The 144,179-nt window shown below is 42.2% G+C and overlaps 2 protein-coding genes across 5 annotated transcripts; both read right to left on the minus strand.

The window, feature by feature from the left end:
• Window positions 1-7,450: 7,450 nt before the first annotated feature.
• On the minus strand, window positions 7,451-19,518 carry chia.1 (chitinase, acidic.1). Its single transcript, XM_061832306.1, has 11 exons — window positions 19,467-19,518; window positions 19,095-19,124; window positions 18,231-18,435; window positions 16,401-16,457; window positions 16,145-16,310; window positions 15,665-15,789; window positions 15,295-15,418; window positions 14,287-14,469; window positions 13,633-13,749; window positions 7,812-7,938; window positions 7,451-7,659 (listed from the first exon to the last, which is right to left on the minus strand). The coding sequence occupies exons 1-11, from the start codon at window positions 19,483-19,485 to the stop codon at window positions 7,451-7,453; spliced, it is 1,362 nt and encodes a 453-aa protein (XP_061688290.1). The 5' UTR covers window positions 19,486-19,518.
• An 8,818-nt stretch (window positions 19,519-28,336) lies between these two features.
• On the minus strand, window positions 28,337-121,313 carry cntn2 (contactin 2). Of its 4 annotated transcripts, XM_061831360.1 has the most exons (24): window positions 120,858-121,311; window positions 105,298-105,434; window positions 99,635-99,776; window positions 95,462-95,637; window positions 80,887-80,982; window positions 80,502-80,714; window positions 79,714-79,816; window positions 79,436-79,617; window positions 79,189-79,325; window positions 67,664-67,793; window positions 67,407-67,557; window positions 64,203-64,330; window positions 63,732-63,907; window positions 63,121-63,180; window positions 62,804-62,924; window positions 51,723-51,881; window positions 51,385-51,534; window positions 44,948-45,018; window positions 44,606-44,840; window positions 36,411-36,526; window positions 35,981-36,167; window positions 33,696-33,808; window positions 31,472-31,640; window positions 28,337-31,029 (listed from the first exon to the last, which is right to left on the minus strand). In XM_061831360.1, exons 2-24 carry the CDS (start codon window positions 105,368-105,370, stop codon window positions 30,932-30,934), a joined length of 3,186 nt encoding a protein of 1,061 aa, XP_061687344.1. In that variant the 5' UTR covers window positions 105,371-105,434; window positions 120,858-121,311; the 3' UTR covers window positions 28,337-30,931. The 4 variants fall into 4 exon arrangements, with proteins under 4 accessions (XP_061687344.1, XP_061687346.1, XP_061687345.1 ...); XM_061831362.1 differs by lacking the exon at window positions 31,472-31,640 and having other exon boundaries at window positions 120,858-121,313; XM_061831361.1 differs by lacking the exon at window positions 63,121-63,180 and having other exon boundaries at window positions 120,858-121,310.
• Window positions 121,314-144,179: the final 22,866 nt, after the last annotated feature.

Below are 144,179 nucleotides of genomic sequence, written 5' to 3' on the forward strand. Positions count from 1 at the left end.
ATCCAATTATAGCCTCTTAACACATTACATATTAGGGAACCATTTTAATCAATTTGCCAACAAAACATAGGGACCACATACAATACTATTTTAAACCCCCCTTTTAATGAATGTTTGACTTTAGGCTATGAAAAGAGTAGTATAGGAGTTCTTTAACTGTATCAATGATTTGAACCACTAAATTTTCAGTACAAACAAACCCTGGAATCTTGCACAGCGACTGAAACCCTCTGAATCTTAATTATAAACAAGTTGCACTGTTTGAGGGGTTTAAAGTGTCCCCTCTGGATTATCACAATTGGTCAATCTGGTGTCAAGACAACTTCAAATGTTCATCTCCTCCAATATTATTTGCCAGATGGACACGCACACCATCCAAAAATGTTTGTGGATGAAATCACTCTGGTCTTATAAGTTTCTTCCGAAACATACACCTGAGGAGGTAGTGGTCTCGATCTAAGGTCCCTCAGGAGCCGTCATTGGTCCTCCTCACACAGCTCCTCCTAGTTACTCATGTAAAAAAGAAACATACATTTTACAGGGAACAGTTTAAGTCATGCACAGTAAACGTATCACTGACCACGAAAATACAACAAGACAGTAATCCCTCTCTACTTCGCACTTCACCTATTGCGGCTTCAGAGCATCACAGTTTTTTTTTCACCCCCCCTCCAAAAAAAAAAAACCAGATCGGCTTACATTATGTACTATATTACTTCAAGAATAAATGATATTTTAAAAAACGCCATCCAAAATGAGATGCAAAAGTTAGCAATCAATGCTGTTTCTTTTGAAGGGGGTAGTAAGGTTCCAGTTTCTTTATTACTTTCAGGATGGTGTTTTGATGAGGAAGTATAGGTTGCCAGAAATTCCCAAGGAGGATGAATGGAAATTACATCATCAAATTCTGGTTCCAAACGTTTTTTGACAGCATGTACTTTCATTAACACATGAAATTCCGTTGGCAGGTCATCTGGGGTCAAACAAAACTTGTGAGTGAATATTAGCACATTTTTTTTTGGCCCAGCATAAGGAAAGATGATGCTGAATTTTGTAAGACCTGTCATGCATGCCAAGTTGTTGGTAAACCAAATCAGAAAATTCCTCCTGCTCCTTTAAAACCTATACCAGGTTTCAAGGAACCTATCAGTCGCATTATCATTGATTGTGCTGGTCCACTGCCAAAAAACAGATCCGATAATCAGTATCTTATCACTATCATGTGTCCTTCTACCAGATTTCCGGAGGCTATTCCTATCCGTCGGATTGTTCATCCTGTGATCATTAAGACTTTGATCAAATGTAATCTTAGTTGGGTTGCCAAAAGGTGTCAAGTCTGATCAGGGCTCAAATTTTGTCCAAGGTTCAACAAGCAATGTATCAGTTGGGTATAGAATAGGTTAAGTCCAGTGCTTGTCATCCAGATTCACAGGGAGCTTTTGAGAGATTTCATCAAACTTTGAAGAATATGATCAAGACCTATAGTTTTGAGACAGAGAAAGATTGCGATGAGGGTGTGAATTTGTTTTGTTTTTTTGGTGTCAGGGAATCAGTTCACGAAAGTTTAGGGTTCAGTCCTTTTGAGCTTGTTTTTGGTCACAAAGCATCTGAAAGAGCAATGGCTCAGTCACAATCTTGACATAAACCTTTTTACACTATGTTTCTACGTTTTGGAACAGGCTTTCAAAAGCTTTTGAGTTGGCCTGACAAAATCTAAAAACTTCTCAAGCCAAAATGAAACAAAATTATGGCAAAAAGTCAAAAGAAAGAATTTTTATTCCTTGTGAAAAACTGTTAGTTTCACTTTCAATTACTGGCCATCCACTGAGACCTAAATATCAGAGTCCATATCCAATAAACAAAAAAGTTAGCGACACAGACTACATTGTCCTGATTTCTGGCCGTCGTAAGAACAAAAGGTTATGTCATGTGAACATGATTAAGAAATATCATGATAGGGTTGAAACCAAACATATCAGTTGTATTGCTACAACACTCTCGTCATCAGTTACAGATTGTATGAATGATGATGATCCAAGCATCACTGACAACGCTGATGATGTTGTTAGTGCTGTCAAGTTTGATTATTTGAGTGATAATGCTTCACCAAAGTTGCGCAATTCTGTTGTGTTAGCTCAGGTTGATGAGAAATTAACACATTTGTCAGCTGACCAGAAAGATGAAATGTCACATTTGCTTTTTGAGTTTTCTCACCTGTTTCCAGATGTTTCTAGCCGCAGATGCCTGGTTAGTCATGATATAGATGTGGGTTATGCTGTCACTGTGAAACAACACCCATATCGAATGAATTCTGCGAAGTGTGAGATTCTGCGGAAGGAGGTGCAGTACATGCTGGACAATGACATTATTCAGCTATTCAGATATTCCACGTTCCACAGTGTCAGAGGGAATCTCAATGAGATTCCTGGGCATGGTAGGCTATTACAGGAAATTTGGGGGGAAAAAGTTAGATTTAAGAGGGATGGCAGTTGTCAAGCTGCATTTGAAAGGGTCAAAGCCATACTCGTGAATTCTCAAGTGTTACAGGCACCAAAGTTTGAGAAAGAATTTAAATTGATGCAAGTGATATAGGTGCAGGTCGTGTCCTGATGCAAGAGGATCACTTAGGTCTTGATCATCCGGTGTGCTACTTTTCCAAAAAGTTTGAAAAACACCAAATAAATTATTCCACCATTGAAAATGAGACTCTGAGTCTTTTACTGGCTTTGCAACATTTTGAAGTGTACGGAGGTACTACAACATTTCCAATTGAAGTCTTTACTGATCACAATCCCTTAACTTTTCTTCACCAAATGAAGAACAAAAATCAGAGGCTTATGAGATGGAGTTTGAGTTTCCAAGGATTCAATCTTGTGATCAGGCACATTAAAGGTCAAGACAATGTTTGTGCTGATGCACTTTCCAGAGTGTAAAGTTGTGTTTGATGTTCGATATTTCTGTTGTATTTTTCACTCGCACAGCTCGGGGAGCGAGCTCACGAATCCCCTGAGCCCTGGAGCTGTGCCGCTCACTGCTGTGTATGGAAGTATTCCTCCGTCTACCTGATCAACCTAAGGGCTGACCCGCTCACAGCTGTGTACGGAAGTATTCCTCCATACCCCCCATCAACCGAGTGGCCGAGCCGTCACGGCTGTGCCGCTCACGGCTGTGTATGGAAGTATTCCTCCGTCTTCCTGATGAACCGAGCGGCGGAGCCGCACGTGGCTGTGCCGCTCACAGCTATATATGGAAGTATTCCTCTGTCTTCCTGATCAACCCATACTGCTATTTCTTCATCAGATGAAGATAAATCTGGTAAATCAGCGTTGCGCATAAATGGTGTCCCATGTAATTGAGCCTTTCTTGCGGCGAATAACAAGTCACATACTCGCACATAGGACATGTGACTCGTGAAAATGGCAGCGCCCCTGAAAATTCATAATTGTCACCAAAAATCTTCTCAAGACACAAGAGGATTTAACATCACATTGTCAAACTAGAGTTCATATTACATGACCTATTGGATACATGTTAATGCAAACCAGTGGATTTCCCCTTTAAGGGGGAGAGAGTTATGTGTGTGTACTTTTTTTCTTTATTTTCCTTTCTTACTTTTATGTTATTATGATGCAGAATTCTGGAATGTTCCAAGGAGTGCCTATTGAAGGACGAGAAGGACCGTCACCAGAGCTTCTTTCCATCGCTCCTTGGACAAGTATACAAGTACACACCACACTGCATTCTGCCTTTCATCCTTGGACATTTCTGGAACATTTGTTGACTTGGAATATTGGTTGTTCAACACTAGTATTCGTGTTTTGGCTCAGCTACTCGGTCTTTGAACTTCTATTTTGTGTTAGTTGTTTTATCGTTTTTGTGTTGTATTGTGTGTGTAATTAAATTGTCTCAAATGCAATACAACTGCTTTGTCATATTTTGCTGGTTTGAGCGAGGGGATTTCAGTCTAAATTCATACAACAAAAGTGGGCATACATTGATACAATTGGCATCCCACGAGGCGTACGAGATGAGTAGAAGTTGGCTAACCACATTGCTGCAAGATGGGAATCCATCTTAATATGGATAACCCCAAATAAAAACGACAGCCACATACACATTCATTTCACTGTACGGAAACTAGGTAACTATACTGAAGCAGGCTTTCTTGCCATAAGAGAACAACTAGCTGCAACCTCACTCATGGCATTCCAGAACCACATAGCGGTTGACATGCTCCCCCACGGAGCGGTTGAAGATGGATAGATGGATGGACGGACGGAAGTAATGGAAATCGCGTGGGGCCAATATGACTGCCAGTTGTTCAGATAAAGTTATGCAGTAGCGCCTCTCACTTTTATTGAAGGTGTGGCTAAAGTAGGCCACCATGTGTTCACCTTCCGGCCCCAGCTGTGACAGCACGACTCCCATGCTGACATCGCTTGCATCTGTGTCCAGCAAAAAGGGCAGGGCTAGGTCCGGGTTTGCTCGGAAAGGGCCATTCATGAGGGCTCTCTTGGGGTTGGTTAAAGCATCTTGGCAGTCCGACAACCACACAAAAGGCTGATTGTTCTGGAGGAGGCAGAACAAGCAAGCGCCAACACAAGAAAACCCCTTCACAAACTTCTGATAATAAGAGGCTTGTCCCAAGACGCTCTTCAGTTCTGTCTGGTCCTTTGGGACTGGCCAGTCTCAATTTACTCTAATGTTCTCCTCTAATGTGCTGATATCCATATGGTCCAGCCACTGCCCAAGGAATTCCACTTGTTGCCACACAAAGTGGCACTTCTCCGGGTGCAGCTTCAGTCCAGCTGCTGCAATGATTATGTCATGAGCATGGGACAAGGGATTGGACCAAAATGCAGGACTCTGAGGTAGTGCCATGATATCGAGGGTGGTTTTATTCCAGACAGAGATTATAATCAGGTAAGCAGTCCAAAAATCTTAAAAGCACAAAAACATATGGCAAAAGGCAAGGTCCAAAAACATGAAAATGAGGTCGGATAACTACTCGGAAAATACAAGACTTAACTAGACTTGGCTGTGGTGGCACAGGAACTTTGGACGTGACAACAAGGCAAATATACATCAAGAAACTTGTATACTCACGTAGACTAAACAACGAACTGGCAATTAGCAATACTACACACAAGGCTTTAATACATGGCATAATTAGAATGAGGCGCAGGTGAAGAGCTGCTGCCGGAGGTGGTGTTCTACCAGGTGAGTGAGACCCAACTCATTCTCATTGAGGGCTAAAATGTCCTTATCGTCCCATACAACCTGTCACATTCACTTCTGCAGCTCTTCAGCCAAGTCGATGCAGTTCTTTTCCCAGACAGAGTAAATTGCCTCTGTCCAATTATCCATCGACGGACTTGGAGCATGCACTGCTGCTGTGGGAGGACTGGATGATGCTGCACCCACTTCTGTGGTGGGTATCGCAGGGCAAGCGAAATCTGCCCGTCCAGCTCATAGCTGTTCTGGGGCTTGTTACTTTAACTCACCTCACGGTCTGGCCATGTTGGAGCAAGTGGACTCTGCCCATTCTAACAAATGACTATCGAGGGGTCGATGACGCTGCCCCCCCCTTTCAGACTGCTCCCCTCCAGTTGTGCAGATGCCGTGGCGGCAGACAATATGGCAGTAATCTGTTGCTAGGGCGTAGGCATCTTAACACACCGACCACTTAGAAGGATGAGCTCTCCATCTCCCATGTCCACTGCACGTTTTGTGGCTCTCAAGAAATCCTAACCCAGCATGCAGATTGGTAGATGAAGTATTGTCCCTTGATGATTTTCCTACTCAGCCCCATGTTCACAAAGAATAGTCTTATATTGTGGACACAAATATGGCAGTAAAATTGAGTGTCCTAAAACACCTTTAAATGTAATCATTGTAACATTGAGATTCAACCCTTTGATAGACCGTTTCAGTTCATGCGTTTGATCCAGGTTTGACTTTTTTTTTTTACATTTAAAACCCATCTCAGACATGAGTCTGCCAGTAAAAGAGTCCAGGGTTAAATGTTCACTCCATATGACAGACTGCTGACTGGGTTTGGAAAAATTAGCTCTCTTCGTTTGTACAAATCTAATCCACCGTCTTCTGAGGCTTTGGTCTTTGGGAAAATAATGTAAACTGTGACCTGAATAATTCAAATTGCTACAAAACCGAACCACACATGTTTTCACAATTTTTACAGATTGTTTGTAGCATACAATCACTGAGGAATTCTCGAAATGAATGGGGTTTTCTTTGCCATCAACAGGCAATGGTACAACTAAAACCTAGTCCCACAACACCAGGTCTCCTAGCTGTGACATCAGATGTAAGCCACACGAAAGGAGGCGTTTTTCAGGTAAACTAGGAAACTAGGTCAGCGGCATGGTGGATCAGCTGGAAAGCATTGGCCTCACAGTTCTGAGGTCCCGGGGTTCAATCATTCTGTGTGGAGTTTGTATGTTCTCCCCGTGCCTGCATAGATTTTCTCCGGGCGCTCCGGTTTCCTCCCACATCCTAAAAACACGCAACATTAGACAGTCTAAATTGCCCCTAGCTGTGACTGTGAGTGCGGCTGTTTGTCTCTATGTGCCCTGCAATTGGCTGGCAACCAGTTCAGAGGGTACCCTGCCTCCTGCCTGTTGACAGGATAAGCGGCTCAGAAAATGGATGGATGGATGGATGCAGGTAGAAAGGTTTTCCAAAATTTTGAGTTCAACTTTGGGGGTGGCTATTATACATGAGTTAGCATTATTCATGAGAAATGACGTCCATATAGGTCAGGGAGAGAAGCGAGTTCCCATTTTAGTATTATTCAAATAATTCAAAAATTGTAATTTCTATGAATAAAAGTAGTATTCACTATTTAATTTTAGAAATGGGATTTGACAGATTTACTTAAAATAACTAAGTTGCAGTAATGTACAACTGTGCCAATATGAATTGTTTTTTATTTCTATTACACAAATACACATTTGCTAAATTTGTACCGGAATTAGTAGACACAAATCTCATAGGGAGCACAAATTTCTGGCTCCTTCCAACAACGGTTGTCGTATGTTTTGTTTAGCACAGTTTCTATATCTGGATGAAACTGTGTATACCACTGTGTGCCACTGGCATTGTATCTATGGATTTATATCATCACTAACAAATCGTACTCATCGGTACTAACTTAAAAAAAAAACATTTTAAAAAATATTTGATATATTTGGGTGAATGGCAACAACTTGCTCCAGAAATTAATATGACTGTTGTGTTTGTGCTGTGTTTAACACCCTATTCTGAAGTAAATAAAATGTGAAATTAAATGTCATTAAACATGTGTTTGTTTTAAAAATGCTTTATTTTTCATTTAGTTTTAATGGGTCATTTTTTTTTGTTTTTTTTGTCATGAAGGTGTGCACTTATCATTGCAAACTTGCATCCAAATAGTTTATTTCATTGCTTTTTAAGGCCAGTTACAGCACTTGCAGGAGTCCCAGTAGATGAGACCGGACTGGCAACGGTGCATGTAGGTGATTCCCTTGAAGCATTGGAAATAGGTGTGACTGTCAGCTGGGTTCTCATACAGGCCATCAGGGCGGCCACGACAGAAACCCGCAATGGGGTCCCTGGTGGTAGTTGGAGCCGGGGTGGTGGTAGGTTTAGGTGCAAAGCCTGCAGAGTCAGATATGAAAATTGTTTTGTAAATAACTGAACTCCACTGAAAATAACGATGTGAGTAGACAACTTCACTGTTGTCACATTTCTTGGAACATGAAACTGATATGGAAGCCATTACAGAAAGTCAGACCAGGGACAGTATTCACCCATTGACATCCTCAAATGGTTGATGAGAGGATAGGAGCCGGCTGAACAGAAGGATCCAACAAAGTCATCCATGTCAAGAGTCCACACATGAGCGCCTCCTAGGTTCAAGCCTGTCATCCACTCAACCTAAATAGGATTATGATCAAAATTACTGTTAGAGAGCTAAAAACACAAAATTGTATATATCATGAATTCTGGGTCTAGTTGGTTTTCTGAAAATGTACTGCACCTACTGGTAACTTGTTTGACATATAGCAACAAAATATATACTGAAAATGTGCATTAATCTGGTTAGTCATATTGGACAGCGTTCGAACAGCTCCTTCCCTCTCGCAATAAAGTCATTAAATTCTTGATCAAAGAACCTACTATTTTTCTGCCATGTGGCATGTTAGGACACTCACTCATATCCTGCTGGTCCAATCAGTATTAGTAACACAGTGAAGAAAATGGGGATTTGAACACCCTGCTATATAAATTCACTTAGAAATCATGGAGAGGTCTGAAATTTTCATTGTAGGTGTATGTTCACTGTGAGAGCGATAATCGAAAAAGAAAAATCCAGAAATCACTATGTATGATTGTTTTAACAATTTATTTGTGTGCTACAGCTCCAAATAAGTATTTGAACACCTGAAAAAAACAATGTTAATATTTGGTACAGTCGCCTTTGTTTTCCAATTACAGAGGTCAAACGTTTCCTGTAATTGCTCACCAGGTTTCCACACACTGCAGGAGGGATTTTGGCCCACTCCTCCACACAGATCTTCTCTTGATCAGACAAGGTGTTTGAGCTGTCACTGAGAAATACAGAGTTTAAGCTCCCTCCAAAGATTTTCTATTGGATATACAGTACGTCTGGAGACTGGTTAGGCCACTCCAGAACCTTGATATGCTTCTTACGGAGCCACTCCTTGGTTTCCCTGGCTCTGTGCTTCGGGTCATTGTCATGTTGAAAGACAGAGCCACGACCCATCAATGCTCTGACCGAGGGAAATAAGTTGTTCCCCATAATCTCACAATATATGACCGCGGTCATCCTCTCTTTAATACAGTGCAGTTGTCCTGTGGCATGTGCAGAAAAGCACCCCTAAAGCATGATGATACCACCTATATGCTTCACAGTAGGGATGGTGTTCTTGGGATGGAACTCGTCATTTGTCTTCCTCTAAAAACGGTCAATAGAATTATGACCAAAAAGTTCAATTTTGGTCTCATTTGACCACAAAACATTCTCCCATGACTCCTCTGTATCATCCAAATGGTCACTGGCAAACTGAAGACGGGCCTTGACATGTGTTGGTTTAAGCAGGAGAACCTTCCATGCCATGCATGATTTCAAACCATGACGTCTAAGTGTATTACTAACAGTCACCTTGGAAACGGTGGTCCCAGCTCTTTTCAGGTCAGTGATCAAGTCCTGTTGTGAAGTCCTGGGCTGATTCCTCACCTTTCTAAGGATCATTGAGACCCCACGAGGTGATATCTTGCATCCACTCCGATTGACATTGACTGTCATGTTTAGCTTCTTCCATTTTCTAATGATTGTTCCAACAGTGGACCTTTTTTCACCAAGCTGCTTGGCAATTTCTCCGTAGGCCTTTTCAGCTGTGTAGAGTTGTACAATTTTGTCTCTGGTGTCTTTAGACAGCTTTTTAGTCTTGGCCATGTTACAAGTTTGAATCTTACTGATTGTATGTTGTGGACATGTGTCTTTATGCAGCCAATGACCTCACACAGATGCATCTGATTCAGGATAATAACATGGAGTGGAGGTGGACTTTGAAAGGCGGACTATCAGATCTTTGAGGGTCAGATTTTCTAGCTGATAAATAGGAGCTCAAATACTTATTTGAAGCTGTATCACACAAATAAATCATTAAAAAAAATCATACATTGTGATTTCTGGATTTTCCATCCATCCATCCATCCATCCATCCATCCATCCATCCATCCATCCATCCATCCATCCATCATCTACCGCTTTTCCGGGTCGGGTCGCGGGCGAAGTAGCTTCAGCAGGGATGCCCAGACTTCACTCTCCCCAGCCACTTCTTCCAGCTCTTCCAGAGGGATCCCAAGGCATTCCCAAGCCAGCCAAGAGACACAGTCTCTCCAGCGTGTCCTGGGTCGTTCTCGGGGTCTCTTTCCAGTGGGACATGCCTGGAACACTTCACCAGGGATGCGTCCAGGAGGCATCCAAATTAGCTGCCCCGGCCACCTCATCTGGCTCCTCTCAATGCGGAGTAGTAGTAGTAGTAGTGGCTCGGCACTGAGGCCCTCCTGGATGACCGAGCTTCTCACCCTATCTCCAAGGGAGAGCCTGGACACCCCGCGGAGGAAACTCATTTCGGCCCCTTGTTTCCGGATCTTGTTCTTTCGATCACGACCCAGAGTTCATGCCCAAAGGTGAGGGTAGGAACGTAGATTGACTGGTAAATTGAGAGCGTCACCTTTCGACTTAGCTCACTCTTTACCACAATGGACCGATACAAAGTCCGCATCACTGTATACGCTGCACCAATCCGTCTGTTGATCTCCCGCTTCAATTTTCCCTCACTCGTGAACAAGACCCCAAGATACTTGAACTCCTCTTGAGGAACGATCTCATCCCCGACCTGGAGACAGCACGGCACCCTTTTCCGACTGAGGACCATAGTCTCGGATTTGGAGGTGCTGATTCTCGTGCCAGCCGCTTCACACTCGGCTGCGAATCACTCCAGTGAGAGCTGGAGACAACGGCTTGATGAAGCCAACAGGATCATTCAGTCATCTGCAAAGAGCAGAAATACGATGCTGAGTCCACCAAACCGGACACCCTCTACGCCTTGCCTGCGCCTAGAATTTCTCTCCATAAAAGTTGGCAAAGTCCAATGCTCACCAGAAACAAGTCCGACTTCTTGCTGGCAATGCGGACCAAACTCTGACAGTGGTCGTACAGGGACCAAACAGCTCGTATCAGGGGATTCAGTGCCCCATACTCCCAAAGAACCCCCCACAGGACTCCACGAGGCGCACGGTCGAATGCCTTCTCCAAATCCACAAAACACATGTAGACTGGTTGGGCAAACTCCCATGCACCTTCAAGGACCCTGCCATGGGTGTCGAGCTGGTCCACTGTTCCACGGCCAGGACAAAAACCACATTGCTCCTCCTCAATCAGAGACTCGACTTCTCGACGGACCCTCCTCTCCAGTACCCCTGAGTACACCTTACCAGGGAGGGTGATCCCTCTATTGTTGGAACACACCCTCCAGTCACACTTCTTGAAAAGGAGGATCACCACCCCAGTCTGCCAATCCAGAGGCACTGTTCCCGATGTCCACGCTATTTTGCAGAGGCATGTCAACCAGGACAGCCCCAAAACATCCAGAGCCTTTAGGAACTCCGGGTGAATCTCATCCACCCCTGGGGCCCTGCCACCTAGGAGCTTTTTAACCACCTCAGTGACCTCAACCCCAGAGATAGAGGAGCCCGCCTCAGAGCACCCAGACTCAGCTTCCTTGTGGGAAGGCATGTTGGTGGAATTGAGGAGGCGTTCGAAGTATTCTCCCCACCGACTCTCAACATCCCGAGTTGAGGTCAGCATTGCCCCGTCCCCACTATACACACAGTTGACAGTGCACTGCTTCCCCCTCCTGAGACGCCAGACCAGAATTTCCTCAAAGCCGTCCTGAAGTCGTACTCATCAAACTCCTCCCACGCCCGGGTTTTTAGCTCAGCGACTACCGAAGCGGCACTCCGCTTGGCCAGCCGATACCCATCAGCTGCCTCGGGAGTCCCACAGGCCAGAAATGCCCGATAGGACTCCTTCTTCAGCTTGATAGCATCCCTCACTGTTGGTGTCTACCAACGTGTTCAGTGGGACTCTTTCTAGGCATGAAACCACATGCTCGCAGATACTGACTTGTGTTCTGAGTCTACCCTCCACTACTCTTTCCCATAACTTCATTGTGTGGCTCATCAACTTTATTTGTCTACAGTTGCCACAGCTCTGCAAGTCGCCTTTGTTCTTAAAATGTGAACTAGCATACTTTTCCTCCATTTTTCAGGCATCTTCTCGCCCGCTAGTATTCCGTTGAATAAGGTGGTCAGAAACTCCACAGCCACCTCTCCAAATTGCTTCCATACCTCCATTGATATGTCATCAGTACCAACCGCCTTTCCATTATTCATCCTTTGTCGTGCCTTTCAAACTTCCCCCTTGCTAATCATTGCCACTTCTTGGTCCTTCACACTTGCCTCTTCTACTCTTCCTTCTCTCCTATTTTCTTCATTCATCAACTTCTCAAAGTATCCGTCTATTTAGCACACTACAGGCACAAACAACACATTTTCTTCTTATCCTTAATCACCCTTATCTGCTGCACATCCTTCCCATCTCTATTACTCTGTCTGGCCAACCTGTAGAGATCCATTTCTCCTTCTTTTGTGTCCAACCTAATGTACATGTGTACATACGCCTCTTGTTTAGCCTTCACCACCTCTAACATTGCCCTATGTCACATCTCAATGTGTCCTTTAACCTCTCCCAGTGTCCCACTTCTTCCCTAATCTCTTTCCTTGTATGACTTCCTGTATTTTGGGTTCCACCATCAGGTCTCCTTCTCCCCTTTACTACCAGAAGATACACCAAGTACTCTTCTGCCTGTCTCTCTGATCACTTGGCTGTAGTAGTCCAGTCTTCCGGGAGCACCTCCTATCCATCAAGAGCCTGTCTCACCTCTTTCCGAAAGGCTGCACAACATTCTTCCTTTCTCACCTTCCACCACATGGTTGTCTGCTCTACCTTTGTTTTCTTAATTTTCCTACCCACCACCAGAGTCATCCTACACACCACCATCCTGTGTTGTCGAGCTACACTCTCCCCTACCACTACTTTACAGTCAGTAACCTCCTTCAGATTACATTGTCTGCACAGAATATAATCCACCGGCGTGCTTCTACCCCCGCTCTTGTAGGTCACTATATGTTCCTGCCTCTTCTGGAAAAAAATTGCTCACTCCTGCCATTTCCATGCTTTTTGCAAAGTCCACCACCATTTGTCCCTCAAAGTTCCTTTCCTGGATGCCGTACTTACCCATCACTTCTTCATCGCCCCTGTTTTCTTCACTAACATGTCCATTACAATCTGCACAACTCTCTCTCTGTAATGGATGCTCAGAACTACTTCATCTAGTTCCTTCCAGAATTTCTCTTTCAACTCTCGGTCACATCCTACCTGTTGGGCATAGCCATTATACATCATACCCTCAATTTCAAATTTCAGCCTCATCACTCTATCTGATACTTTTTCACTTCCAAGAAGTTCTTAGCCAGCTCTTTCTTTAAAATGACCCCTACTCCATTTCTCTTCCCATCTACTCCATGGTAAAATAATTTAAACCCTGCTCCTAAACTTCTACCCTTACTACCTTTCCACCTGGTCTCTTGTAATATATATATATATATATATATATATATATATATCGACTGCCAGAGAAAAATTCCTTGTGTGTTTTTACACACTTTGCCATTGAAGCTGATTCTGATCTAGAACACAACTGTGTGTACACGAATCTGGCCTACTAATTCAATATTCAAACAAAGATAGCGTACTAAAAACTAACATGATTGGGACACAAATCACATCCTTGTGTTTTGGCACATAACCAGGCACAGGGAGCTCCTATCATCATCGCGCCTCTTCTTAAGCGATACGAAGAATTATGCCATTTGCATTATGGGATGTGAGGCAAATGTGCAAACCATTTTTCTCATGACTCGCAGCATTAAGGGCAACACTGAAAATGGATGGATGCACATAATGGTGCTTAGTACCTTGGATGAAAAGCTGCGCTGGTCATCATAGCCAACCCAAGAACTTCCAAAGGTGGCATATGGAACTCTCTGTTCATCAATCCATTCAACAAAAGCACTGGAGATGAAGTCACAAACCTTACAAAGAAGAAATGTAAACAATTCAAGATCAGTCATGTCCAATTAATTGTTCTCCAATCTTACCTTCACTTATCTAAACTTTGGACCAGCACCTTCTAGAAGTTCAGTAGATATTTTATTATTAACAACAGTAAATGACAGGCTATCAAACCTAGATTTTGCTTTTTATAAAATGTATATTTTGTCTTCTAAAATATAATACGGCACGATGCCTCAGCTGGTAAACCTACACAGTTCTGAGGTCCCAAGTTTGTGGAGTTTGCATGTTCTCCCTGTCCCTGCGTGGGTTTTCTCCAGGCACTCTGGTTGCCTCCCACATCCCAAAAAACATGAACATTAATTGGACACTCTAAATTGCCCCTCGGTGTGATCGTGAGTGCGGCTGTTTGTCTCAATGTGCCGTGCGATTGGCTGGCAACCAGTTCAGGGTGTACCCCGCCTCCTGCCCGTTGACAGCTGGGACAGGCTCCAGCGCTCCCTGAGACCCTCATGAGGATAAGTGGCAAATGAAAATGGATAGATAGAATATAATACCTCATAAAAAGACCAAAAACCAGCAGTGCGGGTATATGGCCCGGCGTCAGCTGCTCCGTTTGATGGTGCTCCCAGGCCAGTTGCACCAGTGTGAAGGCGATAGGTTCGTCCGTATGTAGGGAAACCCAGGAGCAACTTCTCTGCTGGCGCTCCCATATCCAGCCAATAGGACACAGAGGAGTTCTACAATTTTCAAATGGACAAGCATTTTGGGTTATGTCAACATAAAAACCTAAATAATATATTGAAAAGTTTGGATTGTGCCACAATTCAAACTATTCAATCAACAGTTTGCATAGAAAGTTATTCTTGTAATTATGCTATAATTACAATATAATATAACTTAAATTGTTTTTACACATTTATATGTATGTTTCCTTTGTTATGAATATTCTTTTTAAAGGTTAAAATGAGGATAAGGACTTTTAAAGATCTTGTCAAGTCACTTCAATGTTTCACAGCATTTTTTTTTTACATACACATTAATATCATTATCATAATGTGGAGATGATTTCATGTTTGTATTTCATGAGAAAGAACGACATGGAGTGAATTCACCTTGATAAAGAGGAAGTAATTTGAGCAAATCTTTAATGTTAGTACCATTTCAATAAATGTGAAGTGTAAAAATGAAAGTCAATGAGAAAGCACTGTGCTCATCCTGAAGCATTTTTGTGTGTGCTTCATGATAAACTTACTAAAGTTTTCCAATGATTATTGCATCGTGTTACTTTTATTGCTAAACGTATTTTAGGATTATCGCTTTATTCTTGTAATACTCTTGAGTTTTGTTTTACTCTTCGATTGTGACTTTATTTGCTTAACAATGAGAACATTCTCAGAATAATTGTTTTTTTCTGTTCTTTTCAATGTGAATGTAATACTCCTCAGCTGGTCAATTTTGAACAATATGTTGATGTTGTCACCATTTAGCGGGAAGACTTAGGAACAAGAGCGGTAAACTACATGAGCTGGGGTGGTGGAGACAAGTTTTGGTGTGTTTCTTACAATATTATGATGAACATGTGATCCTAAGTCCATAGAACTTGGGTAGAGAGGGCTGTTGTGTCCGGTAGCTGCCTCCCAGTGTCCATGGAAGTCATAGGTCATGAGGTTGATGAAGTCAAAATATCTGTTGGTTTTAAAAGTTTTTTTCTTTCAGTACACATCAGACCTTTTCCATATATTCTTTGAAAATTACAGGTCCCAGTTTCTTTACTTTCCTTATTTCCAGTAATGTTTAATCATAGCCTATCAGTGTCCCATTTCTGATATTCCTTGATTAAGTATAATTTGAAATGTCTCCCTGGATCTAAATAGTACTTATGTTGGCTAGCAGCTTTATACAGTCCAGTGAGTTGAGTGAGTTCTGACTTACGGTGCGATCAGGTTGACCTCATAAGCTCTTTCGACGGTGGTACGGATTGAGGCGACATTGGCTGACAGCAGTAGCTGTGTCTTTTTGGAGTCCCTGGCATCATTCTCAAAAGCTGCAACCAGCTCCTTGAGACAGAGGCAGCAGAACAATTCAAATTGTGTGGGTCTCTCTGTCTTTTATAATTTATATTTTTTACGACCACTACTGCTTTTGGGCCCTGCAAAACATTTGCGAACAGTGCACAGAAACAAAATCTGACCTATCCCTACCAAATATGTGAAAGTGTCAGATAAACAATTCTTAAGTGTGTACCAGACCTAAAACATTGATTAGACCACAGGTTTTGGTGCAGGTTTCAAAACACATTTTGTAAGGGATTAGAAATGTATGTGCAGACAACAATATATTTAGCATACGTTGTGCTTGAATAAAGGCATAACATATTTCTTACGCTTTTAGAAAGTTGAGAGTCATGCTAACCTTGACCAGCAAAGTGAACCTCTCCTTGTCCTGCTGTGGGCTCCCGTTGTGTGCCGGATATTCCCAAGCTAAATTCAGCCCATCAAAGTTATGTGTTCGCAGGAAGTTGATCGCCGAACTTATGAAGGCAGTGCGAGTCTCTGGCCTGGCAACCATTGTGATGAAGCTGGTGGCACCAAGGAAAAGAATATATGATAATTACAGGAATAGGTGTTGTGTTTCAAAGGAAATCGAGGATTTTTGGAAAGCTACTTACGGGCTGATTCCATTGACTGTGCCTCCAACTGATAGCAGAGTCTTTAGTGTTGGATTACTAAGAGACGATAAATGACTATTAACTTTTTAAGTGTTGCAATGAGTGGTCTAATTAAGGTTATGCTACTGAAATGAAGATAAAAACACTTGGTAACAACAATAATTTGTGTTACAATTATTATCATAACTGTTATTATTAGTAGGCTTTTATACTATTTACAGTGCCTTGTGAAAGTATTCGGCCCCCTTAAACTTTTCAACCTTTTGTCACATTTCAGGCTTCAAACATAAAGATATAATTTTTTTTTTTTTGTCAAGAATCAACAACTAGTGGGACACAATCATACTTTTTTCAACAAATAAAAAACTGAAAAGTGGGGTGTGCAATATTATTCGACCCCTTTACTTTCAGTGCAGCAAACTCCCTCCAGAAGTTCTGTGAGGATCTCTGAATGATCCAATGTTGACTGATGATGATAAATAGAATCCACCCGTGTGTAATCATGTCTCCGTATAAATTGATCTGCTCTGTGATAGTCTGGGTTCTGTTAAAAGTGCAGAGACCATCATGAAGACCATGGAACACACCAGGCAGTTTCGAGATACTGTTGCGGAGAAATTTAAAGCCGGAATTGAATCCAAAAAGATTTCTCAAGCTTTAAACATCTCAAGGAGCACTGTGCAAGCAATCATATTGAAATGGAAGGAGTATCCGACCACTGCAAATCTACCAAGACCCGGCCTTCCCCTCTAAACTTTCACCTCAAACAAGAAGAAGACTGATCAGAGATGCAGCCAAGATGCCCATGATCACTCTGAATGAACTGCAGAGATCTACAGCTGAGGTGGGAGAGTCTGTCCATAGAACAACAATAAACCGTACACTGCAGAAATCTAGCTCTTATGGAAGAGTGGCAAGAAGAAAGCAATTTCTCAAAGATATCCATAAACTGTCTCGTTTAAAGTTTGCCGTAAGCCACCTGGGAGACACGCCAAACGTGGAAGAAAGTGCTCTGGTAAGATGAAACCAAAATCAAACTTTTTGGCCATAATGCAAAACGATATGTTTGGTGTAAAAGCAACACAGCTCATCACCCTGAATACACCATCCCCCACTGTCAAACATGGTGGTGGCACCCTCATGGTTGGGCCTGCTTTTCTTCAGCAGGGACAGGAAGATGGTTAAAATTGATGGGAAGATGAATGGAGCCAAATACAAGGCTATTCTGGAAGAAAACCTGTTGGCGTCTGCAAGAGACCTGAGACTGAGACGAATCACTGGGGCCAATTGAAAATCTGTGGGCAGAGCTGAATATAGCTGTTCACAACACTCTCCGTCCAACCTCACTGAGCTCGAGCTGTCTTGCAAGGAAGAATGGGCAAGAATTTCAGTCTCTCAATGTGCAAAACTGACAGAGACATACGCCAAGCGACTTGGAGCTGTAACTGCAGCAAAAGGTGGCGCTACAAAGTATTAATGCAAGGGGGCCGAATAATATTGCACGCCCCACTTTTCAGGTTTTTATTTGTTAAAAAAGTTTAAAATATCCAATAAATTTTGTTCCACTTCACGATTGTGTCCCAATTGTTGTTGATTCTTGACCAAATTTTTTTTTATTTTATATCTTTATGATGAAATGTGGCAAAAGGTTGAAAAGGTCAAGGCGGCCGAGTACTTTCACAAGGCACTGTACATTAACATCCTGTGCACATCAGCTCACTAATTATACCATACTTTACCAGATGTCTTCATGGTTTGTGATGATGCAGGCGTTATTGAAATCATATGTATACAGGCTTAGCTAAAAGCTACCACAATACAGTATCTCACATGTTTTTGAGATTGTTGAGTCTTGCGTACTGCTGCTCATCATTCCACTCAATAGTGTTGATTTGGTTGAAGCTGTTGATGGAGGCAAGCGTGTAGATAACATGTGTGCACAGGAAGGGGTCGATGTTGTCTGGGGTGAACTTGGCATGGCCAGGCCTATACTGGGCCCAATTGGTCATGTGACACACCAATTTACTGGTAGAAGCTGAGGGCAGATAGAAGACAGAACAGAGATGTTGTCTTTGCATTTGTTCCTTGACAACATCATCCATAAATTCATTTTATTTTTAAACATAAAAAAAACGATACTAAAATCAAAATGCAAATGAGTGGCTGAGACTGTCATATAGCCACTTGTCATTCATCCATCCATCCATCCATCCATTTTCTGAGGTGCTTATCCTCACAAGTGTCATGCAAACGTCCCGCAAACACGGGGAGGATGTGCAAACTCTACACAGGCAGGCCTGGATTTAAACACTGGTCCTCAGAACTGTGAGGCCAACGCTCTACAGCTGCTCCACCATTCCACCTGACTGCCTACTAAACCATCCATCCATTTTTTTAGCCGCTTATCCTTATAAGGGTCACAAGAGGAGTGCTGGAGCCTATCCCAGCTGTCAACAGGCAAGACCCTGAACTGGTTGTCAGTTCAGCCTGCGTCCTGCCCGTTGACAGCTGGGATAGGCTCCAGCACTCCCCTGACCCTTATGAGGATAGGCGGCTAAGAAAATTGATAAGTTTCTATATTTTTTGACAGTTTTCATAAAACAAGTGACACATACATTGTTAAGATGGATGTAAGTGTTCAATGAGGACTCATTATCGACAAGGGAAAATATTAGCCAATCATGCAATACTTACCTGTATGGAGAGCGAGGAGAATGCCCAGGGCTACATAAAAAAAGGAAGCAAGAAGGATTCATATGTGAAGAGTATGCTCAGCTGATGAGAGCAGAGTTTATACAGTATTTAAAAAAAGATGCTCCCAAAAAACAAATGTTACAAATCTTTCACTATTTATTACATAAAAATAGTGATTATTAAAAAAAAATTAAAAGGACTAGGGAAATGTTTGAAAATGCCTCATTTTAATAAACTCAAATCTCCACCTTATATTTGTATTTAAAACATGTTGTGTTAAAATATACTCAATTATTAGTTTATGGGGCGATCTTTTGCGATACTATTTAAATATACAACGTTAGCAGAAATATAAAAATGTTTTTTCCTTACCTGTAAGGAGTTTCGCCATTGTGTTGCTTGTTAAACCAATGTCGTGGACATATGAAACTAATTGAGAGAAAGATTTGTCAATGAAAATTAAGAAAAGAATACCTATCTTGAAGAACAAACTGCTGCGGAGATTGTGTTATTGTTTCAGGTGAAGATTTAACACATACAGTACATTTTTTTGGTCACAGAGTGCTAGAGCATATCCAAAACAATACTTTTCATTGACAGACGAATAATTGAGATAGCAACTTAATATTTAGCATGATTCATATTCCACATATGATGACGATCTTGTTACCTTCTCCAAGAGGATCCGATGAACCAGTGAAGAGTTTGGCCAGTTGGGTCAAATTTATATTTTGCTTTTTAATGACTTAATAGATGGAGACAAAGTGCAAATGATAAAGATTAGTGGGCGTCTTTTTGATCGAACATCAGCCCACAGTGAGTTAAGGTCACACAAAGCCATTATCAGTTATCATAATTGTTCAGAGGAAGTGGGTAGAGCAGTTCACAAGAGACATTGTCCTTGTACGTAAGGTTTACGTCATTTTCATCAATAATTGATGACAGACATTTTGTATAAATGTAATTCATGCAATTGTGACTATTGTTTTTGTTTACGGACAAGAGATTGATTTTTCTTTTTACCTTCAGCTACACAAGAAGGCAATCTATTAAAATTACTATTCCGAATGATACAGTGCAGTTGTACAGGACATAAAATGAGAATGACTGAAATGTACTGCAGGATCAGCCACACAATGAAGTTATGGGAAAGAGTCGTGGAGGCCTGACTCAGGTCATAAGTAAGTATTGTATATGCGGCCAACAGTATGGTTTCATGCCTAGAAAAGAGTACCACAGATGCATTATTTGCCTTGAGGATGCTCGTGATCCAGCAGAGACTCTTCTTTCACATAGAACACAAGACACCTTCCGTCAACTGTTCCACTCTCCTTGGACCTGTTTCTTCACTTCCTTACCACACTCTCTATTGCTCTGTATTGTTGACCCCAAGTATTTGAAGTCGTCCACCCTCGCTATCTCTTCTCCCTGTAGCCTCACTCTTCCCCCACCACCCCTCTCATTCATGCACATATACTCTGTTTTATTTTGGCTAATCTTCATTCCTCTCCTTTCCAGTGCATACCTCCATCTTTCCAATTGTTCCTCCACCTGCTACAATATCATCTGCGAACATCATGGTCCAAGGGGAATCCAGTCTATCCTCATCTGTCAGCCTATCCATTACTACCGCAACAAGCCGAAAGAAAAGAAGAAGAAGAAGAAGACTGAAATGTAATGAATAATAAATAAATAATTTGATCATTCTTGCTAAACCCATAACCTATTGAATTTCATTTAAAAAAATCAATAATTTGTGACATTTCATGTACTGACAATAACTAATGACATAAGTACACAGGGTGGCAAGTTGGATCAGCTGGAGAGCGTGTTCAATCCCGGACCCGCCTGTGTGGAGTTTGTATGTTCTCCCCCTGCCTACATGGCTTTTTTTTTACTATGGTTTTCTCAAACATCCCAAAAACATGCAACATTGATTATGTTTCTCCGAAGTGTGATTGTGAGTGCGGCTGTTTGTCTCGATGTGCCCTGCGATTGGCTGGCAACCAATTCAGGTTGTACCCTGCACCCCTGCCCGTTGACAGCTGGGATAGGATCCACCACTCCTCCCGTGACCCTTGTGAGGATAAGCGGCTAAGAAAATGGTTGGATAGATAAGTAGCCAGTCAGGCGGAACAGTGGAGCAGCTGGAAAGCGTTGGCCTCACAGTTCTGAGGACCAGAGTTCAAATCCCGGCTTGCCTGTGTCCAGTTTGCACGTCCTCCCCATGCTTGCGTGGCACTCCCTCAACCCTCGTGGGGATAAGCGGCTCAGAAAATGGATGGATTTGAAGTTGTTTTCTGATTATGCTAATTACACAAATGAATCATTGTGTCTTCAGTTTCTTTTTTTGTGTTTTCCAGTAAGTTGGTCAACCTCTCTATACCACTAATGCAACTGAAGAGAGCCTCATTGTTATTCTTTTTTTGTAATACAGTAGAGGGATCTGTGATCAGACGTGCCACGATTTGGAAACCATTTTCACTTTACATATAGCAGACAGAAAAGTATTATTAAATATTATTAACGAGGTAAGTATAAATTTGTAAATGATGATTTTATTCATGAGGTAAGTATAAAATTGTGATAGATGACATCAGAACAATTGTATGCCTTTTGCAGTGGTTTTGAAATATTGCAATGTTGATTGTGAGGCCCCATGGTCTCCAGGGGTGGTGGCAGTGGTGGGGAACGTTGGATGGCGGGTGATTTGGGGATTTGGGCTGCTGGATGACTTGGCTCCTGGGGGGTGTGGGTGTGGAGAGATGGACATGCTGATTGGACACCCCGTTGCAGGTGGAGGGGTCCTGGCCCACCATTCCATGATGTGCCAGCACAGTGACTCCGTACACTAGTTGACTAACATGGAACACTGCTGTGGTTCTTGGGGGGCTCCCTAAAACCCTTTTCTGTTGGACTGCATTTTAAACATCACCATAATTTAAATAGTAAGACAAAAAACCAAGGGAATATTTCAAACTCTCCTATTGTAGCACAAAAGCAATATAGCTACAACATTCTACATGGGCATGCAGCTAAATAGGATGGGTTAAAACAAAAGTTTTGACCATTATTATAAAGTTACAAAGACCAGAGTGTGATGGATTAAATAAGTAGTAAAAGCTGTTTATGTCTCCTGTTATGCACTTCTGTTTTAACCTTTATGCAAGAAGTGTATTTCAGTACCTTAATTAGCTCTGTGACGGGGTCCTATCAACAAAGCTGTGGCAGAATTAAAGGTGGTATGAGACTGACGCAGATTGTAATACTGTCTTAAGGATGGATGTTCTTTAGCCATTTCTTGACATGAGACGGTTGTAGTTTCCAAACCAGAACATCACAATTACTTTGTCAGTTGTTGAAAGTATATTGTGATCAAGTTTTCACACCTGTTGGTAAAGTTTTGAAGTTTTTCATTTTTGAGTTGCAGTTTCCTTGAATAAAGTTGTTCTTTATGGGGGAATGTCTGGTCAGCACATCTGCCCCACAGTTCAGAGGACTTTGGTTCAAATCTGAATTTCCCTGTGTGGAGTTTGCATGTTGAGGAGTCGCTGATGATGTAGTGGTACGCAAGCCTGGGTTTGGTGTGGCCAGGGTGGGATCAATTCCCACTCAGTGATGGTGTTAATACCTGCCCTGCGACTGACTGGCACCCAGTTCATGGTGTAGTCTGCCTTTTGCCCGAAGCTAGCTTGATATGCTCCAGCTCTCTGTGACTCTAAGATGCTTGGATGATGGATGAATGCACTTTGCATGTTCTCCATGCTTGTTTTTTTAGGGTACATTTAGGGTAGCTGTCCAGCACTCCAGCGACACTTGTGAGGATAAGTGGCTAGAAAAATGGATGGATGGATTTACTGTACACCAACAAGGGCGGGTTTTGAATGTCAGAGTCCCTGCAGAATACACAAAGCACACGAAGAATGTACAAACTCCACAAAGAAAGCACTGAGCTGACAAAAGAATTTGTGTTGGAATTCTCCATGTGTGCCACCTTACGTTCTAATGCATAATTTCACAATGACTTTAGTATTGTAGTATTGATGTTAACCAGTAAATAGCTTTGACAATCAACCCAAAGAAAATAAAAGAATAATTGGCCTATATTCATTTATCATGTTACCCTTGGCTTTTTCAGAATACTTGAACAGAAATTTGAAGGGGGATAGTTAAGTGGTTCAAGATATTAAATTAACACCATTTGATCGTATTTAATGTGGGCATTTTTTTAAAAAATCTGTTCCTTGACCTCACATTCAGTCATTTAGTTTACAGATCTGTACACAACACTTATCTGGAAATTGAGAGGGCCAAATATTCAAAGTGCAGATAAGATAACTGCAGAAATATCATTTAGAACAGGAGCTGTAGTAACTTTACTGTCCACTGTTTGTCTTGTTCAGGGTTAGTTACTGGACGATAGTCAATCACAGGGCACATGCAAGTCAATGAACAAGCAATTTCACAAACTCACCATACACTTTTAGGTAATATTTCATTGGGAGAACACAGAGAAATGCCTGTTAAAAGATGTGCATAAATACCCTCAATTTGTCAGTACTGTGGTAATCTGAACTTGTAGATAATTGTTCAAGTGTTATTTCTTCCTTTTTTTTTGAGGAAAATCTAAGCAAATTGTTACCAATTATCCCATAAAATTGTTCCCTAATACAAAAAATAAGAACAATAACACTACACTAACTTTACATTTGAAACTAAATGTGAGGATAATGCAGAACAATTGAGTACAGTAACAATTATCACTTCTGTGGAGTATAATAATAAAGAGCAACTAATAATAATCCATCCATCCATTTTCTTAGCCACTTAATCTCACAAGGGTTTCGCGAGTCCTGGAGCCTATCAACTAATGTTAATGATAAATGCAATTATTTCCAAGTATAAAGGTAATTTTTATCTCATTTGATTAATAGTAACAATAGGTCAATAATAATAATAATACAGTACAATGTATATATATATAGCATAAGATATACACAGTGTGTCTCCTCCAAAACAGCCATGACTGAAGTCCTGTTTTTGAAATATGATTTAAAACATTAGAAACAAATAGTAAAGACAATCAAGAGAGAAATACACAAATTCCATTGTTAAATGTAATCAAAACAAAAAAAAAATTACGCAATGCAAAATTTTATTGATGAAGAAAATTTTCCATATCACTTATCATCACTAAGGTGGTGTGTGGGCTGACACCTAGCTCAGCTCACCCTGGGCGAGCGGCGGCATACACGCTGATTAGAAGGACACTTATTGTCAACCATTCACACCTACATTCAATTTCAGTCTTCAATTAACCAATGAAGTACATAAATCCATCCGTTTTCCATCACACTTCTCTTCAGTAGAGTCATGGGGTGTGCTGGCACTTATCCCAGCTGACTCTGGACGGACTGGTCACCACCCAGTCGCAGGGCACAAAAAAACAAACTATCATTTTGACTCATATTCACAGATAATTTTGAGTCTTGAAATAACCCATGTTTTTGGAATGTCGGAGGAAGCCCAACCATCCATCCATCCATTTTGTGAGCCACTTGATTGAGTGCTGGAGCCAATCGCAGCTGTCATCAGGGAGGAGGGTACACCCTGAATTGATTCCCAGCCAATCACAGGCCACATGGAGAGAGACAACAGTCGCACTCGCAATCACACCTAAGAGAGGTGAGAGGGAATTGGTTGCGGCCATAGTTCACCCATAGGTCGCAGGCGAGAGGTCTTATTGGCCATACAGATCAGGCACGCTTTGACATACTCCCTCACGTCCTTTCCCATGTTCGGCCACCAAAACCGTTGTTCAACAACTTAGCGGGTCTTCACCATGCCGGGGTGACAGACGGTCCCCTTGTAGCAGCTCGAATGCGGCGGCGATTAGGAAGAGAGGGTACCTGTTCTTGATGGTGATGTCGTTAAGTCCCCGGTAATCAATACAGGGCCGTAATGAGGTGTCCTTCTTTTTGACGAAGAAGAATCCTGCTCCAGCTGGTGACGATGATGGTCGGATGAGTCCCGCCGCCAGCGACTCCTCCACGTACTCTTTCATGGCTTGGTGTTCCTGTCCTGTTAATGAAAAGAGACTCCCTCGAGGGGGTGAGGTGCTGGGCAACAACTCGATACCAGAATCATACGGGCGGTGCACAATCATATGGGGATTTGGGCTTTGCCTCTGAAAATACTTCCTTAAGGTCCCAAGAACAAGACGGCATTGCTGATAGTTCCGGCATAGACTTCAATTCCTGTAAGTCGACTGGCGCGATCTGTAAATTCCTCTCTTTTAAAGCCCCGAGGCACACCTTACTGCATTCATCGCCCTATGCCCTCATTTGACCGGTAGTCCAGTCAATGTGTGGGTTGTGTTTTAAGCCAGGGGTTGTCTAGGAAGACATCGCTGCTCCGCGAGTTAAATACATTGAAACTTATCTTCTCGGTGTGAGCGTCCGGAAATGTCATCCTCAGAGATTGCGTGAGTTACTCGGCATTGGAGTTTACCATTAGCCGCGAATGCGTTGGATCTGCGGAGAAAGCCCCTGGAAAAAGGCGTTGAGAAGCGCATCCTCATTCCATCCCCTCTCAGTTGTTCTGATGCAAAACTCGACAGCATAATCTGCCACACGACACTGCTCCTGCCGTAGCGTAATCAACATCGCCGCTGCTTCGCGTTGCGGCGTGGCATACTGGAAAACTTGTATCATGGCACATATAAAGGAGGTCCAGGAGTAGCACGTTTCGGAGTTATGACTCCGCTCTGCTGTAGCCCACGCCTCTGCTCTTCCCGCATGGTGGGATATGACGAAGGCAATTCGTGCACGGTCCGTCGGAAAGGCTGAAGCCTGTAGCTCGAAGTGGAGGTCGCACTGGGCGAGGAAGGGTTTGACGTTACATGTGTCGCGTTTAGGCCGAGAGAGAGGTGTGCCCCCTAACCGCTGAAACTCCGCGACTGGCGGGATAGTCAGAGCGACCTGGACTGAGGTAGAAACTGTGGCAGGCACAGTCGACGTGGCGTTAGCGGCGCTAGCCTGAGATGCTAGGCATGGCTCTAATCGTGCACAGATCTCGAGAAGTCTCTGGTTGGTAACCTGAAGAGCAGTCTCCTGCTCGGCCAGGCGTCTGCCCTACAGCTGTTGAGCGGCGGATGGCTTCTGAGTCGGCTGGGTCCATGTCATGGCCAGATTGTTCCGTCATAACCAGAACGCTAGGGCGGACCCAAATGCACCACGGTCGACAGGGAGGCAATTAAAGGAAGATCTTTATTCGTTCCAAGCTCGCAAGCCGGAGAGTCAGTCAGAGAGAGCAGCAGTGTCAAGAGAGTCAAGCTTACGGGGTTGGTCAGGGGACAGGCGAAGGTCGGTACACAGGGGTTCAGGATCTGGAACGAGGAAGTGCGGGAACGAGGCATGGATGGCAACGATCTGGCAAAGGCAGACTGTCCGCTGGGTCCTATATATACCGGGGTTAATTATCCTTGATGGGCACAGGTGTGCAGGGGACCTGCACCGCCAGGGCTGGGACCAGCAGGACCATGACAGAGCATGGATATCTGTTTGTGTGCCTTGGCTGTAGCTGATTGACCATTGTGCACTCTGCCTTCCACTCACTAGGCTACAGCTCACCTATGACCTTGCACATCTGTAGCAAAAGCATGGACGGATGATGTAATAACAATAACCAAAAGGAAAACATTCCAGAACTTCGTAGGTCAACTTTATCAACACGTTTGGTTGTATTACACATTTTTACAGTCTTCTTGTGAGGCTTATAGGTATGCAATTCCCTTATTGTAAAATTTCATCCGGACCAAAAATGTACAATATATGAATAAAAGTAGAGCAAAAGTTAAAAGTACCGTATTTTCCACACTATAAGGTGCACCTAAAAGGCTTCATTTTTCCCAAAAGCTAACAAGTGTGCCTTATAATCTGATGCGCCTCATATATGGATCAATATAGATAAATCATGGCTACCGTAGTCAGTGAGTGTCGCCAAAGTAACGTCGATATGAACTGGTAAAGAAGAATTCCAGTCCCACACCATTTGACCATAAGAGACATGCTTATAACTATTACTACTACTACTACTACAATTCAGACAGAAGAAGAATTTGAGGGTTTCGTGGATGAGGATTAAACTGTTAAAAGTGAATTTTATGTTTCTTTTGTATGTTTTCAACTGAACAAGGTTGATCATACGGTGAATATATAACATTTGAACAATGTTAAGTTATTGTTGTTATATTGTTATTGCTTTGCAGTATTTCAAAAGTTACTATGTTGTGATTACACTAATGTTTGATTTACTGTAACAAGATGGGAATAAATAAAAATTCCTCTCCACTATGTGATAAAAAAAAGTTGCTTTACCTGTTTATACCTTGCTGTTGTTAAAAGATAAACTGTGTCGCCAAAGTACAACATCACACACTCTTCACATGTCTGTATGTCCATGACTCACCATAATAAACAATCCACCTTCAGTCTTCTCTTCTCATTCATGATCAATGCGTATTTCATAGGATGCTAAGTGGTAACATTAGCTCACAAGCTGGCCTGCGCTTCTTCCCTTGTTTTTTTGGTAGAGCAATATAGCCTCCCAAGAGCATGTGAACTGATCTCTGGAAACTGCTCTGGGGGGACGGAAGAAATGGCTTCAACTTTACAGTCCAGTTTTTTTGGGGGAAAACGGCACAAAAAATAGTCCGATAGGAAAATGTACATCTTCGTGTGGATGGAACCTGAGTTTGACTGACTTATCTGATGTTTTGTTGACATTTACTTTAGCGGAGCTCCACTACTGTAGCTTCTATTTTATGGGCCTCATAATGCAGTGTGTCCTATAAATGAAAACTGTTCAAATAGGCCTCTTAGTTCAACAAAATAAATATTAAACGGGACCTACATTACAATGAAGCCCGTGGCTTTATTTTTGTATTTTGTGGGAAGCAAAGTGTGATTTTTTTTTTTCATCTTCTTCTGGGGCAATTGTGAACTTTAGAAGTTTTTGGCAGTCAATAAAATAAAGGCAAAGAAGAAAGATGAAAATAAGGACTGAATATCATATCAATTAAAAGTATACTAGTTTAAACAAGTTTCAAATAATCATTTTGCTTGAGTTCAATCTCTTCTGATGTAATGTAATAAATCTGACAAAGTTTAACAGAAGAGCTGATAGATTCTGACAGAATTACAATGAGAGGGATATATGACGTTGTTAACTTTGGTGGCCAACCCTTTTATTGGTGTCAGAAACTGTAAACCATCCTATCAGCATAAAAGCAGCTTTAATAAAGTAAAACACATTACAGTGGCATTTTAAGAGTTATCATAATTATTATCAAGCAGGTACATTTACAAGAAAGCAATGTGTTCTTTTGTACAACTCCCTTGAAAATATATAAATATAATAAATAAATACATTAATAATGCATTAATTTATTTTATAAATAAATAAAATATTAACAAATGCATAAAAATAATAGAAACTTTTCAACTGAAAAGTGACGTACAGTATTACATTTCAGACAGCATGTATGATTCCAAGTCACTGATATTGTATTGGAATAGTGTTGTGAAAAGGTATTTGTCGCCTCCTGATTTCAGTTGTTTTTTTTGGGCATATCTATCGTACACAAAGGTTTAAAATGATCAAAACAATTTTAATATCAGTCAGAGACAACGCAAGGAAATACCAAATGCAGTTTTCAAATGAGAATTTAATTTATTAAGGCACAAAAAAAAAATCTTTCTCACCCTCTGTGAAAAGGTAATTGCCCCCTCCACCCGCCTTGTTACATCACAAAGTTACTGTGACTAACTACAAATTTGGGAACGGTGAGTCTGGAAAAGGTTACAAATCCATTTCCAAGGCTTTGTGGCTCCAGTGAACCACTGTCAGAGCCATTATCCACAAATGGAGAAAACTGGGAACGGTGTCAAGCTTTCCCATAATGGAATGGATGGCACCTAAAATAACTCCGAGTATAACGACGACTCATCCAGGAGGTCACAAAAAAACCTCGGACACCGTCTAAAGACCTGCAGGCCTCGGTGGGCGCAGTTAAGGTTAGTGTTCATGACTCTACTATAAGACACTGGCCAAAAATTGCACCCATGGGGGACTTCCAAGACAAAAAACCCTGCTGTCAACAAAGAGAACAAAAGCTCATCTCACATTTGCCCAAAAAATCTTGATGATTTTCAAAACTTTTGGAGAAACATTCAGTGGACTGACGTGTCAAAAATTTGACTTTTTTGGAATGTCTGCGGCCCATTACATCTGGTGTGAAAATGGCACAGCATTTGATAAAAAGAACATTATGCCAACAGGGAAGGATGCTGGTGGCAGTGCGATGGTCTGGTTTGTAGAATGATGGAACAATGAATTATACTGTTTACCAGAAAATCCCAAAGGAGAACGTCCAGCCATCAGTTTGTGCTCTCAAACTCAAATGCTCTTGGATCACACAGAAGGACAAAAAACCATCTGAAACAAACAACATATATATATAAAGGTTTTGGAGTGGCTAAGTCAAAGTCCAGATTAAAATCCAATTGAGATTCTGTGGTCTGACCTTAAATGTGCAGTTCATGCTAGAAAACCCTCGAATATCGCGGTGTTGAAATAATTCTGCAAGGAAGAGTGGGACACAAATCCTCCAGAACGATGTGAAAGACACATCACCAATTATCAGAAATGCTTGATTTCAATTATTGCTGCCAAGGAAGGAACAACCTATTAGGGTCATGGGGCAATTACATTTTCACAGAGGGTCAGAAAAGTTTGGACTTTTTTGTGTCTTAATAAATTGAATTGTCATTTCAAAACTCAATTCTGTATCTCCTTGAGTGGTATTAAAAATGGTTTGATAATTTGAAACCTTTCTGCGTGATTAAAAAAAACTGAAAGCAGGAGGGGATAAATACTTTGTCATGGCACTGTATATTTCCCTTGCTTCAGTGCAGGGAGCAATGGTTCTGTTTCCTCTTAGTTAATGTGAGTGAGAACTGTTTTCTGTCTCTATACATGCCGTGCGACTGACTGGTGATAAGTGCTATCGGAAATGGATTTGATGGCTGGCATAAGGTAAGATAACAGCCAAATCAAAGACAAGGGCACAGTGATTAGCAGGAGCTAGAATCTGGCCTTCACAATGGCTGTATTTTACTTGACTTGACTTTTCAGTTTCAAGACGAGCTGAAATGACTACCGAATAGCCAAAAATCATTACCGCAGAGTGACTAAGTACAACATCATCTGTCGTTTGTCTTGGCTATGTTTAACTTTATGTAGTACTGTACACCCAAACCGTACATTAATTCTTTTCAATGTCATTGTTGTCTGCTACTGATTTTAATGAAATAATAATATCTTGGTTACATCTAAAATGATAAAAAATACAGTACTTTTGAGCCCCTGTTAGTGGAATTGCCACATTCGGAGTAAAATAGTGTTAGTTCCTAAATGCTATACTGTAAGTATGTGGAACTTGCTAATTTAATGCTGAAAATCTTCAACCACATCAAGACATCGATCATAGTGGTCTATAAATGCATGAATATGTATGAAGGCAATAGTAAAATGTCTTGTCACTATCCTACTCTGTGTTTGAGACATGTAACATGTAAGATTAGAGTATTCTCTTACAAATATTGATGACTCCAGTGCATGACTACACAATCAAACTGTCCAGGATTCCTCTGCCTCTAAATACACATACAGGCATTTCTAACAAATAGGTGCTTTTTTTTTTTAACCCATTCCTACCCAAAACAAGTTGAAACACCCAACACATTCAAGTTAGTAAGATAAAAAGTTGACTGAAATCACAGTCCTGACACCATTTTGAGAATAAACAAGACCATGATCAGATTTAGCGAATGACTGTAGACAGTTGTCTTGTTCTGGACCATCATGCTGGTTCCTGAAAAAGACAAGGACAATATATCACACTATTACAATTTAATATGATGCCTATAAAGGGAGGTAATATAATTGACCTCACTTTGATATCAAGTCCATTGTTCTTACAAGACAGTCACTTGGGCAATGTTTTAGCACCTACTGTATTACAATTATAAAAGAAACTATTGCAGTCCTTCAAATTATGTAAAGTATATAGCGCCTAATTAAAATTTATCTAAAATCTTTAATGGAAAGATGCCTACACAGTGGACGTCAAGATAGAGTAGGCGTTTCACATTTAGAGTAAGAGATGGCTACAGAGATACAGAAAAATGAAATACTCTATTGGTATTTCAAATCCCAAATATTTTCAAGCCAAATAAAATTGTGCAGCATACAATTTCAATACACTTTTCACATTTGTTTTTGGACAGGAAAGGTGTTACATTGTAGTTATTCACCTAAATCCTGTGAGACAATAATCTCGTGCGCAGGTCCATCCCCACCTTCACCCCAAGATCGCACTTCCAATACAACATATCCATTGTCTTTGGGCAGCGGCAGCTTCACTGATGTCTTAGTTATGTCCAGGACCTTCAAAACTGGTTGACCCTCATGCTTGTACAGAACCTGTCATCATGAAAGTCACGATTTTGGTTACTTTACCACCAAATCTCTTGTAACCCATCCATCCATTTTTGATACCACTTAGGCTCACTAAATGTGAGATGGAGCCTATCCCAGCTAACTTTGGGGAAGAGGAAGGGTACACCCTTACAATCTTTGTTGTATTTTAGTGAAACAATACCTATTAAGTAGTACAGTTAAACGAGGCCCAACATTAGTCATACTGGAGCAAAACTTTGATTTAAAATGCATTTTAATTTGTTGAATTACTATCAAGAAATTAGCAAAAATCTTGGGACCTGATTTGGTAAGATCCCAAAAAGCAAGAGTAGTGGCCATTTTGCTACTGACGTTTACTTTACAGCAGATGTACGGCTGCATAACTCAAGGTAGTTGTACTTTCCAATAGGCGCATTATACCCATTTTATTATGTGAGAAGTGATTCCAAACTTTGGACTTTATGTCTTCAAAGTACACTTCCCTCCTCGCTCATACTTAGTCCTCCATGAATCAATGGTAAGTCTGTGTGGAAAAATAATCATAGCAAAATCCTGCAATGTACCAAATAATCTACAATAATACAATTTTAAAAAAAGATGTGATACACTGAACTCAAAAAACTGAACCGCGATATAGCGAGTAACAACTGCATTAAGAAATACATTAGTATGAGTGTATGATTTTAAGCTTCAGTAAAAATGTAAATAAAAGAATAAAGGCCATCCATCCATCCATTTTGAAATTACTACAGCATCTCTTAACACCTGCAAATCTTTGTCACTTTCGGTATCATATCCATGCAGAAGACCTCCTTTCACAGAAAAAAAAAACATCGCTTCAGCTCAAAATTTGGCCATTAAGATTCTTTTGGCTTGTCCCTTTCGGGGTCACCACAGTGTGTCATCTCAGATAAACACACATATATTTTTGGCACAATTATTACGCCGAATGCCCTTCCTGACGCAACCCTTCTCAGGGAGTGGAGGCCTCAGTGGGATACGAACCCACAACCCCTGGTTTACCAAACCAGTGCTCTAACCACTGAACTGTGGGGCCCCTAAAATTTGGCCATTAAGTACTGAGTAATGATTAACAATGAACATTAATTCTGTTTCAGTCGGCACAATGTTGCAACTGATTACACCACCATGGGCCTCACAGTTCTGGGGACCAGGGTTCAAATCCCGGCCCCGGCTGTGTGAAGTTTGCATGTTCTCCCTGTGCCTGTGTGGGTTTTCCCTGGGCACTCCGGTTTACTCTCACATCCCAAAACATGCATTCATTGGGGACTCTAAATTGCCCTTTGGTGTGATTGTGATTGCGACTGTTGTCTCTCTAGGTACCCTGCGATTGGCTGCCAACTAGTTAAGGGCGTACCCTGCTTCCTGCCCATTAACAGCTGCGATAAGACTCCAGCATTCCCGCGACTTTTGTGAAGATAAGCAGCTTAGAAAATGGAAGGATGGATTTTGTTTCACATGGTTTTATCACACACTAAAATCAGACATAAACCTAAATAAGGGTTAATAATAAAAATATTGATTAATAATTAGCTATGTCTTTTTCCACCAGACAGATTTATTGGTATGGTAACCAAGGTAAGACTGTAATAAGTGTCTCTGCATGAAGTACAAATACTGTATGCGCTTCAAAGCTCAAAGGTACATCATTGACTAAGCTGGTATCATGTTTCATGTGATTAAAGCTTATAAATTTCAGTCACCTTTTATATTCAAGTCCAACTCAGTTTCAGGATTTGTGTGTCCTTAAAAGCGTTATAGTGTATCAGTGTTATTTACAGTGTAAACTACACGTAGATCAATGAAAAAAGAGCCATGCTGTGATATTCAGATATTAAGCTTGGGTTCAGATATCATAAACAACTCTAGTAAGGGGAATAATTATCTACAGCCGCTAATTGACAAGAATATTCTTTTTCTTTTCCTTTCAGCTTGTCCCGGGGGGGAGTCGCCACATACTGTAGTTTTGATCATTTACTGTACTTTGATATGAATTTTCCCAATTAACTTTGTTAACCAAGAGCACAGAAAACTCACTTTGTAGCCCAAGATTGCTGACTCATTGTGCATAGCCTTCATGTGGTCCCATCGCACAATTAACAATGAGCCATCAGTCCTCCATGATACATTACCAGGAGGGCGATTCGGAGCTGAAAGAAGAAAAACGTTTACTAAAAAAAACAAAAAAACTGAAATGTGAATTTCATTGAAATCTTATAAATGTATTTACTTCACTAAACTTACTACATGAAAAATAATTTCCTTTTAATATTTAGTTTGTGAGAGTAAAACAAGAATAAACCATGCAGATATGATTCTCTGATGTTGGATACTAAGTGTGTCAGCAGTCAGTAGTACTCATGTGTGATTACTGTGAACTGTTAGAAACAGAGGTGAAATTGATGCACAAGTAAAATACGTTGAAAATAAAAGATCACAGCTTTTTTTATCATATAAATAAAATGACATCTTTTATTTTCAACCACATGGACCGATTTCAATCATTTGAGCATAGTGGCTTCGATTAGAAAGGATCATTGAACCTTGTTATGTTACTGGCAGGATCATGAAAAAGAGAGAGAGAGGGAAGAAAATGCATTATGGAGACCTCTTCCTAAGTGTTACATAAGGACATCATGAAAGAGAATTGGGTTCTGTGTGTGAAAGGTACTATTATCTATGGTTAGTGTTTCTCTGGTGTGAATGGCATCTGTTAAAAGCTTGGAGTTATTTGAGAGAAAAATGATGACGAAAGGTTAACTCAACATAGCAGTTTCCTTCAGACTGATGGTGTCATTTGAAAGATGCTATACAGTGAAGAAAATAAGTATATGAACATCCTGCTATGTTGCAAGTTCTCCCACTTAGAAATCATGGAGGGGTCTGAAATTTTCCTCGTAGGTGCATGTCCACTGTGAGAGATAATTTAAAAAGAAAAATCCAGAAATCACAATGTATGATTTTTTTAAACAATTTATTTGTGTGATACAGCTGCAAATAAGTATTTGAACAACTGTCTAACAGCTAGAATTCTGACCCTCAAAGACCTGTTAGTCCGCCTTTAAAAGTCCACCTCCACTTCATGTATTATCCTGAATTAGATGCACTTGTGTGAGGTCGTTAGCTGCGTAAAGACAACTGTCCAGCCCATACAATCACTAAGATGCAAACTTGTAACATGGCCAAGACCAAAAGCGTTGTCCAAAGACACCAAAGACAAAATTGTACAACTCCACACGGCCATCTTGGTAGAAAAAAGGTCCACTGTTGGAGCAATTATTAGAAAATGGAAGAAGCTAAAATGACGGTCAATCTCAATCAGAGTGGAGCCCCATGCAAGATATCACCTCATAGGGTCTCAATGATCCTTAGAAAGGTGAGGAATCAGCCCAGGCCAGGACTACATGACAGGAATTGGTCAATGACCTGGAAAGAGATGGGACATCCGTTTCCAAGGTGAGTGTTGGTAATACACTAAGACGTCATGGTTTGAAATCATGCATGGCACAGATGGTTCCCCTGCTTAAACCAGCACATGTCAAGGCCCGTCTTATGTTTGCCAATGACCATTTGGATGATACAGAGGAGTCATGGGAGAATGTTTTGTGGTCAGATGAGACCAAAATGGAACTTTATGGTCATAATTCCACTAACTGTGTTTGGAGGAAGATGAGTGATGAGTTCCATCCCAAGAACACCATCCCTATTGTGAATAGCGGTGGTAGCATCATGCTTTGGGGGTGTTTTTCTGCAGATGTGACAGGACGACTGCACTCTATTAAGGAGAGGATGACCGCGGCCATGTACTGTGAGATTTTGGGGAACAATCTCTTTCCCTCAGTCAGAGCATTGAAGATGGGTTGTGGCTGGGTCTTTCAACATGACAATGACCCGAAGCACATAGCAAGCACAAACCAAGGAGTGGCTCTATAACAAGCATATCCAAGTTTCAGGATGGATATTTTATGAAATTGAATTATTATTTTTTTATTGAACAAGTCAACAAGATGATAGAATCTCAATTTCAATATTCTGAAGTTCAGTTGTAATGCCAGTGTCTTTTGAACACGATGCTGTCTCGAGGATTTGTCTAATAGCTGAGGTCTGCAAGGGTGGTGCTCACCTTCTCCTAATTTATGATGTTCTCCTTTCAACTCCCAATTGGTCAAGACTAAATAACTTTGTGTATACCATTCTTGTTCAATTTCTTGGGAACATGATTAAATAATGTACTATACACCAAATGCATGTACTTTATTGTTTATAAAGTCAATCCCAACATCTGAATTCTTTTTCGATGTAGGAGACTTAAGAATTCATACGTGGTTTCCTCGTGGTGACAGTGGATCGTGGTGATGGTGGGCCAGTGCCTGCGCTGTTATATGCAAGAACTGCAACATGATATCGAGTGCTAGGATGAAGTCCAGAGACCCTGGCTGTTGTTTCTAGTCCTGCTGTTCGCACTCTGTCTGCTGCTGCTTCCCGTTCATGCTGTCGCCAGAATCGAATCTGCAAAGAGAGCGAGACCAAGAACAGCTAACACTCTGAAAAATTGAAGATAATTATGTGTGATAATCAGTGCATTTCGTGAATGATAATAATATTAGAAGGATATAATATAATTGTATGGTGTGTCAGAAAATAACATTAAACAAACTAACTTGACTGCTCATCACATAATCTAATTTATTTTTTTCAGCATTCTCAAAAAGAATAAGAGTTGTTTTGTTGTGCTATTATGCATCACATTACCTCATATCCTCTCAGAATGCCATTGGTATTAGGTTGCAGGACAGCCTCCCACGATACTTGCACCTCAAAAGCTGTCAGTGCAGTGACATTTATGCTTAATGGTCCAACTGTTGGCTCTGTGAAGGGATGATCAAATATGAAAATGTCTTAGTGTACAATTAGATAAATTACTGTTTCACCAACAGAGATACTGCATAAGGATTGAAGAAAACAGAGCAACACTGTTTGGTCAGATGCCTGGAGGTTATATAAAAGATATTAAGACGACTGACAACTCAAGAGCTTAGGATACCCCCTGGTGGTAAAAGGAAATGTATGGCGCTAATTGTCACTGTGGATCATCCTAATTGTTTGTTAAAGGCCAGGGTGCAAGGATTTTATGGGTTCAGTAAAAAAAGTTGCACATTATTGTATTATAATGCTTACAAGTCATTTTGAGCAAAGCGAAAAATTTGGTTTTATTGAATGCTCCTGAACGTTTCCAATTTTGAGACATCCTGGGTTGATGTGACTTGATACACCACAAGAACTACTAGAAATGAATAATGCTTGTCATTCGATGGCATTCTATGCTTGCTCATGACCCTAACCCTATATAGCTCATGTTTTGTAATACGACAAACAGGAGCCGATTGGAAGTCAGTTTCTGATATGGGCAGACGCCTATGGTGGCATTCTGTGGGTGACCCCCACACACACACCAATCAGCCAGAAGTGCGCAACTGGCAGTCGGCGCACAAGGCTACTCTACGACCAGATCTAGTGCTTTAGTCTGCCTCTCTCAAGCTCGTCTACATCATCGAGCTCACAGTGCCCCGGGAGGGTGCAGTCGAAGAGGCGTATGAGTGTAAGTGGATGAGGTATGCAGGTCTTGCGGCCGAAGTGCAACAGCAAGGCTGGAGAGCAGAGGTACGCCTGGTAGAAGTTGGCTGCAGAGGGTTTATAGCCTCCACAACATCCAGGCTACTTAAAGAGATGGGAGTCCAAGGGAAGGCCCATCGGCAGGCAGTCAAAGATCTCTCCAAGGTGGTGGAAAAGGCCAGCCAGTGGCTGTGGATAAAGAGGAAAGACCCAAATTGGGCCTTCAGGAGAATTGATGGGGTTAACCTGGGACGCTGGAATTCACTGCTGAACCTTTTTGAGAGTGTCGTGGACATATCAGCAAAACACTTGATGACGGAAGGAAGCCCACTTGATAACCTGTAGGGTCCCATCACTTATTTAAACATCCCACAGAGCCTCATCGGAGCCGAAATATGCATAAAGAGAGGGATATTAACATCTTGTCCTACATAATACATCTTTGGCAAATCAGCCATGCGAGGAATTTAGCGTGCTCAGTTGTCAACGTGTGACTATTGTGGTAGTGTATCGTGTGATTTCTTTCTTAATATTTTAATCCTTACTTACAATATCAAGCAAAAAAAGAAAGTGGCCGGAGGAATATGTACAACATGGATTTACATGTATCACAGAACGTGATGGGAGTCAGCATCCTATCTGCATGATTATTAATGCCAAGTTGAAGAACTCTCATCTGACACCAGCAAAACAAAAGGAACGCTGCTTGAAGCTGCATGGAGATGGGGAATACGAGAACACAACACTTGCTGAATTCAAGATGAAGAGAGCCAGATTCCAAAAATGAAAAATAAAAAATTCACCTGGTCACTGCTCTTATATCTCTACATGTTAACAAACCAATCATCACAGCATTGTACGAAGTTGCTTATCTGATCGCAAACCAGGGGAAGCCCCATACCAATGTTGAAGCACTCATAAAACCAGCTGTGCTAAAGATAATGTATCGAATCACAATCAGATTTAATGGCAGTGTGTAAAAACACAGAAGGAATTTTTCTCCAGCAGTCGGTCCTGCCCTGTTTCTGCCAAAGATAAATTAATCCAAATTTCTCTTTCAAATGACGCCATTAGCGACATAATAGAGGACATGAGTGGCTCAAGTCGACGCAGCTCTAACTTCAAGATGATCTGATTTCAACTCGATGAGACCACAATGTTTCCAATCTGAGCCATCTTGCTGTTTTTTTGTGCTATGTGAAACACGACCATATTACAGCGTTCATACTCAGTCTGACCAAAAAAATTTAAGGGCTTTTTAGGGGCATTCTTGTGGGCTGACACGAAAAATTTAGGGCTGACACGGAAAAAATTTAGGGCCGACACGAAAAATTTTGGGCCATCGTGGGAAATCAAGAGTAAAGAAAAAAGACTCACCCAATGTTGCCATCAACCGTTCTTGGTTCATCAAATGTTCCAGTACCTCAGGACCTGTGACAGTGATCACCTGTCGCCCCTTGTGGTAGTTCTCATTGATATGACCATTGTCAACGTCTTCACATAACAGTCTACAGAAAAACAGATTCTAACTACAATTGCAACTACAAATGTCTTCTATTGATGTCTGTCTCAGCACCCCTACTCTAGCTCCTTGAGCCTACCCAGTGCCTCCCCTATTTGTTGCTGCAGTGGTGCCAAAGTGGCTCTCTTGTCCTTTGCTCTGCCTCTGAGTCCATTGGCCTCGGTGATAAACCTCAGATTCCTCTTTTCTTCTGCCTCCTCACACAGCCTGTAAGCCTTCTCAATAAGCGTTGATATGTTAGTCTCTATTCTGGCTTTTTTGGCTTTGAGGCAGTAGAGATGAAAATTGGGCAGCGATTCCTTTCCCCACAGTGGTAGTTTTTAGCAATGTCACTGTCTGGGACATGACTGCAAACACTTTCGAATTATTTTCACAAGATTTGTAACTGTAATGGCTGCAGATCACTTTTAAAGTCCACACGATCTCTGCCTTTAACGAGTCCTTCTTCGTGTATTGAACTACGTTCATAAAGCCTGACTTCTGGCTGGACAACTGTAGGAGCGCAAATCTTCATTTCTGCTACCTCCACTTTAGGGATCGTAACCGGTTACAAATAAACGGTTAAACCGGCTTTCGTTTTTTTAAAACCGAAACCGTAATCGGACTTACGAAATCGGTTAAAATTTCCAATCATTTCTTCCGGTTCAGGTACTCCACATTGCGCTATTTTTTCAACATCATTTCCACTTTTTTCAAGTTTTCCTGTTAGAGTAAAGTTGGACTCAAAAGAACATTCAGTTAAATCAAAGAACCATCAAACATGGCATCAAGGAAACGCTCCAAACTATGGGAGTAAACTTGTTTTATTGGGAGACATCAAAACACTACTCGCATAACGGGGGGAACTCTGTGGACTCGTCACTCCAGAAGAGCAACAGCAAAAACAGTCCGTGCGGAACCCCGCACCCCAACTCGAGGTCCCGTGGGTGAATTATGTAAACACCACTATGGTACCGTTTTTTTGCTACAGCTGTTCGGTTAAAACCGGTTATGAAAGTAAGCGGTTTTTTGCAATCCCTAGTGCGCATGCACTGCTAGTACCACTGCCTGAAGTTTATGCTTCACTATCTTAATATTTTAGAAACAGATTCATACCAACGGAAGATGAGAGAGTCTTCGCCAAATCAGCGTGTCTCCTGTTTTTCCGGTGCGACTCCAGCGATTTGACGCCCATCTTTTCAAGCTGGTAACTCTGCTTGCACAGATGGCAGTAAAACATGTGCCGATCTTTTGGATCTCGACGAACCCAGCTCCCAAACTCCTTACTTTCGACCCAAGCATATTGAAAAATGCACTTCCCCGTGATACAAGTTGGATCGATGAAAGAACCACCCTACGTCGTAACGAAGACGAAGTGAAATGCCGACTCACGGAAACAAATAATGGAATATCGAAAAGATGGCAACTAGTTGGCAACACGGTGACTTCCGTTGACAATTTCCGGCTGATTTGGGCGCCAGACGGATCAGTATTTTTTTTTAAATAAAAGATTAATTTATTTTTTAGGGAGAATTTTGGCGGTAGAGGTTCTCCCTTTGAGTTTTTTTAATTTAAGGCCTTTTTAGTGGCTTGACCGGTTTTCGCGGATTTTAAAGATTTTTAGGAGCCCCTAAATGCACCTTCGAAAATGTAGGGTTTTTTTGGGACTTTTAGGGCCGCGTGCGAACCCTGCATATAAATTTTTTTTTTGTTTTTTTAAGCCTCTTACAACAACAACTAAAGCAGCTGATGTGAAAAAGATCATGGATAAGTTATTCAGAGACAACAATCTTTCAAGGGCTATGGTTTCTGCAGTTTGTATGGACAGAGCTCCAGTCATGTTGGGAAGAAAGTCTGATTTTAGTGCACTAGTTAAACCCAATGCATCACACATCATTGTCATGCTATGTATTCTGCACAGGCATGCATTAGCAACAGAAACATTGCCTCCAAAAATGGCAGAAATATTAAAAACAGTAGTGCAATGTTTGAAGCATGTGTGAAATAGTGGTCAGAGGCACATCTTCAGTGAGCTGTGTCAAGAAATGGGCTCTGAATTCAAGGTACTTCTGTATCATTGTAATCTTCAGTGGTTATACTGGGGGCAGATGCTGACTCTAGTTTTTGTCTTGTGTGTAGAGATAGCCTTGTTTTTGCAAGATCACCAATATTGTCATGCAGTTTGCTTCGAATTTAGTTCATATTCATTTTAGAGTACACAGCTGATAAATTCGCAGCTCTCAATCATCTCACTCAGCAGATGCAGGGTGGTGGAGTCAACATCATGGAAGCATTATAAAACCTAAAGGCTTTAAAAAAAAAAGATACCATTATGGTTACAACGAATTGAAAACAATAACTTCGCAAATTTACCCTTTCTGGAGGACTGTATAAAAAAATCGAAGATGTGTCTGGAATCTGGGACATTCTGCACCCATTGAATTGAAGCAAGTGTCACGTCCCATTGGAACGAGAGTAGGGCCCAAATGCAGGACTCGGAAGATGCAAGGTAGTTCAAGGAGAAACGTTTATTATATGCAGAGGTAGGGGATCGACCAGGCAGTCCGGTGCAGCAGCGGTAGTTGGGACGTCGGGCGAAGAGAGCAGGTGAGTGGCCAGGCAGGAGTCGGTACACGGGAGAACGATCAAAGCAGGCAGAAGTATCAAAGGAGTCAGGCTTACAAGGGTGGTCGGAGAACGGGTGAAGGTCGGTACACACAGGTTCGATCCGGGATACCGGAGCACACGAACGGGACATGAAGATCAACGAACTGGCCGGGGACCAATCGTCATCGGGGTGATATAAATACACAGAGTAATCAGCCCGCATGAGACGCAGGTGTGCGCCCCAATCAGCGCACCCGCGCAGGCACCCGCACAGCTCGTGCTGGAGCGGCAGGATCATGACAGCAAGCAATTGCCAACCACTTAGACGAGCTTGTAAAGTCTCTCGACAGATAATACGATACAAGAGAGTCATATCCACCATGGGTGAGACAGCCGTTCACGTTTGCTGTTTAGACAGCAGATGTCAATGATGAATACCTCGATGAGAACATTGAAATTCACGAGGTTCAACAGAAACTCTTCAGAATAACAATGCTCTTAACAATTTGGTGTTGACAAAAGGAAAAGTATTATGCAGTCATCATTGTTAAGAGAGCCGTGGAGTTTTTTCATACCATTTGTCACAGCATATCTTTGTGACCAATCCTTTTTGAGGATGCTGGACACAAAAAACTAAGAAAAGGAACAGACTTTGCTGTGAAAATGACACGAGAGTGCCACTTGCCAAGGTGAAGCCATGCATATCTGAATTGGTCTCTCAAAGGCAACAGCTGAAGTCACACTGATATGGAGCTATGTAGTTTGATGTGAATTCATGCACTGTTTTGTTCTTTGCACAAACTGATGTTGATACACAGTTCATTTTGTGCACCAGTAAAAATATAGATAACGATCTCTTGAATTAGAATTTTTTTTTCACGAAAGTAGGTTTCGGTGAATGCGCACATGAAACTGGTAAGGTCCGCTCCCTCCACTTATCCTCACGGGGGTCGCGGGGTGTGCTGGAGCCTATCCCAGCTTTCAACGGGCAGAAGGCAGAGAACACCCTGAACTGGTTGCTAGCCAATCGCAGGGCACATAAAGACAAACAGCCACACTCACAATCACACCTTCAGGCAATTTAGAGTGTCCAATGACTGTTGCATGTTTTTGGGATGTGGGAGGAAACCGGAGTACCCGGAGAAAACCCACCCAGGCATGAGGAGAACATGCAAACGCCACACAGGCGGGGCCGGGATTGAACCCGGGTCTTCAGAACTGTGAGGCCAACGCTTTACCAGGTGATCCACCGTGCCGCCATATATATAGTATTATACATTTCTAATACAAGTATAAATTATAAAACATTAATCACTCGGAGACTCTTCCGCTGGAGATGCTGGCGATGTTGCTGAATTTTTTAGCTTTAGCCACACGTTTGGCTTCCTTATTAAAAGTTATTAAAGTGGTTTTACAGATTCTATGTAATGCACTCGTTTTACAGATTCTATGTAATGCACCGTGGATTCAACCATGCCATTATGTCGCACCACAAAAACATGATTTCTGCCGTTTTTGATCAGATACAAACATTTTACTTTTTCATTGATCATCATTATCTTCTTCTTCCTCTTGGGTGCTTCAGAGGAAGATTTCAGCACAACGCTTTGGCGGCATTATAAACACAAGAGGTTATCGCACAGACAGTCAGCAGCATAGAAAATGGTGGAAACGAAGAACAAGGGAAAGAGCGGAACAGAAGTTGATGGGTGAGTCTTCAGCTCACGAGATAAATCCACACATGCTCTCATTGGTCAATGTCGCATCAGGGACCAATCACATGCCATGCCAACGCGTCTCCCACAATATCCCATGGGCATATCACCTGTGGGATTGGCCATAGCGGTCGGGTACAGTGTGAGCTGGGCGGTGGGGAAATCCAGGGAGCTTGGCAATTCGATCACCCGGCGACAGAAGCTGGTCCTAGGGACATGGAATGTCACCTCTTTGGAATGAAAACGACCCCGAGCTGCTGTGTGAGATTGAGAAGTTCCTTCACCTACAGCTTTGGCTCTGGTACCAGTCCTCTTGAGGGGGACTGGACTGGGGATGGGTATACTTAAAGCTCCCTGGCTTGGTGCCTGTATGTTGGGGACATCCTGGTGGAGGAGAGGGTAGCCTCCCTCCGCCTTCAGTTGGGGGGACAACTGATTGTTGTTTGTGCCTCTACACCAAACAGCAGTTCAGCGTACCCACTCTTTTTAGAGTCGTTAGAGGGAGTGCTGGAGAGTGCTCCTGCTAGGGACTCCATTGTTCTGCTGAGGGGCTTCAACGTACATGTGGGCAATGACAGTCAGACCTGGAAGGGCGTGATTGGGAAGAACGGCCCACCCGATCAAAACCTGAGCGGTGTTCGCATTCGGGACTTCTGTGCTCATCACGGGTTGTCCATAACCAACACCATGCTCAACTGAGGTGGTTAAAAAGATTCTCAGTTGCAAGGGCCCAGGGGTGGATGAGATTCGCCAAGAGTTCCTAAAGGCGCTGGATGTTGTGGGGCTGTCATGGTTGACATGCCTCTGCAGCATTGTGTGGGCATCGGGGACAGTGCCTTTAAATAGGCAGACTGGGCCACTGGCCCCCCCTTCTAAAAAGGGGGACCAGGGTGTGTTCCAGTTCCACTGAGGGATAAAATGGAGTGGGACGCGGATTGGTGCAGTGGCTAGAGTGATGCGGGCTTTGTATTGGTCCATTGTGGTAAAGAAGGAGCTAAGTTGAAAGGCGAAGCTCTCAATTTGCTGGTCAATCTACGTTCCTACCTTCATCTATTGTCACAAATTGTGCACCATTAGCTAAAGAACAAGATTCGGAATACAAGTGGCGAAATGAATTTCCTCAGCAGGGTGTCGGGCTCTCCTTTAGAGATAGTGTGAGAAGCTTGGCCATCTGGGAGGGGATAAGAGTCAAGTTACTGCTCCTCCGCATTGAGAGGAGTTAGATGAGGTGGTTGGGGCACCTGATTCCGATGCCTCACGGGCACCTCTCTGGTGAGGTGTTCCGGGGATGTCCGACTGGAAAGAGACCTCGGGGGCGAACCAGGACACAGTGGAGAGACCATGTCACTCCTGGAAGAGTGGTTGGAGAAAGGAAAGTCTGGGGGTCACTGCCAAAACTGTTGCCCCAACGACCCGACCCGGATAAGCGGTAGAAGATGGATAGATAGACATTGTATTGTTTGTAACATGTATGAGTGTTTAAACATATCCAACATATTAGATAAACTGACCTTCTTCAGCAGAGTGGACGATAGTAATCTGACTGAACGGACCTTCTCCCTTTCGGTTATAGGCTTTGATTTTCACCTCAAAGGGGCTGTATGGATTCAGGGTGTCATTGTAGTACACATATCGGGAAGACTCCACTAAAGGTATGTGCGCTTCTTTCCATGATGATGTGTCTTTCTTTCTGAATGCCAGGATGTAGCCAAAGCCATCACCGTTCTGGTATTCTCTGGCCATGGGCTGAAAGTTTAAGCAGAGGATGAAGGGTCAACAAACCTCCCTTTAAACAAAGTACCTGTTTCCCATTCATCATAACATGGCCATTTGTTTATTAGTCTTCAACATACCGTCCATGTTACAGTGAGCTCATTGCGATCCCCCCCTCCACCACCAAGTGCACTGGGAGCCACTGAGGGAGCTGAGGACCAGATCACATTTACAGTGCTTAAAGGATGCATGTGATATTTACGTAGATCTGCTCACTAACTGACATGTGTAATTCAGCAGCTTGTCGATTAAGTTGTGCTAACATGTGCGAAAACATGTATCAACTAAGCTGTCTTTTTGGGGGGCTCACATGCACTTCACAGTTTGCACTTATTTTTTTAGTCGAGGGCTCAACATGCACCCACCACTACTGCCGCCCTATCGTCATGTTAATAAAGTCCTGGCTTGGCATTGACCTTGCACTACATTCAACGGCAGGGCTTACATGAGACAGGGCCACTTCCTTAAAACAAGCAAATTAAAAAAAAAAAAAAAAAAATCAGGTGTGTCCTATAACATTTTTTCCTTGGGGTATTTTGAAGAAAGATTGTAACGCATACTATATTTAAAGACACCCAGGAACTAGTTCAATTGTGGGGGGAAATGCATCTTGTTTGAAGTACTTCATGGTCTACATGTACTAGACCAGCGGTCGGCAACCTTTGACACCGAAAGAGCCATTTGAACCCGGTTTCCACGGAAAAGAAAACACTGGGAGCCGCACATCTAAAATGAAAAAAAAAAAAAAACTTCTACTACTTTACTGCAGCATGTTTCTTATGAAATCCACGTGCTACAGAGAAAATTACATTTTATTCATTTAATGAACACATTTTGAACATTTTGAATTCTTGAAAAATAATAACGATGAATGTCTCTTTCAAATAAATTAAACAGCTGAATTTAAATTGTCCATGTAGCAAACGAAAGCAGAAAAATGCCATGAGGCGTCATCCCTATATCCATTTATCTTATCTAAAATGAAGATAACACTGTATATATTGCTTTTTCTTACCTTTACACTTTGTATAAACAACTATAGTGTGGTCTTTGACAGTCTTCGCAGAGAGAGGCATCTCTCTGATTTTCTGCACAATTTCGTCTTTGTTTTTAAAGTTCGCAAATAAGTGTTCTGAAATCTTAAGGAATGATTCTTTCATATATTCTCCATCTGTGAACAGTTTCCCATGCCTGCCTATTTCCTGAGCGGCCACAAAGCTTGCATATGTAGTTGAATTTGCAGACTTCACCCACTTCTTGAATTGATTTTTCGTCCGGTCAGCCTTCTGCATCAGTTCCGAAACAGCTTTTTTCCTCTCTTCTCCCTCTGGATATTTTTCAGCAAAGGCTCTGTGTGTATTGTTAAAATGTCTTGCGACATTTGACCGTTTATTGTTAGCCAGTTTTTCTCCACAAATTAGGCATACTGGTAGGCCACTCTCGCCCGAGGTAAATGCAAATGAATCTGCCCAGGCATCATTGAATGTTCTATTTTCTTGAGATATTTTTCTTTTCTTTCATTTCTCCATTGGCTTTGCCGGGCTTGAAAGTCGCTCAAAATAGACGGCGTTTCAGCGGGTATACCCGCTTCCGCAGTGTGACGTCTATTTTGAGCGACGAAAAAATAATATCAAATAATTTAATTAATATTTTAATATTTCAAGATCACAATAATCTTCAAATTTAGAACTAAAATAATATAAAAACTAACACAAATAAAACACACTTCAATTAAATACAAAAAAAAAATTTAGTAATTTATTTTCCCAAGCCAATCAGAGCCGCATTATAAGGATGAAAGAGCCGCATGAGGCTCCGGAGCCGCGGGTTGCCGACTGCTGTACTAGACATTCCTGTAAATTCTAGTTATTTCCGACATACTATACAGTACAATACATTAAAATGATTATACAAGGTGGCACAGCTGTAGAGCATTGGCCTCACAGTCCTGAGGACTGGGCTTCAATCCTGGACCCGCCTGTGTGGAGTTTGCATGTTTGCCCCGTGCCTGCCTGAGTTTTCTCCAGGCCCTCCAGTTTACTCCCACATCCCAAAAACATGCATCATTTGGACACTCTATATGGTCCTTAGGTGTGATTGTGAATGTGACCGTTCTCTGTCTCTATGTGTGCCCTGCATTTGGCTGGTAGCAACTTCAGGGTATACAACGCCTCCAGCACTCTAGCGACCCTCGTGAGGATACGCGGCTCAGAAAATGGATGGATGGATGGATTGATACTGTAAATCAAAACAAAAAAAACTTGAGCAAAAATACAGAAATATACTATATAACAATTTAAAATATCACTCAAGCAGGACTTAATGCAGACTTGGACAAACTCAGTAAAGTAATCTATCGAGAACTTTATTGTGAAATTACCATGTTATGTGTATTATTTCACAATAAAATATTGTATTTGACAATTTTTTGTAATAACAGAATAGATTGGTGGAGGTGTAAAAGCTAGGCTAAGTTTAAAACCAGCAGATCATCTCATCTGGATCAGTGGTACTTTTTCTAGGCATGAAACCATATTGATGCTCGCAGATACTTACTTCTGTCCTGAGTCTAGCCTCCACGACTCTTTCCCATTACTTCATTGTGTGGCTCAACAACTGCACATCGCCTTTGTTCTTGAAAATGGGAACTAGCACAATTTTCCCCCATTCTTCAGGCATCTTCTCACCCGCTAGTATTCTGTTGAATAAGTAGGTAAAAAAAACTCTACAGCCACCTCCCCAAATTGCTTCCACACCTCCACAGGTATGCCATCAGGACCAACTTTCTTTCCATTTTTCATCCTCTTTAGTGCCTTTCTAACCTCTCCATTACTAATCATTCCCACTTCTTGGTCCTTCACACTTGCCTCGTTTACTCTTCCTTCTCTCCTAATTTCTTCATTCATCAACTTCTCAAAGTACACTTTCCATCTATTTAGCACACAACTGGCACCAGTCAACACATTTCCATCCTTATCCTTAAATTACCCTTACCTGCTGAACATCCTTCCCATCTTTATCCCTCTGTCTGGCCAAACTGTTAGATGAGAAGGTGAATGGTTGTTTGTTTTTGCACCTTGCAATTGGCTAGCAATGAGTTATAGGTTTACGCCACTTCTCACCTGAAGATAGCTGGGATATGCTCCAGCATATTTGCAACCCTTGTGAGGATAAGTGCCAAAAAATGGATGGAAAAGATATTTGTCCCAAAACTCTGTGCCCTCTGTTTGTACTCCCTAACCTTTTGTCAGCAATTATGCTTAACATTATATATAAATGAGGACAAGTGCTACAGAAAATGGCTAGATCATTAAATCAGTCAACAACATTGGTTCCTTGAGATACAGTGAAGAAATAAGTATTTGAACAGTCAGCTATATTGCAAGTTCTCCCACTTAGAAATCATGGAGGGGTCTGAAATTTTCATTGTCGGTGCATGTCCACTGTGAGAGAGATAATCTTCTTTTTCTTTCAGCTTGTCCCGTTAGGGGTCGCCACAGCGTGCCATGTTTTTCCATCTCAGCCTATCTCGTACATCTTCTTCTTTTACACCCACTGACCTCATGTCCTCCCTCACAATATCCATCAACCTCGTCTTTGGCCTTCCCCTTGTTCTTTTGCCTGGCAGCTCCATCCTCAGCACCCTTCTACCAATATACTCACTCTCTCGTCTCTGAACATGTCCAAACCATCTAAGTCTGCTCTTTCTCACCTTCTCTCCCAACCATCCAACTTTGGCTGTCCTTCTAAAAGAAAAATCCAGAAATCACAATGTATGATTTTTTAATGATTTGTGTGATACAGCTGCAAATAAGTATTTAAACACCTCTCTATCAGCTAGAATTCTGACCCTCAAGGATCTGTTAGTCCGCCTTTAAAAGTCCACCTCCACTCCATGTATTATCCTGAATCAGATGCATCTGTGTGAAGTCATTAGCTGCATAAAGACACCTGTCCAAACCATACAATCACTAAGACTCAAACTTGTAACATGGCCAAGACCAAAAAGCTGTCTAAAGACACCAGAGACAAAATTGTACAACTCCACACAGCTGAAAAGGGCTATGGAGAAATTGACAAGCAGCTGGGTGAAAAAAAGTCCACTGTTGGAGCAATAATTAGAAAATGGAAGAAGCTAAATATGACAGTCAATCTCAATCGGAGTGGAGCCCCATGCAAGATATCACCTTGTGGAGTTTGGATGTCAAGTCTCAAAATTAGCCCAGGACTACACGACAGCACTTGCTCAATGACCTGAAAAGAGCTGGGACCACCATTTTCAAGGTGAGTGTTGGTAATACACTAAGACGTCATGGTTTGAAATCTTGCATGGCACGGAAGGTTCCCCTGATTAAACCAGCACGTCAACGCCCGTCTTAAGTTTGCCAATGACCATTTGGATGATACAGAGGAGTCATGGGAGAAAGCTTTGTGGTCAGATGAGACCAAAATGGAATTTTTTGGTCATAATTCTACTCACCGTGTTTGGAGGAAGACGAATGATGAGTTCCATCCCAAGAACACCATCCCTACTGTGAAGCATGGGGGTGGTAGCATCATACTTTGGGGGTGTTTTTCTGCACATGGGACAGGACGACTGCACTGTATTAAGGAGAGGATGACCACGGTCATGTATTATGAGATTTTGGGGAACAACTTCTTTCCTTTGGTCAGGGCATTGAAGATGGGTCGTGGCTGGGTCTTTCAACATGACAATGACCCGAAGCACAGAGCCAGGAAAACCAAGGATTGGCTCCGTAAGAAGCATATCAAGGTTCTGGCGTGGCCTAGCCAGTCTCCAGACCGAAACCCAATACAAATTCTTTGGAGGGAGCGGAAACTCAAGTGTTTCTCAGTGACAGCCCAGAAATCTGTCTGATCTAGAGAAGATCTCTGTGGAGGAGTGGGCCAAAATCCCCCCTGCTGTGTCTGCAAACCTGCTGAACAACTACAGGAAATGTTTGACCTTTGTAATTGCAAATAAAGGCTACTGTACCAAATATTAACATTGGTTTTCTCAGGTGTTTAAATACTTATTTGCAGCTGTATCACACAAATAAATTGTTAAAAAAACATACATTGTGATTTCTGGATTTGTCTTTTTAGATTATCTCTCTCACAGCGGACATGCACCTACAATGAACATTTCAGACCCCTCCATGATTTCTAAGTGGGAGAACTTGCAATATAGCAGGGTGTTCAAATACTTATTTTCTTTACTGTCTGAGTTTAATTTGTTCATTGACCCTCCTTGGAACAAAAAGAGGAATTCCACATCTTCACATGAATTTCACATGAAATTCCCCCCCCCCCCCATTAAAAAAAACACCCCCAACCACACGTCCCCGAAGAGAAAGTACACCGCTTGTGTGGTTAGGTGTCACACCAGTGCGTCATCCTTTTCCATGTAAGTCTATCTCCTGCGTCCTCTTCTCTCACTCAATCTTTCTCTTGGGTCTCACTTGAGCTCTCTTAGTCTGACAACTCCATCCTCATCATGCTTTTACCAATATACTCACTCTCTCACCTCTGGACATGTCCAAACCATCGAAGTCTTCTTTCTTGAACCTTGTTTCCAAAACATCCAAATTTGCCTGTCCCTCTCATGAGCTCATTTCTAACCCTATCAAACCTGCTCCCTCCGAGAGAGAACCTCAACATCTTCATTTCCTTCAGCGACTGCTCCACAGAAGCCTTCCGATGCACACATCGACACATTTACCACCCCTGATTTATGGATTACGCCCCCCTCCCAACTATTGTTTTTTTAGTAGCTATATATACACCTACTTGTCATTTGAAACCGACGTAGCTCTCATCCTTTGCACCTGTGCAATCCATTTTTCACGACGAACCAGGTCTTTTGGAAAAGTATGAAGAGCGAACCCATCCTCCCAAGTGTTCGAGCAATATCCATCATTACAACGAGCCAGCATTTTGGCGAACACAGGAAAAACGAGCTACCTTCCAGCAGGTAAGACTAGTATAAACAGACGAGACCGCTTGAGTGCGCGACTGCCCTGTACGTCACTTCCTGCTTCTTCTCGAAAACAAATCCCTCAAGAGGATTTTCATGGTAGGAGTCACAAAAAGCCAGACTCGTCCAAATCATATTTTGTAATAAAAAACAGATGGCGTTTTTTTTAAATAACATACTAAACATTGTGCATTTCATGACAGTGGATCTTTAAATTACTTCTTTGTGTAGTCTGCAGCTTTACTTGTGAATTGGATCTCCCACTACCACACATCACAATTTAAAAAAATGTGGGACCACACTTACACTTAAGACACATTTTATCAAAATACACTGCGACAAAATCTAATCCAGCCCACCCTTGTCGACACTGTACAAAGGCGGCACTCGAAGAGCATTGCATAGGTCAAAAAGCCCATCTTTCTTTGTTTTGGAGGCAAATCTCTGTTTACCCACCCTCCCCTGGCCCGATTAAGCAAAGGGGTACAAATGCCATTCGGTTCAAGACTACCTCCAGTGATAGAGACATGTTTTCCTTACGTAATTGTTCTGTGAGGATGGGATGTGACGGCATGCTGGGTTCTCCACTGCCCAGGATGTTGCTGGCGATGACCTGGAATTCATAATCCATCCAGGGAATCAGCCCAATCACACGTGCAGACTCTGCATTCCCCTCAATATTCACTGGCTCTGTGTTGAAAATTAGATGTGTTTATATGTAAATGGTCAACAAAATTTCCATCAAGTATTATTGTTGAGTTGCATATATTATAGCATGTTAATTCATATTCTTGATTTTTAGACTGTAAAAATTGTATGGCTTCACATTACAACCATACATTTTTTATGCTTGAACTATTTATTGAGAGTTTACACACCGGTCCTCATCTGCTTCCACTTCACTGATAGAGAAGATCGGCCCATGATCACATAATTCCCGATTGGACTGTGGTTGTCATAACCATGACTCCACTTTAGCTCCACTGATGTCTCTGCAACATTTCTTACCAGTAAACCACCAGGCGGTCCTGGGGGCCCTGGACACACCACATACGCAAATGTTAATAAATATAAAAAGGAGTTTTCCATCGCAATCTATATATATACAGTTTATTTGAAAATATACTGTATATATAAATATATATACTGTAAATTTATACTGTATTATATTGATTGGGTTGGATTCAAAATTCATTTTCTTTGGGAAATTATTACAAAAATAATAAATGTCAATTTATAGTTTATATATTTATATATTGAAGTAGTTTTTCTCGATGCCTAAATGCTGTCATGGGTGTGTCTGTTCCCGATGTGGCGCACACCTGCTCTGATGAGCAGATGCACTCACTTGTGTCTCATTTTGGTGATTACGGTGATGTATATATTGCCACGCGTGCACTCTGGTCCTTGCCAGATCGTTGTACTACTCCTGTCGTCGTGCCGTTGAGAGACGAGGATGTAGTACCTGGTGGACTGGGAGGGCCACGATGGTTCATGGTCGACCCCTCTCTCATGTGGGACTTCCATGCATTGCAGCCTGAGGCTCCTGGGCCACCCAAGGCCGACTGTTAGGGGGGATGGGCGAAGGGGGGGTGTACTGTCATGGGTGTGTCTGTTCCCAATGTGGCGCGCACCTGCTCATTTTGGTGATTACGGTCCATGTATATATTGCCACGTTTGTGGTCTGGTCCTTGCCAGATCGTTGTACTACTATGTCACATTCCCACAACCCTTTGCCTATGTCCTTGCTACTCTGTGTACTGAACCCTGCCTCTTTAACGACCCTGCCTTCACGCCTGCTGATTTTGGTTCTGCTGCTTCTTTGGACTGCCTGCCTGTGTTTCAACCTTGGACTGAATAAATACGCTTCCCAAACTGTACCTGGTCTCATGAGCCGTGCATTTTGGGTTCAGCCTCATGTTCTGGTCATGACAAATGCAAAAAAATGCTAAATTGTTTAAAACATTTTTTGTGACCCAAAATGCACACTACAGTACAAAATTACTGTAAATAAAAAAAACTTAAAGTTGAAACTCCAGTGTGCCCTTTTCAAGAGCATAGTGCATCAGTCTTCTAACACATTAATTTACATGAAATTGGTGTGCTTACTGTCGGCGTGTGGCTCACGCCGGCAGCAGAACTGCTGAAGGCCAGTAAAACAAGGTTCCATTGTATTTGATTGATTGATTTTAAATTTAATGAATGTCAGATTCATTTCCCGCAGTGGCCCACTGGGTGGCGCACTGAAAATGATGGCATGGAAATGATCCATTTTACCTTGCAAAGGGTGGCGTCCCTTGTCTTTTGTAAAAAGCTCATGAAACACATTGGGCTTTAACTGAGAAAATGAGCAAGGCAGTGCCACTGACAAGTGGTGTGGTGGGATTCTTTTTTCGTGTCTGAACACCTGGAAGAACCAGTAATTTGATATGTTAGTACAACCAAAGTTGTTATTAGTGGTCAAAGGTGTTAGACCAGGACAAATGTGAAAACCCAACCTATTATGAAGGCTAAAATATCTGATTAGCATTATCCCTGTACCATGACTGTTTGTGGTGGGGTGCAGTGCATTAAAAGTGGAGAAACCAGTGAGGATGAATCTGTCAGGACCCATCTAGACGGAGGAGGACCCTAATGCAGGACTCCGGAGACACAGAGGCATTTTGGGAAAAGTGTTTATTCATTCCAAGGTTGGGGATCAGGTAGACAGTCAAGTGCAGCAGCGGTAGTCAGGACGTCGGGCGTGGAGAGCAGGTCCGCGGGCAGGCAGGAGTCGGTACACGGGAAATCGATCAAAGAAGGCAAGATGTCAAAGGAGTCAGGGTCGGTCAGAGGTCAGACCACACGGGTTCACCATCAGAAGGAACGGGGCATGAGTTGTGATGATCTGGCCAAGACCATTCATCCCCTGGGTTCTATATATACACTGGGGTAATCACTGCCAATGAGGTGCAGGTGTGCGCCTCCTAATCAGAGCAGCTGTGCGGGGAGCCACACAGCCAGGGCTGGACCGGCAGGACCATGACAGAATCAAGATAATCACAGGGCAATAATGACCCATAACCACTGTTCCCTCTATTTTTTTTACCTGTCTGAGCAAACACACTAAGGCTGTGAGCGCTCCCTTTGACCACTGTGAGCAACATAAGACGTATGCACTGTGGTCAATCACTGTCATACATTGAAGTTTCATGCGTCATTAAAGGTCTAATCCAGAGGGAATGTATTTGATTTGTCTATCATGCAAATGAGGCTATAATTTCATGAAAACATATTTTTGAAATTATAAACAAAACAGAAATGAAATAAATTTGCATCAAAGTCAGTCTCAATATTTAGTTTGAAATGTTGCTTAGATTCGGCAAGTTCCGGTTCTCTCCGGAATCTAACGTCACGTCCAGGCAAGATTTAGCCAGAGAGTGAAAAAGCTTGCAAGGATGGCGAGGACGTATGTTGCATAGGGCTGTTCTGCGACAAACGCTGACATCTTTTACATGAATGGCTGAAAAATTAATGGATAGGCAAGATATGGACCAGGTTTATGAAGACAAAGTGGGCACATTGGAGTTACAAGTCAAAGTCGACAAAATTATGTTCCAAGCATTTCACGGAGGACTGCTTTGAAAACCCTGTACAGCATTCACTTGGCTTCGCTAGCAAGTAAGTACGTCCGTGTTCAATTAGGTCCATGTTCAATTGTTTAGTATTGACGACTATCTACCTCGTTTTAAATGTAAGTACAATATGATGTTTAGGAGGTGATAAAATTTGGACACTGTATAAAGTTAGTGTAATGTTGACGCTGAGGTCTTCCTCAAATTCGACGACAGCAGTGTGTGCTCTCAAGTGTTTGGTGCATTATAATACGGGCTAAATGCATGTAAATGACATGAAGAATGCACTATAAACAATGGACCTAACATACTCTGATCTGACAAAACATTCCAAATTTAAACTATGAATGAAATGTTTTTTGTTTTATCTTGCAGAAAGCCAAGGTTACTATTGTGTGCCTGTCCAACTATCCACTCGTGCCTTTCACCAGACAATGAGAATTGTAACCCTAAACCTGAAAGATGAACTTATGAAAAATGAAATGTTGAAATGTTACCAGTGGTAAGTTCCCGAATGTTTAGATTATTTGCTTGTTTTTCCTAAAAAAAAATGGTTTATGTATAATTCACTTGCTTACTGCCATGGTCATATCCACAATTGTCAGTTTAAACCCATTATCAGAAGTTGTGTATCTGATGTAGGGTCAAGTGAGTACAAAGAGCTGGCAGACATCAGTGAAAGTGCTTATTTGAGTAAAGATGTGATGAAGGTATCTCCACTGGGACAGACCTCCAGTATCGAGGTATACCACAGTGTTGAGAACCACTTTACTCCCAAGATATATCACTTGGATATGATGGGATGAGAAACCGGAAAATGACAATTACTAAATTTGTCTGTAAGACATCAGTTAACTTTCAATTTTGTGTTTGATAGATTACGCTTAGCAGCACTTCATTTCAATGAGAATGCTCAACGGGCTGAAGCAAAAGATAAATCTGGCAGTTTGATGTTCAACATAACCTTTCCAAAGGCAAAACAAAGGCATCACACTGTGAAGAAGATAATGCCCGCTTAGGTGCGTCTTCCCCATTTGGTGAGGGCCTAACCCACCCACCCCACAAAAAAACAAACAAAAAAAAAAGCAGAACGACACAAAGAAAAACCCAATCAAAGTAGAATATTGTAAGTATAATTACTCTGCAATAATATTCAACTCTCTGCACCAATTCCCACTCTCCACGCTGGATAGCAGTGGTGGATCCCGGACGAGCCCCCATTTGTTAACAGCCTCAGATCTAGGGGAATGTGAGTTGGGACAAGCGATACACAGGCGGTAGGCACTGTGGATCTGTGAACTCTGAACGGTGAGGAACAAACAAATTAGCTCGTGTGTCTGCTCGGCCACTACAGTTTTTTTAATCTCATCCTCCACTTTCTACTTTGGCTTCAGACCAGACCTTTTTACTAAAAAAAAAAAAAGAGAAAATCTGATCGAGTTTCACCACTTTTTCTTCCATTATTCACATACTCCAACATTCATTAAAGCAACAGCACTTCTCTTTCTTTTTTTTTTTTCAACTTTTACCATTATTATCAAGAGTAAATGTAAGGAGCATGTCTAACTCTTTGCTCTACATTGACCAGACTGGTGGTGCGCCATGTTTGTAATTATGAGTGTACCCCTTTAAGAACAGAGGTGGGCGGGGTCAGGTAAAATAGGAAGTAGAGTGTGTGGGCTGGTGTGGCCTAGCAGAAGCTCATTGTGAGAGGCAGTGTGTTGCTGTGTAAATAAAAAAAAGACGTCATGATGTCATGCTGTAGTTCACTGCGCTGGATCTGTTTTCATCTGCGCTGAGAGCGTGCAACAAGTGTGCAAATGCGCAGTTGCGTAGCTTATTGGGAAAAATGCCCGTAACCATCATCCCCACCCAGGTCAACCAGCTCCCCAAAAGATGTGCGCATGTATGTGGTGCATTAAAAATCCAAGGAGGGAAAAGCACGAATCACAGAGCAGAGAGCAGTGATCCTATTTAAAGTGAGAGCTGTGCCGGCAGAGCTGGTTGGGAGCCAGCTTGACCCTCCCCTTCCCTCAGAGACTTGTGTATGATGTATTAAAACTCAATGACCAGCAGAGAAGAAGGTGGGCAACAGGACCGGAAACCAGCACAGATGTGCCAGCCACATGGTCTGGCCAGTCCCTCAGGTGAGCCTGAATGAGATGTGAGTCTGCCAAAGGTGCAGGGGTATGTACCGTGTGAGTACTAAAAATGTGTAGACAGCTAAAACCAAGATGAGGAAGGGGAAACCGGCCCATCATGCACAGAGGCCCACCTTTTGATCCAACTTGGCGCTTAGCCGTGTGGACGGCTCTTTTACGTGCATTCTAGTATTGTCGATACTTTTGTGTCTTTCATTTGTCTTTTGAGACATTACGTCCGTTACTTATACAAGGAAAGACCGATTAAAGATCAGGGAGTCTACCTCTGCAAATCCGTGGGTTTTACCCACTGGGGGGGAGTGGCTGTGGTCAATGGCACACAGAGACATAGGCGTAACATAGGGGGAAGCACGCTGGCATCCAAGTGAAGATCCACAAGGGAAGATACAAATTGAAATTGCCGTCGATCCACCTTGTGAATCTATGCTCTCTACCAAACATGATTGACACATTTCATCTTCTGACATAGATCAGTAAAGACTTCGGACATTCCGCCAACCTGTCCTTTACAGAGACTTGGCTTTGGGAACTTGTCCCTGATGGTGCCTTCATGCTTCCTGGCTACCATCTTCACAGCAGGAGGTGTGATGGAAATATCATGAATACTTTTCTATAACAGCGAAAACTGTTGTGCTGACATTTCGGAGCTCAGCAGACACTGCATCCCGAATTTAGCATTACAATTTTTTAACTGGAGGCCAATTTTTTTGTGTGGCGCAGCTGGAATGTGGTGGCTTCACAGTTCTGAGGACCTGGGTTCAATCCGTACAATAAATACAATTGAAAGGACTTTAACGATTAGCTGAATGGATTGTCGGCACAGTGGGGCAGCTGTAAAATGTTGGCCTCAACAGTTCAGTTCTGAGGACCCAGGTTCAATGCCAGCCCTGCCTGTGTGGAGTTTGCATGTTCTCCCCATGACTGTGTAGAGGGTTCAGAAACTGTCTCTACTCAAAACTTTTTAATAAACAGACAAACCCCATTTTTTTTAAGATGCTCACTACTTTCTGACCGTGACTGACACTTTTTTTGTGATTTTAGTTATTTAGCTAAGTAGTCAGTAGATGGCACTCCTGCGCCGCTCCCTGTGGTTGAGGTGTGAGGAAGATAAGAGCCTCTGCACATGTGCAGTTAATAAAAACTGTAGTGGCAGAGCAAGACACACGGCCTAATTTGTCTGTTCATCACCATTCACAGGTGTCCAGAACTAATAGCTCTAAACATTTCTACAAAACGTTAAAACGATTGTTGATTGAACTGTTCGTTATATTCTTGACATTTTGTGCGGTCGCGATGTGATTTAGATGAGTATTTTTGTTGTTTCAGTGAGTTGAGTATTGGCAAACGCCACAAGTTTTCAATTGTGTTAGAGTAGAGAACACACATGTACGTTCGAGCACGTTGGGATGCATTTGCGAATGAGAGCAGTGTCGATGTTACTTTCATACATTGTGTTGGAGCTAATGACAAATGATACAAATTTATTCTGTTTCAATTGAGGAAATGTATTATTGTTTTTTCTTTTTAAGAAAGACACTTACTTTGTATTAAGTATTAACTTTGAACACACCCACCCACACATACAAGCACACACACACCCACACACACACACACAGTCATCTACATAAGGGTTATTATTTGCCACGTTATTGTATTTTTGTTTTCCTAAAGAATATTTGTGAATGATTGTAAGTTAAATGATTTCTGTATTTTAAGCCATCTGAATTAAATGTATATTGGACTGTTATGTTTTGGTGTTATGTTGTATACATGAATATTTTTGATGATGTGCAGTTAAAAAACTGTAGTGGCCGAGCAGACACACGGGCTAATTTGTTTGTTCCTCACCATTCAGAGTTCACAGATCCACAGTGCCTACCGCCTGTGTATCGCTTGTGCCAACTCATATTTCCCTAGATCTGAGGCCGGTAACAAATGCAGAAGTGCGGGAACGAAGCATGGGTGGCGACGATCTGGCAAAGACAGACCGTCCGCTGGGTCGTATATATACTAGGGTTAATTACTGCAGATGAGATGCAGGTGTGCGCCTCCCAATCGGTGCAGGTGTGCGGGGACCCACACAGCCAGGGCTGGACCGGCAGGACCATGACACAGAGACGTTATATGAAATCAGATGCCTTTGCCAAAGATGATACTAACATTGGGTGCATTCCAAACCTGCAGCTCAAAATTCAGCTTAGTGATGAGACACCAGTCCAAGCGCAAGAACGCCATCACAAAACCTCTGTACCAAGAAGTAAAAGACTACGTGCATAACCTGCTTTCCCATGATTGGACAAGAAAGTCCACTTCATCGAACTCATCCCCTGTGGTCTGTGTCCACAAAATAGATAAGAGTCTCTGTCTGTGTGTTGACTTTAGGGAGTTAAACCGCAGAACAGTTCCAGACCGTCATCCGCTCCCTCGCATTCAAGACCTGTTGGAAAACTTGGGGGGTACTCCTGGTTCTCGATACTTGACCAAGGCAGTGCTTACCACCAGGGCTTTGTCGATGAGGAGACCAGGCACTTGACCGTCTTAAGTACCCCGTGAGGACTATATGACTGGCTCCGCTGCCCCGTTGGTCTTACTTATGCCCCAGAGGCCTTTAAGCGATGTAAGGATGGCGTCCTTGATGGCCTGAGGGACAAATGGTGCTCTCCTCATCTGGATGATGTGCTCTGTTTTTCCAGATCTTTCCATGACGACGTGGAAGTCGAGGCGGGCGCTTCGTCGCCTGCAGGAACATGGCATTAAGCTTCATGCAAAGAAATGTGAGCTGTTCAGGCGGCAAGAGAGATATGTAGGGCGGGTAGTGACAAGTGAAGGGGTTCAGATAGACCCGAAAGATCTGGAAGTAGTGTTCCAGCTTAAAGAGAGAGAGACAAAGAATTGGGTGAAGTCAGAGGTTGGTTAAGCTTCCTTGGCTATTACAGATCCTTCATACAGGATTTCTTCAGAATCGCAAGACCCCTGTTTCGGCTCATAGAGGGTCCCAGTCAGCCTAACCAGATGCCAGGCAAAGGTAATAACAACCCAACCAAACGGAAGGTCACTAAGTTTGCCCAGTGGATTCCCAAACACAGTACTGTTGTCTCTCGCCTTGTAGACATGTTGATCACTCAATCCATTTTAGCCTAGCCAGATTTTAATTTGCTCTTTATGGTGAACACTGACGCATCCAATGAAGGTCTGGTCTATTAGCAGCAGGGAGGTAAACTCTGCGTCATTGTTTATGGTTCACACCTACAGAAAAGAATTACCATCTACATTCTGGCAAACTTGAGTTTGTGGCATTGAAGTGGGCAAATTGTGATAAATTTTGAGATTATCTCTACTATCCACCTACATTCACTGTGTATACAGACAACAACCCCCTTATTTATGTTTTAAGCACAGCCAAACTGAACGCAGTCAGACATCGCTGGGTGGGTGAGTTGGCAGGTATCCACTCCACAATAAAATATAGGCCAGGCAAGGCGAATGAATGTTGATGCCGACACACTTGCCACAATGCCCTGGACAGCTGCCGAACCATGCTTTGGAGTGCACTGAAATTTTCCCTCCAGAGTCAATTTTCCACTATGTGGGAGGGGAGCAAGGCGATGGGAAGAGGGATGTGCCATGGATGGCTGCACTCCACCTTCCCTCTGGTGATGATGACAATCCCCATATAATAGCCCCAATCACACAGCAGAAGACAACAGCGCTGCCCAGAAAAAGGTTGAAGCAATTGATGAGGTAATAATACTGAACAGAAGGTGTGGCACCTTAATGACAAGGACAGAAGACAAATGAGTCAAGAGACAAGGAGTCTTGTACATGAATGGAACAACCTCAAATTTGACAAAGGAATTCTGTACAGACAGACAAGGAAATGGAAACAGCTCGTTCTTCCCAGTAACCTGAAGGTAACCATGCTAAAACACCTGCATGACGACATGGGACATGTCGGAGCTGAGAAAGTCATCCATCTGGCAAGGCCAAAATTGTATTGCCCATTCATGCAGTGTGAAAGAGAATATTATGTCATCTGTCAGTTTTCCTGTGTTAATCAGAAGAAACCCACCATCCCTGAAAAAGCACCTAGGAGTTCAATCATAACCATTGCCAATTTGAGCTTATTTCTATTGACAGCCTTCACCTCGGGCCAAGTAAGGGAGGGTTTGAGTAATACTTGGTTCTGGTAAATCACTACTCATTTTGCACAGGCCTACCCGACTAAGAATAAATCAGGCAAAACTGTGGCTGAGATCATCTTCAGCGACCTCATTCCACGTTTCTCGTACCCCCATATCCTACACCATGACCAGGGCAGAGAATTTGAGAACAATCTATTCCAAAAACTACAGCAGCTGTCTGGGATTGCCCGTTCTCGAACTACCCCGTATCACTCACTGGGAAACCCCATAGAATGACTGAATAGAACACTGTTGCAAATCCTGTGCACTCTCCAAGAGGAAAGAAAAGCGGAGTGGAAAGACTATTTGCCACATCTAGTTCATGCATACAATGGTACAAGGCGTGAAGCCACCAGCTATTTGCCGTTCTTTCGCCTCTATGGAAGAGCCCTGCGTTTGCCCATCCATTTAGTCTTTGACCTGAGAACAGAGAAAGAAGAATCAAGTCGGTGGGAATATGCTCAGAAATGGGCTTCTCGGATACAAGAGGCTGACATGATTCCAATAGAGAACAACCAAAAAAACTCATCAAAAGAAAAAAAAAGTACTACAATCGTGGTGGCACAGGAATTGCACTCCAGCCAAGAGATCGCATGCTTGTCAAGAACCTGTCATAAAGAGGCAGCTTGGGCAAGTTCCGCGCTAACTGGGAGGTGAGAGTACACAGTCAAAAAACGGATCAGCGATGGCCCTGTGCACAAAGTTCAAGATGAAAATGGAGACAAAACTATCAGTGTGCTGCACCATAACCTCCTGTTATTTGTAAATGACTTGCCAATTGAACAAGAACAGCAGAACTGTCATGGACAAAAGAAAAAAAAATCAGAGACAGACAAACAAACAGCAGAGAAGCAGCTGAGCAGGATTCTGCAGATACTTCTGAAGAGGAAGGATACTTCTACAACTTTCGACGATTACCTGTGTATACGAGGAAACTTGGGCATCAGGAGCCTCAACCTGCATACACTAATCTTAGAGCTGGAGGATGAGAATTCCAACCTCGAAGACAAACACCAGAACCAGATTATGTGCATCAGCAGGAAGAAAGAGTTCCAGCTGTCGTGCCAGAACAAACACCAGCTAAGTTACCACCTCTTGAGAATGTTCAGGAACAATATGTGAGGGAAGAAAATGAGGATGATACCGGCCCCATGACACCAGAGGAGATGGCTGAACCTGTAGCAGGACCACAAGGTGGAGAGCCCATGAGAAAGTCCACCAGAACTGTGAAACCCAGAGAAAGATTCACATATGAACAATTTGGTCAACCATCTTACCAGCCCTGGGAACCTGGAGCAAATGCCATGTTCACATGTGTGCCTTATCTTATTACCCAACTGTATGGACTTGTAAATCATATAAGAGCTAATTTGCACTAGGACAGGATTTGGCAGACATCGATTGACTTGACAAACTTTGACTAACATCCGGCTGAACTTGCAGGGCACTATACAATTAAGACAGATGATTTCCCCAGACTATTACTTGACTGACTGCTTATTCTTAGCTTAGTTCTAGATGTCCAGAGACATCTCTTAAAGCAGGGGAGAGTGTAGAGGGTTCAGAAACAGCCTCCACCAAATGTTTATAATAAACAGACACCCCCCATTTTTTAAAGATGATAATAGATGAACATTTCAATAAAATGTTAAAATGACTGTTGATTGAACTGTTAGTTATATGCTTGACATTTTGTGCGGTCGCGATGAGATTTATTTTTTGTTGTTTCAGTGAGTTGAGTATTGGGGGACACCTCTAGTTTTCAATTGTGTTACAGCAGAGAACACACGTGGTGCACATATGTGTATGTTCGAGTACGTTGGCATGCATTGGTGAATGAGCGCATAGTGTCGATGTTACTTTTGGAAATGTATTATTGTTTTTGTTGAAGAAAGAAACTTACTTTGTATTGAGTATTGAATTTGAACACACCCACCCACACACACATGCACGCGTTTCTATACAATTTAATGTGTGACATGAGAACTGGAATACATCATACCTCGCACCACCAGTTTCGCTGCAACTGAGGCACTGTCCACCACAGTTTGAGCTGTACAGGTATAAATGCCCGCCTGACTCAGCTGAGCATTCACAATAGACAGGTCTCCAATGGTTTCCCTCTACAGAAGTAAAACAAAGCATATTTTACGACAGGAATTAAAAACAAATAGATGTTTAAAAAAATCAGGACATACTGCAGCAATATCCTGACAAATACATATTATCTGTCATAAAATAACCTAGGCAACAACGGTGGCACATCTGGAAAGCGTTGGCCTCACAGTTCTGAGGTCCCGGCTTCAATCTGGGACCCACCTGTGTGGTGTTTGAATGTTCTCCCAGCCTCCGTGGGTTTTGTCCGGTCACGCCAGTTTCCTCCGATTTCCCAAAAAACATGCAACATTAATTAGATAATCTAAATTGTCTCTAGGTGTGATTGTGAAGGTGGCTGTTTGTCTCAATGTGCCCTGCGATTGACTGGCAACAAGTTATGGGTGTACCCACTGGGATTAGGCTACAGCACTTCCCGCAACTCTTGTGAGGATAAGCAGCTAAGAAAATGGATGTATGAATGGATAAAACCATAACTGTGTGTGTTTACTTTTATGTTCAAAACATGAACTACACATCAGTTTTATTTTTCACGTAATTCAGGCTAATTTTGAAGCACTTTTTTGAATTTCAGTTTCATACAAAAGAATTATGAGAAGCACTTTGCTAGCAACTAACTTGAATAAAACTGGGAAATATATCCTCCCCTTCACTTCAATGGATTGAAAATATTTCAAGCACGAACAACTGCTCATACTGTAGTTGTCTGTGCTACTGCTTTAAAGCCTCGATGTAAGAAATGAGTCAATGACGGAATAGAATCCCATCTTCACATCTCGCAACACTAGCCATAAGAAATCTCTGCATTCACTCACCCTCTCTACTCGATGGTACGGCCCTGAAGAGTCCTCCAGGTCCAGCAGAACTCCATTCAGGGCCCAGGTGAAGGTCAGGTCCATGGTGGGATCGTGTGATGCATGACACTGCAGGGTCACATTCTCACCCTGATTGATGTCAGCATTGGAGGGAGCCAGTGTGATCTTGGTGGCATCTGTATATTTTGACAACATTAATCATTTTACAAGCATCTCACATCAATGAAGAATGAGTAAATGTGGGAAATGATTATATATATTATCGTGATGATGATATCTACAACAGACAGTATGAATGCTTTCTGCTTGGCAGACAGGATTTGGATGCTTGGCATTTGCTTCTATCCGAAATGGCAGATACAAAATACAGTGGTAAATAGTTGTGACTTATTTTATAAAATGTAATGTATGATTTGTTTTACCAAGAAAGAAAACTAATGTGAGTGCGTGTGTATTTTTGTAAAACTATACCTCTGACAGACAGGTGTCCTGTGCTGTTAGCTTTGCCGAGGTAATTCTCAGCAAAGCAAGTGTATTTTCCTTCATCTGCCCTGCTGATATTAGTGATCCATAAGAGGCCATCTCGAGTCACAGTCACCCTGAGCAATCATTTCATAAAGTCAAGGTTGGCTACAAATTCAGCTATGAGTTAGAATATTTGACAGCATCTGAATTTTGCAGAAAAAAAAAATCACCGGTGACAATAGTGTTTGGTTTGAGTTCTTAGATCAGTGGTTCTTAACCTGGGTTCGATAGAACCCTTGGGGTTTGGTGAGACGGTCTCGGGTTCGGTGGAGCCTCTACCGCGGAGCTTGAGACACACTGACTCATCATGTCTATACGTGATGACATGCCCCGCTTGGTCATCACTGGCTGCAGATGATCACGTGACATTGCTTGGCCAATCAGTGCTGTGAGGAATTCAGGGCCCTCAGGAGTGATCCAATGTGCATATGCCATAGCAGTATATCGTGTAGTTACTTTCTTCATATTTTAATCTATACTATGTCGGCAAAAAAAAAAGTGGTCGGACGAATATGTACAATATGGATTCTTGTATCATGGAACGGAATTGAAGTCAGTATCCTATCTGCATGATTTGCAATATCAAATTGAGCAACTCTAGCCTCGCACCGGCAAAACTAAAGGAGCACTTCGAAAAGCTGAATCTAGATGGGGAATATAAGAACACAACGCTTTCTGAATTCAAGGTGAAGAGTCAGATTCGATGATAAGGCCACTCTACCTGCTTTTGGATTTGTACCCGTTAACAAACCGATCGTCACAGCATCATATGAACTTGCGTACCTTATCGCAAAGCAGGGCAAGCTAAACACCAATGGTTAAACATCAACCAGCTGCGTTAAAAATGGTGAATCTGATTTTCAGAACAGCGGCAGAAGGTAGATTATTCCAAATTCTTTTTCAAATGACACCATTAGCGACAGAATAGAGGACATAATTAAACACACCTTGGCTCAAGTAGTCCAGTAGATCTGATTTTAAACCTAGTTAAAATCCGCCTTCAACTCGACGAGACCACAGGCAATGCCAATCAAGGCCAGCTTGCTGTTTTTGTGCGGTATGTGAAAGACAACATGATGAAAGAAGTGTTTTTATTTTGTAAGCCTCTTACAACAACAACTAAGGCAGCCAATTAGAAGAAGCTTGTGGATGACTTCTTCAGAAACAATAATCTTTCGAGGGATATGGTTTCTGCAGTTTGTATGGATGGCGCTCCAGTCATGCTGGCAAGAAAGTTTGGTTTTTGTGTGCTCGTAAAAGCCGATGCACCATCCATCATTGTTAGGCATTGTATTCTACACAGACATGCATTGGCAAAAAACATGCCCCCAAAAATGATAGAAGTATTAAAAACTGGAGTGGAATGTGTGAAATGTGTGCGAAATAGTGCTCTGAGCCACTGAATCTTTATTCAGCGAGCTGTGTAACGAAATGGAAACTGAGTTTGAAGTACTTATGCACCATTTCAATGTTCGGTGGTTATCCCGGGGACAGGTGTTGAATCGTGTTTTTGGCTTGTGTTTGGAAGAGCACCAACATTGTCATACAGATTGCTTCAAAAAATCCAAGTTAATTCTCATTTTAGCGTACATGGCTGATATATTCACAGCTCTTAATCACCTTAATCAGCAGATGCAGGGGGGGTGGAGTCAACATCATGGAAGCAGAAGAAACCCTGAAGGCTTTTAAAAAATGAAACCTACTTTTATGGAAACGGCGAACAGAGAACAATAAACATAAAAACAAAGAAAAGGAACAGACTTTGCTGTGAAAATGACATGAGAGTAGCACTTGCCAAGGTGAAGCCACACATACCTGTATCTGAACTGGTCTCTCAAAGGCAACAGCAGAAGTCACACTGATTTTTAGGGATGTAATTTGTTGTGAGTTCATGCACTAAATTTATTTTTGTTCTCCATGGTTCATTTTGAGCACAAGTAGAAAAACTATATGTCTTGAATTTGAAAAAAAAAAAAACATTTTATTTAACACTAAAATGGGGTTTGGTGAATGCGCATTTGAAACTAGTGGGGTTCGGTAGCTCCAACAAGATTAAGAACCACTGTCTTAGATATATGTGCATGGATTGGCTACATTCACAGCCGTGTTAAGTTCTAAATCATGTGAGTTTGTTACCTCTTGGGCATCACTACTCCATAACTCCAGACCCCATTGCCCTGACATCACATATTACGAAAGTTATAGTTGTTCATAAAGGCCTTTTCCAAAGCAATTGGTTTTCCAGCACAAGCTTGCCTATATTTGGAATTGGTTGTTTAGCGCCCTACCGGGAAGTAGCACAGGTTCTTTTCCTTCTGCATGGTCTATTGCTGTTAATATTATGAACCACTTTGCCAACCCTTCTCCTATCAGATGTTCTGTCTGACATCAGTGCAACACCACTCCCAAGTTGAACACTTTTCACCTCAAGGGCGAGACGACGATAAACGCCTACTTCCACGATGCACTGTGCACAGCTAAATTTTGTGTGAAAAGGTGTTAATGTGTCTGGCCTGGCCCACTCAATTGGGAACCGCCCCAAGGCTTACTATCTGTATTTAGTGATATGAAGGCTATTAGCGATTGGCTGGCAATCAGTTAAGGATGTACTCGCCTCCTGCTTGGAGATAGCCGGGATAGACTCCAGTGCTTCCACAACTTGGATGAGAAAAATCGACTCAGAAAATGGATGGAAGCTGTTAGCTGTTCGCTACAAAATTCTCACAGGCACAAAAGTGTATCTATTCTCTATTCCTTTTTTATCCAGGGTCAATGGTGCGATGGTGTGCTGGTGTCCATACCAACAGAATAGAACAGACTGTAATCACATTGATTTTGTAAAGGAGCTAAAAAAAAATACTAAAACCCTGAAAGGCCCAGGATGTAACTATAAGTCATATTATGGTCTGTGAATATTCCCATTCATCCAGGTTATTTTATTCACAGGGCATTGAATCAATTGCAACTGGATTGTTCTAATTGGCTTAAAAGAAGTTTAGCCTCTCATCAAGCTTCATCAATTCATGTAAAATGTTTTTTTTGTCTCACTGTCCTTATACTCTTGTGATGTCACTATAATTCAAATTTTTTTGTACAGTAAATGATCCATATCATAATCAAGAAAACATTTCTTGTTGTTATTGTAAATACCTGCTACTGTTGATGAGCAACTCAGTCCCACGACTCCAGAACAGGCTGGGCTTAGGGGCTGCTCGTGGTCGACACTCAATTATCACTTGTCCTCCTCTGGCTGCAGGGATCAGTTTCCGTACAGGGTTAATCCTGAAGTCTGGAGCCTGAACTGGAACAGGTAGGAGACGCAGAATAGAGTAGACCAAACTTTAAGTAAAGAGATGGGTCAAAGATGTTCAATTTTTGAGTTGCTCTAATAGATGATTTTGTCCTACCTTGGACTCGCAGCTCAGCAGAAGAGTAAATTGTTCCATGCTTGTTCTCAGCAACACACTGGTACATTCCAGAATCTTCCAGGGCTAGGCTGCTGATCTTGAGATGAGCTCCATTTACTTCTACTCTGTCCTGGACAGTTCATTAAGGAGATGGAGATAGAAAAGGGTGAAGAAAGGAAGTTAAAAAGCAGAAATGGGGGAACTTGAGTCAAAAGACTTCACTTGAGGCCACTTGAGTTGCCAGTTTTATGACTTGCTTGCCAAATAATAAATAAAGACTTTAACTGACTTTAGACTTGTCAGCCAAGTGACTTTGACTTGAACTACACAACTTGAAAAGACATCTTATTTAAAGCTGGAAAAAAATTTATTTTGATTAACAGTTTGACTTTTTTTTGAGGAGGGTGGTGGTGGAATAAAACGAAAAAAAATATTCATGCCATGCCAAGGTGCTCCGACATTACACAAAAGAGATTTTGAACTATGAAGTCAAAACAAAATATAATGTGGATTCAAGGATTATGTTGTAGATTAAGGTTGCAAATAGAGGATGGTTATTGTACAGGAGTAATGCAGATTTTGTTCATTCATTTTTTTTTAAAGGATGACGAAATGTTCATGTTGTACTATTCCCTTAATTATGAATGTCTTTTATTCTCCATTAGCGAAGTAGGTACACACTAAAATACGGTATATTTGACCAACAGAAAACTGTCTTGTCTTTTGTTTAATGGTGTTCTCTTAAGAAAGGTAAGAGTTACAGTACAAGGCTGTTGCCACAAAGTACACAGCATAGTTTGTTCATAAATGATGTTATTTTGAGTTTGAAATAAGAATAATTCAGTGTGTTCAATCATTCAATCAATCATGATCTAAGGTGTTTCCTAATTTAACTTGTATAAGGATTGAATACTTTTTTTAGTGTTATGATTTATGGGAAAAAAGATGTGAAAAATTATTTTTATGCCACTCTAGTATATGTTGTGACCAATGTTCCCTCTAAGCTGCGCACGTCCACAATTGCACACTTGGAGCGCACATGAAAACCGATCCAGAAAAGTGGACCACAGCTTGACTTTTTTTTTTTTTTTTAACCATGGCAGCACACGGTGTCTAAGAAGCTGCTGCTCAGCCACACTATGCCACACACTACTACTCCCTTGTTTCCATAACACCGCCCACCAACGGCTCTTGAAAGGGAACACTCATAATTACAAACACTGTCCACCTATGGACTCTGGGAAACGTAGAGGAAAGACAATTTAGACATGCTACTTATTTTTACTCTCGATAATAATGGCAAAAGTAAAAAAAAAAAAAAAAAATGCTGCTGTTGTTTTAATGAATGCCGGAGTATCTGAATAATAATAATGAAGATAAAGTGGTGAAACTGGACGAGATTTTCTCTGTTTTGTGTAAAAAAGGTCTGGTCTGAAGCCAAAGTAGAAAGTACAGGATGAGATGGTGTATAATGTTTAAATTCTACCTTGGCGATAGAGAATGAAAGAATAGACAATACAGTGCACAAATAGCTAAATCTGTATTTAAAAAATAGGAGACATCATAACATTAACCTTAAAACTGTTTGGTAGCATCATTCAGCTTTTAACATACATTACTAAAGATATTCTGCAAGCAGTGATTCAGTTTTACACCAAGAAAAACAGACGGGGATATCATTATGGGTTAAAAATAAATAAACGAAACAGAGTTGGCAGCGACATATAAAATTTACAGTTCATAGTTGGCTTGGTTTGGTTAGCAATATATTTTTTTGTTTTTTTTATGTAAATGATGTAATCTAGATCTTTTAATGAAGCATGTAACTTCAATGGATAACACCGATCTGACCACAGTGCATATGCCTGATGTTGCTCACAGTGGTCAAAGGGAGCACTCAAGGGCCTAGTGTGTTTGCTCAGACACATCAAAAATTAGAGGGAACATTGGTTGTGACTGGAACAACATTAGATGACTTTTGCTGCAACTTGCTAAAACCAAGTAATGACTTGACACAACTTGCTTGAAATTTCCTGGCCCCTCAGCTTGCTTGATTCTTTCCCACAGGAACTTGGGACTTGCTTGAGACTTAAAGGGTATGACTTGACACTTGCTTTTCACTTGGACATACTGTGTCTACTTTCACCTGTTAAAAAGTGAACGGAAATTCTTTTCACATTAGAGTATTTAAGACCAACTGAGGGTTATTCCAAATGATTCCACATATATTTCTATCTTAGCTGCCTGAAAAGAGACAAATTCATGGTTTCTACCGATCGATGCATATCAAAACTGTCATGGGTATGGCCTGGCCACAGCTGTGGGGCGCGCTCCCTGTGAGGGGCGTAGCCAGGCCACAGCCCTGGGCGGTGCTACCTCTGAAAGCTGTCAGCTGTGTTGCATTTTGGACACTAATGACCAAGCACTTAAGTGATGAATGTGTCATCGGGATTTGCCAGTTTGTTGCATATCCTTACTGCATCCTGGGATACTCCACTATTGTGCGTAAGTGTAGAGCAATCCTTTGTCACAGCGAGCCTGTGCCTCTTTAGTTTGACCACGGCTTGTCTATGTTTCTTAGTGTGCCTCATGGTCATTGGACCTTGAGCATCTTTTTTAATCTTGCCTGTTGCCTAGCGTTTTTTGTGCTTCTCCAGTGAAGAAAATTTGAACACCCTGCTATATTGCAAGTTCTCTCACTTAGAAATCATGGAGGGGTCTGAAATTTTCATCGTAAATGCATGTCTATACTGTGAGAGAGATAATCTAAAAAGAATCTAAAAAGAAAAATAGAGAAATCACAATGTATGCTATTTTAACGATTTATTTGTGTGATAAAGTGACAAATAAGTATTTGTACACATCAGAAAGCCAATGTTAATATTTGGTACAGTAGGCTTTGTTTGCAATTAGAGAGGTCAAACGTTTCCTGTAGTTGTTCACCATGTTTGCAAACAATGCAGGAGGGATTTTGGCCCACTCCTCCACACAGATCTTCTCTAGATCATACGGGTTTCTCGGTTGTTACTGATAAACACGGAGTTTCAGCTCCCTCCAAAGATTTTCGACTGGGTTTAGGTCCGGAGACTGGCTAAGCCACGCCAGAACCCTGATATGCTTTTTACGGAGCCACTCCTTAGTTTTTCTGGCTGTGTGCTTCGGGTCGGTGTCATGTTGAAAGACCCACCCACGACCCATCTTCAATGCTTTGACTGAGGGAAAGAGGTTGTTCCCCAAAATCTCTCAATACATGGCCGCGGTCATCTTCTCCTTAATACAGTGCAGTTGTCCTGTCCCATGTGCAGAAAAACACCCCTAAAGCATGATGCTACCACCCCCATGCTTCACAGTAGGGATGGTGTTCTTGGGATGGAACTCATCATTCGTCTTCCTCCAAACACGGTTCGTGGAATTATGACCAAAAAGTTCAATTTTGGGCTCATCTGACCACAAAACTTTCACCCATGAGTCCTTTGTATTATCCAAATGGGCATGGGCAAACTTAAGACGGGCCTTGACATTTGCTGGTTTGTGCAGGGGAACCTTCCGTGCCATGCATAATTTCAAACCATTACATCTTAGTGTATTACCAACAGTCATCTTGGAAACGGTGGTACCAGCTCTTTACAGGTCATTCACCAAGTCATGTTGTGTAGTCCTGGGCCCTATTCCTCACCTTTCTAAGGATAATTGAGACCCCACAAGGTGATATCTTGCATGGGGCGCCACTCTGATTGAGATTGATCGTCATGTTTAACTTCTTCCATTTTCTAATGATTGCTCCAACAGTGGACCTTTTTTCACCAAGCTGCTTGGCAATTTCTCCGTAGCCCTTTCCAGCCATGTGGAGTTGTACAATTTTGTCTCTGGTGTCTTTGGACAGCTCATTGGTCTTGGCCATGTTACATGTTTGAGTCTTTCTGATTGTATGGGGTGGACAGGTGTCTTTATGCAGCCAATGACCCCACAGAGGTGCATCTGATTCAGGATAATACATGCAGTGGAGGTGAACTTTTAAAGGCGGACTAACAGGTCTTTGAGTGTCAGAATTCTCGCTGATAGACAGGTGTTCAAATACTTTTTTGCAACTGTATCACACAAATAAATTGTTAAAAAAAAAAATCATACATTGTGATTTCTGGATTTTTCTTTTTAGATTATCTCTCTCACAGTGGACATGCAGCTACGATTAAAATTTCAGACCCTTCCATGATTTCTAAGTGGGAGAACTTGCAATATAGCAGGGTGTTGAAATACTTGTTTTCTTCACTGTCGCAGGGTGTTGAAATACTTATTTTCGTCACTGTACCTGTTTTGGACTGCTTTTCCGTCTTTGACCTCCTTCCGGAATAAAGCCACTCTTAAGATCATGCCCTTGCCTCGGAGTCGTGCATTTGGGTCCGCCCCCGTGCCACTGGCTTATGACAAAAACTAGCAGGCCTTCCAAACAACTCCTAAAACTAAGTTATTTAATCAGAATCAGCTTTAATCACCAAGTATGTAACAACAACAAGGAATTTGTCTCCGGCAGTCGGTGCTGCCCTGGTATGACATTCAGAACAAAGATATGCAATATGCAGAGTCTTCTTCATTTACAGAAGTGAAGAGTGTGTCAACGGCCCACATTTTGTTAAGCTTATACAGAGTGCCCCTACCCTATTGCACTACCCTATAGACCAGTCCAATGACAATTGTGCAAAGGGAGCAGTCTAAAGTGATGAATTCTTTAACAGTTTCAAGTAAGTTGCCATGCCACAAATAGCAATGGCGCGAATTGATAGTAATTGGCTTGTGTGGTTCAGGTTCATGTGTTGAGGAGCCCTAGAACCAACTCTCAAATTGAACACCAGATGTCGCCAAACCAAATTATACTTGAATGGGTCACCAGCACGGCAAAGATCTCTCTGATAGACGTAGCCTTCCCACTTAGCATCTCACCGCATTGCATACATATACCAAAGTCAGTAACCTTAAAAACCTAATTATTTTTATATCTTCGTATTACATCCACATATCAAAGTCAGCAACCTTAACAACCCAATTATTTTCATGTTAGGGTCAGGTTTAATGTTCCACCAAAAAGCCATAAAAACTTGGATACAGAATTCCGAGGCTCTTTGTTCATTTCACGCTGACAAGGGACGGGCCTTTCTATGGCAGGGTTCATCCTCTGTCGGACCCAAAAAATTTAAGGGCTTTTTAGGGCCATTCTTAGGGGCTGACACGAAAAATTTAGGGCTGACACGGAAAAGATTTAGGGCCGACACGAAAAATTTAGGGCCATCGTGGGAAATCAAGAGTAAGGAAAAAAGACTCACCCAATGGTGCCATCGGCTGTTCTTGGTTCATCAAAGGTTCCAGTACCTCAGTACCTGTGACAGTGATCACCTGTCGCCCCTTGTGGTAGTTCTCATTGATATGACCATTGTCAACGTCTTCACATAACAGTATACAGAAAAACTGATTCTAACTACAATTGCAACTATATACACAAATGTCTTCTACTAATGTCTGTTTCAGCACCCCTACTCTAGCTCCTTGAGCCTACCCAGTGCCTCCTCTATTTACTGCTGCAGAGGTGCCAAAGAGGCTCTCTTGTCCTTTGCTCTGCCTCTGAGTGCATTGGCCTCGGTGATAAACCTCAGCTTCCTCTTTTCTTCTGTCTGCTCACACAGCCTGTCAGCCTTCTCAATAAGCATAGCTATATCAGTCTCTAGTCTGGCTTTTTTGGCTTTGAGGCTATCTCTGCCTTAGCTTCCTTCCTCTTCTCTGCCTGTTTTGATGCATCCTTCTTCTTCTTTTCCTCCTCTAGATGCTGGACGTAAATACTTCTGGCAGAAGACGCAGCGACCAACAGCTCCCTTGTGATAGGCACCATGTCAGGCCCTCCATATTGCTGGACCACCTCCACTATTTGCCTCCGAGCAATCAGTGACTCCTTACTTAGTTTGTCCTCGGTGATCTCCTTGTTTGTAGAGAAGCCTCTTTCCACAGATGCCTGTCCATGGGACAGGAGCAGCAGCTCCTTTATGACGCCCCATAGCTCCTGGAACTGCTGGCTTTCTTGCTGATGCAGAGTGGAGTGGAAGAGCGGGTCGAGCCTGTCAGTAGAGATGTTGAAGTCAGAGAAAGCAACCCTAATCTCCTCATCTTCTTGGATCTTTTCACTCAGTCTGGAATACTGGAACAGAATCCTGTCGCAATTGCTTTCCTCCACCCTTCTGTGATCCACCACGATGTGTTAGGTTTTTTGGAGTTTTTTGTTGTTGTTCTCCTTTTCACCTTTCATGGCAATGTGCCGGGGGTCCATCCAGCTTAGTAGGCGGACTAAACTGTATATGATGGGGGCCTTCTCCAGCAACTTTTCTATCATCTTTACCAGGAAAGTTTGGCAGCTCATTCTAAATTCCTGCTTTACATGTTCGGTTGCAATGCCAGATTTCACAAGCAGTCTCTCAGCAGCAAAGCCTATGTCTACTTTCGATAAATCCACCCATTGTGACTTGTCATCCACATTAATCTTGACAAGGCTGGTGAGGGAGGCTGCCTTTTCGTTAAGGACTTCAGGCTTGATGAACTTTTCCATCAGAGCTTGATGAGGGTGCCCATGTCCATTGCGATGAAGGGAAGCATAGGCTTGTCAGTCTGGAACAATTTCAAGAATGGTTCCACCAGCCTGGCCCACATGAGAAAGAAGTGAAGCTTGGCAACAAAGATGGGGTCCTGTGCTGCTTTCTGAACAACAGTGAAGGAGCTGTTGGTTGGGCAGGTCACCTTCTTCGTCCTTGCTGCCTCGCAGTAATCTCGCACATGTGGCATCACGGTGATCGCTCTCTCTGCCACATTAATGTTTTCAAGCCATCTGTGCTTGCAGAACATGAGAGGGAGAGTGTCGGATAGAGTGACTTGTTTAAAGCCCTCGCGCCTGGCAGGTGCATCGCGAAACAAGTTGTAGAGGCTGGACAGAAAATCTTCCACCCCCCATCCAGCTGCCCGGCAACCGATTCCGAAATGCGTTATGGAGGTTGTGGAGACCGCAGCTTCCAGTCTGGAGCATACGGCAGGTGGTCATCTTTTCTAATTGTTCTTGAATTGATTTGTACAGCTTCCAATTAACATTGGGGCCATCCATCGAGTGCTGGAGCAGCTTTTGGTGACCGAAGTCACACACGATAGAATCCAAACGCTCCTGAAGATCAGTTGCTGCTGAACGTCTCAGGAATTCAGAGGTGAGGTAGCAAGTGCGGACCTGGTCATGAATTCATAATCGCACATGAATGTCCAGCTTCTTCTCTTGCATCTCATGATTTAGAGACTCATCAAAGAGGAGGACATACTCTGATTCAGTCTTCACTTTCTGCCTCAGTAGAGATGAAAAGTGGGCAGCGATGCCAAATGTAGCCAGGTATGAAGTCTTCCTTTCCCCACAGTGGTAGTTTTTAGCAATGTCACTGTCTGGGAACATGACTGCAAACACTTTGGAATTATTTTCGCAAGATTTGTAATTGTAATGGCTGCAGATCACTTTTAAAGTCCACACGATCTCTGCCTTTAACGAGTCCGCCTTCATGTATTGAACTATGTTCATAGAGCCTGACTTCTGGCTGGTTGAAGTCGATGGCAGGACAACTGTAAGTGCGCATGCATTGCTAGTACTACTGCCTGAAGTTGATGCTTCACTATCTTTATATTTTAGAAACAGATTCATAACAACGGAAGATGAGAGAGTCTTCGGCAAATCAGCGTGTCTCCTTTTTTCCGGTGCGACTCCAGCGCTTTGACACCCATCTTTCCAAACTGGGAGCTCTGCTTGCACAGATGGCAGTAAAACATGTGCCGATCTTTTGCATCTCAACGAACCCAGCTTCCAAACTCCTTACTTTCAACCCAAGCATCTTGAAAAATGCACTTCCCCATGATACAAGTTGGATCAATGAAAGACGTAACAAAGACGAAGTCAAATGCCGACTCACGGAAACGAACAATGGAATATCGACGACAAGATGGGGACTCGTTGTCAACACGGTGACTTCCGTTGATAATTTCCGGCTGTTTTAGACCCCAGACAGATCGCTATTTTTTTTTTAAATAAAAGATTTTTTTTTCGGGAGAATTTTGGTGGTAGAGGTCCTCCCTTTGATTTTTTATAATTTAAGGCCTTTTTAGGGGCTTGACCGGTTTTCACGGATTTTAAGGACTTTTAGGAGCCCCTAAATGCACCTTCGAAAATTTAGGGGTTTTTAGGGACGCGTGCGAACCCTGTATGGGGAGCAATAGTCGTGTGGCAAGCTGGCGCGGAGAGGTCTTCGAGCAACTTGGGATGCTTATTTTTGACTTCTCCATCTATGATTGGGCGCGAGTAAAACAACTACTATAGTAAGGTAATGCCAGGATAATACCAGCAATATTACATGGTTACCTAAGAAGGGCAAGTTGGCTTGACAATTTATCCTTAATCTTGAAATCCCTTATTACTAAATTAGGCTTCGAGCTTCGTAGGACTTAATCACCCCTCACAGGCTCACTCAAAAATGTCTATTTTCCCGAATTTCTAATGTTTTTGAATGCTTCTAATCTTCTTTCATTTTTATTACCTATTACTTTTGTCATTTATCTCATCCTACTTACCATCAGTATTATCAATTTAATCATTTTTCCTTTTATTCAATTATGTTCAATTCACATCGAATTTTGCCTTAACATTGCAACCGTACCCCGCGACTGGCGGGAGTGACTGTCGAGTAATGAATGTTATCTGAACAATTTTTATCATTTTATTAAATACTTAAAACTTCCATTTTCATCTATCTTTCTCATTCTTACATTGAGTTGTCTCATTATTACCATTCAACATCATCGAAGATCGATCGTCAACGACAGAAACATCATCTAGTCGTAAAATTCTATTTTAATCAGTCACTCATTGATAATTTCCGTTTTAAGATAAAACAAATCGTATGATCCTAACAAGGATTGTTAAATTTACGAGGTCAAAGACAAGTGCAATCGATTCATAAAAGATGGAGCTGCTGTAAAAGCAGAGCGATCACTTTGTCACCCTTTTGCTCTGTAAGGTTACTCGTTAAGGGCTGATAAGTGAGGGCAGATCGGATTGGCTCTGCAAAACTAAAGGCAGTTAGTTGACCTAGGCGAATTAATCTCGACACCGACTTAAGAAGCTCCCGTCCCCCTGCACCCACAACGTTAGAGTCAGCTGGGGTAAAGGGGTAGCTTAACCCTTTAACTGGAGAGTCGGTCAGGACATTTCTCCCGATTAGTCCTGCGGATAAGCGGAATCTAACAACAGCCAACCAATAATTCCACTACATGCTGGCAGTTTTCTGCCGTGAGTTGGTGTCACACCGTCCTGGGCCAATCAATATAAATATTATATACGACAGACTATCATCACTTTCAACTGCATAAACTCCTCAAACCTTGACACCCTTTGCACAATTTTCAGTGCACTGAAGTATCGCTGTAATAGACATGCTAGAAGACTGCATCCTTGCAGAACTTTGCACGACTGAGTTCTTATATGATGAAAAAAAAAATGTTCCGTGTCAATTGACATTCTATTCTCCTTCGTTTTTGTTAGTTCGTGTGTTCTGGTCTTCGTACTCAACATCTATCTCTTACTAGGGCGGCACCAACTACCGGAGACAAATTCCTTGTGTGTTGTTGCAGTACATACACTGGCTGATTCTGATTATTATTTCTTTGAACCTGTATAGATATCTTGCTTTTGTCAAATGGTCTTGTCCCACAGGTCAATTTAGATGCTCATTAGGCCAAACTTGATCAAAGATGAAAGTGGACTTTCGTGAAAATTCCTGAAAATACAAATGTGAGTACTAGGGGGGTCCGGGGGCATGCTCCCTTGGGAAACCTTTGAAAAAATGGATGGCTGTGGTGCATTCTGGCGATATCTGTGAACAAAATTCAAACAAAAATTGAAAGTAAAATTTCTAAGTCCTGACCAAAAAAAAAAAAAAAATTGGGCAGAAGTTCCCCAAGGGCCAAGCCGAGATTCCCCCCCCCCATCCTCCTATCACTGGATAGCACAAAATCACATATGTCATTAAAATGTGCTCAAAATATGCCATCTTATCTGAAGACAAATGAATTAAGTGAACTATTCAGTAAAAAGACATCTAAAATTGTCCTTTTCCCCACATTACCCATTAGTATAACACAACTGTAAATTAAAAATAAAATAAGCAAATATATAACTAAAATAGAAAACAAAAATTTCAAACTCATTTCAATTTCAACTGATATTCGTAGAATATGATATAAAACGGTATTTAACATTTTCATCAATAAAAATTCTTGATCTGACAAACTTTATCTGAATAAAAGTTAAATGCACTGGCCTCTCAAGGAATAAACATGAACGGTCTATCCCCGCAATGTTTTGAAAATGCTGAAAGTTTAGTTCAACATAATCGGCGTTCGTTGCAAACAAGCTAGCGATACATTGTAAAGAAACATTCCTGTCGGCAATCTTGACGGATTGTTGTGGCCACACCTGAATCAAGCGACGAGGTGCATGATAGTCTGATGTTTGTTTTTTTTTCGTTTTTTTTCTTATGCTGTCACATTGCCTCGCGGTCGACGCAATGAGCACCCCTGGTGTAACTGAATTTCCTTGGACATGGCTCACGATGTTGATGACTTTCGACGTAAATGCGCTCGCATTACGTGAAGCAGTTCTGAACATGCGCTTTCGCACATGCTCCGTACATGCTCAATACATTGCATTTCCTGTTTCCGGATGAATACCGGTTGGAGCAGGCTTGTTTGGTTAACAACGTTTATGAAATAAATTAATGTCAAGACCACACAAAATAATCAACGTCTTGAGAGAATGCGAGGGGAGGGGCGTTACTCTTACTAGTGTTCATGCCTCAACATGGCTACGCTCGTGAAAGCAAAACAACAAACTCAAACACATGTTCGTCCAATGTTGTCAACTAATATCCGGATTAATTTTAGGCAATTTTTCCTCAATTTTCCGGAGCTATTTTCATGAAAATTTAAAAATCTGGAATTCCTAGAAAATCTGGTGGACTTTCATCACTGTCATTGGAAAATCCATCCATTATTTGAGCCACTTATCCTCACAAGGGTTACGGGAGTGCTGGAGGCTGTCCCGGCTATCTTCGGGCAGAAGGCAGGGTACACACTGAACTGGTGGCAAGCCAATCGCAGGGCACACAGAAAGAAAAAAAAAACACAATCACACCGACAGGAATTTAGAGTCTCCCATTAATACATGTTTTGGGGATGTGGGAGGAAACCAGAGTGCCCGCAGAAAACCCATGCAGGCACGGGGATAACATGCAAACTCCATACAGGTGGGGCCTGGATTTAAAGCCTGGTCGTCAGAACTGTGAGGCAAAGCTCTATCCAGTCTTCCACTGTTTAACCACTCATCGTAACATTGTAAATAAAACAAATAATGCAAAATGTATGAATTGTATTGATAAATAAATGGACTTTTATTGGTGTAGCACTTGTACCTGTGTAGTGAGTAGCTGTCCGTTACGAAGCCAATGAATGGTAGGTCTTGGTTTACCAGCAGCTACACAACTCCAGTATAGCTCTGAACTAATCTCAACTTCAGAGTCACTCATCACCTGCAACCAGTCTGGCTGAGCTGAAGCACAAAAAAAAGAACTGCATGAAGAATCACATTACAATGTATTTAAAAGCGGTAAAGTAAAAATACAGTGATTCATTGCAAGGCAAACACATTTTAGGAAAAACCTTGTACACTAATGCGGCCCTGGTACAGGTCAACTCCCTCAGAATTGTGGGCTTCACATTCGTAGACACCTTCGTCATCAAAGGAAAGGTTTGGTATGATGAGAGTGGGACTCTCAGCACTGGAACCTGCCTTGGACGGCATTAGTCCATCCACCTTTTTCCATCTCAGTTTTGGGACAGGACTACAAGAGGAAATGGAGGGATAAAGAAGTGCCCTAGTTGAGACCAGATATAAGACAAAAGGTTCAAGTGAAAATTTGATATGTTTTGAAACTTACTTTCCAAAGGCAAAGCACTCTAACTGGGCAGTGTATCCGGCAAGGGCATAGGTCTCCGCTGGAAAGCGCACTTTGATGCTTGGAGCTGACTTCTTTGGATTGGCTAGTCAAACAAGCAGTTTATCAATTGAAATCACTCATTTTTAGTGTTTAACTATAATTAGTGATGTGTAAATAATACATTGGTTCCTTTCTAGAGATCTTGAACCACCTTATGTGATAATTATACCAAATTCTGGTGGTATTATCTGCGTTTGGTTAGTGAACAGTTCAGGGTGTACCCCGCCTCTCACCCGATGACAGCTGGCATAGGCTCCAACACGCCCGCAACACGAATGAGCAGAAGCAGTACCGATAACGGATGGATGGATGGATGGATGGATGGATGGATGGATGGATGGATGGATGGATGGATGGATGGATGATGGTATAGTGTGCTTATAGGTGCACAAAAAAAAAAAAAAAACAACAGAGCCAACCATGGCGAATTCAAATGGTCATCTTTTTTATTTATTTAAAATCCCTAGCAGTTTTAACTGGATGAAAGCACAATAAATTTCCACTTGTTCTATTCTGGAAAAATTGGTCAATTACTCTTTTTGCCCTGTGTTCTGTTTATAAAAACTGAGGAACTAAAATTGAAATGGCTTCTTTTAACTCACGTTAAGATCATAGGTACTATAATGAACAAATCTGCTTGCCTTTTTCAAAATTACTTGGAGTTGTGTCAAAAAACACATTTGAGAAGGTCTTGGTTTGCTCAGCAGAGCACTGAGTTTGCATCTTACCTTCAGGCAGCACAATGACTGGATTAGCTTTGCTGAAGGTACTCTTCGTGCTGATGTCCATGTTGATTGTAGTGAAGCAGAAGTAGTTTCCAGTGTCGTTGGGCTCTGATTTGGCAATGTAGAGATTACCCGTTACCTGGGATACAAACCAGCGGCCATCATCTTTGTTGATGAAGTTAGGAAACTCATTGAGGAGCCACCGATAGGATAGAGCTAAAAAAAAAAAAAAACATTGATGTTTATCTTATTAAGCAACAGTGCAGGTAGAAGCAGTACATGTGGTTTGAATTTACAATACCTTTTGGAGTATGTCATGCTACAGTATACTGTAGTGCTAAAAGTCAGAAATATTTTTTGCAAAGGAAAGTTATCATTAAAAGGATACCTGGATAATGTGGAGGAGGCTGGCATGCTAGGAATGTTCCAATTCCTTCATAAGCTGTTTGAGGATTTCTGCTGTCTGGAGGGAAGTCGTGAAGGTCTAAAGAAAAGAAAAAAAACTTCATATAAAAGAGAGCATTAAATACCATTCAAAAGGCTGGCAAAAAAGAAACACTAATCGGTTACAATGTGAAAACTGCTAAACATAAATGACACATTTCAAAGAACACTAACAACTTCCATAAAACCAGAGAATTTTTTGAGAATTTCTTTCAGAATGGGGTGGAGTCTATCCATATTAACTTGGACAATCATGGACTTGGTAACCATTCAATCGCTGGGCACAGTACAAACATTCATTACCACTTTCAATCACGGCTATGTTATAACTTAAAAAAAACAACTATGGTGTTACCTTGAGATACAGTAATAATTAATGAGGAAAAATAGCTCTTCATAATATTGTCCTTTTGAAGACCCGGGTTCAAATCAAATGAGTGGTTTTCTGTGGCTACTCACTCTGGTTTCCTCCCACATTTCAAAAACATGCATGGTAGATTAATTAGACTCAAAAGTATCTGTAGGTGTGAATGTGAGAGGGTATGATCATTTGTTTATTGTCCTCTCCGACTGGCTGGTGACCTTGTTTTCTTCTTTTCCTTTGGGCTCGTCCCGTTATGGGTTTCCACATGCCTGCCATCTTTTTTCCATGTAATCCTATCTACTGCATCTTTCTCTCAAACACCAACAGCCCTCATCTCTTCCCTTTTGCCTGGCAGCTCCATCCTCATCACACTTCTACCAAAAAACTCACTCTCATCTGGACATGTCCAAACCATTGAAGTCTGTGCTCTCTCACTTTATATAAAAAAAACATTTAACTTTGGCTGTCCCTGTAACTAGTTCATTTCTAATCCAATCCAACCTGCTCACTCCAAGAGAGAACCTCAAAATCTTTATTTCCACCACCTCTATCTCAGGTTTCTGTTGTCTCTTAAGTGCCACCATCTCCAATCCGTACATCATGGATGGCCTCACCACTGTTTTATAAAATTTGTGTACATGTTGTCATATGCCTCGTTTAGCCTTCGCCACCTCTACCTTTCCCCTACGTCACATCTCAATGTATTCCTTTCGCCTCTCCTCAGTCCTCTCAGTGTCCCACTTCGTCTTCGCTAATCTCTTTCCTTGTATGCCCTCCTGTACTTTAGGGTTCCACCACCAAGTCTCCTTCCCCCTTTCCTGCCAGAAGATACACCAAGTACTCTGATGCCAGTCTCTTTTGGCTGTTGTAGTCCAGTCTTCCGGGTTAGTAGCCAACTTTCACAGCGCTCCTCCTCTCACCTCTTTCCGAAAGACCGCCCAACATTCTTCGTTTCTCATCTTCCACCACATGGTCTTCTGCTCTACCTTAGTCTTCTAAAGCTTACCCCCCACCACCAGTCACCTTAAACACAACCATCATATGCTGTCTAGCTACTCTCTCCCCTACAACTACCTTACAGTCAGTTATCACCTTCAGATTGCATCGTACGAACATAATGTAATCCACCTCCGTGTTCCTACAATCACTCTTGTAGGTCACCCCATGTTCCTTCCTCTTCCAAAAAAAAGTGTTCACAATTGAAGTGTCCATCCTTTTTGTAATTCGATGCAGTCCGATGATCAACTTTGTGGTTGTGTCACTGGACTTGTGACCGGATGTCCTGGAAACTCGGGTGAAGAGAGGGGAGGAGATATCAATTGATCACCACATGTTGGAAAGTTGGCTCCAATGGTGGGGGAAGATGCCGGTCCAATGTGGCAGGCCCAAAAACATTGTGAGGGTGTTAAGAGTTATCGTTCATATATTTATTATGGACTTGCAACAAAGCCAAAGTATCACCCTTGCTTCGAAGAGCCTTGTTCACAGGACGAGCTCCTACACACAGATGCAACAGTAGAAGTGGCCAAGGACAACTCCATCATAACCAAAGAATGTGCCACATCATCAGCAAAAACTGTACCTTTGTTCATTTCATCTGCTCACCCCTCCTTTTGACCTTGTGTGTTTTCTCATAAAAAAAAGAAAAAAGAGCACGTCAGAGGCTGTTTTATAACGTGTTTGGAGACTGTAACTGGCCTGTCTCTCACGTCCTCTTGATCAGAAGACGACTTCTTGTCAGTTATTTGTGCTATTATTCCAGCAAGTTAGGTCATAAACCCAACATTTTCTTGGTTCATCGAGCCGGATTCCAAGATACCTGAGGATCCCAGCTTCAGAGTCGATTTCTAGGAAGACCGTGGCCACAGCAACACAGACCCATCCAGGGACTGGTCCTTGAACTCTCTAACTGGAATCTGAGGGTTGACGGTAATCCAACTGACAAGAAGACGTCTTGGTAAGAACAATTTTCTTACGAGGTATAAAAGGAGTGATTGTCGACAGGAAATCTGCGCGAAGGTGCGTCGCAGTCTCTACAAAGGTAATGTGTAGGAAGTAGAGTTAAATTCCGCGTAACGAGGGCGGACTCGTCTGTATAGATTAGTTATATTCCGTGTAAAGCAGGGCGGACTCGTCTGTATCGATCACAGTTAAATTCCGTGGTCATGAGGGCAGACTCGTCTGTATGTTAAAAGGTAAAGGAGGGAAAACTCGTGTGCACAAAAATTCCGTGGACCGTAACGAGGGCGGACTCGTCTGTATCGGTCAGTTAAATTCCGTGGTCATGAGGGCAGACTTGTCTGTACGTAAAAAGGTAAAGGAGAGAAAACTCGTGTGCACATAAATTCCGTGGACCGTAACGAGGGCGGACTCGTCTGTATAGGTTACAGTTAAATTCCGTGTTACGAGGCCAGACTCGTGTACGTACTTAAATTTCATGGAAAATAAAACACAGTTTGTATAAAATAACATCTAATAAAACTGCAGTGTAAACCGTGTGTGATTGTGTAAATGAGCGTTTGAGAGACAGGAAAGGAAGTGACGACTTGTTTGGCAGCAAAGGCAAGATTCCTCCGCCCTTCTGGATAGAAGCTTGAGGAATACCAAGCAAAAGTATTTAACATTCACCCTGTGTAATACAAAAACGCCAACTGTAGTACACACTAGGTGTAGTGTGTTGGCTCCAAATTCGAAAAATGGGGAAAAACATTGGTAAACAAAAGGAAAGGGACAACTTAACTTCGAAGGATTGGAAATTTGTCAAACTACAAAGCCCATATAAGCTAAAATATTTACATAAATAGATAAAATACAATCCTTCTGACCATCTTAATTCGCAACAAATAATTCATCTGAAAAATGACATAGATTGTAGAAATTAAGGTGAGCTTGCTAAAATGACCTAAGATGGGTAAGACGATACCTAAGGTTACAAGAGAAATTGTAACAAAGGTTACAAGAGAGAAAGGAGGCAGAAAAAGGAAAGAACAAGATAATGAATAGAGAAAACCAACCACACCCCCTACCCTGACTTACACCACCACACAGAATGACTTGATCAAAAGGAACTGACTTGAAATGGTCGTAAAGACTGGGAGGACTTCTATCTACTGTGCAGACTGCTGCACAAATGACCAATTTAGGCGACTTGTGACCAAGGATCCAAGTAATCAACCCCGACACACAAAATAGCGCCGACCTGACTATTTAGTGTATAGGACTTGAGACTATGGATGATGTTATCAATATGAAGAAGATGTGGAAAATTTGAAAATTCAGAGAGCAACCTAGCGTTTTACACATAGAGCAAATTACACTAAAATAGGAGGACAAAGACAAAAGAAGATGTGCCTTTTGAGGAATACAGAGTGAGAATGATAATTGTATTCAAGATTTACAGTGGGCTATAGGAAGATGGAGAATAGGCTATTTCAACAGCAGTTGACATGCTCTGCATGCAGTGTTAAAAGACAGAAATTACAGCTGGGTTAACGAACATTACATTGGCTGGCACATAGGAGGAATATGTTAATTATGCTCTCCATGTGGAGAACATTCTGAAAGATAAAAATAAACAGATAAGCTACAACTTTTATCTGCAACACAGATAATCTGGGGGCAGCAGTCACAAGACTCAGACTCCCACAGGCCTTGAAAGACAGACACTTAATGTTGCCACATGTGTCACTGTTTAAAGCATATGACACACATTCGGAGTGGTTGTGATGTTTCATCAGAAGGGACCAAAAAGCAACAAATTGGAAACCAGATGCGGAAAATTTGAAAAGTATAGGTTAGTGCAGGCCGTCACCTACTACAAAAGTGACCCGGTATCAACTCTTTTTAACATTTTTAAAAGAAGTCCCAGATTGCATATGGTCGATAGGACTATCAGATGTGGGACTTATTAGGGGTGCACAGCCTGCACAAATTAGACCAAAAACAGAATATAGTCTATTTATGAAACAATATCCATTAAAACCACATGCAATAGACGGCATAAAGCCAGTTATTGAAAATGCATGCTATAGACACCCAATATGCATTTGCAACATTGCAGGTTTTTGCGCTGCTCTGGAAGGAAAAAAATAGGAAGATGATTTCATCCACAACCAAAGTAACACATGCAAAATTGTTAGTTAATTTACTTAATGCAATGCAAATGCCAAAAAACTGTTACTGTATGCAAATGCCTCACACATCAAACAAAGATATGATTTCATTGGGAAATGCTTTTACTGATAGAATACTAAAGGAAGCTGCATTAAAAAAGATAAATGACAAAATTTAGATGAAAGACACATTAAGATATGCGCAACATTATAAAAAGACATCTATGTACAGACCTATCCTATAAATAGTTGGCTATTTTGAGCTATAATTTTGTCACATATCTCAAACAGGAGGGATGAGTCTATACAATCAACATATAACTTATGGAAGAAAATAAAAAAGAAATTGTAGGACATGTTTGACATGTGCAAGACATAATACACAAGGTAATTTGAGGCAATGTAGAGGATGGTTCCTTACAGCACAATATCTGTTTAATAACTATCAATATGAGTCTATTGAATTAGAAGTGAAGAAGAAAAGAAAAAAAGGGTTTGGTCATTATATACCCCTTTTCAAAATGGATCGAACTCTTTCCAACCAAACATGGCAACAGCTTTAAAAATATCAGAGAGGAATACTTGAGTTAATTTGTCTCATTGTAAGAAGGTTATTGATTTTGAAACCATTGTTAATACTAATGTGTTTTATTGGCTATTTGTAAGATAGCTGTTCTCATTCCCACTACCAAGGTCGCTGTAGTCCGGTTACAAAGGGGGTCGTGGTATTTAGAACCCTTCCGTCTCACTCCGGTGAAGAAAACACCCTGACCAAGGCATTTAGGGGAGTGAGTCTGCTATCATAATGGCAACTAAACAGTTAAATGTTGCTGTTCGGTGTTGGATTTTACTTTTTCTGCTCAAGTGCAACAGGCATTTCAAAATAATAATTGGGTTCTCATGGTAGAAAAAAGGCGTCACAGTGGCGCAGCTGTAAGGCCTTGGCCTCACAGTTCTGAGGACCAGGGTTTCGTCCCAGCTACTCCTGTATGGAATTGGATGTTTCCCCAATGCCTGTGTAGGTTTATTTCGAGCGCTCCAGTTCCCTCCCGCACTCCAGGACCGTGCACAATGGTCATTGCACTGGACTATTGCTCCAATGAACATTCAAACTGCTCTAAATGGTAGATGCCGCTGCATCCTTTACACAATTGTGAATTAAAAGAAGTGTTCTCTGTCAATTGACTGTCTGTCTGATGTCATACATATGTGTTGTACTAAGGCATCTCCAATAACTGGAGACAAATTCAATACTTGGCCAATAAAGATGATTATGATTTCATCATCTACGGTCCATAATATAATCAAAAGGTTCAGAGAATCTGGAGTAGTCACTGTATGTAAGTTGCAAGGCTGAAAACCAACAGTGAATGCCTGTGACCTTCGAGCTCTCAGGTGGCACTGCATCAAAAACTGACATCAGTGTGTAAACGATAACACCACATGGGCTAAGAAACACTTTAGAAAGCCAATGTTAGTAAATACAGTTTGGCGCTACATCCATAAGTGCAACTTAACAAGCCTTTTATCAACAACACCCAGAAATGCCGCCAGGTTCTCTGGGCCCGAGCTCATCTAAGATGGACTGATGCAAAGTGAAAAAGTGTTCCGCGGTCCGACAAAATCCCATCTCTAATTGTTTTTAGAAAATATGGGTGTTGCATTCTCCGCTAAAAAGGAAAAGAACCATTTGGACTGTTTTGGACTCAAAGTTATTTACATATCTGTGAAGGCAACATTAAAGGATAAAGTTCCATACAGGTTTTGTAGAAACAGATGCTGTTATCCAAGCAATGTTATTTTTATAGACTCCTCTGGTAATGTCAGCATGATAATGCAAAACCACATTCTGCACAACAGCATGGCTTTGTAGTAAAAGAGTTTGGATAGACTGACCTGCCAGCAGTCTACACCTGTGTCCTATTGAAAATGTGTGGTGCATTCTGAAGCGCAAAAATACTACAACAGAGTCCTTGGACTGTTGAACAACTAAAGCTGTACATCAAGCAAGAATGGGAAAGAATACCACCAACAAAGTCTCAACAATTTGTAAATGTAATGAAATGTTGATGTTCACACAATGGTAAATATGACACTGTCTAGGATTTTTTGGAATGGGTATTAACAATAAAATTCCAAGTTAAAGATTATTTGCTGCAAACAATGTTTATCACATTAAACTTAAAATATCTCATCTCTGTATTCAATTAAATATAGGTTGAAGATGATTTGAAAATGATTGTATTCTGTTTTTTAAACGTAACATCACAACTTCATTGGAATTGGGTTTCTAAATCTACAGACCATTGTTCAATTGCCAGGTTTTTGTGTTGTAAAATAATTTTGACCAAGATAAATCATCAAGGTTTATCCACCATACATGTAACCGGGATCTAGACCTAGTCCTAACCAGATTTTTTTGAGGGGGGTGAAAATAAACAACTGAAATTGCCTTGAATATTACTGACTTGGACTTGATGTTTAACTTGATGCTTTCTTTGCCAGGTCACCATTGCAGAAGAGATCTGATTTTTTACTGATATTTTACCTTGATAAATAAAGTTCAAATAAAATATTTAAAAAAAAATCTGTTCGCACAAGTACTCACTCCTAGAAATAGCATGTGTTCAGATTACATTTCAACACATTTACACTGGGACTGCACACACACCTACAACGATTTCATTCAGTATTTAAGTGAAAACACTTGCGTTGGGCCTTATCAAAACATTGTTTGCTTTACCTAGTAAAATCACTGAAAAAACCTGTTTGCTGACAAGACTTGTGGATAAAGTGTGTGCATGAAAGAGAGAGATACAGAATGAGAAAGCGAGAGAGAGAGCGAGAGCAAGTGAGAGAGAGAGAGAGAGAGAGAGAGAGAGAGAGAAAAGAGGGAGAACAGAATGTACCCCAAAAGATGCATGTTTAAGAGTTATTCTAACAGACAAAATAGTGCTCGTGTTGCCATATCCACAGCCAAACAACAGCAAAAACATACCCAACTTGCTGCAAGATGTTTTTATCAAGTTGGACATTCAGTTTTTAATGTAAACACAAGCCCAATAAAAAAAACTTTGTTTTCGGACATGCTATTTTCTTGTGTCATTTCATTGGTGACCTTCAGTCACAGATCGTTGTGGTCATCACAGTGGACTGAAGCTACGGGGCTTGATGCAGAAGTCGAAAAGTTAAAATAGATCACACACATTATTGATAACTGATGGTTGGGAACGATATAAAGATTATTAAAACTGAGTAAAAGTACCGTGGAGGAATGGTGGCACAGCTGTAGGAGTGTTGGCCTCACAGTTCTGATGACCCGGGTTCAAATCCTATCCCCCTTGTGTGTTTGGATGTCCTCCCCGTGCATGTGTGGGTTTTCTCTTCCAGGCACTCTGGTTTCCTCCCACATCTCAAAAACATGCATTAATTGGATACTCTACATTGCCCCTAGGTGTGATTGTGAGTACAACTGTTGTTTGTCTACATGCCCTCCGATTGGGTGGTAACCAGTTCAGGGTTTATTCCGCCTCCTACCCGATGACAGCTGGGACCGGCTCCAGCTCTCCCATGACCCTTGTGAGGATAAGCGGCTCATAGAATGGATGGATGGATAAAAGTAAAATTTCTTTCGACCATGCAGTAAATACTTGAGTAAAAGTAAAAAGGATCCAAAATATTACTTGAGTAATAGAGTAAATGTAACATGTTACTACCCACTTCTGGCTTGGAGGATGGGTGATTTCTGAAATGGCCATGCCAAAAGGTAATCCATGGTACGGCCAGAAGGAGTCAGAGTTCAGTGATCTCCACAAAGATGGACATTTTGTAACATTTGACAGCATTGCTTTTACCAAAACAGTAGGACGGAGGTCAACTTGGCAAGTGGAGGACTTGTAGGCATGGGTGATTTCTGAAATATCCATGGTAATCCAACAGTAAAATTTTAATGTAAGTGAGAAGGTCGGACAGGGCAAGACAGTGAGGATGGTCTAGGGCAGAAGGAAGCAGGAAGCTGCTGGTGGATCCATCTGGTGTTTGGTCAAAAGAAATTACATCAGTGAATAAAAGAAAACCGGTGGGTAAAGGCGGAAGAGAATGGAGTCCACTTGGCATTAAAAATTGCCAAGCAGGGAGAATAGTGAGTTGGAGTTGCTTTTGTTTTTAATGATTAAGGTTCTGTCACCAGATGGTTTAGCTTGAGTTAAAATGTCTTCATAGTTGTTAAGATGATGATTGCACATCATCTTAAGTAAAGGGAGTACAGCTGTCTTATATAGGTGTTCGATTTGTCAACCTATTTATTTTGATTGTCGCAGTACAGGAGTGATGCATGCTACATAGGTCAAAGATACATAACTGAGACTCAAATTTTACTGTTTCTCTTGCTTTCCAAAGAGTTTTTTTTGCTTTCCAAATAGACATTTTCTGCAGATGCACACACTCACAAGGAGCTCAAGTTGTGGCATGCAGTCTGCAATCCGCTCACACTAAATTTACAGTACCTTGTGAAAGTATTCGGCCTCCTTGAAGTTTTCAACCGTACGCCACATTTCAGGCTTCAAACATAAGGATATAAAATTAACATTTTTGTCAAGAATCAACAACAAGTGGGAGACAAACGTGAAATGGAACGAAATTTATTGGATATTTTAAACTTTTTTAACAAATAAAAATGTGAATAGTGGGTGAAGACGTGGTCATCGGGCGGCCGTGATTGGGTCACTTCAAGGACACCCGGCCATGACAGGGTCACCGCCGAGACGTGGAGATGGGTCGCCTGCGGCTCTGTCGCCCTAAAGCCTGGACGGTGGTTGGTTGCAGATCTGTCGCCAGAGAACAAACAGGGGGATTCAGCTGGGAGTCTAATTCATGCTAAACCCAGTCCATTAGGACAGCAACTTCAGCACTCCTCTGGTCTAATTGCTCCTGCATATGGTGGTAGAAGCCAACATAGACCTCGGTCCACTGCCCCTCTGTCACGTCCCATCGGAACGAGAGGTAGGACCCAAATGCAGGAACTCGGAAGACGCAAGGTAGTTCAAGAAGAGACACGTTTATTGTATGCCGAGGTCGGGGATCGAGCAGGCAGTCCGGCGCAGCAGCGGTAGTTGTGACGTCAGACGAAGACAACAGATGAGCGGACAGGCAGGAGTCGGTACACGGGGAAAGAATCAACGCAGGCAAAAGGATCAAGGAGTCAGTCTTGCAAGGTTGGTCGGAGAACGGACGGAGGTCGGTACACACAGGTTCAGTCAGGAGTACGAGAGTGCTGGAACGGGACATAAAGCTCAACGAACTGGCGGAGGACCAGTCGTCACCGGGTCCTATCTATACAGGGGATGATCAGCCCGCATGAGGAGCAGGTGTGCGCCTCCCAATCAGCGCAGCCGCGCGGGCACCTGCACAGCTCATGCTGAAGCGGCAGGATCATGACAGTACCCCCCCCCTCAAAGGCACGGCTCCCAGACGTGCCTAAACGAAAAAACAGACAATAACACAGGCAGGGGTGGACGGAAGGGGGTCCGGAGGAGGGCACGCCCCCCCCCTGAACCCCAGACTGGTGGCCATCCAGGCCACCAAACACGAGGCGTCTGGGTGGACCGGTCAGGAGGACGACCCGGACGCCAAGCACCAGGGTCCCCACGGGGGGATTCGGGCGGACGACCTCTGTGAGGAACCAAACGGCGAGGCAGGAACCAGAACGAGGGAGGCCACTGCTCCGGACGAAAACCTCCCACGCAAGACGACCAGGGATTGGTCGCCAACGAGGCCAGGTCCTGAAGCGGCTGGGCAAACTCAGGAGCGAAGAAGATGTTGGAGAGCAGGACCAGAGCCATGACTGCCACCCCGAAGTCTCTCCAGCTCCTGGGTGGCTCCACAGAACTCCCCAGCGCCGCCCCCTCCTGGACAGCAACGTGAGAAGGCAGCGCCATCGCCGCCCCCTCCTGGACAGCAACGTGAGAAGGCGGCGCCATCGCCGCCCCCTCCTGGACAGCAACTTGAGAAGGCGGCGCCATCGCCGCCCCCTCCTGGACAGCAACTTGAGAAGGCGGCGTCATCGCCGTCCCCTCCTGGACAGCAACTTGAGAAGGCGGCAGCGCCATCGTCGCCCCCTCCTGGACAGCAACTTGAGAAGGCGGCGCCAGTACCACCCCCTCCTGGACAGCAACTTGAGAAGGCGGCGCCAGTACTGCCCCCTCCTGGACAGCAACTTGAGAGGGCGGCAGCAGCATCACCAACTCCACCTCCTCCTGGACAGGAAAGTGAGGACGTGCCCGTCGCCGACAGAGCAGGAACGGGGAGCGACCGCGGGCCGGTCGCCGACAGAGCAGGAGTGTGGAGCGTCCGCGGGCCAGTCGCCACTGCCACTCCAGAGCACGGACGAGAAGCGGCTGTGGAGACGTCGCTACCTCCTGGACAGCAACGTGAGGCGGCGTCGGGTCGGTCCCCACTGCCACGTGAGCTTGCACTCCATCCGTTGAAACGGCAACGTGGGCGTGGCGCGGTGGCGAATCCGTTTCCAGGGCAACGTGAACCTGAGTAGGCGGAGAGTCAGTCGAAACTGACACGTGGGCGTGTCTCGGGAGCGGGTCAGTTCCGACTGCCGCGTGAACTCTGCTCGGAACAGCCAAAACTGCGACGTGCACTTGAAGTGGCGAGTCTGTTCCCACTGTGGCGTGCACTTGGCAAGGGGACGGGTCGGTTTCCACGGCAACGTGAATCTGAGTCAGCAGCGAGTCCGTCGCCGTCGCGACGTCAGCGTAGCTCGGCTGGTTCGCCAATCTTTGCCGGACCTGGGCCGTGAGAGCCGCCAATTCCACGCTCTGCCGCTCAATCTCCGCCCGCAGTTCGCGGCGGAACGCCTCGTGATTTGGCGGCACCTCCTCCCTCTGTGGTGGAAGCCTCGCCATTGCCGGGGAGGAGTGGGAGGACTGTGTCTTCGTTGCCGCGCAGCGAGAGACACCAGGGAGCGCCCGGCCGGGGCGTCTCCTCTGGCCGCCCCGCGGAGGTCCTGGGTAGATGGCCAATCGGGTTCCCTTGTACCAATTGGTGTACTTGGATCTACCGGGTGAAGATGCTCGGGTGCAGGAAACGCGGGAAGGCGGGGCAAACTGACTGGGATCAAAAGCCGGGCAAAGAGACACAAAATCAAAGTCGTCGGAGTCGTACTCAGGCAGCCGGTCATACAAATCGGGGTCCTCCTCATATTCCGAAAAGTCGGAGTCCAGAAGAATATGAGGAGCCGGACGGGTCGTGTTCGGGACGTATTCATACCTTGCTGGCGGAGTGTAAGACACGGAAGTGGAGGACGTCAGGGAGCCTACCCGGATTGGACAGGCTTGGTCCTCCGGCAGACGGTCTACCTTGCGTCGGTCCCGGCGACGGGTCTTTCCTGCTGGGTCCTGTATTGGCTAATTCGTTCTGTCACGTCCCATCGGAACGAGAGGTAGGACCCAAATGCAGGAACTCGGAAGACGCAAGGTAGTTCAAGAAGAGACATGTTTATTGTATGCAGAGTTCGGGGATCGAGCAGGCAGTCCGGTGCACGGGGAAACAATGCAGGCAGAAGTGTCAAGGAGTCAGGCTTACAAGGCTGGTCAGAGAACGGACGGAGGTCGGTACACACAGGTTCAGTTAGGAGTACGAGAGTGCTGGAACCGGACATAAAGCTCAACGAAGTGGCGGAGGACCAGTCGTCACCGGGTCCTATCTATACAGGGGATGATCAGCCCGCATGAGGAGCAGGTGTGCACCTCCCAATCAGCGCAGCCGCGCGGGCACCTGCACAGCTCATGCTGAAGCGGCGGAATCATGACACCCTCAAGGGCTGCAGACTCATCGTCCCTCTGGCCTGGCCATCGCTGGAGCAGAAGCGGGATTCCACTGTGGCTTGCCCATCAGCGCGGCGAGAGCGATAGTCTGCTGTGGCTTAGTCTCTGGCGAGACGTGGATGGAAATCAACTGGGTTCGGTCGCTGGTGAGATGTGGCCGGATGTTGGCGGTGGCTAGGTCGTCGCTGGGAAGGAAGAGATAGTCCGCTATGGCTTGGTCACCGGCGAGATGTGGACAGAAATCAGCTGTGGTTCGGTCGCCGGTGAGACATGGACGGATGTCGGCGGTGGCTTGGTCATGGCTGGGGCGGAAGCGATAGTCCGCTGTGGCTTGGTCGGACAGCAATGGGAAGTACAAGAAGGCACCCTACTTGGGTGTCTCCTCTGGCCGCCATGTGGATGGCTCGGATAGATGGCCCAACGGGTCCCCCAGAAAGGATTGGAGGAAGAGGACTTGGACGCACAGGACGAAGGCACTTGGGCGTTGAAAGCATGGGGCTACAAAATAAACTGACTGGGACTGATCACCGGGAGAGAAAAACCCAAGTCGGTCTCCGAGTCAGAATCGGGCAGCCGGTCGTATAAATTCAGGTCTTCCTCGTAATCCGAAAAATCTGAGTCCAGCAAAATATGTGGTGATGAGTGCGTCGAGTTCGGAAAATAATCAGGACACCTGGGTGGTGCAAATGGCGCGGGAAGCGAGGACAACAAGACGGAGCCCACCCGGATAATAGATGCTTGGTCCTCAGGCTGGGAGCGCCAGGAAGCAGGCAAACGGCATGTTTGATGGCGTGGCCGGTGACGCTGCGTCTTCCTTGCTGGGTCCTGTTCTGGCCAGTTCATTCTGTCATAAGACAGCGGCACGGGGGCTGACCCAAATGCAGGACTTTGAGGCAGGGGCATGATATTAAGAGTGGTTTTATTCCAGAAGGAGGTCAAACACAAAAAGGCAGTTCAAAAAAGGGTGGAAGCACAAAAACGCTAGGCAACAGGCAAGATCCAAAAATGTGCACATGGTCCGATGACTATGAGGCAAACTAAGAAACATGGACAAGATGTGGTCAAACTAAAGAGGCACAGGCTCGCGGTGACAATGGATTACTCTCCACTAAACTTGCGACTCACGCACAGTAGCGGAGTATCCCAGGATGCAGTAAAGCATAAGCAATGAACTGGCAAATGCCGATGACACTTGCACCACTTAAGTGCTTGGTCCATTTCTGTCCAAAATGCAACAAACTGTGACAGCCGCGTCCCTCACAGGAAGCGCCGCCCGCGGCAGTGGCCAGGTCATGCCCATGACACATGCATTAAATGGAGACTCTAAAATTGCCACTGATTGTGAGAGCAACTGTGTTATATATATATATATATATATATATATATATATATATATATATATATATATTATTTATTTATTTTTTTTTTTTTATGATACGTTGTGGCCAGGCATGGTGTCTATCTTGGTCTCAGGTCACTATGTAACCATGAATGTTTTACACTGTTGATAATTCAAAAGTTCCAAAATTACCTTGCTGAATAGACAATGTGTTGAAATAATTTTGGGGGCAAAATGTTTGCGTGAGAATAAATGTTCTCTCTGCCGAAGTTCTGTCAAGTCAAGCAGCTTTGTAAAACTGTACTTTTGTCCATGCGCCTGTCTGTCAGAAACCGCTCTTTTTACATTGTCAGAAGCCACACATGACTATTTTCTCTACATAAAAATAAGACTCTAATATTGTATTCTGATGATCCAATACCAATAGCAATATTTGGTTAATATCACATAAATTGAAAAGTTAAGCTTGTTGAGAATTTTTTTTTTTACAGAAGACTCACCCCATCTGTGGCATATACCCCATTTCATGTACTTTTCACTCATGGGCAGCATGGTATTCAGTGGTAAATATTCACTCATAGGTGGGAATTAATCAAGTTTATTCTACTACATCTCACGATACTTTTTAATTTGCTTTCACATTTTTTCTTTCCTCTCTGTGACATGATATTTAGACAATGGGTCTTTTGTTACTTTGTTTTCTTTATAACTGGTAAATTTATTCTCTTTGAAAGACAAATTATGTGATTGCATATATGGTCGAATAAGAACTATTTATGTTGTTATTGTAGCACATAAAAAAATACTTTCAGGACAATTAATTCCAGGATAGCAGCACAACAGAAAAGAAAAGCTATTCATTCACTTACAGCCAAATTTTAGGTTAGCTGATTTGCTGATGATTGTTCCACAGCGATTGATGGCCAGACACTGATAAGAGCCTGTGTCATGACTAGATTCAGGTCTGCTGATCACCAAATTGCCAGCAACCAGACTGTAACGGACATCCAAACCCAGCTGGACCTCAGTGCCATTCACCAACCACCTGTATGTCAAAAAGAAAGTAAAACAAAACATGCCATAAAAGAACATCCTATACACTTGAATATGATAATCATATCCAAATACAATTACATTACACAATTTACACTTGAAAAATCTCATGGCACACCACCAAACAAAAAGGTCACAGATGTTTCGACTGTATACTGAGATAATAATCTCATCTCATCTGTGTTAATCCAGGCCTGTTCAGTTCAACCCAAAGATATTTTTGCATTGTATGAATGGTGGGTGGCTGGGTAGCACGTCTGCCTCATCGTTCTGTGGACCGGGGTTAAAATCTGGCATCGCCTGGAAGGAGTTTGCATGTCCTCCCTATTGCTAAATGGGTTTTCTCCAGGTAATCCAGTTTCCCAAAAACCTGCAAGGTAGGTTAAAGGAAGACTCTAAATTCGCCGTAGGTGCGACTATGAGTGTCAATGGATGTTTTTTTTAATATGCTGTATGTGGCCTGCAATTTCCTGTAAACCCGTTCAGGGTATACCACACCTCTCACCTAAAGATAGCTGAATACCCTTCTAGCACTCCCGCAACCAGTCACATTTGAAAATTGTACGGGTGTGGTCAGTCATGCCCACAGATATAAAGTTACGGGTGGGGTCCACCAGTCGTAACAAATTTTACATGTGTGATTTTTTGTGCTAGACTGTGCAGATTACCAAGTGTGATAGCATGCCTGTCAAATCACAGTGACTGTGCAACCCTTGTGAGGATGAGTCATTTCTTGTGCCATTTAGTGGAAGTGCATTTGATAATTTTTGTGGTCAGAATTGGCCCAATGGTTGAAGTCATTTCCTGCCACTGTGGGGACTTTTGTTCAAGACCCTGACTGGGCCATTCATCAACATCTCCCACAGTCACGGCCGTGGTATCCTTGAACTGCTCCCCGGGTGTTTAAGGTGCTCCATCCACCAGTATGTTCCATGAACAACTATGTGTCCGTGTGTGTGTGTGTCTGCGCGTGCGTGTGCATGTGTGTGTGCACGTGTGTGAAAGAGAGGGAAAGAGAGAGAAAGATGGAGAAAGACAGAGGCAGACAGAGATGGAGAAAGAAAGAGCGACTGATGTTGAGAGACTGTAGAGTTTAAGTATACATCTTATGTGATTCAAATGTTTTTTCTTGTTTTATTTTAAATTAAAGGTCCATCCATCCATTTTCTTTGCCACTTATCCTCACGAGGGTTGACGGGGAGTGCTGGAGCCTATCGCAGCTGTCAACGAGCATGAAGCGGGGTAAGCTTGAACTGGTTGCCAGTAAATCGCAGGGCACATGGAGACTGTCAACAGCTGCACTCGCCTAGGGGCAATTTACAGTGTCCAATTAATGTTGCATGTTTTTGGGATGTGGGACGAAACCAGAGTGCCCGGGAAAAAACCCACGCAGGCACGGGGAGAACATGCAAACTCCACACAGGGGCGGGATTAAATCTGGGTCCTCAGAACTGTGTGGCCAACGCTTTACTAGCTGATCGACTGTGCCACCTAAATTAAAGGTCAATACATTTTTTTCCTCAGTTTTGTGTTAATTTCCAGTGTAAATGTGTCAGCATGGGATATGGTTTGTGGTGAATAACATTTTATTTTTTCATAGATGTGTGAAAAAGTATTCTTTCTTGGGAGGATGTGTGTCATCCATCAGCAATGACAGCCTCTTCTGGGACGCTGCAACTACCTGAAACCGTTTAAGGCGTGTGTTTATCACATGTTTAGCTATCACTCTCATGTTACATTGCTGTTTCAAGGATAACCAAAATATCTTTTCAATTTGACAGGGAGCAACATAAACAACTGCAGGTTCCACCTCACCCTTTAGCTCTCTTCTATCTCCTTATTTTGTTCTTTTTTTCTCTTCTATCTCCGCAGACAAGTCATTCAACTCTGTTCCTATACTTGTAACTGACCATTACACCAAGAGATGGACTCGGTTTGAACACAAGGAAATGTGGATGATGACTGGAGTGAACCACAATGTACATGCACCAAATGGGTGAGGCCGTACTTATGACCCTATGGCTCAGTGGCAGCAACTCCAGACTCTAAGAAGAATCTTATAAGAATCAATAAGTATCTTGCTGGAGCCTAAGCTGTGTGTTGAGGCGAGCCCGACCACGGTATGTCAAATCAGAATTTCTCGATGTTTCTCGACATTCCATGTCCCTAGACCTAGCTTCTTTAGCCTGGGGTCATACTGACAAGGTTCCCAACTTTGGCCACACCCCATCTTACATTGCACCAAAGCTTCTTGGCCCCTGCCACAGGTGGTGAGCCCATATGAAGAGGGAGCCAATACACTGTCTCTTCAGGCTGAACTCGGCCAAGCCTCCTTGGTCTTTGAGGCGTGATTTGTCCATCTAGGCACACGACAGACATAATATTCCAAGATGTGCAAAAAAATAAATACTAGGAAAATCTGATGCCTTTTAAGTGTCCAAGCCAACTACAGTAGTGAAGGTAATTAATCATTTTGTAATTATGAAAGTAGGGCGGCACGGTGGGTCAGCTGTAGAGCGTTGGCTTCACCATTCTGAGGGCCGGGGTTTAATCCCAGCCCTGCCTGTGTGCAGTTTGCATGTTCTCTACATGATGCCTGCGTGTTTTCTCCCACATCCCAAAAACGTGCATTAATTGGACACTCTAAATTGCCCCTAGGTGTCATTGAGAGTGCGACTAGTCTGTCTTCATGTGCCCTGCATTTGGCTGGGCACCAGTTCAGGACGTACCCTGCCTCCTGCCTGATGACAGCTGGGATTGGTTCCAGCATTCCCACGAACGTCGTGAGGATAAGTGGCTCAGAGTGTAGATGGATGGATGGATGGATGGATGGATGGATGGATGGATGGATGGATGGATGGATGGCCTGAAAGTGGGGATTTTAGATCCATCCACTTACCACTTATCCTTACTTGGGTCAGGACTGTGCTGAATCCTATCCCACCTATCTTCGGCCAGAAAGCTTGGTACACCCTGAACTGGTTGCCATCCAATTGCAGGATTTTAGATAAAGTAAATATTTACTGTAATTATCACTTGACCAATGCATAGCCATGCAGTAGGTTAGTAGTAGGGGCGATATTACAAGGATGGCCTATTAATTTTTACCAGGGTTCATGAGTGGAATTCAAATCAAGACCACAATTGGGGACGGGTGTGCCCCTACGCCAATTAGTAGCATCAACTCTCTGTTGATGCACCGCAATTCTTTTTGAAAGCTATTAAGGATTTAAAAGATTTAAAAGAATAAACAAATTTTTGTGACCATAAAAAAAGATATATCAATTTCAATCAATAGTCCAGCCACATGACCTATACATAATATTCTAAGATGTATATAAAAATACGTACATACGAGATTTAATGCCTTTTGAGTGTTCAAGCCAGCTACAGAAGTAGAGCTTGTGTATTCATTGCCAGAAAGAGGGGATTTTAGATACATCCGTCCATCTTCTTAACTCCTTATCCTTAGTAGGGTGCTGGTGCCTATCTATCTTCGGGCAAGAGGCAGGCTCCACCCCGAACTGGTTGCCATCCAATCACAGGATTTTCAATACAGTCAAAATTTATTCTAATTATCACTTGATTACTGCATACCCATTCAGTAGGTTAGAGATACGGATGAGATTACAGGGATGGGCCAATAATTTCTCCCAAGAGTCATGAGAGGAGTATAAATGGTTGTATGCTGACCACAATTAAGTCCGGGTGTGCCCCTGCCCCTATGAGTAGCATCAACACTGTCGATGGGCTGCATTTTTTGGGGGAAGGGAGGGGGGGGGGGACATATCTCCTGTCAAGTCAGATTACTTTCTTTCTGTAGAAACTTCAGACTTTCCTGGACAGTTTTCGAAGTGCCGTCATGGGAACAAAAGTCTGTCGTAAAGCAGAGACACCCTGCAAAGTAAATCTGTCATGAAGTCTCCAGGAAATGGGTCAATACCAACACAATTAGTCGGGTAGCATGTAGTGGTACTACATCAACCCACCTGTAGGAAGCAGCAGGACTTGCCCTTGCTTGACAGTTGAGAACCACCTTCCCTTCACTCAGGCCTTCTGGATAAATTATATTGTTTGGCTGTTCTTCAAAGACTGGCCCACTATCATGACCAGAGACACACACATCTCCACCTGGGAATACAAAAGAAAAATAATAAAAAAAATGAAAAAAAAAAAAATCACACCACAGGTTAAAAAAAAAATCCCTAACATAGTATAATAGTATGAGGATTAGGCCTTCTCTGGTATTTAGCAAGACTATTCCATCTTTTATTCCCAGATATTTACATTTGTTGCAGGGAATCTCGAAATGTTAAGGTGAGCAAAAGTACAAGACAACATTTAAGTGAATCGGACATAAAATTTATCTGGACTTCCTTTATTTTGCAGTAATTCCATCAAACCTGAGACCCAGTGACATCACAAACGTTCTTTTGTGATCCCTTTCCAGGTTTTCATATGGCTTCTTCTATTGTTTGTATTGGGGTTACGCCATTCAGTCAACATTTTAGTATGCTATATACTGTTTTTGTCAGTAGATTGATTTTTTTTCTAAAACGGTGAACTTCTTGCCCTGGATGAAGTCATTTGTTGAATTGAGAGTACGTATCAGCGTATGATAAATGATAATTGATCCCATAATCACTTTGATTATATCATTCTTTTAATTGACACTTTTTTCCCTGTAGTCTTCTGAGTTATTTTTCTCCTTTCATCAAGTGTTACAGTATGTCAATGAAAATTATTTAGTCAATCCCCGAAGAACCAAGCAGGCCCATGCCATCAAATTACTTCCCCTGAGTTTCACAGCTTCTAAAGTCCTCTCCAAAAGTACTGGAACAGCAGGGTAAATTCCTTTTTTTTTTTTTTTTTTCCATTGTATACTGAAGACATTTGGATTTCAGATAAAAATATGAAAATGAGACAAAAATTCAGAATTCAAACTTTTATTTCATAGTATTTACATCTAAGTGTGTTTAATAATAAGGACAGAACACCTTTTGTTTGAAGCCATCCACTTTTCAAGCAAGCAAAAGTATTAGAATGTGACTGATGGCCTTTGTAGTTACTAAGATGTTGCCTCTTAGATTGCTTAAACACAAGATACAGAAGGTTTCTCATGTTGGATTCCACCTGTGAAAACTGCATGTGCAGTTAAAGGGGACATCCACTAGTTTGCATTAACAATGTATCCAATAGGTCATGTAATATGTACTCTATTTTAACAAAGTGATGTTAAATCCTCTCTCATTTCATAGTGTTTTGAGAAGATTTTTATCGACAATTCCGAATTTTCAAGGGCGCTGCGATTTTCGCGAGTCACCGTGCCGCAACAAAAGCTCGATTACACGGGACGCCATTTATGCCAAGTGCTGATTTCTCGGATTTATCCTCATCTGATGAAGAAATAGCAATATCGGTTGATCGGGAAGACGGAGGAATACTTCCATACACAGCCGTGAGCTGCTCAGCTGCTCGGTTTATTGGGAAGATGGAGAAATACTTCCCTACATAGCTGTGAGTGGTGAGCGGCCGGAGGAATACTTCCAAACAAAGCCGTGAGCGCTGTGTATTTCCACACACAGCCGTGAGCACTGTGCATGGAATACTTCCTCGGTTGATCTGAAAGACGGAGGAATACTTCCATGCACAGCCGTGATGTGCATGGAAGTAGTCCTCCGGCCGGCAATTGCCTGGCAACCACTCAAAGGTGTACCCTGCCTCCTGCCTGAAGATAGCTGGGATAGGTGCCAGCACTCCTGGGACCCTTGTGAGGATAAGAAGCTCAGAAAACAATTGGATGGACACCATTCCAGTACACTTCAGACCCGGTAACACCCTGAGACAAAGGTTGATACATGCCAAAGAACTGACACCACGGAGACAGAAAAGCGGGTGTATATGGTCAAGTGCAGTGAGGAATAGACATACATACAAACACTATTCATGTTGTTCGAGGTGAAAGTTTGGAGGGACGGCCAGGTCTTGGTAGATTTGCAGTGGTCTGATACTCCTTACATTTCAATATTATTGGTTGCACAGAGCTCCTTGAGATGTTTAAAGCTTGGGAAATCTTTTTGTATCCAAATTGGCAGTAAACCTTTCCACCAAATTATCTCGGACCTGCCTGATGTGTTCTTTGTGTTCATGATGCTCTCTGCACTTGAAACAGAACCCTGAGACTATCATAGAGCAGGTGGATTTATACGGAGACTTGATTACACACAGGTGGATTCTATTTATCATTATCAGTCAACAGTAGATCATTCAGAGATCCTCACTGAACTTCTGGAGTGAGTTTGCTGCACTAAAAGTAAAGGGGTTAATATTGCACGCCCCACTTTTCAGTTTTTTTTATTTGTTAAAAAGTATAAAATATCCTATAAATTTTGTTCCACTTCTTGACAAAAAAAATTTAATTTCATATCTTTTATGTTTGAAGCCTGAAATGTGGCGAAAGGTTGAAAAGTTAATGGGGGCCGAATACTTTCACAAGGCTGTAAAGCATTCCCCTCACAGTTCTGAGGACCCACTTTCAATTCCGGCCCGCCTGTGTGGAGTTTGCATGTTCGCCCCGTGCTTGCCTGGGTTTTCTCTGGGCGCTCCAGTTTCCTCCCACATCTCAAAAACATGCAACATTAATTGGAGACTCTAAATTGCCCCGGCATCATCTGCAGACCTGTTAGCTCCATAGGCAAACTGCAGTGGGTCCAGGTGGGGACCTGTGACGTTCTTCAAGTGGTTCAGCACAGATGTCAAGGCAATAGGCCTGCAGTCATTAAGACCTGAAACTGCTGCTTTTTTGGGAGTGGTCTGGTGGTGGAGCGTTTGAAGCAGGTTGGTACTTCAGACAATTCAAGGGACCTATTGAAGATCTTTGTGAAGACAGGATAACTTGGTCTGTGCAGATTTTGAGGCAGGATGGGGACACAAGGTCTGGGCCCAGAGATTTATTGATCTTTTGTTGTTTGAACAACTGCACCACGTCCCGTTCATGGGTGGTAAACGGTGGAGTTGGAGATATTGAAGTGGACGATGGTGCGACTTGGTGGGTGTGTGGAGGGAAAGTGTCCCTTTCAAGTCTGCAGTAAAAGCTGTTCAAGTCATCAGCTAGCCCACCAGTGTTATCTACTGGGGGGGATCGTCGATTCTAATTCGTGAGTTCTTGTAATCCATGCCAGACTGATCTGGAGTCATTCGCGCCAAGATGTTTTTCCAGTTTTGCTGCATTGTCCCTCCTTTCAATGTTAATTTCTAGTCAGATGGTTCCTAGTGCGATTGAATAGTTCCCTATATCCACTAAGATATGCAACCTCTTCAGCCTGCCGGAGTTGCCCGAGTCCAGCTGTAGACCACAGCTTGTTTTTATTGAACGTGCGAAAAGTTATTGTTGGTACAGATACCTCCTCACAGAAACTGACGTACGCGGTCACAATATCTGCAAATTCATCAAGGTTGCTCGCTGAATTTTCACTCCAGCCTGTGCAGTCAAAGCAGCTTTGAAGTTATAATTTTGCCTCGTTGGTCCACTTTTTGAAAGATTTTACCAAGGCCTTCATGGACTTGAGCACTTGCCTGTATGTAGTTAAGTAGATTAAGCAGTGATCACAAGAACCTAGGAGAGTCCGGGAATTGCGCGACATGCGTTTATAATTGTGGTAATAGCAGTGGTCTAATGTGTTATTTTCCCTTGTAGGACATTTCACATGGTGGTTTTATTTAGCGAGTTCCTGGTTAAATTTAGCTGTGTTAAAATCTGCTCAGATAAGGGATAATTCTGGGTGTTTTTTTCTCAATGTCGTTTACCTGCTCGGTGAGCGTTAGCAGGGCTGCTTTCATGCTAGCTTGGCGCAGAATGTAAACACCTTTGAGAATGAAAGAGGCGAATTCACTTGGCGAGTAAAATGGCTAAGAGTTCAAGAACAACGACATCAAAGTCCGTGCTGAGTGTGTGCTGAGCTGTGTAAAGTCCGCGCACCATTTCTCAATTATATAGAACCATATTCCACAGCCTTTTGATTCCCAAGCTACCTAACGGCTGTGTTGGGAACGCGTCCACAAAGCCAAGTCTCCATAAAGCACAGGGCGGCAGAATGTCTAGTCTTCGCAGGTATTGATCAGAAGTTGAAGTTCATCCCTTTCGTTGGCTAGGGATTGTAAATTCATGAGATGAATCAACGGAAGCGGCAGTCTGTGTCCCCTCCTGTGGAGTTGAACTTTTGTACCGGATCGTGAGCCTCTGCAGAGTCTTCAACATGACGCTGCGTTTAGAGCGCCGATGAGTAACTCTGCAAAAAGATTTACCGAATTGCCAAGTGTTGTCATGTAAATTTATAGCAGGTGCTGTTTTTTTTTTTTTTAATTGTTTTTTGAGAAGCCAAGTGAGAGGGAATGTCGCGTTAGCAATTTTGTTGTTGTAAACTCATTGATAATACCAATCTGTGCAATCACGCTGCCGCATATGTAACAAGTATTAAATTTGCCACATGACAGTGGACAGCTGGGCAGTGCACAGGACTGCAAACCGCTGGCAGACCTGGACAAGAAGCTCTGCTTTCCAGTTCAGATTGCAACTACCACCCTACAACCAGATCGAGTGATTTGGTCTGCCCCTCTCAAGCTTGTCTACATCATCGAGCTCACAGTGCCCTGGGAGAGATAGTCAAGGAAGTGTATGAGCGGAAGCGGGTGAGGTATGTAGGAGTTGTAGCCGCAGTGCAACAGCAAGGCTGAAGAGCAGAGCTACACCCGGTGGAAGTTGGCAGCAGAGGGTTTATAGCCTCCTCAACATCCAGGCTACTCAGAGAGATGGAAGTCCGAGGGAAGGCCCATCGGCAGCCAGTCAGAGATCTCTCCAAGGCGGCAGAAAAGGCCAGCCAGTAGTTGTGGATAAAGAGGAAAGACCCCAGGTGGGCCTTCAGGAGAATTGATAGCACCTTCACTGCTGAACCCTCCCGAGAGTATCATGGGCCTATCAGAGAAACACTTGATGATGGAAGGAAGCCGACTTGATAACCCGTAGAGTGCCATCACTTATTTGAACATCCCACAAAGCCTCATCGGAGCCAAAATATGCATAAATAGAGGGATATTAACATCTAGTCCTACAAAATACATCTGTATCCACATTTGGACATGGCTTCATTCAGATCTGAATATGTCCTATTCTATTTATTTATTTCTCTTTATCCCATCACTTGACTGAACAGTCATGCAGATTTACGTATATGCTATATATTTATTTGCATTTTTTTACATTTACAATTTGGAAGAAAAAGCTTTGAGATTGTATTGATTGATTTGTTCATTCATTGGGCCCCAGCACTTATATTAGCCAAGGTGAATTTTATTTTCTATGATCCCTTTCATTTATTAGATGATTTCATCAATTTTGTCTACCTTACGGCACCTCTGGTTGGGTATCTGAGTAGTGAGCACACTTTGACAATGCTCAGGAAAAGTTTGAGTTTGTTTTGTAGCAGTTAAACAGCAGAATCAAAACACAGCTTTTGGGATTTAGCTCCTGGCACCCAAAGTAAACTTAACTATTGACCTTGATCTACTGAAAACTTATTACAATCATGCACTTCAAAAAAGAAATGTGGGAGGTGTTGCCAACAGGATGTGCATGTGTGCGATAGAATGAACTTACCAAAAGCCTTGACTGTAAGGGAGCTGAGGACCAATAGGGAGAGTAAAGGATACGTCATCATGATCAACCTCATGAAGAGATTAGGTGCAGTGCAACTTAAGTCATCCGAGAGAATGTCACAGTCAAGGTCCGTTTGTCTATTAAAAAAGGAATAGTTGAAGGAAATAAATTATTGTGCGTAGAAAGTACAAATTATATAATTTTTATGGATGCATATCTGGGATGTGTAATGATCCCAAATTTAGAATCTAGAGACCCTGAACTACATTTATAATCGTACCACCACTTACGAAATTAATTTGGTCCGGAAGTCGTTTTGTAATGACATTTTTTTGTATGTGGAAGCGCATTTTACATGTAAATAGCGTAATCTGTTCCAACACCCGACAGACAGCAACCGCACTCACAATCACACCTAGAGGCAGTTTCGAGTCTCCAATTAGTGCTTTGTTTTGGAACGTCGTACGAAACTGGATTGTCCGGAATAAAACCCATGCAGGCACAGGGAAAACATCCAACTCCACGAAGGCGAGGCCTGGATTTGAACCCCTGTCCTCAGAAGTGTGAGGCCAATGCTCTAACCAGTTGCATCACCGTGCCATCCTATTGTAAACTTGGAGAAAATAAAACTTCTCTGCACAGGCACACGGAAGTTAAAACACATTTATATACTCACACAGTATATATACAGTCACTCACATTTGAAAAATGTACGGGTGTGGTCAGTCATGCCAGCAGATAAAGTTGCGGGTGTGATTAGGGATGAAATCTCAAGACTTTAAAATAACTTACTGAGTTGTTATACCCGAGCATGTAGTTGTTACTTAAGACCATAATCATAATTTATTGACATTGCACAGAGACAGACATTTTAAAGACATCAATAGACATTCAATTTCAAAACTAAATATTCATATAATCAAATCATTTTATTTCATCATGATCGGTGGGTCAGCTGGTAAAGCGTTGGCGTCACAGTTCTGAGGTCCCGGGTTCAATCCCAGACATGCCTGTGTGGAGTGTGTATGTTCTCCCCGTGCCTGCGTGGGTTTCCTTCGGGCACTCAGGTTTCCTCCCAAATTCCAAAAACATGCACCATTAATTGGACAGTATAAATTAGGTGTGATTGTGATTATGGCTGTTTGTCTCAATGTGCCCCGCGATTAGTTGGCAACCAGTTCAGGGTGTACCCCGTCTCCTGCCCATTGACAGCTGGGATAGGCTCCAGCGCTCCCCACGACCCACGTGAGGATAAGGGGTGAAGAAAATGAATGGATGGATGGATGATCTAGCTTTATGATCTATCTCTTCCTACAGCGTGTAGAAGGGAAAAGTTTTCAACTTCAAGATAACGCAGTACCACGGATTTCGCATTTAAATATATTGACAGAATCGTCGAATGTTAGAACTTATATCAAGTCAAAGTCAATCGCAATCTCATATTTATTATAGTTAGATACTGAAACATATCCTGAATTATATCCTACAATATCTTTAGCAATGCATGATGAAAGCTGAATGATGCTCCCAAACAGTTTAAGGTTAATGTTATGTTGCCTCCTATATTTAAAATACAGAATTAGCTTTTTGTACACTGTATTGTCTGTGCTTTCTTCCTCGATAAGGCTGTGCCAAGGTGGAATTTTAACATGATACACCATCTCATCCTGTACTTTCTATTTTGGCTCCAGACGAGACCTTTTTTACTCAAAAAAGAGAAAATCTCATCCAGTTTCGCCCATTTTTCTTCCATTCTTCACATACCCCGAAATTCATGAAAGCAACAGCACTTTTTTTTTTTAACTTTTACCATTATTATTAGAAAACACAAGCAGCGTGTCTCTCTGTTCTACGTCGCTCAGACTGTGTGGGTGGACGGTGTTTGTAATTATGTGTGTACCCATTTAAGAGCCGAAGAGGGTCAGGTAAACTAGCAGGAGATTGTGTGCTTCCGTGTTGAAAAAAAAAATTGAGTCAGACTGTGGTTCACTGTGCTGGATTGGTTTTCATGTGTGCTGAGAATGCCTATGTATTTCTACTCGTAACAAATTCTACGCGCGTGATTTTTCGTGCTCGACTGTGGAGATTTGCGAGTGCGATGGGGTCAAACTCACACAGTATATATATATATATATATATATATATATATATATACACACAGTGAGCCCTTGCCAATTTGCATGCCTGAGATTTTTCTCTCCAAGTTTTTTTTTTTTTAAACCATAATCACAATCCCATTAGATGTCGGGCATTACAATGTGGTGCACCTTATGTGCACATTGACTTCAAACATCTGCAAATGTTGGTGTGTGACTTGTTCAATGAGGTAAACACAAGCATGTATTTTAATGTATGTGTAAGCTACCCTATAATGGTGCTTAGAGGTCAGTGAAGACCAATTGCCTTTCACACCCGGAAGCACAAGAAGCCTACTTCATGCCATGCACTGCCGGTTTAAGCATGTCATTATAGACGATGTTGAAAACACCCATGGTGTCACATCGAAACTAAAATTATCACACATGGGAAACAGAGTAGCATAACTTGCAAATAATAGAGCAAATAAAAGAATGACCAAGAAATAATTAACACAAAACATGCAGTTTAAACAGTATTTACATCTATGCTTTGTGGCACTGAGGACCTCGTTAGTGCCATAAAGCATGCTTTGAGCGCAGCAAATTACAGCCGGGAGCTGGTTAAAGCATTGGCCTCAGAGTTTTGAGGCCCGGGGTTTTCCAGCTCTGCCCATGTGGAGTTTGCATGTTCTCCCCATCCCTGCGTGGGTTTTATTCCAGGCACTCCAGTTTCCTTCCACATCCCAAAATATTCACTAATTAAAGACACTAAATTGCCCCTAGGTGTGAGTGTGTTTGCTGTCTGTTTCTATGTGCCCTGCAGTGGCGTCGCAACCAGTCCGGGGTGTACACTGCCTCCCGCCCAATGATAGCTGGGATGGGCTCCAACATGCCCTGGACCTTCATGAAGATAAGCATCGCAGAAAATGCAAAGCAAAGCAGAGAAAATTTACTTGTTTAGCACATTTCATACTCAAGGTAATTCAATGCGCTTTACACAATTAAACGCATTCGAATATATAAATAAAAACATTTGAAAAAGTACAATAGAGACAGGTTATATGCTTTGGTCTGGTCACAACCAGAGCTGCAGCATTCTGAACGAGTTGCAGCTGTTTAATGCTCTTTCTGGGGAGCCCAGTCAAATCATTCCAGTAATCATATCTACTTGAAGTAAAAACGTGAATGAGCTTCTCCTGGTCTGCTTGACACATGGAAGTCTTCACTCTAGATGTGTTCTTCAGAAGGCAAAAGGCAGTTTTAGTAATTGATTTGATATGACTGTTGAAAGTCAACTCGGAATCTATCAGAACACCAAGGTTACATGCTTGGTCTTTCTTTTTTAAAGATAGTGAGTCCAGGTAGAGAACAGCAAAGCCAAAAACAATTATCTCAATTTTGTTGTGATTAGGTTGAAGATAATTTTGGCTCATCCAATGATTTATCTGCTTTAGACAGTGGCACAACACCTCAATAGTCATCTGGAAATTCTGCTATATATAACCGCGTGTCAACAATTTAGCTATGATGGGCAAAAGTATAGCTCTGGAAAATGTAACCCAAGGGTAGCATATACAGGCTGAATAGGAGGGGTCAGAGAACTGATCCTTGAGGGACCCTACATGTCATTGCCATTTGTTGAGATTCAGCACTTCCAATGGTTGTAGTTACTTTACACCAGGTAAGACCTGAACCATTTATGGACCGTTCCATGTAGTCCTACCAACATTTACAACCTGTTCCAACTTCTTCACTAATCACTTTCCTTGTATGACTTCAAGTCTACTTCTCCCCTTTCCTACCGGAAGACACACCAAGTACTCTCCTGGTATTCTCTCTGATCACCTTGGCTGTAGTAGTCCAGTCTTCCAGGAGCTCCTCCTGTCCATCGAGATCCTGTCTCACCTCTTTTCAAAAGGCCGCGCAACATTCTTCCTTTCTCACCTTCTACCACATGGTTCTCTGCTATACCTTTGTTTTCTTAATCTTCCTACCCACCACCAGACTCATCATACACACCACAAAACTATGCTGTCGGGCTACACACTCCCCGACCACTACCTGGCAGTCAGTAACCTCCTTCAGATTACATAGTCTGCACAAAATGTCATCCACCTACATGCGTCTTGTAGGTCAATCTATGTTCCTTCCTTTTCTCGAAAAAAATGTTTCCTACAGCCATTTCCATCTTTTTTGCAAAGTCAAGCACCAACTGTCCCTCAAAGTTCCTTTCCTGGATGACATACTTCCCCATCACTTCTTCATCGCTCCTGTTTCCTTCACCAACTTGGCTATTACAATCTGCACCAATCACAACTCTCTGTCTGGAATGCTCAGAACCACTTCATCTAGTTCCTTCCAGAATTTCTTTTTCAAATCTAGGTCACATCCTACCTGTGTTGCATAGCGCTGATACTCTTTTCACCTCCAAGACATTCTGATCCAGCTCTTTTTTTAAAATAACCCCTAGTCCATTTCTCTTCCCATCTACACCATGGTAAAATTTAAACCCTGCTCCTAAACTTCTAGCCTTACAACTTTTTGACCTGCTCTCTTGAATGCACAATATAGCAACCTTTTTCCTAATCATCATGTGAACCCACTCTTGAGCTTTTCCTATCATCATCCCAACATTTAAAGTCCCTACACTTAATTGTAGGCTTTGTGTATTTCTCTTCCTTCCTCTTCTGCTGTGGAATCTGTTTTCCTCCTCTTCTTTATCTTTGACCCACAATTGATGAATTTCCACCAATGCCCTGTAGGTTAACGGTGCCGACAGACCGTCGCTGTTAACCGAGTCCACCACCGTTCCGGTATGGTATTCTTTAGTTTAGGGGTCCTCAATGTGTCGATCATAATCGGCCAGTTGAGGCAGTTTTGGTGAATCGCGTGACGGCGTTCCAAAAAAAAAAAAAAAGACGTCAGTCTGACGTCTTTTATTTTGGAACATTTCGGCAGCACACAGAACCTTCTCTGACAACGACCTGCTGCTTGGCCACACACTACCCTTCCTAGTTTACCTTGCACCGCCCCACTCCGCTCTTAAAGGGGTACACCCATAATTACAAATGTTACCCAGTACTTATGCAGCCCATCAGTGTGGTTTATAATGACAGCATCCTTATGGGCCGCCTACCATTACAGTCTGGGAAAAGTCAAGCAAAGACGAGCTTACACATGGTGCTTATGTTTAGTCTCAATAATAATGGTAAAAGTAAAAGAAAACAATCTGTTGCTTTAAGATGTCATAAATGTCGGACTATGTGAATAAGTGAAGAAAACAAGTATTTGAACACCCGGCTATATTGCAAGTTCTCCCACTTAGAAATCATAAGAGGGGTCTGAAATTTTCATCGTAGGTGGATGTCCACTGTGAGAGAGATAATCTAAAAAGAAAAATCCAGAAATAACAATGTATTCTTCTTCTTCTTCTTTTCCTTTCGGCTTGTCCCGTTAGGGGTCGCCACAGCGTGTCATCTTTTGCCATCTTAGCCTATCTCCTGCATCTTCCTCTCTAACCCCAACTGCCCTCATGTCTTCCCTCACCACATCCATAAACCTTCTCTTTGGTCTTCCTCTCGCTCTTTTGCCTGGGAGCTCCATCCTCAGCATCCTTCTACCAATATACTCACTCTCTCCCCTCTGAACATGTCCAAACCATCGAAGTCTGCTCTCTCGAATCTTGTCTCCAAAACATCCAGCTTTGGCTGTCCCTCTAATGAGCTCATTTCTAATCCTATCCAACCTGGTCACTCCGAGCGAGAACCTCAACATCTTCATTTCTGCCACCTACAGTTCAGCTTCCTGTTGTTTCTTCAGTGCCACCGTCTCTAATCCGTACATCATGGCCGGCCTCACCACTGTTTTGTAAACTTTGCCCTTCATCCGAGCAGACACTCTTCTGTCACATAACACACCAGACACCTTTTGCCAGCTGTTCCAACCTGCTTGGACCCGTTTCTTCACTTCCTGACCACACTCTCCATTGCTCTGTATTGTTGACCCCAAGTATTTGAAGTCGTCCACCCTCGCTATCTCTTCTCCCTGTAGCCTCACTCTTCCCCCTCTACTACTTCGGCTAATCTTCATTCCTCTCCTTTCCACTGCATGTCTCCATCTTTCCAATTGTTCCTCTGCATGCTCCCTGCTTTCACTGCATATGACAATATCATCTGCGAACATCATGGTCCAAGGGGATTCCAGTCTAACCTCATCTGTCAGCCTATCCATTACCACTGCAAACAGGAAGGGGCTCAGAGCTGATCACTGATGCAGTCCCACCTCCACCTTAAATTCTTCTGTCACACCTAAGGCACACCTCACCATTGTTCTGCTGCCATCATACATGTCCTGTACTATTTTAACATACTTCTCTGCCACACCAGACTTACGCATGCAGTACCACAGTTCCTCTCTTGGTACTCTGTCATAGGCTTTCTCTAGATCCACAAAGACACAATGTAGCTCCTTCTGACCTTCTCTGTACTTTTCCACGAGCATCCTCAAGGCAAATAATGCATCTGTGGTACTCTTTCTAGGCATGAAACCATACTGTTGCTCGCAGATACTTACTTCTGTCCTGAGTCTAGCCTCCACTACTCTTTCCCATAACTTCATTGTGTGGCTCATCAACTTTATTCCTCTATAGTTCCCACAGCTCTGAACATCCCCTTTGTTCTTAAAAATGGGAACTAGAACGCTTTTCCTCCATTCTTCAGGCATCTTTTCACCCACTAGTATTCTGTTGAATAAGTTGGTCAAAAACTCCACAGCCATCTCTCCAAATTGCTTCCATACCTCTACCGGTATGTCATCAGGACCAACTGCCTTCCCATTTTTCATCCTTTGTAATGCCTTTCTGACTTCCCCCTTAGTAATCATTTCCACTTCCTGGTCCTTCACTCTTGCCTCTTCAACTCTTCCTTCTCTCTCATTTTCTTCATTCATCAATTTCTCAAAGTAGTCTTTCCATCTATTTAGTACACTACCGGCACCAGTCAACACATTTCCATCTCTATCCTTAATCACCCTGACCTGCTGCACATCCTTCCCATCTCTATCCCTCTGTCTGGCCAACCTGTAGAGATCCTTTTCTCCTTCTTTCGTGTCCAACCTGGTGTACATGTCTTCATATGCCTCTTGTTTAGCCTTTGCCACCTCTACCTTTGCCCTACGTCGCATCTCGATGTACTCCTTTCGCCTCTCCTCAGTCCTCTCAGTATCCCACTTCTTCTTCGCTAATCTCTTTCCTTGTATGACTCCCTGTATTTTGGGGTTCCACCACCAAGTCTCCTTCTCCCCTTTCCTACCAGATGACACACCAAGTACTCTCCTGCCTGTCTCTCTGATCACCTTGGCTGTCGTCGTCCAGTCTTCCGGGAGCTTCGGTTGTCCATCGAGAGCCTGTCTCACCTCTTTCCGGAAGGCCGCACAACATTCTTCCTTTCTCAGCTTCCACCACATGGTTCTCTGCTCTACCTTTGTCTTCTTAATCTTCCTACCCACCACCAGAATCATCCTACATACTACCATCCTATGCTGTCGAGCTACACTCTCCCCTACCACTACTTTACAGTCAGTAACCTCCTTCAGATTACATCGTCTGCACAAAATATAATCTACCTGCGTGGTTCTACCTCCGCTCTTGTAGGTCACTATATGTTCCTCCCTCTTCTGGAAATAAGTGTTCACTACAGCCATCTCCATCCTTTTTGCAAAGTCCACCACCATCTGCCCTTCAAAGTTCCTTTCCTGGATGCCGTACTTACCCATCACTTCTTCATCGCCCCTCTTTCCTTTACCAATATGTCCATTACAATCTGCACCAATCACAACTCTCTCGCTGTCTGGGATGCTCAGAACTACTTCATCTAGATCCTTCCAGAATTTCTCTTTCAACTCTAGGTCACATCCTACCTGTGGTGCATAGCCGCTAACCACATTATACATAACACCCTCAATTTCAAATTTTAGTCTCATCACTCGATCTGATACTCTTTTCACCTCCAAGACATTCTTAGCCAGCTCTTCCTTTAAAATAACCCCTACTCCATTTCTCTTCCCATCTACTCCGTGGTAGAATAATTTGAACCCTGCTCCCAAACTTCTAGCCTTACTACCTTTCCACCTGCTCTCTTGGATGCACAGAATATCAACCTTTCTCCTAATCATCATGTCAACCAACTCCTGTGCTTTTCCTGTCATAGTTCCAACATTCAAAGTCCCTACACTCAGTTGTAGGCTCTGTGCATTCCTCTTTTTCTTCTGACGCTGGATCCGGTTTCCTCCTCTTCTTTGTCTTCGACCCACAGTTGCTGAATTTCCACCGACACCCTGCAGGTTAGCAGTGCCGGGGGCGGGCATTGTTAACCCGGGCCACGACCGATCCGGTATGGGATTCTTTAGATGAATGCTCATATTTGTTTGGCACAGTTTTTATGCCGGATGCCCTTCCTGACGCAACCCTCTGCATTTATCCGGGCTTGGGACCGGCCTACAGATTGCACTGGTTTGTGCCCCCATAGGGCTGCATTCCAGAAATAACAATGTATGATTTTTTTAAATGATTTATTTGTGTGATACAGCTGCAAATAAGTATTTGAACACCTGAGAAAACCAATGATAATATCTGGTACAGTAGCCTTTGTTGACAATTACAGAGGTCAAACGTTTTCTGTAGTTATTCACCAGGTTTGCACACACACTGCAGGAGGGATTTTGGCCCACTCCTCACACAGGTGCATCTGATTTAGGATAATACATGGAGTGGAGGTGGACTTTTAAAGGTGGACTAACAGGTCTTTGAGGGTCAGAATTCTAGCTGATAGACAGGTGTTCAAATACTTATTTGCAGCTGTATCACACGAATAAATCGTTAAAAAAAACATACATTGTGATTTCTGGATTTTCCTTTTTAGATCATCTCTCTCACAGTGGGCATGCACCTACGATGAAAATTTCAGAACCCTCCATGATTTCTAAGTGGGAGAACTTGCAATACAGCAGAGTGTTCAAATACTTATTTTCTTCACGTTAGAAAAAAAAGTGGTGACACTGAATGAGAATTTTCTTTTTTTCGAGTGAGAAAGGTCTGAAGTCAAAGTAGAAAATGAAGGATGAGATGTGTGTAATGTTAAAATTCCACCTTGGCACTGCCTGATCGAGGATGAAAACACAGACAATACAGTGCACAAAAAGCTAATTCTGTATTTTAAATATTGGACGCAACATAACATTAACCTTAAAACTGTTTGGGAGCATCATCCCCCACCCCTGTCGGTAGCTCGCGAGAGGGTGGATGCTTGAATAGTAGATCTTGGGGTAAAAAAGTCTGGGCACCCGTGATATATTTAATCTGGCAACAAAGACAAGATTGACAACAAAGAATACATACAAACGTCAGAATTCTATTTTCACCCTGAGGAAGATATTCTTGGTATTTTCAGGAGGCACTCAGGCTAGGTAAAGAACTCAAGAGTCTTGATTTAGTGTGTTAAGAAAAGGTGACCAGTTATCTATGAATAAGTTTGGAAGCATCATTCAGCTTTCAACGTGCATTGCTCAAGATATTCTTCAAGCAATAATTCAGTTTTACACCAAGAAAAACAGACAGGGATATCATTGTGGATTAAAAAATAAATACATTAAACAAAGTTGGAAGCGAACCTTTTAAATTTATAGTTCATAGTTTGCTTGGTTAGCAATGTATTTTTTTGTTTGTTGACATTTTCATTGTAAGTTTGCAAAAACACAAATAAAATTGTTCTTGTTGTGCTGTTGGTTGTCACAACAGACGAGACAGATATTCAAAGCGATCATTCTATGGAATACCAGCTGAAAAGAACAGAAAAGATCGATAGATTTCGGCAATTAAACGTGATGGATGGTTGCCAACCAAAATACACACACGCTTCTCAATCTCAAATTAGCAAAAAGTATTTATCATGCTAAGTTGGCTCATTTGGGAACAATGCATGCTTAAAAAAAAAAATGTCTGTCGCAGAGGTTTACGGTCGTTAAGTGTGAACGCAATCGCTTCCGTGTACCTTCCATGGAGACAACGCCGTCCTCTTTTTTGTTTTTAATCATAGTTAATGAATGGGATTTTGTATAAAACCAGGGGTCATTTATTTAAATATTAGTATTTGTATTGAATACTATCTGAAAAGATCGATGGATTCCGGCAGAGGTTAATGTGTCGCCGAACACACTTCCATGTTCACAAGCCGTCAAAACCGTCACTATGTGGGATTTACTCCTGATGAGAAAAGATCCAGCAACAAAGTATTTGTATGCATCTAGTCTTTTATACACTTTCCAACTTTTCCGTGTAAATCTCGACAACTTACTCACCAGATCCATGTGTATATCCAGTTTTCCAAGACAAACGGTAGCTAATTAACAGTCAAATTTCTTATCAGCGAAAATATCAATTTCGGCATTAAATCCGGGTCCTCTATGCTGAGTTTATCCAATTTTTCCACGTACCATCGTTTATTCTCACCTTCTTAATGTCTGACGGTATCGGACAAGACTCTGGGCGTTGTGCTACATGACATATTTCCGTGTCGTCTCTAACCGACTTACCATTGAGCAATGCTTAGCTTGACTGGCAATATGGCGATGTAAACAAAAGTAACGTAATTTTATGACGTAGGTGCACAAGCTCTATTTATGGTGTCTCTTTTGAGTAGATCTTGGGGTAAAAAAGTCTGGACACCTCTGCTAGAGATGAACGCTCAATTTTTGTCTGGCAAAGTTTTACGCCGGATGACCTTCCTGACGCAACTCTCTGCATTTATCCTGGCTTGGGACAGGCCTACAAATTCCACTGGCTTCTGCGCCCGTAGGGCTGCATTAGCCTTGTGAAAAGGCAAAGTATCCACCCATCCATTTCCTTAGCCGCTTATCCTCACAAGCATCATTGGAGTGCTGGAGCCTATCCTAGCTGTCAAAAGGCGGGGTCTACCCTGAACTGGTTGCCAGACAATCGCAAGGCACATATCAGCAAAGAGCCGCACTTGGAATCACATCTAGGGGCAATTTAGAGTGTCCAATTAATACTGTATGTTTTTTAAATGTGGGAGGAAAACCCACGCAGGGACAGGGAGAACATGCAAACTCGACACAGGCGGGAGTGGGATCGAACCTCGACCTCAGAACTGTGAGGCCAACACTTTACAGCTGAGTCACCGTGCCGCCAAAAGGTAAAGTATATAAAATGAAAATAATAGTTTAAGTTTGATTTTTGTGCTTTAGCCTCTTTAGTTTTCGTCGAATAGTAAGTCAGTGCAAGGTATAATGCAGCATCATCTCCTTTTTTGTCACGCATTCTACGACGCAACCATCTTTAGACCTGTGCAACAAAACAATAATATCCCTCAGTGTAATTCCAAATACGTAATGACAAAAAAAGAATCCACCTAATAAATAGACCAATTTGTTGCTAAATATGTGCTTATGACAGAATTGTATTCTTACTCATTGAATGTCGCTTCTGTTTATTGACTAACCCTTCGCTGCAATGTCATTTACAGACGTCACACCGGGACAGTCGCCATTGAGAAGATGGTGTGGCACCTGCTAAAAAGGGATGGGTCCATTCTGGCTGCCTTTTTTTTCCATTAAAAACATCACAACACTAAAAATCCTGCTTTACGTGTCGGTGGCACTTTTATGTAGTTCATTTTAGAATATCACGCTTGCACAGGTATGTTGATCCAAAATGGCTAATACTCCAAATGCATATTTCTTCATGTTCCTGTGACTGTCAGGAAGAGCATTCCACATTTCAAACAAGTTTCTTCGGTAATGCGAGGCTTTCAATTTCCCTCCATTTCTGGCTTTGGTCAAGCCGGGCTTTCTGGCGAGTGGAATTTTCACACCCAACTGGGTAGTCGGCTGCAGATGTAGCATGCCTTACCTGTAAATATCTCTGCACATTATTCTTTTTACAATTGGACAACTTCTCATCACAAAGCAGACATGCAGGGAAACCTTCCACATGAAAGATAATGATTTGGTCCAAGAACTGTTGAATCCGCTGCTCTCCTCAGCTATCCTTTTTCTCTTTGCAATCCATGGCCCATCACACTCCCACCAGTTTATTTGCGACAGGCACTCGCCACGCTGAGCTCAAAGAAGTATGTGTCGCAGGTTATGACACAAATCTTTATTGACAGTAATGTTGATATTCAATATTTTTCCATCCATTTTCTACTGCTTTTCCGGGTCTGGTCGCGGGGGAAGTAGCTTCAGCAGGGATACCTAGACTTCCCTTGCCCCAGCCACTTCTACCAGCTCTTCCAGAGGGATCCCAAGGCGTTCCCAAGCCAGCCGAGAGACAGTCTCTTCAGCGTGTCCTGGGTTGTCCTGTGGTGACCAACTCACAACCTCCTAATGACCACGCCTTGGCAGTGACTGATCAGATGGCCGCCTCACGACCACGCCTCGGCGGCGACCGATCTCCGGCTGCCCAATGACAACACCTCGATGACGACCGATCCACAGCTGCCTTCTGCTCCTGTTTCGATGGCCTGTAACAGCCGCTGGCTCGCAACCACGTTGATTATCGACCTTTCGTCAAAATACCCCAGTGATCATTTGAACACACTGATCATAATATGGACTAGGGATGCTCATCTGAATGTACAGGATGGTGGCATATTTGAACAAAATCATGTTGCACTGTCATAAACATTGACAAAATTGAACAACCACGTGTGTCGAAAAGGAGGACAATCAGTACACCAGTCACCAATAGCAATAAAGAATGTGGTCAGTTGTCAATTACCAAATTTGTAATTCCAAACAAAACACCTCAATTTACTTGTATCTGAGGAGACTGACACTGTAATGAATACCCCTGACGAGTCTTCTGAAACCCTTCCAGAAGCTGCTTCAAATCCAACCCCTCCTGAGACTGCAACGTTGCCACAGTGGAACAATGACAACACTCCAGTTCAACAACAACAGGCCAAATCTCCCTCACCTCTACGATCTTCAAGTCAACCACATGATTCAAGCTGTCGAACCGGGTCTTCAAAAAAAACGGACAAATTTATTTTCTTTCAGGTTTTGCGCTTCACATCCCCAAAATCTTTATCATGCTGATGTTCCAACACATACCCATTCTAAAGGAAATGTGACTTCCAGTGCCAAAGAAAACAACAAGAAATATTAGAAAACAAAAAGAAAATGAGAACACCAGATGGGCACAGGAGTTTCATGGATTAACGTATGATGAAGAGAAGGCCATGACCTGCAAATTTTGTAGTCAGAACATGGAGGTTGCTGGGCCCTCATATTTCATCAATGGATCAAAATTATTAAGGAAAACATCAATCATCAGTCATTGGCAGTCTCCCAAACACATATTAGCAGCCAATGCAGCCACCTATTTTGTTCAAGGACAGGGGCCCGTTCATAGAATGATTCAAAAGTTGGGGCACCAGAACAAGAAGCCCATTGTCAAGTTGGTCAACAGCATATTTCATCATCCACAAACAGATGGCATTCACCAGCTTTCCAGACATGCTGCACCTCCATATCAAGAATGGGTCTGACCTTCAGTGCCTGATCTCGTATTCCACAGACATGGCTTGCAGAAGGTAAAATCAAAATATTTCAACAACAAGAAGTCAACACCCAGGAATAATTTAATAACAAATGATAGCAACCAAAGTTTAACAGATATGACTTGCAGAAGGTTAGATCAAAATACTTCAACAATAACAAGTCAGAATCCAGGAATAATTTAACAACAAATGATCAATTAAATCGTAAATCGTAATATTAATTACTACTATACTATGCTATACTAGTGATGTTAGTACATGTCATTTATTTTACATAACAGTTATTATATCAATCTGTTTAAAATGCAGATGTCTGGAGCATGGTCATCCTTGAGATGTTCTGATTGAGTTGGCTGACATTGAGCATCATGCTGATGCAGATGGTGTTTTCACATGCATAGATGGCTCCATGAGGAAATCTGCTGGTAAGTCAACGTTCCAATGTTGTCTGTCTTTTCTTAGATTGTTGAAATCTGAATACAACTGTCTATTATTTATTTTCTGCAGGTAACGACTGGATAACAAAGGTGGTCGGTATAGGTTGTGACAGAGCATCAGTCAACCTAGGTCGGAACAACTGTGTCTTGACTCATTTCACAGACAATGAGAGGGACTATGTGGTCCCAGTTCACTGTGTAGCACATCGTCTGGAACTGACGGTCTTGGCATGAATCCGGGAGAATAACCATCTGGTCACCATCGCTGACATTTTCAAAAAGATACACAAATACTAATGTTATAGTCCAAAAGCTCTAAAAGAGTTGAGGGACATGGCTCAGACATTTACCATATTTTTTTTTAATTTAGATTTGTGTTTTTATTATTTTGTTTATTTTTTGTCACATGGATGCAATAAACGATGCAATAAATGATAACAAAACCTGTAATATATTTTACATGATGTAGGGATTATCAACAGTTGCTATTAAAGCATGTAATATTTGTTGAAAGCTATGGCAAGTGGGCTGAGATTTAGATTCACTTGCCCAATACGGCAAGTAGCTGCAGAAGTTAATGTTGAGCCCTGTGTAATGGTAACCTGGTTCTTTCAAACAGACATTTGTTGTTGTTCTCAAATATCCACAGTCTTGCATTAGATAATTTCCTCAACATGAAGTGATTGTGATTACGGTATCGAGTATATCAACAGAGCCCATGAGTACAAAACGTTTGTATTCTCAGCTCAAATAAAGTTCTATTGTTTGTTTGTTTTGGGTTTTTTTTTTTGTTTTGTTTTGTTTCATTAAAAAGTTAGCAAAATGAGACACTCAAAGGGAGGAAAGGCTAAACCATATTTGATAGAATGAGCTGGAAATCAATGTGATACCATTACAAGCATTGTCAGTGACACAAAGGAGAGATTAGGTTGTAACAATTTAAAAACTTAAAATATTTATTCCCCAAATGGGTCCTTAATTGAGATTTTTTTAAGAAGCACTTTTGGTTCATTACAATCTGCCTCTTATTTACCTACCAGCGTGATTAATGGTTGGGGGGGGGGGCAAACTAGTAGACTACAGTATGTGCGTATAATATTTTTGTTCAATCAAAAGCATCTTTCCGAAATTGTCAACGTTTCAGTTGTTCATTTAATATGCACCGTCTGTGTGTCCGTGCATTGGGTCATTGTATGGACTGTTGTGTTGTTTTCTTTGTTGGTTGTGTTGTTTTTAAGTTTAAAGCAACGCTCAGCAACGTGCATTGCACAGTAAACACGTTTTGCTGAGGAAAAAAACATGGTGTTGTTGGTATGTACGTGGTACCGTGCTACTGCGTCAAACACCTTTCAGGTTGTATTTGCCGGTTAAAAACAAAGCCTACACCAAATGCCAAATGTGCGCTTTTGGACAATAGCTATAAGACGATCGAAAGCGTATGCGTGGAGACATATGGCATATTTACTTACCTTGAGCCGCACCGTGTTTCCCAGAGGCAGCCAAAATAGGATGCCGCTCAATATGCGTAGGAGTCAGAGGCGTTTGTCCCCGATTCAAGCATTCAACAAACGTGTTTCCAACTAACAAGTCTTAACTTTCCATTTCTTTTCGGAGCCACATTCAAAGACGATTCAGGCTGTCTCGCTCTTCCCTTCTCGCTCCCCTGTCCTTTTCTTTACATCACTCCTTTCTCTACATTTTCCATCACCGTCTGGTTGATCTTACCACATTTCAAGTTGACGTTAATTCTAAAATAAAACTTCCGGTTTCTTTTTTACAAAGTAAAAGCTTCCTAACATTTTTGATGATGGTCATACAGTAGTGTATTAATTTGTTAATTTGAGTATGTGGCTAATACGCTTCTTTGAAATTCCTGAAGTTAGCAGATGACACCATAGTCATCGGCCTGATCAAAGACGGCGACGAGTCTGTCTATTGGCAGGAAGTGGCTAGACTGGAACTTTTTTTTTTTTTTTTTCTTTATTGAACATTAAACAGAACAATACAATTCAACGCAGAAGACAATTTGCCAGGGGGGTCAAAAAGAAGATTACATTCTACAAAAAAACATGAAATAAACTACACAAATTTACCGTTTTAATGGCTTTAGCGTTCAAAGAATTCTTAATGGTATGAATATACTGTCTAGTTTCATTTTGAAAGAAAATAAAACAAGGATTTTTATTTATACACCTACATTTATGAATATGAAATTTAGCTAGTAAAATTATAAGATTAATCATATAATAGTGTCTGTTTTTAGACGAGGTAAAAGACGTGAAACCAAACAGTATATTTTCAAAACAAAGAGTAAAACTGTTGTCAATAAAAGTAGAAATAAAAATACAAACATCTTTCCAGAAATTATTGGAGACAGGGCAAGACCAAAATAAGTGAAAATTATCTTCAGGGCAGTTTGAACAGAAAGAGCAATCAGTATCAATTTGTTTTTTAAAACGCTGTAAAATAAATATTTTGGAAGGATAAATTTGATGAATTATCTTAAAAGATACTTCTTTTATTTTGTTGTTAATCATATATCTAGTTGGTAAGATCCAGATTCTTTTCCAGTCAAGATTATGTAATAATTGATTCCAATAAGATGTTATGTGAGGAAGAGACACTATGTCCCTTTGAAATAAAGTACGTATGGAACGATTGTTTTTACGTGTTCTCGAGAAACAAATCCTGCCTACTTCGCTTTTAGATGGATCAAGATGCAAAGGAGCTGGTATTTGGTCCGCTGGGCTTCTAAATAGCAAAGAGACACCAGCAGGAATTGCATTAATGATTATCTTAAATTCGTCAGTAGGGATTAACACATTGTGTTTTGAAATAAATTCTTCATAAGTAAACAGCAAGCCATCGGAATCAAACAGCTGGTGAACCAGTAGTATATTATGAGAAAACCAGGCAGGGTAAAATAAGGATTTGTTTCTGTATGTTATGTCTTTGTTATTCCATATGTAATGTCTGTGCGGAGAGAAGTTATGTTTATATATTAAAGACCATGAGAGAAGCATCTGTTTGTGAAAGTTTGATAATTTCAATGGGATTTTTTCAATCTTGTAATTGCAGAGTAAAAGAAAATGTAGGCCACCTACTTTAGAGAAGACAAAATTTGGTATGAAATTCCAAATTGAGGAGGGGTCTTTAATGAAGTGCTTCAGCCAATTAATTTTAAAAGTATTATTTAATGTTTGAAAGTCTAAAAAATTTAGGCCTCCTTTGTCATGAGTATTCATTACAACCGATTTCTTAATATAGTGAGTTTTATTTTTCCATACGAAGTTAAAGAGCATTTTGTCGATATTTTTTAGAATGTTTTTATTAACACCAAGCGATGAGGCAGCATAGGTGAGCCGGGATATACCTTCAGCTTTAGTTAATAAAGTTCTGCCCCTCAAAGATAAATCCCTTTGCAGCCACTGATTAAGTTTTTTTCTGAGTTTTGTCGATAACAGGATTAAAGTTTAAATCACATCTAGTTTCCATCTTTATTTATAAATATGCCTAAATATGTGACACAGTCTTTTACAGGTATATTACAGATTGAAGAGATATTATAAGTCTTGAGGGCAAGTAGTTCACATTTTTTAATATTTAAGCAGAGCCCAGAGGCAAGAGAAAAAGTGTTAACCACATCAATAGCAAGAGGAATCTGACATCTATTTTTTAAGAAAAGTGTAGTATCATCGGCCAACTGACTTATGAAAATTTCTTTGTCTGCTATTAGAATACCTTTCAATCGGCTGAGCTTAATAGAGTCGGTGAGAAGCTGTGTACAAAGAAGAAAGAGATAGGGTGATATTGGACATCCTTGTCTTACTCCACGTCTAAGAGGAAATCGGGGGGAAGTGCCAGCATGCAGTTTAATAGATGAGTTTCCATTTTTGTACATTGTTCGGACAGCACTTTTGAAAAGTGGGCCAAAATTAAACTTGTCTAGTGCATGGAATATAAAGTTATGTTCAATTGTATCGAAAGCCTTATAGAAATCTAAGAAAAGGATGAAACTTTCGTCTGGACATAGATCTGCATAGTTAATTAAATCAAGAACTAATCTTATATTGTTGGAAATGTGTCTATTTCTCATAAAACCAGATTGAGTCTCATCAATTATATAATCTAAAACAAATTTCATTCTTTTGGCAAATATTGAGGCAAAAATTTTGTAGTCATTATTTAGTAATGATATTGGGCGCCAATTATCAATAAGAAGTAAATCTTTTTTGGGTTTGGGTGTAAAAGTTATAAGGCCTTGAGTTAAAGTTGGAGGGAGGGATTCATTATGAATACATTCTGAGAAGAGAGCAAGGAGGAAGGGAGCTAACTGCTTAGAAAAAGCTTTGTAAAATTCGGAAGTAATGCCATCTGTACCTGGGGATTTATTTAATTTAAGATGATCTATTGCTGAGATAATTTCTTGTATTATTAGTGGTTGGTCACAGGACTCTTTCAGGCCGAGATCAATTGACTTAGTGTTTGTGAGAGATACCATAAAGTGGCTGGTGAGGTCTTCACAGTATTTAGAATCATAGAGTTTGGTATAAAAATCAGAGCAGTATTTAGCTATCTTTTTGGGATCGTCTGTGATGTTTCCGTCAATGTTTAGTTTTTGTATAGTATTAAGTTTGCCATGAGATTTTTCAAGCCGGAAAAAATAGGCAGTATTCTGTTCTCCTTCCTCCATCCACCTCCTTCTACTTCTAATAAAAGCCCCCTCAGCTTTCATCCTATATAAATCATCTAATTTAAGTTGTAACTGTATTAAGAGATGAGATTCACTTTCAGATAAGTTAGCTCTGTTTTTTTTGTGTCAAAGCCGTTATTTCTGAGATAATGTTTTCTTCTTCAGCTTTTTTTGCTTTAACAACTGAACTACTGTATGTCCTCAAAAATTTTGATATTTCGAATTTTAAAAGTTCCCAATTAGTGCAAAACTTATTTTCAAGTAAGGCTTTTTGCCAGTAATGATCAATTAAAGATCGGATGGTCTTAGAAGCAGCTTCATGTTTAAGAATAGAGCTGTTTAATTTCCAGTAAGAATTCCTACGACAAGTACGAGGGTTTAGAAGGATTTGTATTGATATTGCTTTATGGTCAGTAAGAGGAGTTGGAATAATATTGACAGTAATGACATTTTTGTCAAATCCATTGGAAATCAGCCAAAAATCTATTCTTGACAAACTAGTGTTAGTTTTATTATTCCAAGTATATAAGGACATTCCAGGATTTTTTTCTCTCCATATGTCAATCAAATCAAATTTATGCATGAACTGTATTAGAGTAGATGCTAATGAGGGATTAGAGCGCGGAGGCCACCTATCTTTGAGACCGTTAAGAGCAATGTTAAAATCACCGCCCATTATTATCTTTGCGCTTGGATATTTAGAGAGCCAATATAGGAAACGAGATTCTAAAACTCCGAATAGGGTATCATTTTCACTTTTTGAATTGCATCCATATATGTTAACTAAGAAAATTATGGTATCATTGGTATTAATAATTATAATAAGAAAGTGACCTTTAGTATCAGCTTCACTGTGCAAGATTTTCCCATTGAAGGAATTATTTAAAACAGCTGTACCTGCTGCTCTTTCTGAACAATGAGATAACCAGATGTCATTGCCCCATTGGGTCTTCCAAAAAGTTGTATCGTTCTTAAGCGAGTGTGTCTCCTGAAAGAAAGCGAAATCAGTTTTTTGTTGTTTTGCAAATAAAAATAAAGCTTTCCTTTTAACGTTTTGTCTTAACCCCCTGACATTAAGAGAAACAACAGAGAAAGACAATGTAACAAAAAAAATATACTAAGAACAAGAACTATAGAAAAATAGTTTCAAGTAACGAAGAGAAAAAAAAAATCTCTATCCCTGAGAATTTAAAAATGTACCTATTAACATATAAACCAGTGTTAAACATACCATCAATGAGGTAGAACATATAGAAGTTTAGCAACACTTAAACTTTTAATCCAGAAAAGGACAAGAAGTTAAGTGGGAAGAGATAAAGGTCCAAAATTGTCCTTTGAATTTTAACGCTCCTCCCTTAAAACTTTAGCCATACTTGTGATAACGAGCCCTTGTATTGTCTGTTGTCTTCAGTGTTTTACAACCTGTAAAGGCACTTCTGTTCCTCCTCATTCTTCTTCAATTTTCTTTGTCGATCATCCTGAGTGAAGTTGCGTTGAGTTCAGCGACCTTTTAACTGTGAGTGGATCCACCACTGGATGGGGTATTAGCCTGCAAACCATCACTATTCTCTGGGCGTGTTTCTTTTCCATCGATGATAACACGGGTGCCTGCAAAGTGAGCCTTTTTCCCATTTTTCCTTGCCGCTTCAATCATTGGCCACAGCTTGTTGCGTATTGCCTTGTCTTCAGCTGTTAGATCTTCAGTAAATCTCAGCTTGTGGTTTTTGAGGTATTCGCTCTTTTTTGCCACTCTCCACAGAAGATCTCTTGTGGATCTGTTTTTGAAGCGGATGATGGTGGTTCTTGGCTGGTTTTGGGAACTCTGGTATTTCCCTAGGCGATGTGTAATGTCAATATTATCTGTAATTTTCTGCTGAGAACCAGGCAACATAGAACAGCAAATGTTGATAACTTTGGCCTTGATGTCTTCTGGGTTGTCTTCAGGGATGCCGTGAAGTCTGAGGTTCCATCTGCGAGTATAACGTTCTGCTTCATTGACGTTTTGCTGCAAGTCTGCAATCTGTTGTTCATATTTTACGCTAGCAGCCTGGACTTCCTTCATGTTAGATTTAAGAGATTCAACTTCAGCAAAAGCAAAATCAACTGATTTTTAAGGGCATCAATGCTCATCGCATTCTTAGTAATCATGCCTTCCAAGTTGTCGGCGCGCACATTGATTGCAGTGAGGATGTTAGCTTGTAGATCAGCTAAAGACATCTCTGCCTTTTGTTTTTTCTCTCTTGGTTTGACTGGAGTATCCGTGGCAGATGGCGGCAGAGGAACCAGACCACCATCACCATCGAGCTGGGTCTGCAGACCTGTGCAGTCATAGTCATGGTCCATATTGACCGAAGAAGGATGGGAAGAGTCCTGGACGTAGCGTCAGCGGAGGAACGCCGAGCCTTGTTCACGTCAAGGGGCACGCCAAAAATCATTCCTTCTTGGTAGGCAACTTCTTTATTCTTGTCTTTGCGCTTTGTTCCTTTATCACTTAGCATGGTCAAGTTTAGTTAAGTTCGGTACAGTCACTCCGTTGTTTCTTTAGATTAGCCTTGACTTGTTTTTAGCTTAGCTTAAGCTTAGCTGTTTATCGTCCGCCGTGGGGAAAAAATATCCTTTTATAAATTGTGGGACAAGCGTCCCAAAACTCCGGGAGGTTGTTTAAACACTGCTTGTAGACATTTATAGCCGCATAGTAAAACTCACATAGCAGGAGTAAGGGATAGAGATCCAAAAATGCTCAGCTGCGATAACAAGCGTCTGCCTCGGTCGCCATCTTGGTCGAACCTCCTAGACTGGAACTTTAGTGTGGTTACCACAACCTGGCGTTGAACACGCTAAAGCAGGCGTCGGGAAAATTTTAGGCTGAGAGCCATAAACGCCAAACATTTTAAAATGTAATTCCAAAAGAGCCATACAATATTTTTTAAAACGAAATACAAGTGTATTTGTGCATTTTATGTAAGACCAACACTTTAAGAGTGCAATAAGTCTCTAAATTCTTTGAAATATCATGGTGATGACAAAAGTACGTCTTACCATTGATACGACTTCTGGTGCTCCATGGTTTTGCTGATGGCTTTGAAGTCTGTTTCATATGTCATTAGAATAGATTTGATTACAGCAGTTGAAACTAGGTTGGGTTGGTCTTATTTTTTTTTATGTGAAAAAGACTTTGCACATGCATACGTAGAACCAAGAACCAAACATTTGTCAGCACGGCACTGGAAGTTTTTTTATTTGTTTTTTTTGTTGTTGTTGTTTTTTGTTTTTTTTAGAAAGACCAATGATGAAATAGAATGACCAAGTCACAAAGATCTACCCACTACAAAAATGCAAAACATTTATTTTTAAGTATATTGAGGAGTCTTTATGTGTAAATGTATGTGTGCCTTGCATAACCGTGTGAACCAGTATTACACAACATAATTAACTTTGAACATTTTTGGAACGATCTGAGTTCACGTTGATGCCATACGAATGAAAATGCACACCGGGGCTGTATCACTCACGTCAGTGGATTTGTCCAACTGCAGGGACAAATAATCACAATCACGGATGTCCTTCCACACATCACAGCCATGGCTCCACAGCGCTGTGTAACTACTCCTTTAGAGTTGCAAAGATTTTATTGAAGATAATATTTCCGCCTTATTTTTAAAAGATCGTCTTGGAAGGGCTTCTAGTTATTAACGATGATGTGACGAACCCGGAAACGATGCTTCGGTGGTGGCTTTCGGTGTTGAACTTTATTGTGTTAAAAGTGCCAATTGGGATTTTAGTCTGTTCACTTTTATCATTCTCAGCTTGCTTTTCGGTGCAATGTTGGTGTCGTAATTTCCAAAAACATTTCGAAACTGCCGCGACACATTTCACTATACTGGCATATGAGGAGAACGCACTTCGAAAATGACATCGACAAGTCGATTGCGATTGACGCATTGAGAAACCCTGTACTTGAGTAGGCGAGGCGTAAACTAAAAATCGAAACCTTTGGTAAATATCACATGTTTATAGCCTATTCTTCGCGTTATTTACATGCATTTAGCCCGTATTTTAAATAATGTGCCTAACACTTGAGAGCACTGTTGGGGTTTGCGAGTTTGGACCATACGTGTGTTCACGAATCGAGGAAGATATGACCAATGATTAGAAAAAGTTAACAGCAAATGGATTTATTACAAAGGAATGTGCAATACAGACGTCCAGGTCTTATCTCGGTATCTGCCTCACACGAGACGTGTGTCTTCTGGCAGGATAGCCAAAGAAGAAGACAAAAGCTGCCCAGTCACACAAGGTTTATATATGTATAGGTCCATGGTAAAAGTCGAAAAAAGTCAGATCCTGGGCCGGGGATGGCAACTTTGCGCTCCTTATCTGGTGTTGTTAGTCTCCACCGCAACGGATAGGAGGATGGCGCCAGCCGGTTTTCTGTGTACAAAGATCAAGGACAACCACTGGCTCCACAGCACATCCTTGTCTGATTAGGAAATGGGCAACACTTTATCCGTTGATTAAATGTATAAGGTCAAATTTAAGCAAATAATGAAAGTCCAATAAAAGTAAAATAGTTTTCAACACACACTGCCGTAGTCGAATTTCAGGAAGACCTCATCGTCAGCAGTACACTAACTTTATACAGTGTCCAAATCACCTCCTAAACATCACATGCATATGGATACTAGCTCACATATATATCTGTATCGATATTATACTTACATTTAAAACAAGGTAGATACTTGTCAATACGAAACAAATGAACACGTACGTACTTACTAGCTACTGAAGCCAAGTGAACGCCAAACTGGGTTTTCAAAGCAGTGCTCCGTGAAATGCTTGGAACATATAACTGTCGACTTTGATTTGTAAGTCTAATGTGCCCACTTTGTCTTCACAAACCTGGTCCATAACCTGCCTATCTGTTCACCTTTCAGCCAATCATGTAAGTTGACTCTGTCAGCGTTTGATGCAGAACAGCCGTATAGAGGACACTTCCGCACCATCTTCGGTAGCTTTTTCACTCTCTGGCTAAATTTTGTCTGGATGTGACGTCACATTCAGGGGACTTACGGAACTTGCCGTATCTAAGTGATATTTTTAACAAAATTGAAAGAGACTGACTTTGACACTAATTTATTTAATTTCTGTTGTGTTGAGAATTTTAAAAATATTTTTTGTGAAATTTTAGCTACATTTGTATGCAAGACAAGATCTTTAAACATTTAGAAGGTAATAATAAACGAAGGTACTTGAAAAAATTCGAGACACTTGGCATAGAGGACCATTTTTAATGCTGAAGTCGATGTTTTCACTGATAAGTAAGTAGACTGTTAACCTGCTTCCGCTTCTCTTGGACAACTGGATCTTCAGATGTATCTGGTGAGTTTTTTGTCAAGATTTACACAGAAGTGTTTGAAAGCGTATAAAAGTTTCGACGCATACAAACACTTTGCTGGATCTCTTCTCAATCAAGAATAAATCCCACATAGTGATGGAGCCACTCAGATTTTAGAATACAAATACCAATATTAATAAATGACCCCTGGTTTTACACAAACTCCCATTCATTAACTACGATTGGGGGTAAAAAAAAAAAGATAGCGAGTCAGCTCCTCCGTTCATGGAAGCGTGTTGCGGCCAAACGTTAAACTTCGAGAAACCTCTACGTGACAGATGTTTTTTTTTAAAGATGCATTGTTCTCAAATGAGTCCAATGCATATTTAAAAAACGGAAAATAAACCGCTGGGATAGGCTTCAGCACCCGTACATGGAAGTGTGTTGCCGCCACATGTTAACCTATGTAAACCTCTCTGTGACAGACATTTATTTATTTCCACTTTGTGGAAATTTGAGATTGAGAAGAATAATTCGTACCTGAAATGAAGTGATTGCTACATAGATGAGGTAACTCAATGTGCTAAAATAAAGAGCTAAAACATTTAAAACAGGATAAAAACAATAAAAATGACAAACACAATGTCACACAAACACAAAAAGACAAAACCACATACAGTGAGAGTAATATGATCAAAAAGTAGATATATTCTAAAAAGCATGAGAAAAAAGAAAAGTTTTCAATTTGGATTTAAAAACATTCACACATGGGGCTGACTTCACCTCTGTTGGCAACTTATTCCATTTGTGTGCAGCATAATAGCTAAATCCTGCTTCACTATGTTTGCTTTGGACTCTGCGCACTACTATTTGACCTGAGTCAGTCGATCTCAGAGCTCTACTGGGTTTGTATTCTGTAAACATTTCTTTCATGTATTCAGGACCTAAATCATTTGGTAATTTATAGACCAGTTGCAGAACTTTAAAATCTGTTCTAAGGCTGACTGGAAGCCAGTGCAAGGACTTTAGGATTGGAGTTCTATGCTCTGACCACTTTGTTTTGTTCAGAACGCAAGTTGCAGCATTCTGAATGAGCTGCAGCTGTTTAATATTGTTTTTTTTTTTTTTTTTGGGGGGGGGAGTCTCGTCAGAAGGACATTACAGTATTCAAGTCTACTTGAGATAAAAGCATGGATGAGCTTTTCCTGGTCTGTTTGACACATAGAAGACTTCACTCGAGACATGTTCTTCAGACGGTAGAAGGCAGTTTTTGTCATTGATTTGATATGATTGTTGAAACACAGGTCGGAATCAATGAGAACACCAAGGTTTCGGACTTGGTCTTTGGTTTTTAAAGATCCAGGTGTTTTCTAACAGCAATTCTCTTTTCTTTATTGCCAAAAAAAATTGTGTCAGTTTTGTTGTGATTTAGTTGCAGAAAAGTTTGGCTCATCCAGTTATTTATCTGATTCAGACAGTGGCACAATACCTCAATTTAACTCTAGTCATCTGGAGACAATGATAAATATAACTGTGTGTCATCTGCATAGCTATGTTAGTCAAAATTAAAGTTTTGAAGAATTTGACCCAAGGGTAGCATATACAGGCTCACCAGGAGAGGTCCAAGAACTGACCCGTGAGGGACCCCATAGGGCATTTCCATTCGCTGAGACCGAGCACCTCCAATGGTCACAAAGTAGCTCCTTTGCTCTAGGTAGGACCTAAACCATTTTAGGACGTTCAATTTAGTCCTACCCAGGTTTCCAACCTGTTTAGCAGTATATTGTGATCTACCATATGAAAAGTCGCGCTGAGATCCAACAAGACCAAAATTAAAACCTTTCCTGAGTCAGTCTCCAACCTTATATCATTTAGCACTTTGATAAGAGCAGATTCTGGACTGTGATGAGTTTGGAAACCTGATTGAAATAGAACAGCTCGTTGATGGTTTTAACTGCTGAACAGTTTTCTCTACAGTTTTTGGGTAAAGTGTATAAAATTCTGACAAGTTAATAGAGTTTTCTCTGGGTGCCTTCATATGTGAGATCATTCTATCTTTTTTCTGATTTGTGCTCCATCCTGACCTCAGCATGTTTCCCTTCTGATCTTAAGCAGATACTCCTCAACACTGGGAGGAGATAATGCCTTTCTACCACAAGATGATACCCCCAAATGCCATAAACATTTCTTTAAACAATGCCCTGCTTTTTCTCTTGTGGGTGTATCAAGACACTCTTGCAGCCTTGAAGAAACATGTACCTTCCTGTTTATGTGCTGTTGGTGTAGCCATCTGTGTCAGCATTTTCCCTGTGTAACCATGTAACCCTTTAACCTGACAAACAATAAAATGACTCACACAGTGTTTCTCCCTATATGTCCCTCTCGAGAAAGACAATCTTGGTTGGTTGGAGTTCACTCTCTACAGTCCTTAGGCTTGTCTTAGCTGTTTTTCTAGGAACATCTCTGACACGCGTGTCCACTTGATCGAGGAGAAGATGACCAATGATTACACGGGTTAACAACAAATGGATTTATTACAAAGGATAGTGCAATACAGATGTCCGGGTCTTAGTAAGGCATCTGCTGCACACGAGACGTGTGTCTTCTGACAAGATATCCCAAGAAGAAGACAAAGTTGCCCGGTAACACAAGGTTTTTATATGTATGGTTCCATGGTAGAAGTGGCTGCCGCCCAAGTCTAGTCTTGAGCTGCGATAGTAACTTTCTGCTCCTTATATGGTGTTGTGTTTCTCCTTCACTTGCAGGCGCAGCACGACAATACCAGGGCAAGGAGGATGTCACCAGAAGGTTACTGCATACAAAGCTCAACGACAACCGCCACGTTACGCAACACATTCTTGTATGATTAGCAAATGGACAACGCCTTAGCTGTTGATTAAATGCAGAAGGTCATATTCAAGCAAATAATGAAAGTACAATAAAAGTAGAATAGTCTTCATTCCCTCTATTGATCTATGAAATAGATCACAAAAACAAACACAAAAATCACAAGAGTAACACTCCAAGAAATATGGAAAGCATATAGCCCTCTCTAGTCATCCAAACATACCTCGTACCAAGTGCATAGCCTCATGATTGAGAACACTCGTAAGCCTTAAACCTGCAGGACAGTACTAGACAACACAAAAGCAGCAAAACATACAAAAATATAATATCACTCGAAAAATATCAGTAGAACAGAATAGTCACACAATATGAGCAAGGGCAATGCAATCATGGGGCATGTCAACATCATAACAATCAGGAAGCATTGGAAGTTTGGCATCATTTTCAAGAGGAGTGACAGCAACACTAAAATCATCCTGAGGAGTGTGTCGGGGGTCTAATGAGGACATACAGTAATTACTGCGGCCATCACCTGGTGCACCAGTCGCCTTCTCAGTCAGATGGGTTAAAAGAGAATGAATACAAGGAATGCAACAGCTTCCACAGAGGATGAGACTGGAGGTTAAAACAGCCTGGGAGATGAAGATTGATGAAATGACACCCTTCATCCAGTTATCCCACATAGACGTGTCAACACAAGAGTGTTCCTTCATTTTCTTAGTCAGGGTTCTATGTCCATCTTCATCCCTAGTGAGGCGTCCGCCAGGTTGGGTGTTATTTGGAATAATGGTACAGCATTGGTCGCCAAAAAAGGAACAAACACCTCCTTTCTCGGCCAACAGTGCATCCAATGCGATTCTATTTTGGAAAGCCATATGAGATGTAGTCTTAAGTTGCTCATGCACAGCTTCAAGTCCTTCGAGGGTGAAGTTGCCCAAACGTTTGAAGGTTTGTTCTTTTGAGCCAGTGAGCAGTATCCCAAATTTTGCATTAATTTTTAGTCGGCACAGAATTTTTCACAAGATCCAGAACACAGGTGGAGTTAATAGAAGAGGAAACAACATGTAACAAAGGTCTAGATCCCATACATACAACACAGTCAGTCAGGGTTTTATTAGCCGCTTGTTCTGCCATTAGTAGCCAATTATTGTTTTTCTGCGCTAATGCCTGTCAAAACCCTAAACCACTCATCAACAGATAAGGGTTTATTTATAATACGACACTTCATACGACTATTGGGCAATGCTTAATCCTGGGGGAACTGATGAGTGCGGGGTATATTCGTTTTGCTGATGTTTAGTCAGATTAAAGGCAGTTTTATTCGGACAAAAATGTATAGAGGTACATCGACCTTTGTTAGCCTTATAAACATAAGCCTAACGTGTAACACTTAATCGGGGAGGAGAAATAAGGGGTATTATGAATGGCAGGGGGAGATCCCAATAGAGGGGAAAGAGTGGTATTAAGGGTCACAAACAAATAGGGTTCTCTATTTGCCGGCCCTCCTCTGATCGAGAGTCTCTGTTGCCAGTCTCTGGCGGATTTTTCCCATCCATACGACACCTTATCCCACTATCCCCATAAGTGGTGTGAGACATATCCACAGCCCCCAGCCTGTGTATCCACCTGTATCTATATGCCAATCATAGGCTCCCCACTCACCCTCCAATGGAAAATGAGTTTAGATTGAGCATAAGTACACTAGTGAATCTGGAAGCATTGTAACAAAAATAAAGACCATCCGTTCATTTGTCTGGATTATCACAGGGATTTTCCAATTGTTCCAATGTGATTTTGACGAGCGTCAGCACCAGATAATAAGAAGCGAGACACCCCCCCCCCCATACGCCGTTTAGCTCTTTGATGTTTATTTTCTGGGTGGGTTGTGCAACGGCTGGCCCTAATGTGGGTGTTGGTATAGGGTGTTTTTGAGTGATTTCCCAAATCAAAATACTAAGAACAACAATAACACCAATAAAAAGAATACCATAGATTCCTGCTCTCCCTCTCTTGGTCTGAAAAGCAATCAGACCACCATTAGGAATCATGGTTAACAACAAAACAACAACAAACACTTCTTCTTCTTTTCCTTTCGGCTTGTCCCGTTAGGGGTCGCCACAGCGTGTCATCTTTTGCCATCTTAGCCTATCTCCTGCATCTTCCTCTCTAACCCCAACTGCCCTCATGTCTTCCCTCACCACATCCATAAACCTTCTCTTTGGTCTTCCTCTCGCTCTTTTGCCTGGGAGCTCCATCCTCAGCATCCTTCTACCAATATACTCACTCTCACGCCTATGAACATGTCCAAACCATCGAAGTCTGCTCTCTCGAATCTTGTCTCCAAAACATCCAGCTTTGGCTGTCCCTCTAATGAGCTCATTTCTAATCCTATCCAACCTGGTCACTCCGAGCGAGAACCTCAACATCTTCATTTCTGCCACCTCCAGTTCAGCTTCCTGTTGTTTCTTCAGTGCCACCGTCTCTAATCCGTACATCATGGCCGGCCTCACCACTGTTTTGTAAACTTTGCCCTTCATCCTAGCAGAGACTCTTCTGTCACATAACACACCAGACACCTTTCGCCAGCTGTTCCAACCTGCTTGGACCCGTTTCTTCACTTCCTGACCACACTCTCCATTGCTCTGTATTGTTGACCCCAAGTATTTGAAGTCGTCCACCCTCGCTATCTCTTCTCCCTGTAGCCTCACTCTTCCCCCTCTACTTTTCTCATTCACGCACATATATTCTGTTTTACTTCTGCTAATCTTCATTCCTCTCCTTTCCAGTGCATGTCTCCATCTTTCCAATTGTTCCTCTGCATGCTCCCTGCTTTCACTGCATATGACAATATCATCTGCGAACATCATGGTCCAAGGGGATTCCAGTCTAACCTCATCTGTCAGCCTATCCATTACCACTGCAAACAGGAAGGGGCTCAGAGCTGATCCCTGATGCAGTCCCACCTCCACCTTAAATTCCTCTGTCACACCTAAGGCACACCTCACCATTGTTCTGCTGCCATCATACATGTCCTGTACTATTTTAACATACTTCTCTGCCACACCAGACTTACGCATGCAGTACCACAGTTCCTCTCTTGGTACTCTGTCATAGGCTTTCTCTAGATCCACAAAGACGCAATGTAGCTCCTTCTGACCTTCTCTGTACTTTTCCACGAGCATCCTCAAGGCAAATAATGCATCTGTGGTACTCTTTCTAGGCATGAAACCATACTGTTGCTCGCAGATACTTACTTCTGTCCTGAGTCTAGCCTCCACTACTCTTTCCCATGACTTCATTGTGTGGCTCATCAACTTTATTCCTCTATAGTTCCCACAGCTCTGAACATCCCCTTTGTTCTTAAAAATGGGAACTAGAAAACTTTTCCGCCATTCTTCAGGCATCTTTTCGCCCGCTAGTATTCTGTTGAATAAGTTGGTCAAAAACTCCACAGCCATCTCTCCAAATTGCTTCCATACCTCTACCGGTTGTCATCAGGACCTACTGCCTTTCCAGTTTTCATCCTTTGTAGTGCCTTTCTGACTTCCCCCTTAGTAATCATTTCCACTTCCTGGTCCTTCACTCTTGCCTCTTCAACTCTTCCTTCTCTCTCATTTTCTTCATTCATCAACTTCTCAAAGAATTCTTTCCATCTATTTAGTACACTACCGGCACCAGTCAACAAATTTCCATCTCTATCCTTAATCACCCTGACCTGCTGCACATCCTTCCCATCTCTATCCCTCTGTCTGGCCAACCTGTAGAGATCCTTTTCTCCTTCTTTCGTGTCCAACCTGGAGTACATGTCTTCATATGCCTCTTGTTTAGCCTTTGCCCTACGTCGCATCTCGATGTACTCCTTTCGCCTCTCCTCAGTCCTCTCAGTATCCCACTTCTTCTTCGCTAATCTCTTTCCTTGTATGACTCCCTGTATTTTGGGGTTCCACCACCAAGTCTCCTTCTCCCCTTTCCTACCAGATGACACACCAAGTACTCTCCTGCCTGTCTCTCTGATCACCTTGGCTGTCGTCGTCCAGTCTTCCGGGAGCTTCGGTTGTCCATCGAGAGCCTGTCTCACCTCTTTCCGGAAGGCTGCACAACATTCTTCCTTTTTCAGCTTCCACCACATGGTTCTCTGCTCTACCTTTGTCTTCTTAATCTTCCTACCCACCACCAGAATCATCCTACATACTACCATCCTATGCTGTCGAGCTACACTCTCCCTTACCACTACTTTACAGTCAGTAACCTCCTTCAGATTACATCGTCTGCACAAAATATAATCTACCTGCGTGGTTCTACCTCCGCTCTTGTAGGTCACTATATGTTCCTCCCTCTTCTGGAAATGAGTGTTCACTACAGCCATCTCCATCCTTTTTGCAAAGTCCACCACCATCTGCCCTTCAAAGTTCCTTTCCTGGATGCCGTACTTACCCATCACTTCTTCATCGCCCCTGTTTCCTTTACCAATATGTCCATTACAATCTGCACCAATCACAACTCTCTCGCTGTCTGGGATGCTCAGAACTACTTCATCTAGTTCCTTCCAGAATTTCTCTTTCAACTCTAGGTCACATCCTACCTGAGGTGCATAGCCGCTAACCACATTATACATAACACCCTCAATTTCAAATTTTAGTCTCATCACTCGATCTGATACTCTTTTCACCTCCAAGACATTCTTAGCCAGCTCTTCCTTTAAAATAACCCCTACTCCATTTCTCTTCCCATCTACTCCGTGGTAGAATAATTTAAACCCTGCTCCCAAACTTCTAGCCTTACTACCTTTCCACCTGCTCTCTTGGATGCACAGAATATCAACCTTTCTCCTAATCATCATGTCAACCAACTCCTGTGCTTTTCCTGTCATAGTCCCAACATTCAAAGTCCCTACACTCAGTTGTAGGCTCTGTGCATTCCTCTTTTTCTTCTGACGCTGGATCCGGTTTCCTCCTCTTCTTTGTCTTCGACCCACAGTAGCTGAATTTCCACCGACGCCCTGCAGGTTAGCAGTGCCGGGGGCGGGCGTTGTTAACCCGGGCCACGACCGATCCGGTATGGGATTCTTTAGATGAACGCTCATATTTGTTTGGCACAGTTTTTACGCCGGATGCCCTTCCTGACGCAACCCTCTGCATTTATCTGGGCTTGGGACCGGCCTACAGATTGCACTGGTTTGTGCCCCCATAGGGCTGGATTAAAACAACAACAAACACTAAAAAGTTAAATTAAGAGTTCATTGCAGAGCAAAGCATAGAATCATGAAACCACTTAGTTCCTTTTCCCTCCAAGCAGATAGCTTTTGCGGTACGAGCAGTCACCTCAGAGTCCGTCAGGGGCACGGGTGGCTCCGCCAGTATGCCCATACTCTTTTGTTCAGGAGAGGCATTGTGATGTATTTCAACCAATTAACTATGAGACGGCGTTTCGGGCAGGTCAGGAGAGGATTTGTCAGATAATTGGACAAGCATTTGTGGGACATAGCCCAAAGCCTGTTTGGCATCCAAGTTGGCAGCATTATTGCAGAGGTCTGTGATTGAAGTGGATTTGGAGTAGCCAGGGATCTTGACGATAGCCACCACCAAAGGTTTGGCCAGGGCTTTGTCTAATTGTCGGATCAGTGTTGAATGTGCAATAGAAGTAGCTTTGGCTGTTTTAAAATCATTCTGTTTCCATGCAGACAGGTCCAATACAGCAGCCGAGACAGCGTAAGCTGAGCTAGAATAAACAGTGACAGATTGTCCGGCCGCCAGTTCCAGTGGGAGACAGAGTGCGAGCATTTCCGCTGCCTGGGCTGAGGGAGCAGATGTTAGTACGGAAGAGGAAAAAGTTAAAAATTCACCTGAGGGCTGCTGCTCCAGTACGGCAGCCACCACAGCCAAAGAGCCATCCGGCTTATGGTAACAGCAGCCACCAGTGAACAGCACCCTGGCGTGAGTCAGAGGTTGAACAAAGAGATCAGCACGAGGATGAAGAGAATCAGTCACAGCAATTTCACAACAGTGTGGGTCTACATGCAAGTCATCATTCATCAGTCATGTGGACATATGTGAATCCATGTGGACATATGTGATGTTTGGTGCCGTGACAATTTTCAACATGCGTGCTTGCCTAAGAGAAAGTGTGAATGCTGATGAAGCAACATGGGCTTTCACTGAGTGGTCAGTAAGTACCACAAGGGGACCATGTGTGCGGTTTTTTTGGATAGCTTTGGCAACCCCAGCTGCAAACCTAGTGCATTCCGGACTTTTGGCTTCAAGTGGATCAAGTGTAATGCTACGATACATCAGGACATGATGCTTTCCATCCCTCTTCTGATATAAAGTAGCATTCACAATGGCAGGTGTGACAGTAACATCTAAGTGAAACGGGATGGTGTAATTCGGGGCAGCCAGAAATGTTGCTGATGCAAGATTATGTACAAGAGTGGTATAGACAGAGTCTAACTCTGCTGACCATTCCAGTTTGGCAGCGAGGTTTCTGTAACCTTGGTTTTTCACCATGTGTCTGAGGGGAGCAGTGTGATCTGCAAAGCATGGAAGGTAGTGTCTGCTGTAACCGCACAAACCAAGAAAAGCAAGCATCTCCTTCACCGTGTCAGGATGTTTGTGCTGTAGAATAGAAGAACGATGCTCCAAGGACATAGTGGATCCTTCAGAGGACGCCACTCTGCCCAAGAAGGTCACCGATTTGCGATTTTGAAACACTGAAGCTTCTCTCTGGAGGCTTTGAATCCCAGCTCATGCAAACAAAGCAAAACAAGTTTAGTTAGAGACAAACATGACTCTGCTGTTGGGGCTGCCAACAGGAAATCATCAACATACATCAGGAGTTTACATCCGTCTGGGAGTTCTACGTCCTGCAGCAATGATTTCAAACATTGATTAAAGATTCCAGGTGAATTTTTGAAGCCTTGTGGCAACCTGGTCTATTGCAAATTGTGTCCCTCATATCTGAATGCAAACAAGTGTCTACACTCAGGTGTGAGTGGGATGCAGAAGAATGTATTTGCCAAATCAATTGCTGGGAAGTATTTTAAATCAGGTGTGATGGTAGACAACATTCTGTAGGGGTCTGGTACAATTAACAATGGTGTGGTTGTTACATCATTAACTGCTCTCAAATCATGCGCCATACGATACGTTTTACCATCTGCTTTTAGAACTGGCCTGAGTGGTGTACACCACAAGGAGGTGGATGTTTCCAGGACTCCAGAATTCCACAGGCCAGTGAGAGTGTCCTCCATCCCCTGGTTAGCACCCGTGGGCCAAGGATATTGAGGTCTGTAAACATGAGACCCTGGAAAAACATTGATTTTAATATCTGGTGTCTAAGGACAATGTCCAACATCAAATGGTCCAGAGGATCAAACTGATTTAGGCAGTTCGATTAACATTGCCTCTCTGTCGTCATGGTCAGAGTAGTCACGTCCATGTTCTCTAGTTAGGGTCTCGTGTTCTATTATGGTCTGATTAGCTGTTGGGGGTACGTCAGGAACAATGATGCACATCTGCAGATTTGGAGATCTGTATGTTAGGGAAGATCGAACGGCTTGTATATTGGAACTGCCGGAGCCTCTATCATAGGCATCATTGTAGCGTTTTGTTTGCTTGTTTGTTTGTTTGTTTGTTTTTTATCTGTGCACTCTGACGTACGGGAGGAACAACGAAAGGTTTTTCGTTACGCAAATTGGTGTTGGTCTGAGGCGGGGGTAAGTCTTCTATGCCCCCCCCTTTTCCTCATTCTCAGCCTCTGTGCCTGTGGGTGTGTGTGATGTACTTGCGTGTGGTTCAGAGTGCGTGCGTGCGTGTGTGCGTGTGCGTGCATAGAGGGGAGATTCTGAGGTATGGATGACTCCATTGGGGTAGGAAAAGGTGTGGGAGATTTAAAGTGCTGCCACATTCCATTTGTCATTTGCTCATCAGATTGTTTGGATGACGCAAATGAATCTGTGTGCACCTTGTCTCGCCTTATCTCTTGTTCCTCCGATTGTTTGGGAACAACTGGATCCTTTTATACTTGGTTTTTGTAAACACTTTCTTTACAGGGCTGTGAATGACGCACACAGTAGAAAATATTGGCAGCTAATAACTCAACCCCTTGTCTATTTAGACAGAAACCACCTGCTTTGTAAAGAATTTTACACTCCTAAAAAGGCAGATATTGTCAATGAAACTCACGGATAGTGCAGTGCACACCTTACCTAACCACCTATTCAATTGACAGAGCCTCTAGAAACGTTCATCTCCAGATCGTACAAGTGGGAGAGGTCCGCTTATAAAAACCTCAGCATCCATCCCTTGCACTTATGTTAGGAGATCAATGAAATCTCGCTTCAGTACCTCTGATTGCTGCTTGAGAAAATCCAAAGCCCCTGTGTGTATAATGACTGATTTCACAGTTGGGTGCTGATCAGTGATCTCTAGGATTTTTTGAAATATATCAGACACCGTGTCATTAGTAAAACACAGTACATTGGAGTTCTTCTCAATGCAAAAGCGTTTCACATTTCACATTTTCCTTGATGGCTCCAACACCAACTATTAATGTTAGGGGTCCCAATTTTTTCTTGGATGATTTAATTTCATACTTTTCAGTGGTGGTGGACGATGAGCATTCTTGGCCTGGGTCTTGTAAGAGTGCCTCAAATCTATTTGTAAGTCTGAAAGCAATATTTTGCACTGACTCACTTTCTTTTTTCTTGTTCTTCGCTGTAACGACCGTCCATGGCCGCTCACTTGGTGTTGAGGCAGCCTGCAATGCAGGCCAGCCATATTCTTCTTCTTCTCCTGTTTCTGTTGTGTCTTCTTTTTTAAATGTCCCATATGTTTGGGGTTTGCTCCCAGTAAGTTCTTGGGAGAACTGCTGGGATGTCCGTTATCCTTTCCGTAGTTCACTTCAGTCCTCGTTGTTGAGCTAAGTGGCTGTCTGTTAGCACACCTCTGTTCACCATTTTGAGACATCTGTAGAGCGGTTTCATTTTCCGACTGTCCACTTACATCCACATAGACTTCAAGACGGCAAATTTTCAATTCCAGAATTGACACCCTCTGCAGTAGTCCATGATAGCACTCAGTAGAGAAGGGAGGCATCTTGACAGCTGGTCTTGTTGCCAACACCAGGGTTGTTCTAATTAGCAGGCCACACTCATGTAATGATGAAACAACTGATTATCCACAAAAAATAAAAATACAGTCCCATAGATATAAAAGGATCCAGGAGTCACTGCTTCTTAAAAAAAGAAAAAAAAAAAAAAGGACAGGGGAGTCGGCTCCTCCACACGGAAGTGTATTGCGGGCACACACACACACACGCACACACACACACGCACCTCCAAACCTCTCTGCAAATTCTTGATCAACGAACTTATTTTCTGCCTTGTGCCATTGTTGGGACACACCCTCACACCCTGCAGGTCCATTCAGTATTAGCATTTGTAATATACTTTGTAGACTATCGCACAATTCATCACTTTAAAATGCTCCCTTTGCACAATTGTCATTGCAATGGTCTATAACGACAACCGCGAAGGGGTAAAGACACCCAGTATAAGTTTAACACAATGTGGGAGATTCACACACTCTTATTTCTTACCTGCTCTAAAGACTTCACATCTTGCACATCTGTGATTCTGATAAGGAATAGTTCCTATAAACAGAAATGTCTCTTGTTCTTTGTTCTTTTTACTTTGGTGTTTTTTAATTGTTTTTTTTTTTCTGATTCTGATTCCATAAAAAACATAAAATCAAGCCACAGATGGTGAATTGGGTGTAAAGGAAGCACTTCTTACTCTAATCCACAATATGTTTTTTGAGCAGTTTTTGAGACTACCTGTATTAAACAATGGTCCGAGATAGTGTGTGTGCGTGTGTCTGTGTGCGTGCAATATATATTGTATGATCTAATTATAAGTCTGCCCCTTTAAGAACGCAGCAGGACGGAGTAAGCTCGACAGGTGGCAGAGTGAGCGTGAAAGAGGAGCTCATTGTCTTTGTTGTTGTAGTTGCTGTTTTGGAGAGTTCGCTGTGCTGCTTGAGCGTTAATATAAAAGAACTTTAGAACCCAGTGGTGACACCTGTTCCTCATTGGCCATTGGCGAGGGCATTACATTGGTGTCAGAAGTTCAGGTTTCATGGTACCGTACATCCGCTTTGTGGAGGAGGAGGATGTTTGGCAGCTTTGGTGAAATTTTGAAATGTACTTTTAGAATTGCTACAAGTAGTACAACTCCCAGAACAAATAGTTATTTGTAAGTGCGCAGCACATACAAACAAATCAGATGTAATTTCAAAAGGAAATGCCTTTGTGGATGAAAGGGGGCACAAGGAAAATTATGACAGCACAAAATGAAGAATAAACTAATGACACCTTAAAGTGCCACTGGCACCTAAAACATAAAAGTTAGTATGTTGTTAAAAAAATGGGCAGAATGGACTAATCTGTATATGGATGTATATCTATGTTTTTCATCTCCCACCATAAAAACTTGAGAATTTTGTGTTGAAGAAGAACCAGGAAGTGACGTTTTTTTTTTGCGGGGTTAAGTGTTTATACCTATTGTACTAGCAAGAAATTAGCTGTTTTTTCTGTGTGTTACCCAAAATGCTGGCTCGTTGTATTGCTGGATTTTGCTTGAACACTCAGGAGGATGGATTCACTCTTCACACATTTCCAAAAGACCCAATTCGTCGTGAAAAATGCATTGCACAGCCGCAAACGACAAGAGCCTTGTGTGTTCCAAATGACAGGTAGGTGCGTATAGCGCTATTAAAAAAAAATTTCGTTGGGGGGGACTAATTTGTCTCACAGTTTATAGCATATGTTAAATGTGAATTTAGAATAAATCCCCTTGGTCAAACCGGCAAAATATAAGCATTTGTATTGCAATTAAGACAATTTAATCACACGCAATACAATACAACACAACACAAAACAATAACAAAATAGAAGTACAAAGGCAGTTTAGCAGCGTGTAACACGAGCGAACTAGCCAAACGACATATAGTCACCAAACTTGAACAAATGTTATTTCCAGCGAATGTTCCAGGGAGGGAGTGTGGTGTCCGTGTACTTGTCCGAAAGCAGAAGTATTCATAAAAAGCTTTGTCCGCATCCGACGACATAATCCTTCTCTCGGAATGAAACAAAAGACCGTGTCATAATAACTCAATAAAGTAGTCGGTCAGGGGTGCTAAATGTGTTGATGCACGGGGGCCACCATTTGCCGGTGGCCGCCATTTGCTGGTGGCCGCCATTAGCCGGTGGCACAGGCTACAATTGCCCCCGACACAGAGGTGTGTCGGGCGGAGAGGTGGGTGGTCGTGTGCACAGAGGCGAAAGGGGCTCTCTCCCCTCACCGATGTCTGGGCACCCCTGACGTACTTACTTCGTCCAGCATGGGTCCTTCTGACTATGCTACATACACAAGACTTGTAAAAGGGTTATAAAAACAAACAATTATGGGCCAGTCATTTTGAATATTTCACCGCACCGTTCGTCCTCCTCGTCTGTCTGTCGGTTGATCGTGAAGAAGTAATCCACATATTGGCTAAATATGGCTTTAAACGATATAGTAAAATGGCCCTGGTCGCTTCACTCGCTAAAGAGATGTTTTCTTCCTCAAAAAGTGCTTCAGTCTCAGAAGGGGCGTCAGAAAAATCCTAAAACCGCTCTCGCTCATCTGCCATTGCATTCGGCACAGCGTGTTTTCAATGCCGGTGCTTTGGTGTGATGTATGCAAATGACGTCACAGACAATCTGGCCGCCACTGGCATGATGAGTCATACATTTGCTACTTTGCGCTTTAATAAAATGCTTCCAGCTCACTTTTTACGACTCGTATTATCACCAAAGTGTTTCATATTATATGTAGTTTTGATAACAATACCTATTTTAAAATTTATATTTTGGTGTCAG

Source organism: Syngnathoides biaculeatus, chromosome 10, assembly GCF_019802595.1.
Source record: "Syngnathoides biaculeatus isolate LvHL_M chromosome 10, ASM1980259v1, whole genome shotgun sequence".
NCBI classification, from domain to species: domain Eukaryota; kingdom Metazoa; phylum Chordata; class Actinopteri; order Syngnathiformes; family Syngnathidae; genus Syngnathoides; species Syngnathoides biaculeatus.

What these genes read in the sequence shown, in the direction of transcription:
- chia.1 (XM_061832306.1), bottom strand. An exon ending in GGTTCACTTTGCTGGTCAAG is followed by an intron (nt 15,790 to 16,144) that starts GTTAGCATGACT and finishes CTCTGTCTCAAG; the next exon opens with GAGCTGGTTGCAGCTTTTGA. An exon ending in CACATGTTCATCATAATATT is followed by an intron (nt 14,470 to 15,294) that starts GTAAGAAACACA and finishes TGAAAATTGTAG; the next exon opens with AACTCCTCTGTGTCCTATTG.
- cntn2 (XM_061831360.1), bottom strand. Translation starts at nt 105,370, where the DNA reads ATGAGGTTGATCATGATGACGTATCCTTTACTCTCCCTATTGGTCCTC. An exon ending in TGTCACCACGAGGAAACCAC is followed by an intron (nt 33,809 to 35,980) that starts GTATGAATTCTT and finishes TTCTTCTTTCAG; the next exon opens with CTCCGAATCGCCCTCCTGGT. An exon ending in TATTGTCTCACAGGATTTAG is followed by an intron (nt 31,030 to 31,471) that starts GTGAATAACTAC and finishes TGTCTTTTTCAG; the next exon opens with GAACCAGCATGATGGTCCAG.